Here is a 127,271-nt window from a genome sequence, read left to right as displayed (position 1 = left end):
GAGCTGAACTTGAAGGCCTCCCTTCAACCCCCTCTGCGCCCCACCGTGCCCAAGGGGATCAGTCTATGGAGGCATCTGTGGACTGCGTCTAGACAGGGAGTTGGGGTCAATGGGCTGGCTTTCCCCGAGCTATCTAAATTCACTTGCTGCAACCTTGCTTGGCCCAGTATCAGGAGCCTCCCTGATGTGAAGCCCCTCCCCTGCCCCACTGCCCTCCCTACCCCGGCCCTGGCATGGCTCTGTCATTGGGTATAATGATTGCCTGTTTTATTGACTGTCACTCACTAGATGGTGAACTTCTTAAGGACAATGTCTCTGAGCTTGGTCACCCCTCTGTCCCTAGTACCAGGACTGTGGCCAAATGAGTGTGGCTCCCAGCCCTGACCCTCCTCTCCTTCCCTTAACATGGTGTTGCTCACAATTTTTTCCCAGTATTATTCCCCAGGGATCCTTTTAGGACATCTTCTCCCCTAAACATTTTTATTTTTATTTATTATTATTATTTTTTGAGACAGAGTCTCACTCTGTTGCCCAGGCTGGAGTACGGTGGTGCAATCTCAGCTCACTGCAGTCTCCACCTCCCGGGTTCAAGTGATTCTCCTGCCTCAGCCTCCCGAGCAGCTGGGATTACAGGCATGTACCACCATGCCTGGCTAATTTTTGTATTTTTAGTACAGATGGGGTTTCACCATGTTGCCCAGGCTGGTCTCAAACTCCTGACCTCAAGTGATCCACTTGCCTCGGCCTCCCAAAGTGCTGGGATTACAGGCTTGAGCCACCACGCCCGGCCTCCCCTAAACATTTTAATACTACAGACATACAATATATCTATGTATGTACTACGTATCTACTTTATAAATAAAAAGAGCAAGATTTTTCTTCCCCCAATAGCCAGCCCCCTTGAGAGTCCATGCCTTGACCCCATTCACTTACTTATGAGTCCTGCGCACTGCAAACCTCACTTGCTAGGTTGACTTAATTGCTTCACCCAGTTCATCACCTCTCGGTGGAACATGACGACAGCAAAACCATTGTCAGGGCACATTTGTTGGTCAGATGGGTGTTCTGGGAGCAGGAAGCCAACACAGATCCATCCCCCAGCTCTGCCCAGGCTGTGGGGGCCTGGCCCAGAGGAGGGCGGGGATGGGCTAGTTGAGGTTATGGGAGGGCCAAGTTGGTGGGGCACTTAAAGACTGTCTGATCCAAAGACGCTTTACCGATGGAGAAGGACTGAGGCCAAGGGAGGAATGAGGGGCAGAAGCTGGAGGAGGAGGGTAGAGAATTTGTAACCAGACTGTGGGCCTGTGGAGGGGAGAGGCCACGTCTTACTCCTTCCTGTATTTGGTACTGTGCCTGACATAGGTGGGATGAGCAGGGCGTATTGGATGAATGGATGGACAGATTGACCAAGAAGAGGCACATTGTGACACCTGGTCTCTGCCCCACGCCGAGGAAAGAGTGAGTCTGAGCTGCAGCTCTGGTGATGCCAGGTGCCAGCCTGGACCCAGAAAACGAAAGAGGAACAGTGGATAGGGTGACCTTACCACATGAGTCCAGACTCGCATCTCTCTACCTGGACGTGCAGTAGGCTCTCGAGCTCAGCCCGCATCCCCCGTGTGCTCTGCCTGTCTTCCCTGCCTTCTTGAGGTTGTCCCCAGCATAGCACCTGGCAACTTCATGCTTCCACTTTCAGACCAAAAATCTTGGGAATCATCCTTGAACCTCTTTTTCCTTAAATCCCACATCTAGTCCATCCGGGGACCCGGTGGGCGCCACTTGATCACTCCTCACCGTCACCCGTGTCCACATCATCATTTTCCTTGCTTGGCTAACAAAGGAGCCACTCAGAAATATTTTCTGGCTGTGGCTTCATTTTCATTTTTATGAAATTCTGCTGCGATGAGATATTGCAATGGCCCCTTAAGTAACCTCCCAGCACCACCCCCCAACTCCCCACCTTATATTTATTCTCTGCACAGCAGCTGCAGCACCTCTGCTCAAAACCCTTCACTGGCCACAGCCTTAAAATGACCTAGAAGGCCCTGCATACTCTGGGCCCTGACCACTTTCTCGCTTTCTCTCTTACTACCCTCTCCCATGCCCACTCTGCTCCAGCCACCCTGGCCTCCCAGGCATCCTCAAGCAGGCCGTGCATGTTCCTGCCTCCAGGCCTTTGCACTGGCTGTCCCTCTGCCAGGAACATCCTTCCCTAGACATTCACACGGCCACTCCCTCAAAGCCAGCGGGTCTTTGCTCAAGTCATTGAATCAGCGAGGCCTTTCCTGGCCACCCTGGAATTGCAACATTGCCTGGTACTTCCTGTCTGCCCCCTGCCCCCCAGTTTAATTTTTCTCCCTGGGGCTCACCATTATCTAGCAGACTATATATGTAGTCACTGTCTTGACTCAACTGTGAGCTCCATAAAGGCAGGGACTGCAGTCTGTTCTGTTCACTGTGGGGTCTCCACATCTACAATGCTGTCTGCCCATCATAAGGGAATGAATGAATTCTAGGAGTTTTGGAGCTGGGTGAGGCAGGGGACTGTGCCTGTCTCAGGAAGTCTCAGGCATGGTGGTAGCATTCTTTGCCTCTTCATTTGCTCTTTTTGCTCAGTCACTAGTCACAAGGCCCTGTGGAGGATTAAGACGTGAACATATGCTGGGTGCGGTGGCTCACATCTGTAATCCCAGCACTTTGGAAGGCCAAAGCAGGAGGATCACTTGAGCTCAGTAGTTCGAGACCAGTCTGGGCAACATAGTGCGACCCCGTCTCTACTAAAAATAATAATTAAAAAAAAATTAGCCGAGAGTGGTGGCCCCACCTGTGGTCCCAGCTGCACAGGAAGCTGAGGTATAAGGATCACTTGAGCCTGGGAGATTGGGGCTGCAGCGAGCCACGATGGCGCCGCTGCACTCCAGCTTGGGCGACAGAGACCGTGTCTCAAAAAAAAAAAAAAAAAAAGACACGAACACAGACAAATACTGTATGATTCTACTTCTATGATACACCTAGACCGCTTAATTTCCTAGAGACCGGGTAGAATGGTGGTTGCTGTGGTGGGGTGGGGGGTCGGGGTGGTTCAGGGAGAGGAGAACAGGAAGTGACTGACAACAGATACGAGGCTTCTTTCTGGGGCAAAGAGAATGTTTGATGGATACAGAGCTTCAGTATGAAATGATGAAAAAGTTCTGGAGACAGGTGGTAATGGTGGTTGCACCAGTAAGAATGTACTTAATGCTACTAAACATGACACTTAAAAATGGTTAAAAAGGTAGACTTTGTTACATATATTCTATCAGAAAAAAGTAATAAAAAGACATGAACACACATGACCACATGCTCAATACTATGGGTTGTACAAAGTATGGGAGGAGTCCAGGGAAGGAGTTCCCTGGCTGAGGTCACAGAGGCCACTTTCTGCAGTGGGAGACATTTGGGCTGCGCTTGCAGGACTGGGGGGAAGCTGGGTGGGAAAGGCTGGCAGAGGGTGTGGGTTGGTGGATGGGGAGGAGGATGGCCCTGAGTGTGTGTGCTTGGCTGGGGGTACTCACAGTTCCATGTTGGGAACCTCGAGGCTCTGTGCCCCCTGCCCCCCTGGCAGTCTAGGTCCAGGTCCCCAGGAAGGCCTGTGAGAAAGGTTCTGACCAGAAGATGGGAGTGACCCATGGTGTCCAGGGGATCCTATCCTCAGGGCTCCTGAGTGGTCAGATGAGGAAGCCCTCCCCAAACCTGGGGTTCTGGTCTTGTTCACTCGGCCAGCCAGGCGTAACCCGAGAGACTTGGACTCCAGCATCCCCAGACCTCAGGCCCTGGTTCTCCCAGTTGGCGCCGAGGTCACAGCCTTCCCGAGGTCAGCAGTGGGGATCGCAGCAGACTCACTCCTCTCTGTTGCCTCACGGACACCAGAGGCCAGAGCACCCAGCACAGACTTCTCCTGCAACAGCTGGGTCAGGCCCCAGGAAACTAATAACCACTACTGAGCCCACTCTGGCTGGCATCACACAGGGGCCTTCCTGGGTATTACATTCTACCCCCTACCCTCCCCATTTCACAGAAGATGCAAATAAGGCTCAGAGAGCTTAAATGGCGTGCTCAGTCACAGTGCCGGGCAGCAACAGTGTTGACATTTGACCATCTGACTCCATATCCCTGACTGTCAGCCTGGGGGCTATCCTGGACTCTAGGCTTGCTTCAGACCAGGGCTGGCAGGGATGGCTGAGCCACTGTCCTCGTGCCCTGCTCCTCTCTTGAGCCATGCCCTCCCCTCAGCTCTGGGAAACCTCCCTCTTCCAGGACTAAATGCTTCTGTTACCTGTCCCTTCCAGATCCTCCCAGCTGTGCCACTGGTGGGCACAGCCCCCAAGGCCCACACCCACTAAGGTGAGGGGGCAAGGCTGCCCTGCAGTGAAAGCTGCCACAGGAGGCTCTTTGGTGCTGTTCTCAGCACTGGTGCCACCATCTTGGCCCGAAGAGGGCATGTTTCTCCTCCCAGTTGAGGACAGAGACTTCTTCCAACATCTCTTCCTTGTTCCTTGAGATGGGGCCATGGGGTATCGCTGGGTCTTGTGCATGCAGCACAAAAGCGTTATCAGGACCTTCACTGAGCACGCGCCCCATGGCAGCCCCATGCCAGGCTCTTCTTGTGCCAGATCTTGCTGGGCGCTCCCACTCCACAGGAATGGCATCCTTACAGATGAGAAGCCCAAGGCTCAGAGGTAAGTCACACACCGTGAAAGTGGCAGTCCGAGCCAGAACCCTGGTTTCTCTACTTCCCATGCTACCCAAGGAATCAGAAACGTTGGAGGAGGGCTCGTGGAGGTTATCTAATCCACTTGCGGGGGTGGGGCTGAAAAGACTCGACCAAGGTCACACAGCTCATGAGTGACAATGAATTGCGTCTTCTCATGACTTGCATTGTAAGTGTGCTGGAACTAACACATCTTGTTCCATGATGAAACAAAAATCGTATTTAAGATTACATATGCTTTTAAAAAAAGCATTTACTTGAGGCAAGTGCTTTCTAGAATAGTTGTGAGAAAGCTGCAAACACACAGGCGAGGCTGCCCCCCAGGAGTGGCGTGCCTGGCCCTCTGCCCACTCTCTGGGAGCAGTGGCTGTGCCCAGACAGCATGCTCAGTACAATGCTGTCTTCTCAAAGATAGGGGCCAGCGAAGTGTGTGATGGGAAGTGGGAGGGCTTCCTGGCTGCCTCTGTGGCACTTTCTAATTTCGCTTTAGCTCTGGTCTGGAGCTGGTGAGAAAAAGGAACAAAAATAGGGTATTTTGTATTTATGCCAATGTGACCCTTCCAGTAAAAGCTGGTGACCTTGGGCAAGTTTCTCAATCTTTTTGAGCCTCTATTGACTCCGGGAAATGGGGTCACAGTAGTGTTATTGTAGATTCAGTATCAGGCTCAGTCCTGATGGAGGTAGAGCCCCGGCGCCCAGCCTGGGGGTGACGGGTGGTCAATATAACAGCATCAACGCTGACGAGGATGAAGATGCAGGAGGGTACAGCGGTGATGTGGCTGTCCGAGCGCACAGCCAGGGAGTGAGGGGCAGCCTTCACAAATGAAATGAAGCCTTCTGAACCTCACAGCCAATGTCCACCACTCGTGCGCATCTCCCTCCCGACACTGGGCGCCAACGGAAATGCCACAGGCTTTGCAATCTCACAGATCTGGACTTGAATCTGGACTCAGCCACTTCCTGTGTGACCCTCAACCCCCTGAGCCTTCATCCAGTTCTACGCTGTCCAATAACAGCAGCCACGAAGCTACATGGGACTATTTAAATTAAAACTATGGTTCCTCAGGTGCACTAGACACATTTCAAGTGCCCCACAGTCACACATGACTAGTGGCTCCCACACTGGACAGTGCAGAATGGACCACTGTCGCCATCACAGAGAGTCCTACCGGCCAGTGACTGTGGGTGTGGCACCTGCGTTGGGGATGAGGTACACACGCTCTGGCCCAGAGCAGAAGTCAACAAATGGCGGCTCTCACCCATCCCTGCTGCTAGGACTTGGACTTGAGTCTCCTCACTTGCCTGGCCTAAGAGGCACTTCTCCTTGCCAAGTGGATGTAATGCTGGGTCCAGCTGTTCTCACTGCAGTTCTGCTACTGACTCACCATGTGATGGAACAACCAACTGTCCTGAAACCTCGATTTCTTCATCTGCAAAATAATCATCTGCGCCCCTCCAGCCTCAGAGCACTGCTGCCAGAACCAAGCATGTAAATGACTGAAAGTGCTGTGAAACACAGGGAGGTGTAACAGGCAACACAGCGAGGTGGAGAAAATCCTGCGTTCTGTGTCAAAAACCTGGACTCCAATTCCACCTCTCACTAGCGGAGGAGCCTTGCGTCTAAGGCTGAGGTCTTGTACTGTCTGAATCCCTTTACTGTAAAAAGAGGTAACAATAAAGATACCTAAACTTTCATGTGACTGTAAGGATCAAAAGAAATAATGTATATGAAAGTATCTAAAAATAGCAGAGTGTGATTCCAGAATAAGGCATTATGGGACTACCATTATCCATGCAAAAGGGAGGGCAGGCCAGGGGGGTCACGCATCTGCCGCCTCCTCTCTTTCCGTGCTCCACCTGCCCCACAGCCCTACTCCTACCAGGTGAGGCCTCTGCTGCTCCAAGTCAACTGACCGCTGGTTGGGACAGAAATGGGGACACCATATGGGTAAGACGACCCACTCCTCAGCCATAAAAAAGAATGAGATCATGTCGTTTGCAGGGACATGGATGGAGCTGGAGACCATCATCCTTAGCAAACTAACACAGGAACAGAAAACCAAATAAATACCACATGTTCTCACTTGTTAGTGGGAGCTAAATGATGAGAGCACATGGACACATAGAGGGTACAACACACACTGGGGCCTTTTGGAGGGTGCAGGGTGGGAGGAGGGAGAGGATCAGGAAAAATAACTCATAGGTACTAGGGCTTAATGCCTGGGTGATGAAATAATCTGTACAACCCATTTCTGTGACATGAGTTTACCTATGTAACAAACCTACACTTGGATCCCTGAACTTAAAGTTAAAAAACAAAAGACAACCCATTCTGCTGATGCCAGACCAAGAAACCAACTCCACTGGGGCCACATGGCCCAAGCCGTTGGGAAGCATGAGGTCCAGGAAGCCCCCTGCATTGACTATGCGCCCCCTGCATTGACTGTGTGCCCCCTGGGCTGGAGGGGCTTGTTCCAGGCAGGCTCCACAGTGCCACTGCAGCAGTGGGAGGAGCGCAGGTCTCAGGTCTCCGAAGAGCCCAGACCTACTCCCGATTCTGCTGCTTACCTGCTTATACGAGACATGTCTCCTCAGTGCCAGGATCTCTGGCTGTCCTGCATCTCAAGGAAGAGCCCCAAGTGAGCTGTCAAGTGTCAACTGAGGACCGGTGAGACTGAAGAGCATGGGGTCCAAAAAAGTGACAGGACCCAGGCCACTGATCCCACGCAAGGCAAAGGACATGACCCTTTGCTCCTGGACACATTTCTGGCTGATAAAAGCAGTTTTAGGCCTGCCTGGCTGTCTCAGGCAGGATGGACAGAGGGGACGGGAAAGGAGAGAAAGCAGGTGGAGAGTCCTTGGCTCTATGACAACAGTCCAGGTGTGACAGCAAGGCTGCTTAAGGCATAGGAAGTGGGGATAAGCCACATTTTCTGGCTGATTAGGTATTAAACAAGAAATGCTTAAAAATAGCAAGCGATTTAAGAGCAGACTCTGGAGTCAGACAGCTGGGTTTGGACCCCAGCTATGCTGCTCTCTAGCTACATAGCGACTTCACCTCTCTGGTGTTGGTTTCCTCATCTGTAATGCAGGGATAATAATAGCACCTACATTGTGGAGTTGGTGCTAGAATTCTAAGAAATAAGAATTACTGGGCTGGGCACTGTGGCTCATGCCTGTAATCCCAGCACTTCGGGAGGCCGAGGCAAGTGGATCACCTGAAGTCAGGAATTCAAGACCAGCCTGGCCACCAAGGTGAAACACTGTTTCTACTAAAAATACAAAAACTAGCCAGGTGTGGTGGTGCACACCTGTAATCCCAGCGACCTGGGAGGCTTAGGCAGGAGAATGGTTTGAATCTGGGAGGTGGAGGTTGCAGTGAGCTGAGATCGTGCCACTGCACTCCATCCAACCTGGGCAACAGAGTGAGACTCTGTCTCAAAAAAACAAAAAATTACAAAAAGCTCTTCATCCAGTGTCTAATGTGTGGTAAGCATGTAATAACACCAATTATTAATTAGGATATTTCTTTTTTTTTTTTTTTTTGAGATGGAGTCTCGCTCTGTCTTCTCCAGGCTGGAGCGCAGTGGCGTGATCTCAGCCCACTGTAGCCTCCGCCTCCTGGGTTCAAGTGATTCTCCTGACTCAGCCTCCCAAGTAGCTAAGACTACAGGCATGCACACCACGTCCGGTTAATTTTATATTTTTAGTAGAGATGGGGTTTCACCATGTTGTCCAGGCTGGTCTCGAACTCCTGACCTCAGATGATCCACCTGCCTCGGCTTCCCAAAGTGCTGGGATTATAGGCATGAGCCATCGCGCCTGGCCTATTTCTAAAAAATATTAATCCTCCCCTTCCTTCCCCTACCCATGAAAAAGACCAACCAATCAACCAACTAACCAAAACCCCCACAGAATTTGTAGGCGCTGGGATCTTTAGATCTTGAGTCTGGACAGACATGGGTGTTTTGGTATCTGTTTCTCATTCATATATAATCCTTACCTGGCTGATGAGTCCTGTAGGAGCGGGAGCCAGGCACCATTTTAGCCCGGTAACAGGACCTCACCGAGTCCCAGAACTTCAGGTCTAACATACCTGTGCAATCAGGCACCTGATGTGCCAGGCTAACTGCTGGGTACACACATGTGCATGTAAGAGAGAGAACGAGGATAATGCACAGTCCTTGCCCTTGAAGGGGTCGCAGTTTAGCGGGGGAGGATCTTAAGTCATCCTGTGACAATCTAATAATCCCATGCTCCCAAACCCACATGTGCTCTTGACATCTCTCTCACCCCCACATACTCATACGTGCACACACAGCTCCCGTCTCCTCAGCTCCAGCTCTGCCTTTCTGGAAATGCTGGCTTGGTGTGGACCCTGTGTGGAGCACAGGGGTTTCAACCTTAAACAAAATGAAAAGCTGTTTGGTCCTGTGCCAGCCCCACAGGCCCCCTTCCCCGCCCCCTGCCCATTTTTATCAGACCCTCCTGATGGCAGGGCTGTGAAATCTCCCCTGGAGGGGACCGTGGGTCCCTGGACTGACCTTGTCCTGATGTGTTTGATCAGCTGTTTCTGGCCTGCGCCGGGGGAGCCAGAGCTAGAAGAAGCGGCAGGAATGGTGTTTGATCAGAGCAGCTGGGAGTGGTGGGGCCTGGCTGGCTGCTCTTAGCCTTCTGCTAATCTCTCCTCAGAGGACAAAGAGAGGAGGATGTTCTGACAGACCAGCCCACGGGTAACTTGGGGTACAGCCTCAATGACCAGAGTAAAATGTGGAAGTTGGGTTCTCCCTGAGCCGAGAAATGAAGGTAAGCAAGAGGGGTACCACTTGGTTCTGGCAGAGCCTCTGTGTGCCCAACACAGCACTCCTAACTCTCAGAGAAACGAGGGCAGTAAATAGGATGTGGTCCCTGTCCTCATACTGGTTAGAATCTCAAATGAGATGAAGCTGTGTGAGGATTAAGGCACCAAATACACAACTGCATACCTAGGGTTTCAATCGTGTAGTGGATGGATTTGGGACATCGCAGAATACAGATTTAGGGAGTGACAGGGAAAGCTGGGGGAAGTTCTTTCTCCACGATGGAGCTCAGGATTCTAGCAGCACACGCAACCCCGCCAAGTGCTGGCTCTGCCTCACAAGGTTGCAGACATGAGGTGGATGGAGAGTAGATGGAATAATAGCGTATTCCACGACTGGCTAGAAACAGCTCATACTGAACATGTGGTGCAGAGCTGCAGAATAGGAAGCAGCTCCTCTACCCCTCGGAAGAGAGAGCCCAAGGTCAGAGTCCCTGTCTCCAGCAGTCGGCAGCATCTGCTAAGCATCCACTGAGTACTGCCCAGTCTGAGTATGCGGAGGAGATACAGAGGTCTTGGTGGGCATGGGACCTACACCTGCCCTGGTGAAAGGCCAAAAGGCAGGACAGATGCACGAAGAAAAGCCTGCAGAACATTCTCGAGAACATGAACTTGGTTTCTATGTCCACGTCCTTATAACCTCTTCATCTCTTAATGAAGAGTAAAGACCCTGGTCTAGGACACCTCTGCATGGTGCCAGAGCCCCTTTAACCTTTCACTCCAAACATATCCTGAGCATAAGCCCATGGAGAAAAGGATAGACAGTGAACACTAAAGAGGCAGAGAAGCCAAAAATCACTGCAGACTTAGTTTTTCCATTTCCTTTGCTCTCACTGGATGTGTCCCCACCCAACATTCCCAGGTTTCTGCCTTTACTCAGATGCGACCCCTCTGCTGCAGTGCCAAAGAGCTGAGAGCCCCTGTTCCAACCCGGGAGATCCTGTTCCCCTCGTACCACTGTTCACTCTGGCCTGGGCTGGGGTCTCTGGGTTTATGCCTCCTCTTACCCTGGTTTTGGAGACCCTTGCACTGGGTTTCAGACCCTGTTATCTAAGGACACATTAGGTACCTCCTTTCCAGCTGTCCTCCGCCCCAGCTCTTCCTTTCCAGCTGTCCTCTGCCCCAGCTCTTCCTCCAGGCCCTTCTAAAATATTATAAACACGAACAGCCATCATCTACGAAGCGTCTATACTCTGTCAGATATTTTACAAATGTTAACTTTCTTCTCATAGTCACTGTCAGGAAAAACTCGCCCAAGGTCATCTGTCTAGTAAGACGTGGAGCTAGGAAGCTCCCAAGCCCATGTCTTTTCCACCATGCTGCTCAGCTCCTTCCAGCCAGCCACCTTGGCCCAGAAGATCACTGAGGGAACCCCTCGGCCCACTTCCTAGCTCTGCTCAATCCCACCCGACCTGCAGCAGCACTTCACCTCTGCATACCTTCAAATGTGGCTGGGGCCCAACTGTATGTTACAATTACCCACTGCAGCTGGCTGGGACACTCTCAGGACTACTGCCCAAAATATGACATAGGCAGCTCCAGCCCTGCTCTCCAAAGACAGCACTTAGGCAGGGCAGCATTCCTTCCTAAACACACTTGCGGACTCTGAACAAGGGTCCATCTGTGCTCCTCCAGAACTGTCCCAGGAGGAGTGAGCATAGAACCTCCCCAACTCCTCTGCTCTCTACAGCGTCAGGGCTGCGGGATCTGATGCCCCTCCCCTCGTCTTAAACACTGGGTGCTTCCTGCAGAACTCATGTACATCCCATCCGGGTCTCCTGCTCTTGTTTCCTTGTTGGCTGCCAGCAATGTGACATTTTCAGCTGTTCACCAAGAAAGGTTTAGTTTATTTTACAGCTATCTGCTCAGCACTTTGTACTTTCGGGGCAGTTGAGATTCAAGAGATAAATGAAAAGTGGGTGTTATAAGGATCCCTTAAGGCTTCAGAGAGGAAAAAGACTACATAAAGATACAGGAATGAACATTCTCTTTAGTGCCAGAGAATGCAGGGAATAGTTGACTTGTATGCCAAAAACTTTTATTAATAAAAGCTAAAATTTTCTATATTAAATACATTAAATCCAGACTTTTAATTCATACTACAATTCTGTAGGGCAAGCACAATCATTTTCCCCATTTTATAATAAAGTTGGGAGCCAGGAGGAGGGAGCTCAGAGAGAGTAAGCATCTCACACAATGTCAGTTAGACAGCGGGACAGCTGGATGTACCCAGGCTGGACACCAAAGCCTGTGCTCTGAAACCCTGCCCCACACTTGCTCCCTGGGAAGGAGGGTTTAGGAATGAGACTCCAAGTGACAGGAGAGCTTTCTTTCCCCCAGGCCATGTTAACACGGCCTCAAGGTACACAAATGGCCCCTAGGACACCAGGCCTATCACCCCTGTCCCCGTCTGACACTGGCCCAGAACCAAAGAGAAAGCAGGTCTATAACATCACAGTCCATTTGAAACTCATGTAGCCTAATTTTTTTCAAAGTACATATTTTATTTATATAGATTAGTGCAAGCTGAACAAGAATATGGTTTGTAATCCAATTTATACAGCATCACGTAGTGGCTGACTGTCCTGACCATGGGTGGAAGCAGGGATGACTGGCCTTGGTAAAGGAAATGACACACATTCCCCCAATTTGGAAGCAATCTTAATTAGCCAGGGAGTGATTTTTTTCCTTCAGCAATGTAGTCCCCAAAGTACAGACAGCTTCTCTCTTCCTTATAGGCCGAGTCGTAGGAGTAGCAAGCTTCTAAATTTTGGCTGTGCCTCTGAGCTTTTGGCCTAAGTCCCACCAGCCCCGAAGTTTCCATGACAACAAAACAAGGATCAACGTGCCTCTGACACTCCCTTCAGCCCCAAATTGTTCTCTTACTCCCATTTTCTTCCTACCTCCCAAGTATCACTGGGATACAAGCAGAACAGGGCTGGGGTGCTGAACTCACCCTTGGGGAGGACTCATTATAGCATCCCTGCTTTTTCTCCATTATCGTCCAACTGCCTAGGCCCAATTTAATAACATGCTGCTTGTCTCCCTGGAACCGCCTGCCCACTCTATACATGGTTAGCACTTCCCTCCCTCCTTTGGTCAATGTGCAGCTTCCAGGCACGTGAGGTTTAAACACACACCCGCCACCCCATTAGCCTGTCTTCAGCTTGTGGTGACCACGTCACCAGCCCCCAGGTGAGAGACGAACTCTTAGGGCCCTTCTCACCATTCTCCTTCCTTTCTGGGAGTCCCTGATTGATCCCGCAAATAAAGGGCAGGGACCTGTCTCCCCACTGTCTGTCTGACTGGATTTCTTTTCACCCCTCAGCCCCGATTATCAGAACTCTAGCCCGAGGCATGAAGCTGACATGCCTTCCGTGGTCAGTGGGAAGTCAGAATGCTTCCTCAGAGGAGACCTGGATTGCCAGGGAAACCTGGTACTCACACTGCAGACCCTGCTACTCACTGGGCTCAAAGTTTCCCAAACACAGAGCTTCTGAGACAGAAGAGAGAGGCTGTCTCTTCATGTCTCTTTACCCATAAAATAAATGAGTAAAGACCCCTGGTCCCTGCCCCTCTGGTTCCAGGTTCTGCTCATGCGCGTGGACAGTAGGAGTCTCACCTTCCCGCAGTAATCCTTGCTCTTGAATCATCTATTTGCTGTCTCACTTACCTATGATGGGCAAGTCCTGTTCCATAACTGACCCCAGTATTCCCACAGAATCACACTCCAGCCTGGAATCTGACTGCCTTTCCCTCCTCACCACCTGGGCCATGAGCTCTGGGAGCAGAGGTCTGGGGACCCACCGAACAGATCCATGTGTTCCAAGAAGCCCACAGACTCCTTCACACCACCCCAAAGGCCCCAGAGTTCAGTCCAGAGGCCATAAGGGCAGCAGCCTATGGGGAACGAGGCAAAAACAACACCGGGACCCCATGGAAGCGAGCGATGTGGACTCAGGAGACCACACAAACACTGTCCTCTATGGCAGCAATTCAGGTCTCTTGGGCAGAAGTAGGAGAAAAGGATAAAATGGCCAAGCAGAGTCAGAAAGTTTTCCTATAAGATCCATGCCTGGGCTTCTCTAGAGAGCAAGACTATAAAATCAGTCAGCCAGTGCGGAGCCCACTCAGAGCAGACAGTAAACTCGGGAAGGGCCTTCCCCTCTTTCTTGATGAGAACCAGCACTGGGTTTGTGCCTTCTGCTGAGTGTGCCATGGGCCAGAGGGCATCTGATGGGCCCCGGCAGCCAGTCCACTCTCGGCACAGTAAGCTGCAAATCTGGTGATTCCGAAGAAAACAAATGTCTTGTCACAATCTGGGTCTCCAACAGAAACCTGGCCAGGCGTAGTGGCTCATGTCTGTAATCCTAGCACTTTGGGAGGCCCAGGTGGGAGAACTGCTTGAGCTCAGGAGTTTTAAACCAGCCTGGGCAACATGGCGAGACCCTGTCTCTACAAAAAAAAAAAAAAATACAAAAACTGGCCAGCAGTGGTGGCTCACGCCTGTGGTCCCAGCTACTTGGGAAGCTGTGGCAGGAGGATTGCGTGAGCCCGCAGAGGTTGCAGTGAGCCAAGATCGTGCCACTGTGTTCCAGTCTGGGTGACAGAGCAAGACCCTGTCTCCCCCAAAAAAAGAAACCTGAGAAAGAATTTCTCAGTGCTTGAAAGGATCTGACACTGGAATTCAAAATTTACAGCCCTCTTTATTCCGAAGAGTTTTTTTTGTTGTTGTTTGTTTTTTCTTTTTAAATCACTTCCCTATAAGCCCTCAGCAATTATTTCTAGTTTTGTTTTGGAAGAAATTTTAATGACATTCACTGCAACTCCCAAGCCCCATCCCACAGCTTGTGAGGGGCTGGATTCTCATCCACTGGACTTGGCACCAATGCCCTGTAAGCATGTGCCACTCTACGATCTTTCAGTGGGTTTTCTCTGCTGCCAAGGGGATATTCAGTGCCATTTTGCCACCTGCAGATCAAGAGCTCTCCCAGACTGACAGTTCCCAGGACGGAAAAGCCTTAATACAGGCACAGCCTTGGTAGAAACAGTGAGCCCTTCACATGGAGATGAAGTCTTAAAGGTTTGAGCACCATCTTCTGGTCAGTTTTTGGCTTCTGAGGCCGACTCTGCTTTAGAAACTTCATTTATTTCAGAATGGCAGAACCCTAATTGACAAGCTCAAGTGATCTGCGTATCAAAATGTGGACAGGACCAGAAGCAGGTGTAGTCGGCTGGGATGAGCTGTCCCAGGCTGGCCGGAGCTGGCGCTCGCTGTGGAAACCGTCGGGGCTGCCTGCACAAAGCCGGCAGATGCCAGTCAGTGGGCGTGCTGGTCAGTAAGGCTGTGCCTTCTGCGCTTCAAGCAGGGTGAGACCTGACCATGTGGGAGCAATAAAAGCTTCCATGGTGACCAAACGTGACTCCTGCCTCTGTACATGGCAATGTGAGATGTGCCTGGAAGGAAGGGGTGGCCCCATCTCTGCCAGTGTGGGATCCAACCAGGCACTCCCCTCCACAGGGGGTCAAGCCACACAAGGTGGCAGACAGCCCTGCCTGGTGTGTAAACACCGCACCAGCAGACTCCAACCTTTGGCATGGAAGGAAAAGAAGATAAATGCTAGTCATTCTCTCCAAACGGCAGGAACCTACATCTATCTAATTGCACTTCATAATGGATTCCACAAACCATTAATTATCAGATTATATTTTAGGAACTGAAGATAAAAAAAGCTTTGTGAAATTCAAACTCCAAAGGATCACTGACCTGCAATAAGTGTGGCGGCCTGCGGGAGGTGAGGCAGCAGGCCACTCACAAGGCAGGGAGTGGGCGGCAGCAGAGCCACGGGCAGTCACGGCTGCTCCTCCACACGCAGACAGGACTGCCTGCCTGGTGCTGGTCACAGTCTGCACCATATGACCCAGAGGGAGCCAGGCTGCCAGGTCAGGCAGAGATTTCAGCCTTTGATTAAAGGAAGGGGATGAAGATGACACGGAAGAGCTGTGGGAACCAGGCTTCAGGTAAGGAATACCAAGAAGAATGTCCTGGAAAGGCAGACACTGTCTAGCAGCTGATGCCTCACATTAAACACTTCCAGCAGAAACTCCAGAGCTTTGTTTTGGGAAGAGCTGACAACTGACAAGGGGTTATCAGGCATGGAAATGAGGGCTACCTGTCCTATAGCCATCAATAGGGTGCTGGGCGTGGCCACTGGGTGGAGGGGGAACCCCAGCAGAGGGTAGGATGATAGGACCGAGGAAGGGGCCAAGTGTGCCTCAGGAAGGGGCCTAAGGTCCCCGAATTGTCTGTTGGTGCCCCTCTCACTTTAAATGGCCAGAGGCAGTGGCAGCATTTGCAGCCCCCACTGTGGGCCAAGTCCCATATCTAACTGCCATTCTGCCCACTGAGCGCTGTCGGCACATCATGCCTCCTGGGGTACCCTGGTCACCAGCTCCCATCCCACTGCTCTTTCAGACTCTACTTCTGAAGCCACATGTCACTTGGGGATGGACAGTGTCATAGAGGCCGCAGCAGCGGGCCTGTGGGGAGGGAGGCCTGTCTGCTACAGAGGATGGTGCTGTTGGTGTTGAGGGCTCAGATGCTGTTGGTTCTATGAGAACAACGAAGCTTCCATCTGTTTTCTAGGTGAGACTGTGTTGGTTGGTGCTAAGCTAAGATGCTCACCACTCAGGACAGCCAGGGATGGAGGGCAAAGGGCAAGCTGTGGGGCCTCCTCTCTGCTGCAAACGCAGGAAGGCTCTGCCGGATGAAAGGCTGCTCATTTGGCCTCACCACAGATCAGCGTCACTGTGCCATCCAGCAAGTCCTCCACAGTCACCGCCACGAGCTCAGAGCTGGCCTGAGATGCCTGAGAATCTGGCAACGTCACAAACACCTGCGACCCGGCAAGCTGGGTCTCCTCCAAAGTGATCACCTGCTCTGTCGGGGCCACCGGCTCTGGGGTTTGGATCACCTGAAAGAGAAAGACCGTGAGGCTGCTCTGGGCAGTGTTCACAGTTGGCTCCCTGATTTACATGGTTTTCATCTCATGCTGTAATGATGATATTTATGTTTTCACCTGAGGAGAGCACTTACATGTGCCTAATGGGAAGAGGCAAGTCTAACCCACTGGCGATGCAAAAGAGAAGGCCAGCAAACAATTTAAATAACTGTGCACTAAATTGCTATAATTTTGCTCAGTACGCCATCTCGGGGCGCCCGGACTCTATGATTATACACCAGCGAACACTGGCTCTGTTTTTCACACTGGGCTTTCCTGTCTTGGGATGACACTGCAGAGGTGAGTGCCATGTGAGAGGAATGCCACTGAAGCCAGCTGGTCTCATGCCTGGAACATGGGAATGGGATTGATCCACCACAGGCCCAGGTGGGCCCGGGGCAGCCTCTCTGGACCTCTCGCAGGCTCACAGCCTTCCCAGGAGGCCACACAGTGACCGAGCTTAGGAGGAAGACTGGATGAACTGTGACTCCACGCATTCATTCAGCTCACCAGCCTGGCGGGGCCAGTGCCCCCTTCTCTCCTCCACAGCCCACCTATGTCCCTTCCAAATCTGCATAATCTGTTAGAGACCACCTTTCCAACTGAGAGAGAATGAGTCTGTGGTTAGGCATATCCAATTCCCGCCTAAGCCTCCCAGTTGATGTTTCTAACCCATAGATCCCAGAAGAGCTAGATGCCCTTGATATTTTTAAACTAGAGGCCACAGCCACCTTGCTCTTGAGAATCAGTGAAGAGCAGAGAGCAGGAACAAGTGAGGAAGCCAAGCCCAGCTACTTCTCCGTGCTACAGGAGAGAAGAGATCAACTGTGATGTTCAATCAACAATGATCCAGGATAGTAGTTTTCAAACTGCTTTTCTTTCTTTTTCTTTTAGAAATGGACGCCCCAGCCCCACCTTTTCCCCAAAGGACATATTATCAAGAACCATAATATACAAAAAAGATAAAAGCAGAGCACCTTTGGTTGATATGACAGCAGAGTGTTGGCGGGAGTCCTGCCTACCTGACTTCCCCTCTGTTCCCCAGAGGCCTGTAAGAACCTGGTTTATAAATGACTGATCTGGAACTGGACAGCGGGACAGTCTAACAGACCAAAACCTCAATCAGTTTATGGTTCCTCTCCAACCCACCCACAAATTACTGACGATGGATGGACCTGAATTTATTTTCCTTTTCTGCCCACCCTCTCTGGAGAAGATGGGAAGAAGAGTAAAAGAGGATCTGGGAAGCAAAGGGAAGCTGGATCAAGCTTAGCCCTGAAGCATCAAGAAGAGGTGGTTTTTTTGCCCAGGTAAAGGTGAGAGGCCCAGGTGTGTGCAAGTGTGTACTGTGTCCTGCCCAGAGGCGCTCTCCAAGCACTTCAACTGCAGGCAGTCCCTGCCCAACAAAGTGTTCCTCTGTCTCCGAGGTTTCCCGCAGTTCTCACCACACCCCACGGTGTTTCTCAGGAGGCAGGGACGTATGCACTGGGAGGAGGAACCAAGCTGTTCCTCTTTTGGAAATTATTGTTCCAGGCTCCCTCTACCTAAGGGCCACTTCCCATGTGGCCACCAGGAGACTAGAATTTTCTGTTCTGTTTTGTAAGAAGTCCAGAGAGACTCTCTACAAGATCCCCAAAGAGTATCTCTGGGTACTATGACAGAGCCACCTCTAGAGAAGCCTTAGGAACCATGCATTAGCATTCTAATGTAGCTGATGGCCCCAGAATCACCTGCGCCATCTGTGAGGCTGCGGCCTGGGTTTCCGTGCTCATCACCTTTGGGTGCTCAGATTCCAGGTGACTGTCAAGCTGGGCCTGGGAGGTGAAGAGTTCCCCACAGAGCTCACAGGGGAAGGTGGTCTCTGACTGCTTGAAGTGCTCCGTGGTGACATGGTGCTGCAATGCTCCAGGAAAACGGAAAGTAGCAGCACAGTACAAGCACCGGAATGGCTGGGACCCTGGAGGAGAGGGAGACAGAAGGGGAGGGCTGTGGGTAAAATTCTCTGGGTAAAATGAGAGAAATGAGGGCAGGAAGACATGAGAGGAAAGAGCAATGAGGATCGAGGCTTGGAGGCGGATCCACATTTTGTGGGACACGAACGTTATTCAATCTGGGGGGCCTTAAGAAAAATAATACAAAATGACAAGGACAGAGCCTTGGAAGGGTCCATGCAAGTGAGGGGCCCTGAGATGACAGTTTCATTAGTATCAGATTCAGGCCAAATCTGCCTCTGCAGAAGCCCATTATTCATTCAACTGCAGATAAAGATGCTGACGATACTATATTTCATCAATTCTAAGAAATACATTTTAACATCTCTGAAGTAGGATCAATGGCACCTTATGACTTCTGTGGGCTAAGGCAGTCAGGTGCAATCGTCAATGCGCACACCAACATCAAAAGTGGCAGCATCAAGACTTGCAGAATGGGCATCCACGGCTTGGAAGAAACTCCCTAAGACAGGAATGGTGCACGTTTTTAACTCATGGAAACCAAATGGTTTAGAAGGGAGGAAGTAAGTGATGAAAGGTTAGCTATATTCCCAAAGCAGGAATCAAAAGTAGACTAGTTTTACATAACGCTCAAGAGACCAAAACGAATGGCCTTCAATTCTTGATGGAATCTTATATTATGCGTTCCATCATCAATGTTCTTGATGGCAGAGTAAACACTGTGTGGAAAAACATGCTTGTTGACAATCTGAATTGAACACTACTCTGAGAAGCTGGATTCTTCCCTTAATCAGTTTTTTTATGTTTTCCTTTGTATGTATGCACACTAGAGTGAGTGACATGATAAAAATCTATGTCAAATTAGTCCAAAACAGCACTTAGAATAACGTAGAAATTCTAAGTGATAAGAAAGCACAGTTTAACTGGCAGTAGTTTTTCTTTTTTAATAGTTCCTTAAAAATGGTACATCTTGGCTGGGCGCAGTGGCTCACGCCTGTAATCCCAGCACTTTGGGAGGGTGAGGCGGGCGGATCATGAGGTCAGGAGATCGAGACCATCCTGGCTAACATGATGAAACCCCGTCTCTACTAAAAATACAAAAAAAAAATTAGTCGGGTGTGGTGGTGGGCGCCTGTAGTCCCAGCTACTCGGGAGGCTGAGGCAGGAGAATGGCGTGAACCTGGGAGACGGAGCTTGCAGTGAGCCGAGATCGCGCCACTGCACTCCAGCCTGGGTGACAGAGTGAGACTCCATCTCAAAAAAAAAAAAAAAAAAAAGGTACATCTTATTTAGTCGAGCATGGTGGCAGGCACCTGTAATTCCAGCTACTTGGGAGGCTAAGTCAGGGAGAATTGCTTGAACCCAGGAGATGGAGGTTGCAGTGATCTGAGATCGCACCACTGCACTCCAGGCTGGGTGACAGAGTGAGACTCTGTCTCAAAAAAAAAAAAAATAAAAATGGTATATCTTATAACTGGAATTGTATTTATTTATTTTTAACTGGCACTTTAGATTTGATGAGTATAGCAATAACAATGACAATCACAGTTACGGCTTAAGGGATGCTTATTGATGCCAAGGCCTTCAGTTTTTCACACTACTCTATGAGGCAGGTGCTACAACTGTTCCCATTTTATAGATGAAGAAACCGAGGCACAGGTTTGTTAAGCGATTTAGCCTAGGTTGCAAAGCTGCAAGTGGTGGAGGGGAGATTCAGGCCCCGAGTCTAGCCTAGAAGTATGCTGACAGGGGTACTGACCTGAATGCTGGCACTTGACATGAACCTGCAGCAAGGCTGGCGTGGGGAAGAGCTCCTTACACTGGTCACATTCATGGAACTTCATATCTGTGAAGTGCATAAAGAAAGACGTGCTGGGAAAGAACAAATGGTTGGCTCTCCAAGGCTGAAGAGTAACAGGGCTGGGGTTGGGGCGATGGCCAATACTTAGCAAGCATCTACCAAGTGCCAGGAATCTTATAACCTATGGTATATTTGTACAATCTAGTGGTAAAGAGCATGAGATCTGGATCCAGACTGCCTGGATGCTCAGAGGGATGTTGTGAGAATGAAATGAGAAAATATACACGAGGTGCTTAGCATGGTGTCTTGCACATAGGAAACACTCTGTAACTGACAGCTGTTGTGATTATCACCAAATTTACCTGCAAAGTAGGTTTTAATAACTGCCATCCTGGAGAGAAGGAAACAGGCTCAGAAAAGGGAAGTCACTTGCCAAGGTCATGTAGCTGATAAGTGCTGGAATCAGGATTTCCACTCAGGCCTGCCTACCACTGAGGCTGACACCCTTCCCAGGTGCCCCAACAAGCTCTCACTCAGGGCTGGTGGGAGCTTACACTGCGCTACGCTTCCAGGTTTGAGAACCACTGCCACTCAAGCTGCTGCTACTGACTGCTGCTGCTACGGACAGGTGCGCTGGGGCAGAACAAAGGCAATGACCACTGCACATCACACTAGACTATTAGAAGTGGGGATTTCTGGTGGGGCCCAGGAGGCTACACCATCAAGCCCCTCCCGCTCTCTGCCGGCGGTACCCAAACTCCACCTGCATGTTCTGCTTTGATGTGCTTCTTGTGCTCAATGGTGTTGGGGAAGGTTTTGTCACAGGAGCTGCACTGGAGTGATGAGAACTTGGAAGATCGGTGGTTCTGAGCAGCAAATACGTCAGGGTGGTGGGTTCGATTGTGGTACCACAAACCAGACAATTGCTGCAAGGAATTTGGCAAGTGTTAGGTCTTAGAAAGTTCCAGCAAGCTGGAGAGCTCACGAGGCTCTCATGAGAGAAAGAAATACATTTTTGGATAAGCTGACGTTTCTAGTATCACACACTCTTACCTATCACACCGGGTGCTGATGTGAGGAAAGCCTGGTGTTTGTGAGAATAAGGCAACTACATATTCATTGAGAAGCCACTACAGGGCAGGGCTCCCAGGAGTCCTTCACATGCCCATTCCTTACAACAAGCCTATGAGGGAGGTGTTAGAGTCTTCCTAGCGAGCTGGAAGCGGAGACACCGAGGGGTTAAATGACTAATCATAACATCAGGAGATAGCAGGACCAGGATTCAGGCCCAGGCCTTCCAACTGTAACACCTGTGTGCTTTACCAGTGAGCTGCATCTCACGGCTTCCCAGGGAGCTGGGGCACAGCCGAGCAAGCTGCTGGAGGAGTGCACACTGCCCTTGCCCCATAAGCAAGAGTCCCTCTCCTTCCCAGGTTCCAGAGCAGCACTGGGAATACTTTCCCTACCATTCCACGCCATCCTAGGGCTCAAGCCCAGGTCTCCGTTCTGGAACGCTAATGTCACAACATGAGCGTTGGCACAAAGTTAGCTCTCAGTTTTTGCTGAGCTAAAGTTAGCAGTTATGCTTCTTTGTCTATACCCAAATCTTATAGATGCCACAAGGACCATTCTTTTCTCTGTAGTTTTAAAGCTTCTGACAGATGCAGTTTCTTTTTAGTTCTATATGGGGCTTCACTTTAATTACATATCAAATCCTAAGGTAAAAAGGCTGAGCCCTTCCCTGTGAGTTAAACAAACACAAACTAATTGTGCCAAACAAGGTAATTCCAGGTAGTGTTCCACTCCCCATTGCCGCTGTCATGCCCATTGACACATGGGAGCAATGGGTTCTATGGAAGGTGAGCATCCAAGGGGAAAAGCAGCATTAGTTCACGACAAGTCTGCTGTCTAAGAGAAGAAGCGTATGAACTCTCTGCTCCAATAATGAGCTCCCCCACTGCAGCACTCCGACCAGATCTCCTTAGAGAATCTGGATCACAAGCTGCATCCTTCATGAGAATCAGCCAATTGTCACATCCTGGATACAAGATATGATCTGCAAGCCACCAACCCGGGCATCAGGGAAGATCAAATGGAGAGTAGGTCAGGGGTGAGGGGAAGAGCTCCCAGTGGCACCTGAGGTCACCTGGTAGGCCTTGTTGCAGATCCCGCAGCTGAAGGGCTTCCCTCCAACGTGGGTCACCACGTGCCGCTCCAGCATGGACGGGGCACTGAAGATCTTCCCACACGTGGGGCAGGGGTGGTACTCTTTGGAGTGCACCTCATGGATGTGCTTCCGGTGATCCTGAAGAGTGGGGAAACTCATCCTGCACTTCTTGCAGTCATAAGGATCTTCTATGTCTAGTTTCACGGGACATCCATGAGAGGAAGAGGTGGAGAGGAAAAGAAAACACCATAGGCAGCCATCAGTGAAACACTGGTTGTTGTGTACAGCAACAAATGTGAAGACTCTGCTTTACGTAACAGGCAGGGTCATAGACTCCAAGGATCAGAAATCAGTGTAGCAGTCACCTGACTACCCCCACCTTCATCCTAGGAGGTGGGATTCCTCCAGGGTTTCAAGACTAACTGTCTCTGCAGCATCATGTAGTTCATCTCCATTCCTCATTTTACATCTTTCAAGTTAAATTACACTTTATCACTTTCCAGGGAGTTTCACCCTGGCTCGTCCGGTTTGCAGTGGGCATTCTGGAGTTTTCTAATTCTCTGTAGAGGATTTCCAGCACACTCCCCAGAGCATCACTAATTCCTTTGTCATCAACAGCACAAGTGGAGGGATGCTTCCTTTCTCCCCACTTTAGATTCAACAATAAAAACATTAGCATAATGAGTGCTCTATGACAGGCATATTCTAAGTGCTTTATGTAAATTAACTCACTTAATCCTTCCAATAACTCTATGAGTAGGTTCTATTATCATCCCTATTTTACAGATTAGGAAAATCAAGGTTTAGAGTGGTAAGGCAGTATCTTGCCCATGGGCATAATTAAGAAATGGCTGAACTGAGTAACAATCCCATCTCTCACTCCCAAATCCATGCTGTCTGAGAGCTACATGCTTGATTGGATATGCCAACCCTTCAGTGAGACCCCCACAATAAAACTAGTAGTGATGAAGAATACATTTGCCATCCTATGGCAGGAAACTTTGGTCTTTTTCTTAAAGCAACAGAAATCAAAATGTTTTAATAAAATCCTTTGCTCACAAGCCAATCTTTTATGTGCATTGATTCAGATTAATTCAGGAATTCTGACATGCAGCAGCATTCGGTATCACTAACTAGTTTCCCTGTGGACATGAGCTCTTGAAATCTCAGTTTTACACCATCTTCTAAGACACTTTGATGCAGCTTTCCATAAGCAATGATGTGGTTCTATGAAACAGGCAAGAAATGGGAGAGAGAGGGGGGCCTGGATGCTAGGCCTGCCACGGATGATATAGTTTAGGGTATGGCAAAGTATTCTGGGTCTTCTCCCTTCTGAAAGTTAATAACGTCTTCCCCTTTCCTGACGCCCAGGTAATGCTACTGGGAAAGGAAGACTAAAGCAGAATGTCATTAAAGAGGTCAAGAGGACATCAAAATTGTGGCACTGGATCCAAGCCAAATCTCTCATCTGGAAGCCTACTGTAACTGGATTTTTTTGGACAGCCTTGTAAACTGCTTGGAGGGAAAGGGCCACACTTTATTTTCCCCCTGCATCACCCAATGTCTAGCCACATGCTGGGCACATAGGAGCTTTGGCAAAGTCCTTGCTGGCTGGCTGACGACAGACTTGGATGTGTTTACATAAAGCGCACTTGTGAGACACTGTATCTGCCAACAGCTAGAAACTGGTGTGTGGGAAGAGGGGTGGGGAGGGAAGAAGAGCATGTGAGATGCAGGGCATGCAAAAAAGACAAGTTTTGATGGTGACAAATGGCATCTGAGAGGGTTGCTCTTGTCACCAATAATAACAGTATCTGGCATTACTGAGCATTTTCTATGTGTCAGGCGTGGAGTGTCATGCTTTACATGTGGTCTCATTTAATTCTAATTACAATCCAAGGTGGTGGCATTATTATTTGCTCTAGTTTACAGAAGGGGCATAAGAGGCTTAGAATGGTAAATAAATTTGTTTAAGGCCTCAAGAAAAGTAAGCGTCAGGGTCAAGATTCAAGTCCAAGCCTGTGTGATTCCAGACTCCAAGCTCTTAACTCCCCTGCTGTGCTGTGCTGTGCTGATTACACTCCTGCTGCAACAAGAGAGGCTGAAGAAAATGTGATGTGGCCAGCCAAATGCCACGCTGGTGATTTCCCGATGGTGTAATGAGGAATCACGGAATTTCTTTGTCCTTCCTTCCTGTGTGTGTATATATATGTGTGTGTGCCCACGCATGCACGCATGCCGAATAAAAGTGTGTTTCTGTCTGTGTCAGTTCTCACAGAAGGGGAGAAAGACAGGGGCAGACCCCACTAACTGTGTGAAATACAATGGCATTCGGAAGAGAATGCTGGGCGGGAGGTTTTTAAGGAAACATAACCAAGGCTCACTTACGATGGTAGACATTAACTCAGAAAGTGTCTGGACTGCTCCTACGGGAAAAGGCAAATGGAAGATGGCCTAATGGAAATATTCCAGTGCTCTGTGAGCCAATCAGTTACAGAGGCTTTCTCCTTCAAACAAAATTTGCCTCTGTTGGACAAATGGTGCCAGGTGGGCTAAAAAGGAAGACAGGGAAACAGCCTGGCCAGAGAGAAATAAGCGTTATATGAGATACCTTAAAATGAGATTCTTCCTGAACTAGGAATGAGGGACTCTGGGTTTTGCAGCGGAACAGGTAAGGGGAATGCACTGAATGGAGCTTGGGTCTGATGGATTGACACCTCTGCTGCAATTGACACGCTTTCCCAGTGCCAGGCTGGCACTGAGGGCTTGAGATCCACAGTCTCTACATACTGTGAAAGGTGTGCAGATGGATGGAGAGGCCATTGGCTTGCCGGAAGCCCTTGCCACAGTCTCTGCAGACATAGGGCTTGTCCCCGGTGTGGGTCCTCACGTGGCGGGACAGCTCAATAGACTGGGCAAACACAGCATCACAGTACTGGCATGCATACATTTTCCCTGCAAATACACAGGAGCTTATTAGAGTCAGCACTAAAAATTTATGGCATTGCTACAAACAAAATCTAATTCTACAGCACGTATCAGGGAAATATCATCTGGTAGATGACATTAAAACATCAGGCAGTCTGCAATACGCTGGGTGAGATCTGAGCCGTCTCATCACATGGCACCTCACAAACACAGCCGATCACACGGAAGGTGCGAGTGTGGTTGGACAAAGGAATAAGGACGGAGTTCTCACTGCACAAGACAACCCATCTGTTCATCAGCCACCACAAGTATGGAAGAGCGCACTCTACTCCCGCAACCAGATACATCCCTGTGCCCAGAAACACGTGGGTTTGGATCCCCTGGCGACATACACAGTGTGGATCTGCAACTGTGCACAAAGGTGAGAGTCGTGGATTCAGAGAGGAATGAAAGCCTTCTTCCAGTTGCTTGCTATAAAGTTATTATGTGTCCCTTGGTTTCTATATTTTCACATGCATATAATGAGGATATAATGACCAGACTGCCAAAGATTATTAGAAAATGTGGATAAAGAACAAGTCTGGAGAACTGGCATTTGTGAGAAATGCTAGACCAACTGAACCTCCAAGCTCCCTTATGGGCCGAGAGAGCAAGCAGGGCAATTGGTGAGGCATGGCACCAGAACCCCGGATCCCAGGGTCTACCACAACTAGGACAAGCAGCCTCATTTTCAGTGTTTATGTATTGGGCTGCAAAATAAGACTCTGTTAGGAAAAAAAGGGTTCCTTGAATGGAGAGGTGAAATTATTGAGGAGCCTGGGGCTTAGTCCTTGACGTTCTCAATCCTGTTTCTAGATGATCTCTCAGTGCCTCATACACCATCTGTAATGGATGCCTCCTGTAGTATAGCTCCAGCTCCCACCTTTCCCCAGAACTCCAGACCCATATGTCCAACTCCCCACTGCTCTGCTCTCCACCTGGATGTCTAGTAGGTATCTCCCAATGCATCAAATAGGCCACTATTTGTGGTAATTTGTTACAGCAGCAGGATAAACTAACATACTTCACATAAAAACCCAAAGTCCTCATCTGTTTTGGGAGCTCAAAACAGAGCTTCCAATGCTCTATCCCCATCACCCCCACAGCCACCATCCACACACTCCCCCATCTCAGTAAATGGCAGCATCATTCACTCAGTTGCTCATGGCAAAGCCCCAAAGCCTTCAGTTCCTTTAGTTCCTTTCTTTCCTTCACATCCCACATCTAATCCACCATGAGTCCTGTTACCTCCATTTTCAAAAATATATCCTAAAACTTGAACGTTCTTTACAACCCCCACTAACACAACTCTAGTTGAAAACTATATCACCTCTACACTGAACGGCTCTAACAGCCTTCTGTTTCCCTCTTGCCCTACTATAGCTCATTGTCTGGAGTGGCCAGAATTAACTTCTGAAAATGTAAATTAGATCCTACCACTCATTCTCTGCTCAAAACCCTTCTATGGCTTCATGTGGTAGGCGGGATAATGGCCCCCAAAGATGTCCATGTCCTAATTCCTCAAACCTGTGTGTATGTTACCATACATGGCAAAAGGACTTTGTGAATGTGACTGGATTAAGGATCTTGTGATGGGGGGGTTGTCTTGGATTATCCAGGTGGGCTCAATGTAATCGCAAGGGTCCTCATAAGAGGGAGGAAGAAGAGTCAGAAAAGGAGGTATGGTGATGGAGGCAGAGGTTGGGGTGATGTGGCCAAGAGCCAGGGAATGCGGGCAACGTCTAGGGGCTGGAAAGGCAAGGAATGAGATCTCCCCTAGAGCCTCCAGAAGGAACTCTGCCGAAAGCTTGAATTTAGCCTCACAAGACCCATCTTGGATTGCTATCCTCCAGAATGGTAAAAGAGTATATTTGGGTTGTTTTAGGCCAGCATTTGTGGTAATTTGTTACAGCAGCAGGATAAACTAACACACTTCACATAAAAACCAAAAGTCCTCACCTTGGCTTATAAGACCCTCCAAGGTCCAGCCTTTGCTAGCATCTCTGGCCTTATCTCTTAATGCTCTTCCTCGTTGACTCTGCTTTAGCCCCTTCTAGTTTTCTGTGGTCTCTCATGCAGGTAAAGCTCGTTTCCACCGGGGAGGCAGCTCTGCACTTGGGATGCTCTCCTTCTAGGTCTTTCACTGGCTCCATCTCTCACTTTGTTTAGGTTTCTCCACAAATGCCATCTTGCAGAGGCCTTCTCTGATGATACAAATAGTGTCCCCCAAGCCCTGTCCTCTCACTGTGTACCCTGCTTTATGCTTCTTCATAGTAATAACTGCTATCTAAATTTATACTATATATTTATTTGTTTATTGTCAGTTTTACCCAGTGGGATGTAAGTCCCATGACAGGGGTGCGTATATTTATAATACCCCATGTCTGAAACAATGCTTGTGAAATTCATTCACTCAGCAAATATCGATTGAAGGCCTACTATTGCCAAGTACTAGTCTAAGTCCCATGGATACAGCAGTGGGAAAAGAAAGACTAACAGCTTGCCACTCATGACACTTGCATTCTAACAGGGAAGACTAAGCAGAAATAAATTACTAAAGTAGATACTACATCATATGAGAAGCACTATGGGAGAAAAATACTGCATGGAAACCAGGGGTGGGGTGCTGAGACCTTACAGAGGGTGGCCCAGGAAGGGACTCACAGAGAAGGTAAGTGTGAGTAAGGTCTCAAAGGAGGTGAGGAAGTGAAACGTGAGATGTCTGATGGGAAGCGTCCCCAGCAAAGGGAAGGGTAAGAATAAAGGTCCTGGAGCAGGTGCCTGCGGGCCTGAGGCCTGGCCAGAAAGCTAAAATGTGCAGGCCTAAGAGATGAAGTCAGAGAGGAATCAGGAACCTTAATCACAGAGGGCTGAGGAGGCTATCTTAAGGACTCTGGATTTCACAACTGAGTGGGACAAAAAGCCATTGAAGAATTTGGAGCAGAGAAGTGACCTGATAGGGTTTATTTATTTTTTAAGTATCAAGAGAAATGGTGAAAGCAAGACCAGCTTTGAGGCTACTGTGACAGTCCACGTCAAACAATGGTTACCTTATAATTTATAAAGAAATGCTCTAAACAATAGGTAGGCTGCTCCAAAAAGCCTTCCCTGACAATGTACCTCCTCCTCCCCTCCAACTGGACTAGAGACCCCTTCTCCATCCTTCCTCATCACGCTGGTGTTATTCCACATTATACCGCTGACAATCTGCATTGTAACGGGCGCTACACTCCCCTCTCCCTGCCCCCTTCAGGCCACAAGCTATGGGCACACAGGAATCCCAGCTCAGCCACTCGGCATCTGCCACTGTCTGATCCACGGTAGGTGCTTAGTCAGGGTCCTTCTCATGCTTGAACTCGACTTCAAAGCTCAAATAATTTTATGTAAATTCTCTATAACTTTTAATGGCAAAAACCACAATGACTTTTCCACAAGACCTAATATAAAGTCATAGGAGGTTAGCCAGTCTCTTTCAGAAGCTCTCCCAGTAAGCAGTTTACGTCTGTGCACAGAGCTATTCCCAGTCGTCTGTTTGCCTAGAGGTTGTGCATTGTTTTTTAATTTTATTTATTATTATTATTATTTTTGAGACGGAGTCTCACTCTGTTGCCCAGGCTGGAGTGCAGTGGCACAATCTCAGCTCACTGCAAGTTCCACCTCCCAGGTTCACACCATTCTCCTGCCTCAGCCTCCCGAGTAGCTGAGACTCCAGGTGCCCGCCACCACGCCTGGCTAATTTTTTGTATTTTTTAGTACAGATGGGGTTTCACCATGTTAGCCAGGATGGTCTCAATCTCCTGACCTTGTGATCCGCCTGCCTCAGCCTTATTTTTTTTTTGATACTTAACTTTTGTGGGTACACAGTAGGTGTATATATTCACAAGGTACATGTGATGTTGTGCTGCAGGCATGCAATATGAAATAACTGCATCAGGGAGAATGAGAGATCCATCCCCTCCAGCATTTATCCTCTGTGTAATAAATAATCCAAATTACACTGTATTTAAAATGTACAATTAAGTTATTATTGACTTTAGTCACCCTGTTGTGCTATCAAATTGTTTTGTTTTTGAGATATATATCACACCTAATCCAAATGGGGTTTAGGCAGTTCGCAGTGAAAGTCTGCAGGAGAAATGAACTGTGCCCCGCCTTACCTTCTGAGTGCTTCTTCTTGGTGTGATAGGCCAGGGCGGAGGCCTGGGTGAAGGTCATGAGGCAGTGCTTGCACATGAACGGGCGGTCCCCGGTGTGAAGGCGAAGGTGGTTCTTCAGGGTGGAATTGGCTGCAAACTTCGCCCCACACTCTTCACAGGAGAAAGGCTTCTCATCGAAGTGCTCTGTCAGCTTATGGTACTGCATGCCTAGGGAAGCCAAGCACACCAGAGGCCAGAAGAGATGCTACTAATCAGTGTTAGGAATCTAGCACAGGATACCAAGAGCACTGTCTCAGCCCAGGCCTCCAGAGGAAGCACAGCATGAAGCCCAGGGTGCCAGGCCACGCTGGTACCCACTGCACACAGCCACGCTGCTCTCTACCCACCAACTGGCATCCCCAAAGTCACCTGGCCTTACTCCTGGATGGAGCCGGTGGAAAGTAATGCTGGGCTTATCTTCCCCATTCCCTTCTCTCTCTTAAATAGGACCCTGCCACCCAGAACTAGGGAAACTCAACTTGCTTTTATATTTCATTAGGTTTATCCAAATTCTAGGACAAGGGAAACCATTCTGACTGTACATCCCATGATTTCCATGACTCTTGTTTGTTACCAAGAAACAAGTGGCACATGGAAACATGAGCCAGGTATTAAGTAGCTGGTTATCACTGTAAACAGTAAGAGCTGTAAGTTATTGTGTGCTCACTCTGTTACAGGCAGTGCACTGGTGTTTAGCTCTGTTACCTTAAGTCTTCATAACAATGCAACAGAGTAAGTGGTATCAGGGTGCTGCTTTAATAGATTTGGGGAAATCAAAGCTCGGGGGCTGATTCCAAAGCCCATGCTCTTAAAATATTACCCTGCCTCTGTAGGAACCTGCTCTATTTTCTAAGCCCACCCACAGCCCTCACTGCACACAACTAAGGGAAAGGCCTGAAATCCAAGCTATAAAACCCACAATTATCATCCTCTGTTCCTTTGCCTTCTTGAACGTACCTGAGGCATGGGCAAATTCTCTGCCACAGAGGTCACATGTCACTGGAAGCCTCTTCTTCTTCTTCTTGGGGGCATCGGGCTCTCCACCTGCACCATGGGCCTCCAGCTGATGTTTGTCCAGCTCTTTCTTTGAATCCTTGGTCTCACTGCACTCCTTACACTGCACCTGTTTGCTCTTAGCCACCCGGCAGCGCTTCATGTGCACCTTTAGGCGGCAGTAGAAATGGAAGCTTTTGTCGCAGGCCTTACAGATGAAGCTCTTCTTGGCAGGGTCTGGGGAGGCTGAAGCCTCTTTCTCTTGCTGTCCTGGCAAGGAACCAGTCTCTCCTTGATCATTCTGTTCCCCAGGCTGGCTGTCTTCTTTGGCTGCCTTTTCATCTTCTTTGTTGTTGGCTTCAAGGTGAAATTTATTACTCACCTTCCACGTTTCCTTCTCTCCATCTTCCTTAGTAAGGACACCTGCATAAAAGAGACATCTCGTGGCTCTGCGAACTCTCTGTTTCTATTTTGCTTTATAACGTTTCTAACACACTTCTTACAGGAGACTAGAGACTACTTGAGATCCTCAAAAACACTCTGAAGTAATATCATTGTCCTCCTTACTTTCCAATAAACACAAAGAACATTTTCCCCCTATGTCTCATGACTTTTTTAGGTATTCAGAGCATATAAAATGAATACGTAACTTAAGGTTGTGATAAACTATGATATGAAATGCTGTCTCTTTCTTCAAGAAACAACCTGGTGTGCTGATAGGAACCCCCTTCCCACCTGGCCCGTTCCTTACCAATGTATGCCAACTCCTGCATGACAGGCTGCAGGCCTGGAAAAGATTTGTGGACACTGCACAGGAGGTGGCATATTTCAATGGCCGGGACTGATTTTTCCATGGCTCTGCTCAGCACTGCTCTCAGGGAAGCTTCAGGGCTGGCTGTCTCAGAGGGAATGCTCAGAATCTAAATGAATACCAGGAGACAAAGGTGTGGGGTTAATCTCAGCAGATTTTCCCCATGGTTTTCAACCTAAAAAAAAAAAAAAAAAGCTAATCCCAGGAAGGCACTGCTCCATTTATAAGCAGTTTATACATCGCCTTGTGATAAATGTAGTGGACAGCTCTGTTTGCCAAAGAACAGGAAAACTAACAAAACAGAAAAAAAGAAGCATGTATCCAGATAAATGTGCAAATACAAAGAAGATACATGCAGGGAAGCATAAAGCATTTTCTATAAGAAATAGCTTATCAGAAACTAGGAGTCTCCCAAAGACCTTTTCTGGATCTTAATACTAAAAGCTTGAAAAGCTATAGGATTTGGTCGTCGGTGTGTCTGTCTTGAAAATCAGAATAAGTTTTCATAATATATAATTGTCTCAATGTCTGGAAGTAATTCTGCATGATCAGTGGCTTCATATTTTTAGATACTTAGATGTACCCATTTAAACGTCATTTTCTTTCACAAAGAAACTCAGCGTTTTAAAGAAGGTTCAAATAGAAGCTTTAAAGAGTCCAAGAATATTATTTCAAAGCCGTCGTCCTCTTTCAGAATGTTAGAGCTATCAGCAGAAAGAGTCGGTACACTGAGAAAATAAAGCTAAACCATCCACAGATGGCCAAACGGAATTTTCATTTTGGAAGATATTTTATTTCTGCTCTTTTCAAGTCTATCTAAATAAACCTGATGTCCCTGGAGGCAGGCATGAGACTAATTAGTGAGGCTAAAACTGATCAACTGCAGAAGCCCCATCTCTGAAGTTACGGCGTGCTGGAGAGAGTCTAACAGATGAGTCTTTCCTCTGAAGCCCCACAGAAATGTGTGCCATCTTCTTCCCATCTGAGTCAGACCAACATGTGGCTGTCACCTGCACAGAGAGAGTTAGAAACCCGCCCTTCTGCACACCTTCCACACCTACCTGAATCAAAAGGGCACTACATTTGAATCTGTAGTTTAATTTCATGTTCCTTTCTTGTTCTTCCCCACTCAGGATGCAAATGATCCTGGGCTGGACACCCATGAGTTCCCCCAGTCCCCACTTGGTATTCCTGGGATGCTGGCCACATTGTGTGAAGGCTTACAGAAAATGAGCTGGCACTATTTGCTACCCAATATGGGCAAAAGCTTTGTTTTATCTATGTTTATCTTGGCTCTTTCTAGAAGCCAGAATAGAACATGTAATAAGACCAGTTTTACTTTCCTTCATCTGAGAGAAGCTGCTTCTTAGAACAGGTAAGAGAACAGTATCATGGCTCCAGGGGATACCAGGTTTAGATAAATGGAATAAATTGGTTTGAGTCATAGGAAGCTGGGTTCAAATCCTGACATCATCTCCTCCCTGCCAGAGCATTTTAGACAGGTAACTTAACCCTTTGGGGCCTGAGAACCCTTGTCTATAAAATGTGATAACATCACCTGCCATGTAGAGCTGGAAGGATTAAAAGAGCAAACGTGTTAGGAAGCATTAGCCTAGCAAGGGGTACAGATATTGGTTCTGGCCAGGCACAGTGGCTCACGCCTGTAATCCCAGCACTCTGGCAAAGCTGAGATGGGTGAATCACTTGAGGCCAGGAGTTCGAGACCAGCCTGGCCAACATGGCGAAACCCCGTCTCCACTAAAAATACAAAAAATTAGCAGGGCACGGTGGTGCGCACCTGTAATCCCAGTTACTTGGGAGGCTGAGGCAGGAGAATCGCTTGAACCCGGAAGGCAGAGGTTGCCATGAGCCAAGATCGTGCCACTGCACTGCAGCCTGGGCGACAGAGCAAGACTCTGTCTCAAAAGAGAAAAAGGAAAAAAAAAGAAGGAAAAACAACCCAACCAACTATTGGTTCCTCTCTTAGGAATGAAGACAGTCCCAGGCAACAACTGTAAAACTCTCTGGCATTTCGCTTTTTATTCCCACCACACCTCTTTCACAGTCTCTGCCAGGTGCTCCTCCTCCGAGGTAAAGAGCTTGTACTCAATCTTCTGTTGGATGGCCTCCAAGATCAACTGGTTATGCCTCAGGATTGTTTCTAAAGTGGCATGTTCTGGGGTGGTCACTGAAAAAAAGGGGGATCAAAAACTCATTAGGCAAACAATGAGCACCATTTTTTCCTACACCCTTCCTCCACTCAACTCTTCATAATGAAAATGCATTTCCCCTATCTCCTATCTGAGGTTGGCAGTGGGGAAAACGGCAAATAGCACTGTAATCAGAGTATAATAATGAATGTAAGCTTAAGATAATTACTGGATCTATTTTTTAAAAGGTTTACAAACTCTTGTGTCCTTGAACAAAACTGCCAGTCCTTACTTCTAATAGTAGGGATGTAGGTGACTACCGTTAAGAGAGCTCTTCCTATTTTCTAGGAAGACTGACAGTCATCTCTAGTGGGGGCAAAACCCCCCCAGAGGGCAGGTAACTTACCTGCCCGGAAGAAAGCATCGGCACCAGGCTCCCTTCGTATTTCCTCCATGAGCAGGTCCAATGGACAGGTCTTTGTCTCCTGAACCACCAGCAGCAGTTGCCAAATGGCTGTGGCAGAGAGAGTCTGCTTTTCTAGAACTGCTGATATCAGAGAATTGAAACCACCTGAACCAGAGTCACGTTTCACAAGCTTCTCCATGACCTTCAAGATGTAACACAAACACTCACGTAAGAGACTCTCCAGCCACTAGCCCAGCTGCAGAGCTGCAAGTCTAGATATTGGGTTACAGTGAATATGTTTGGGGAAGGAGTTTTTCAACATCCTCACCTCTCAGTCTGAGAGATTTCTTATACATGACAAAGTTCTTCATTTCTCCTTTTGAATGCCTTTCCTTATTACCACAGAAATTAGAACTATTCTATTTGTTATTCCACCTTAGAAACTGAGATACCTTCTATTTCTCCTCTACTTAGCAATTCTCAACATGGCTACATATGTATATTTACAGAAAATATAAATGTGTGTGTGTATTCATATTTTTTCCTTCTTTCTCATTTTACCCTCCCCTCCCTCTGTTTCTCTCCCTCTCTTACCTCTCTTTCTCCAGGGGCTAAACTTGTCATGTGTGAGATCATCTTTAATAAAATCTGGTTGTCTGTGAAAATCTCAGAGAGGTTTTCATGATAGCGTCTCAATAGCTCAGTCCCATAATCATCAGGGCTTGGTTGGACTGTAAGGATATTAGCAAAACAATAATGTTTGATGCAACAAAACCTCCTACAGAAGACTCCAGGATATTACCAATGAGAGAGGAAGAGAGCAATCAGCACAAGGGCTCAGTGTCCTCTGCAGAGCCCTGGCTTGGGGCCTCATACACATATGTTCAGAGCTCCTCTGCCTACACTTAATCGCTTGGCGCTTCAGGGTCATAAAGCCGTTAACGCTTTGAAAGTCAGTGCCTGGTGGTAGGAGCTAGCAATTGCTCACCAGGGGGGTAATTAGAAGGCTGTACTTGTAAGAGACTCAGATGTGCAGGTTCAAGGGGGGGTGTTTGTCAAGCCTGAGGTAGAGGATCCGTGTGGCGATCCTAAAGACGAGCACGAATCAAGGCTGTGCGTGTGAAGCTGACCCGTGGTTTTTCTATTTAGGTGCCCTTTGGGCCAATTTGTTAGGTTCTCTCTTTTAAGAGGTCATATTTACTTGGAAGTTAAGAAAAATTGAAACTATCAGGCATTTCTCTTAGCTTTGCAGATAATTAAAAATGTACCCTTTTCTTTAGCTCAGTAACTCCACTTCTGGAAATCCAACCTTAAGAAATTATCTGAAGGTCTTTGTCTATGTACAAAGACAACTATCAAAGCATAATCTTTGCCGATGATGACAGTGAAGACAGCAACTAATATTTACTGAATGCCCATGTGCCGGGCACAGTGCTAAATGTTTTACATGTATTATACTAGCCACACAAAAACGAATGTGATAGGTACCACCCTTACCTCATTTCACAGAGCAAATGAGGTTCAGAAAGATTAAGTCACTTGCTCAGGGTATTACAGCTACAGAATGGTGCAGTGAGGGTGCGGCCCCAGGTAGTCTTGACACCAATGCCTACAGTCCTAACCATTATGCTACATCCGCTCTGAAATAAGGGCATGAATAATACACCATATACATCCTTATGATGGAAAACTACACAGCCTTCAAAAACTAGGATTGTGGGGAGTTTTTCTGAACTGTGGAGAAGGCTGCTGCAATGTTACATGGGGAAACCATAAAATTATACAATATGAAAGTATCTCAATATTATAAAAGTGATAGATAAAACATGTCAAGGTGTTAATATTGGCATGCTTGAGTGGTAGGATTTTAAATGGTTTTCTTCCTTATATTTGGAATTGTCCAAGCTTGTGTAAGTACATACTACTTTTATAGGCTAGGAACAAATATCCTTTTTCTGAAAACCATCTGAGTCCTAAATGCTCTGGGACAGGGAAGAGTTGGCTTGAGCTGGATTGTCTTTCTAAGAAATAGGATATGGACTCATTTCCCCAAGCTGAACGGACACCAGAATAATGAGTTCTGGGGACTGCTGGAAGCAAACAGCACTCTAGTGGAAATGGGGCAATGGAGATTTGAGGCTTTGCTGCTCCTATTTGCGAATATGGCTGACACAGTGCTAAGCCTTATGAGCACATTTGCTCCTCTGGCTTTCACAGGTGATCCTGGACAGCCCTGGGAAAGCCACACGTTAATAAATCCTGAGCCACAGGAACACCATGAGGGAGCTTAACCGAGAAGAGTCACTCTCAGATTTCAGACCTTAACTCCAGAGAGATCGAGAATTATCGATTTATGACGGCTAGTTTCTATTCTGCAATGACATTTCTTAACATAATCTTATCTCCCCAGCATGGAGCCAAAAGGGTGTTTCAAGCTACAATTTTCTGGAAGAGTGGTTCCAGTCCAGAGAGTCAACAATTTACTAATACCTGTGGTGCTTGGCAAAGTGGCTGATTTCTGCAACTTCTCTAGCAGAAGGCCCAGGTTTGGGAAAGTCGTCTTCACAGCCTGGAGGAGTTTTACCAAACCCTCAGCAGTCAGCGTCTTCTCTTCAGTCATTCTGTGCAACAAATTTTCTATTGTCTCCTTGGGTGTTCTGCCCTCACAGCAATTCAGAATCACCTGCAGTGGCAAGCAATCAACCAGACACCAGTTACTGGCAATTCAACATTTATCTGACACACTACTGGAAAACCTAGCAAGATAGCATCACAAGATGCCTGATCTCCAAGTCCTCTTCTGTTGGTCTCTAGCATTACTTTTTTTCATAGTTTCTTCCTTATTCTGTTTCAATAAAAATCTTAAATATTTTCCAAACAAATAACTGTGAAAATCTTTCTTTCTCAATTGCAGGTCTGTGTATCTGCTCTGCCTCCAACAGCTTGCATTTTGTGAAAACATTCCTAAACTAGGCCTATATGATACAGCAAGTAGCCTACCTCTAACCTGGTTCTTTAGATGTGGCTTGTCTGGACGCTAAGATTGAGAAACACAGATTGATAATTAATATAGTTTAATTTTTTTGGTCTTTTTTCAGTAAAGTTCATAATATTAGCATAGGTTATAATTCCATTGTTTTACTTTACTTGCATAGTAATCTGAATACTCAGATAATTTGTATAATTAGTCTGTGGACTCCAAAATATTAGATTTAAAGTGCCTTTCTGGATTATTTTTCTTGTGGATTCCTTATTATCCATTCCTCTGATTCTCAACAGCCACATACATCAGCTCCAGTCATAATTCAGCAATTCCACTCCTTTGTCCTTCCTTGGTGTGCTAGAGGATTTTGAGTCAAAAGGGCACAGAACTCTAGCAAAAGGATGAAACTAAAACATGTGACAGATATTTTACAGATATTTTAATATTACAATAGAACTATTTCTTAATGGACTACAGCATAATATGCATAGCTTAGCTCTTATGGAACTGATAAAGCAGGGGATTATTTCAATACATGTAATCTACAGATTCACAGGAACTGAATTTTGAGCTTTCCTTTGGGAAAATGCCAGCTCCTAGTCATGGTAGTATGCCAGAGGCTGCCATTATCAAATTAACTTCCATTTTAAAATAATGATTTTAGCTTTAAAACCAAATTGGTTTTATATATATGAAAGGAATATATACATAATAAATCAAGCTGTCATATTCTTTGTCAGTACAGAACATAGTCATTCTCTTTAAGGTCTAATATATAGATTTCTACTAAATAAATCATAATTTAAAAATTAAGAGCTTGTATCTAAACACCATACTGATTTCAGAGCTAAATCTTGGTTCCTAAGCAATAATCTGATATACAAAGAGGCAGCCAGATACTGGTAAGAGTAAGCATAGGCTTTAAAGCCAGACAGACCTAGTTCAAATTGCAGTTCTAATATTTATTGCCTGTGTGACCTTGGGCAAGTTATTTAATTCTTCAAGCCTTATTTTCCTCACTTGCAAAAGAAGATAATACCAACTCTTGCACAGTTGTTACTGTAAAATGAAGGTGCTGTTCATAGGGCCTTGCCTAACTCCTAGGACACATGTGATCTTTAAGAAATGACTATGTTATTGATATGATTAGGGAGAAGTACTCATAGGGGTTAAGAGAATGTGCTTGGATTAGAAGTCTAATTCTTATTACCAGCCCCAAACAGCTGTGTCTTTGGGTGAGCTGCTTCACCTCCCTATGCTCTGTTTCTTCATCTTTAAAATAAGAGTAATATCCATGATGTCATAAAGTTGCTATGAGGGCAAAACTTAATAATGTTTAAAAAGTCCTCAGCACACTGCCTGGCACACAGTAAGCAATAAATAAATGACAGCTATAGTAATTACCTTTTTTTTCTGTTTCCAGTCCTCATGTAAATATGTTCCTGGTTACTGCTTCTTACAAAACCCAACATATTTATAAAGGCCATGGCATCCATTATTAGCATAGTTTCTAACCAGAAAAAAAGTTTGAAAAGGCCTGGGTACACATTCCACACGATGTCAAAATACTGTGGCTATTCAATCAACATTCACCTCTCCACTCCCACTTTCTTAGTCTGCTTCAACTTTCATGAGAAGGAATCACTTAAAGAAGCTCTGGTGGAACCCCAATCTTAAGAAGTGTTTTTGTGATTTATAACTAATTTAAGCTCTTCTGCTTCAGCTTTCTCTGTCAAGTAAACTGAAAGTGACAGAAGAAAATGACAGTGTGGTCTATCTTGCTGCAGAGAATGAAGCTGAGTTTGGACTCTATCTATAAATGCTGTTTTACCAAGATAATGAAACAGTTCAAAGGACACATTCAATCTAGCTAAAAAGAAAAAGGTCTGAATGAGTAATCGAATGAAATCACTAAAGAGGGAATCAGGAACTTTTAGAGCTATAAGCAACTTACTTAAATTGAGTGCCTGAAATTACACTTAATTTGAAGACTAAGGAGAAAAAAAACAGAAGTTTAATCTTTGTATATTTTCTTTCTCTAAGAAGTTCAAAGGACTTAAAAATTTAAAAACAATTAAATCACAAAATGTAATTCTGAGATTAAAGGTTGTTTCCATTGTGTGTGTGTGTGTGTGTGCGTGCGCACATGTGCAACATAAGATCACTGAGAAAAATAAAATCGAGGATCTAGTCCTCACTGTAAATTCAGGGCTTAGCCATTATATCAGTGGCTTCTAAACGTTTTCTCTCCTGAACACTTAAGTCGCTTCCCACGGTTTTAGGAATTGATGCCACAAAAGTACTCTATCCCTATTCCTTCCTTCCAGATATAAAAGTATTTTTAGCACAAAGTTGAAATCAATAACACCAACAAACATAGTTATCTAGTTGCCTTGAGAAGTCATGCCAGCAGTTTTATGAGGATTTTAGCAGCTAGCTGGTGGGAGAGTAAATTGGTACAACCTTCCTGAAGGGCAATTTGGCAATATATATCAAACGCTTGAAAATTTTTATACTCTTGATTCCAAAATTCCACTTCTTAGAAATTATAGTAAGGGAATAATTTCAGAGGTATGGAAAGATTTATGTGCAAGAATGTTCTTCACAACATCACTTTTAATAGCAAAAAAAAAAAGGATACTAATGCTCAATGATAAAGAAACGAAATCCATATTATAGGTATAGACATGTATTAAGATATTAGGTAAAAAGTCAAGTTAGAAAACCATATGTTCTATATAACCTCATCCTGGGATGACTCAAATGAGAAAGAGGGGAACACATGCTTCAGCCTGTTAGCAGTGTCATCTCTGAGTGGAGAAATCTGAATTTTTTCTTTTTGATTGCTTTCCCCATTTTCTACATATTCCAAATGTACAGTACATTTCTATAAAGAGGAAAGGTGTCATAATAATTACAAAATTTCCTTAACATTTTAATTCTGGATACAGTTGTTTACAGTAAAAACTGAGTCAGAGCAGGAATAGCATATATCCATCTGTCCATCGGTCCATCCGTCCGTCCGTCCATCCATCCATCTGTCCAACTGTCCACCCATCCATCCATCCACCCACCCACACATCCATCCATCCATCCATCCATTTTCCTTATGGCTCCATGTGCAAGGCCCTCAGCAAGCTACCGCGAGGAATGCAACAGGATATGAAACAAGCACCTTGACTTCGAGATGCTTACTATGCAGTATGTATTAAAATACTGCAAAGTATAAAGTGCTATGTGCCACAAAAGCATTTTTTTAAGTGCTATATGAATTCAGGAGGAGGGAGGAGACACTTGACACAGTTACCCTTTTTTCAGTGCCAGTCAGGAATTCCTCCTTGGCTGTTTCCAGGGACTCCATAATAGGTCTCAGCTGTGTTACACACTGTATCAGGTCCTCTTTGTGTTCTAGTAACAGAACAGACAAGGTCTTTCCCTCCTCTGTGCTCCCTGGGGGAGAAAGAGTTAGAGACACACAAGAGAAGCTAGTCAATTTGAAGAAAATGACAGCATGGTTTGTCAAGAGAGATCTAACAGAATAGTAAAGTGATTTTCAGCTTATTCTGAGCACCTGAATGCAGAATCGCTTTTACAGAGGAAAATACTTTATTATTCTGTTTAAACTCTATGAAAGGAAAAATGTTTCATTTATCTGTCGAAACACAAAGCTGCAGAGCCAGCCAGAGGTTAACTTCTGGTTGGCAAGGCCACTGCTTTGTACCTAACCCAAATGAGAGAAACTTCAGCCTTAAAGTGCTGTCAGCGAACCAGTCCAACCTGGGTACTCAAGTCATTGATTTGGATGTGTGGCTTTTTGACGGGCAGGAGAACATTGATGATATTCTCCAACTTCAAGGTGTCAGACTAGTTAACTGTGGGATAGAAATGGAGACTCAAATTTAGTTGGTGTATATTTAACATGCAGCTTCTGGAATTTACATGTGAAACTTATGTGAAAACCACTTAATAACTAAGCCACCAAAGAAACATGTCATTGGAACAAACTTCATAGCATCATCCCAAAATAAAACCCTGCCATTCCAATGCATAGGATCTTCTCCTACCTTTTGGCTGCACTGTGTCTACATCTTCTGGCTTCCTGTCTAATAGTGCTGTTTTTACTGCAGGATTAGAATATTGGTACAGCCTCAACAGGGACACAACAGTTTGAACATCCAGGCTTTCCTCTCTTACTTTACCCAGGATTCTCTGGAATGCTGAATGTCCTCCTTCACCCTCGAAACATTTCACTATCATCTATGGAACAAAAGTACCCAGAAAGATAGATTAGCGAACCACAAGAACCATCCGCTCCTTGCATTTGGCAAACAAGGTCCTCAACAGTTTGATTCCCGCCAGCTTCTCCTGAAGCTCCTCACCCACTGCACTTTCTTCCCCAGCAGCAGTTCCAACAAGCCCTGCGGTCCCATGCTCCTGCCCCTGTCTTCTGGAGGACTCCAATTCCACGACTCCATGCTCTAACCTTGCTCAGGGGTTACCTCTGCTGGGAGGCCTTTCCTGGCCACAGGCCCTACCTCCTCTTCACTGCTTTTAATTTGACATTTGTCACACTATATTATAATTTTTTTTTTCTCCTACTAGACTTCTTGAAGACAGGAATTATGCTTTCTAGGGCTCTGTATCCGCAGCAAATAGCATAGCCTGGCACACAGTAGGGGCTCAGTGAATTTTTAATAAACTTAATGCACTTCTTACCTAATTATACCTTTCTGAATCTGGCATTTTAAGTATTTCATGGGCAGGGATGTCTGAATTTAAATTTAATGAACTGTCATTTTATTATTTGAGAATGCAATTAAAATCTCACAATTTAGGAAAAAAGAATACCTTAAATCATTTACATTATAAATGACAGACTACTTAAAAAGACACGGGCCTTATTAATTTTAGATATAGTCTGTAACAATTAAGGCTAACAGTGTGTTGGCTTGTAGTTGCCAGCTGTAAGAACATATGACTCACATGTTAATTACCCCGTGTGAATGACTGCTTTCAGCCTGAAGGGGCTTCACAGATTCTTCCCCTAACCAACGTTTATACAACAAGCCTTGCCTCTGGCTTTGTGCCACTTGACCTTTCGGTGGCACTTGGCAGTGCCTCTGTATCACAATTCTCTTCCGATTTCAGCAGCACTGAAGTATGTGGGATAAGAACTTGCCTTCCTGACCACTCCTTTTCAGCCTTTCCCACTGGTTCTTCTTCCAAATCCATAACCATTAACAGCACCTACGACTGGTCTCAATCTTTTATTTTTTTCTCCTTTTATATGCTCCCTTTTGAAAAGCTCTCACATGTATAGCTTTAACTATCACCTTTATGCAAACTTCTCTGAAAAGCAGCTCTAACCCTGCACTATTTCAATCCAGAGCTGCCACACAGATTCTGCTGGACACACCTTGTCCTCCAGAGGTCTCAGGGGCGCATATAAAACCAAACTCATCATCTTGACTCTTCTAGATGCTTCTAAGACATCAACAACCCCAGTGGTAAAATAAACAAAATTAGCATTCCTTTCTTTGGTTTGACAGAACATCTCTCACGCAAATGCGAGGAAGGTCAATTGGAAGGTAAGGTTCACATTTCTGCTTTAGCAATAATGAATTTACTTGAAAAAATCTGGTAACCAAAACTGAATTTCACGTGTACAGTCATATGTATAGGCTTTATGTTTCTACTTGACAAAACTACAATCTACCTTTGATGTTTTTTAGTGTCAAGATTATAAAATAGAAAAATTTTCTCACCAGAGTCTTTAGAGAGCAAAAGGTTAGTTTTCTACACACACACGTCTCCCCACCACACTAAAGGAGCTCATGAATACTGTATCAACACAGCAAAATTTAGCTAGACAGCTGTTATTACAAATTCTGGTAGTAAGTATATGTTTAAGATTTTTATTTAGAGAGATTTTATCTTTCTCCTCTCCTCCCAAATAGAAATTATAAACGAGTTAGACCTTGTGTTTCTTGGCTTTGCTTTAGCTTGCTTCCTAAGCACAGGATGTCTGTATAAAGCTAAATTAAACTTTAAAAGTTTCCTGTGTTTTTCAGTCATCTCCAAAAGTACACATAGACAAAACACAGTTTAATAATCCACATCAACATATCACTAGCGTAAGAAACTTCTGAGAACCTAAGGTAACTCATCTTGTATTTAAAAAATAATAAACAAAAAATGAAGACGTCAGTTGAAAGCTAAATTAAATCAACTTTTCATGCTTTTGTTAGTTGACTTGAAATCTCTTTAAAATGCCTTTTCACTGACAGCAGTAGGGAACCCAAGGCAGGCAGCATCTAAAATGGACCCTAATACCTGACTCTGGGTATTCATGCTGTTGGATTGAACCTCGTGACTTGCTTCTAAGAAGCAGAATATGGTAAAAGTTACAGGATGCTACTTTTGAGGTCAGGCTAGTTTGACTTCCATCTTGCCTGTGTTTTCTCTCTCTGCCCTTGCTCTGTGAGATGCAAGCTGCCATGTTGTGAGCTGCCCTACGGAGACACCCATGTGGCAAAGAACTGGTCTCCAGCCAACAGTCAGGGAGTAAGCTTGGAAGTGGATCTTCTGAAGCCTGCCAATAGCCATGAGAGTGGGCTTAGAAAAAGATACTCCCCCAGTTGAGCCTTGAGATGTAGCCCTGGCTGACACCTTGACTGCAGCCTGTAAGTGGCTGAGCCAGAGAATTCAGTTGAGCTCTACCTGGATTCCTGACCCACAGGAACTGTGGGAATAAATGTTTGTTGCTTGAAGTTGCTAGATTTTAGAGCAATTTGTGATACAGCACTGGATAACTAATACAGAGCCACTTGCTGCTAATACCCTCAGTAAACATGTTTCTTCCTTTTTATTTTCCCTTTCCTTCCTGCCTGCCTTTTGTGCATCTCAATTGATACAGCATATAGCTATCTCATTCTAGCCTAGGCCAGGCTTTTTTTTTTTTCCACCTGAAACTCTCCGAATATCCCAAATCCACATCTCTCAGTATCCAATTTGTCTGGCATTATCATTTGAGCCAGTGGGGAAGGGAAGCTTTCGTCAATGGTGGCATCTGATATGCTTCTCATTATCCTCTCTGCTGTCTCCCTCTCTGCAGAACTACTCAGCAGTGAAATTAAAACATTTGTTCACTTTGTTGCTCAACAGTGATGCTAGGGTGGCCATCTGGGAAGAGAAGCAGGGGTGGGCTGATGAAAGGGCCAGGAGAGGGCAGTTAGCTGCATGGACAGCCCTGCTCTCTCTGCTCTTTCTTTCAGAACCTACTGGGGACCTACACCAGTGCCAACACTACAGCAGTTACTCCATCAGCCCCCTAAAGCTGCCTAGGGCTCCGCAGTGGAAAAAGCAAGCAGGCCCTTTTCTGCAACAGTTTCTCTGCCTAAACAGAAGGGTATTAGGATATTAGGATAGGCAGGGATTCATCAATTACTATCATGTAACAGAACTCCAAAAGCTGAACCAAAACAGAGTTCTGTTGAAAGGGCTAAGTTCTTTAACCATACATTTGGAACTAACTCTTAATTCTCAGGGGTAAAGGTACTTCAATAAATTCATGTTAATAAGGTCACAGAAGTAATCTAAATACTTTACCTATGAGTGAAATATAGGTAAATATATTTCAAGATGAGACCATTTCTTTTCCCTCTATAAGTGAAAAACCATTTAATCTTTCCCTTAACTCAAGCCTTTTAACTGAGTTGACTTATTTACCCCAATTGTTCGTGTACTGCCTTCAGATCTGTTTGAGTTACACTATATTCTTGTTCACTCAGGCCTCCCTTGACTGCTGAGGGCTGGGTGATGGCAATAATGATAGAGACTACAATCGCTCCACATCATCCTGGACACCGTGCCATCTACCTTCTTCCTCACACCAGGCCTGGGAGGCGTTACTACTACTACTTTAGATGAACTTCAAAGAGGTTAAGTAACTTGCTTAAGGTCACAGGTCTAGTAAGTGGAGTAGCTGGCACCCCTTTCACCTAGTTCTACCTCCCAGATTTAAGCATAATCAAATCTATTTACACTGGGTTCTATTAGACTTACCAGAATCAATACCGGTTTGAATACTGGGTAGTATGTAGACAATCTGTATCACTTTTCTTGGTCTCAATGAATATAAAGACTGGTACATAGTAGGTGCTCAATAAATGTTTAATTGAATAAAATTCCCTTGCCATAAAACCATTAGCCCTTCTATCTATGGCTGCATATCTTAGGCTTAATCATTAACAGAAAGGAGATTTGGAAAAACAACTTATTTTCACCTTTCATAGACCTGTAAAACGAATCTCATTAACTCACTCTCAAGAGGGCTACCCAACCCTGTCAGTGAACAGAGCCCTCCAAACACAGATCTGCATTTGACAAACCTCCAAAGCAGCGACACGGCTGAAAACATCAGATTCACATAGGAGAAGAGATGTGTTTGCCTTTGAAATAAAGTTGAAGGAGAAAAAAATGCTACTAGGTCTTCAGCTTTGGGAGTCTTCTAGATTTTTAGGTGAAGAGTGGACCAAAAAGCACAGAAATCAATAGTAGAAAAATTATCTCCTTATTCTAGTTAAAGATCCACTTTGCTGTATACACAATTAATTAAAAGCAGAGACATGGCTAGGAATAAAGAAGGAAGACAATTTCAGCCTTCATCTTTCTCCCATGCTGGATGCTTCCTGCCCTCGAACATCAGGCTCCAAGTTCTTCAGCATTTGCATTCTTGGACTTACACCGGTGGTTTGCCAAGGGCTCTCCGGCCTTTGGCAAAAGACTGAAGGCTGCACTGCCGGTTTCCCTACTTTTGAGGTTTTGGGACTTGGACTGATCCACCACTGGCTTCCTTGCTCCTCAAGGTACAGACGGCCTATCGTGGGACTTTACCTTGTGACTGTGTGCCACCTACCATGGCTTTGGCCACTTTCTGTTGGATTGCACCTGAAGTTAGAGCAGCTGCTGCCATTTCTGTCACCATGAGGGCAAGCCTTTCTGAAAGTGGAAGCCACAGAGAGGAAGCATTGCTGAGAGACAGGGAGAAAGAACCCAGGTCCTGATGATGGTGTTGCCATACCTGCAGCCAGTCATGGCCAGAGCTATCTCTCCTTCTACACTATGAAGTCACAGGAGCCAACAAGTTAACTTTTTGCATAAGCCAGTTTGGACCAGTAGATTGCACACAGAAGGCGCTCAAAGGAATCCCAGAAGCCCAGCGCTGGAAAGGGCCCCACAATTCAGCTGGTCTGGTGTTCCTTGCGGTACGTGAATGGGTTTACAGCGTCCCCCTACAACTGTCTCTGATATTCCCATGCCTACCCTAACTTAGTTGTTTTATATCAATGTGGTGCCTCCCAGGCAACGTAGTGTCCTGGATGAGAACGGGATCTCTGATGCCTCCATGCTTCTGAGCACTACCTGGTCTGCAGGGACCATGGGTGGTGTCTGAATCCCCAGTGAAATTCCCTGAGCCTCACAGTCCCAGTGGGGCTTGTCTGTCACTGAGTTGCAAGCCACGCTCAATCCCTGGGGATGCTGAGTGCTGTTAATGGACACGTGATGCCAGCTAAATAAAAACAATTTTCAACCTCCAGAAAGTATCCCAGCCACTCACAAAATCATCCACTGTGTCTCATTGTATGCAGGTCTTGTTAGCTCCATGCTGTTCTCGATCTATAGCATCTCTGCTGCCTGCACGTCAGGAGGCAGACACATGTCAGAAAATACAGATGAGAGAACTGGAAAATGCCAGTGCCAGCGTCCTGTCCAACCCCTACCTTGCCTTTATTTGTTTGTTTTTACCCACATGAAAACTGGCACAAAGAGGCAAAACAACTTGCCTAAAGCCACAGAGCAAGTAAGTGGCAGTGTTGAAACTTGTTAGTGCTAATGTCCAGAAGAGTTAAATGATTCCTAAAACGTAAAAAAGGCTGGGTGCGGTGGCTCATGCCTGTAATCCCAGCACTTTGGGAGGCCAAGGCGGGTGGATGGATCACCTGAGGTCAGGAGTTCGAGACCAGCCTGAACAATATGGTGAAACCCCGTCTCTACTAAAAATACAAAAATTAGCCAGGCATGGGTGTGCGTGCCTGTAGTCCCAGCTACTCAGGAGGCTTAGGCAGGAGAACTGCTTGAACCCAGGAGGTGGAGGTTGCAGTGAACTGAGATTGCACCACTGCACTCCAGCCTGGGCAACAGAGCAAGATTCCGTCTCAAAAAAACAAAACAAAACAAAACAAAACAAAAAAAACCTAGCACAAAAACTGAAAAAAAGTATGAGTCTGGCTCTAAATAACAGTTTTACTCAGCTTAGCCAGAGGTCAGAAGTGACCTCTTAGGTCACTACTTGCTTTTCTAATGCGTAAGGGATATTACACTGATATAAAGACAGGCAGAAGACATGTTCCCATCCCAGCACCCAAGAGATTTCTCTTTAATAAGTTTTGGCTTTGATTTCTCACAATTCAAGTAGCCCAGCTTCTTCTCATGTTGCTGCAATCGCTGTTCAGGGAATGGCTTTGCCACCTTTCATCACTGATCTCAGGAAATAAAATAATCAGGACACTAGTTCATGGTGTCCTCCCTAAACTCAATCCTGCCCAGGTGCACACCTCACAGCTGTGTTTCAGAAACGGAATGACACATCCAGGAGTAGACTATTTTTAACGTTAAGCTGTTCTCAAGTTAAGATTAACTAAACAACAACCAATCACAGGATACCACTCAAAGCTCTTGGGGAGCTAAAAATGTATAAACAGAAAAACAAAATACCCCAAACTGTAAAATTGTACGGAAATGTGAAACAACGTTGTTCTAAGTGAACAGCTCTTAAATGCGCTCATTGCTGAAGCCTTATGGTGAAATCTGTAATTTGGCGACTCCTCTGCATACTTCCCCCAAAATAATCACACACGTGGCAGGATTTCTCTGCTGTCAAGATACTCTTTAAGGACAGGGATCAAGTCTTATTGAAGTTTCTCTGCCTAGCAAGCGGCTCAGTCTGGCACATATCAGTTGCTCAGTAAACATCTGCTAAATCAAAGGGTAAGCAAATGAGGAAAATGGGTATTCGGTGGCCTCTCATGCCACTGAAAGGTGCCAGCACAGACATTATGACATCTGCCATCACACACTAAGAGTTTTGTAAGCCATTCACTTCTCCAACTATGCTTCTCAAAATGTAGTCTACAGGTTCCAAAACAGCAACCCATGGGGGAGCCTGTTAAATATGTAGATTCTCAAGTTCTAACACAGCCTAAGAATCAGACACCATGGAAATGAGTTCTGGAGGTATACATTTTAACAAGCACCTCAGATGATTTTTCTATACATTGCTAGAGACTGATTGCTACGTACTAGACACTACCCCTGCAGTACAGGAAGCTACTTCCTCTAGACACTGTTCTAGAAAGTGATTGCTTCAGACTAGACACTGCCCTTGCAGTTTAGGAAGCTACTTCCAAGTGGATGGTGGTACCTATCTGAAAGCATGCCTTACAAATTAAGCTTAAAGTAACAGCAAACCATCTCGTGTCAGAGTAAATGGCCATGGCACCAGGATATTATAAGACATTCAGTGAAAAGGGGGTTTCAAGGTCTGTTAGGTCTAAAAATACTGAGTTAATGTAAAAACAAACAATAGCAGTTGTTACCTACTGACCTCCTACTGAGTGCCTGGCATTTTACTATGAGTTTTATATAAATAATCTTAATTCACAATGACCCCATGATGTAGGTGATAGTATCCCCTTTTTACAAACGAGGACACTGAGGCTTATAAAGATGAAGCTGCCTAAAGTCACAATGCTAGTAAATAGTAGAGGTGGATAAATGAATTGTATATCCACACAATGCATACAACTCAGCAATAAGAAGGAATGAACACACAACACTAGGGGCGTACCTCTGTAGAATTCACAGAAAAAGAAAAAAGGAAAAAAAAAAAAAAACATGGGTGAATCTCAAGATACTTACGCTCAATGAAAGCCAGACAAAAAATACACACCATATGACTCCATTTATACAATACTCTAGAAAATACAAACTTACGTACAGTGACCGAAAGCAGACCAGTGGTTACCCAGGGCATGGGTAAGTGGAAGGGGCAGGAGAGAGGGGTAGTACACAGGGACAAGAAGAAACTTTTGGGGGTGATGGAGATGTTTACCATCTTAACTGTGGTGATGGTTTCAGGGCATATACCAAAACTAATCACACTGTACACCATACCTAGCTACAGGTTACTGCATGTCAGTCATAGCTCAACAAGGCTGTCTGAAACAAAGTATGAGAGAGAGACAGAGAGAGAGAGAAGTAGAGGCCGAAGTACAAAGCAGCATCTCCCTAACTCTCTATTTAATCTTATATTCTTAAAGTATCTGTTCCCTTTTTCTTTCTGAAGTTCAAAGGTTATGGACTGTAACAGAATTGGCTTTAAAAACAGCCACCAAGTGATTTGCAGAGCTCCTACTCTGACCTCTAAAACTGAGGAAGAAATAACATAAGCCTATAATGATCACCAACAGCAAATCAGTGTTCTTTTGAAGTATATTAATGATATTGCCATCAAAAGATTAGAACAAGAAATGGAAAAAAAGAAATGTTGAACGAATGCATGTATAACAGACATTTCTTCATCACCTGTTACATGCCACATACTTTTAGGTACCAATGTTAAAAAAAATGCATAAGACACAGTTCAACTAAGTATAAAGGTGACACTAATAACTTGAGTATTGCTGATCTAAGGAATAACGTTACTCCTCTGTAGCCAAAGTTAAGTGGAGAGGAAGCTTTAAGAGAAAATGAAGAGGTGTGTTTAGAAGCTATCAAGGTAACAAACTAATGACAAAAATGATGGATTGAACAGTTAAGAGAACACGCAAGTGCAAAAATATAAAACCATAATGTCCTTCAGCATAATCAGTACAAAGAGTACCAAGGATTTATGACTTGAAACCTCCCAAAGAGAGTCATCAGGGTTAGCCTAGCCTTGTAAATAGCTTGTCTCCCAAGAAAACAATGTATAGTCGACTGTCAGTTAACACAGCTAAAATAAATACTAGACCTTGAATTTGTTTTTTAAAAAAGTTGCTATGAATCAGGAAAACATTTAATTATTAGAAGGCATGTATTACTTGGACTAATACAAAATTGCCTATAGCAACATGGGAGGATCGGCCCACACTACCCCCTACCAATCAGAGGAGCAAGCCTGCCGGGGCAGCGCCCTCTCACTCTGCCAGCAGCCTCTCAGAAAGGGGAAGCAGGGCTGGGAGAAAAGGGAAATAAATGGAATTCTAAATTGGTTGTGGAGTCGAATCCTGCAGGGTCAGGTGTGAAGAATCAAGTATTGAGAGATCACACAGGTGGAAATGCGTCTCAACTGAGTTACTTAAAAAAAGAGGTCAGCTAAGAAAGCATGATAGCCATTTGGCAGTTTCCTGTCAGGCGATTCCTAAGCACTTATATATATATGCATCACTTTTACCCTGTTGGGAGGCAGTATAAACTCAGTGTGTAAGGGAGCAGCTCTAAAGTTAGAATGCTGAGGTTTCAATTCTGGCTCAGGGTCATATGAGCTCTGTGACCTTCGCCAAATTACACCACCTCTTTGAGACAGTTTTCTCATGCATAAAACAGGACTTAACAATAATACTCACACTGATGATTTTTGTGAAAATTAAATGCGGTAACACATATGCCAAGCTTAATACAGGAAGTGTTCGTTGAATGTTTACTATTACTGTTTTTATGTCTGAAAATGGCCACTGTTATTCCTAAATATTAGATGCATTTTACCAATAATTTATAAGTTTATATAAAGTCCTTTTTGTTCATGTTTTGAGTATCTGTTGTTTTGTTTTAATTTTAATGGTTTAAGTCTCAGGTTTGAGGTTATACATGGCTACCTTCTTAATCTTATCTGTGATTAATCAGGAGTAAATGGTATGATCAGTTAAGTATTCTGGATCAAAACTGGTTAGAAGCTAGGATTCTCCTGGTGATCAAGATGTAATGTCATTTTGAAAGTATCCTGCCTAAGTACTTTTGCAAGACTGCCCTTTAGGGAATAAATGTCCAAAAAAAAAAAAAAATTAAAGTTTCAAAACATTGAAACCCTGGGCTATTTCTGCCCCATATAAAAAGTTAGTAAGGTATCCTGAGAACACTAAACTAGCAAACAAGTACAAAAGTCAGAGGTGCCTACCTCCTTCTGTGGACCTTTAATTTCTGAACACATTTCTAGTTTTTTTAAAACATCCTGGGTAACCATGAGTGCATCTGAGAAGACACCTTCATTTTCTAGAAGAAAATTCAGCTGGTAGTGTTTCCTTTCACATCCTAAATGTAGAACAAAATAAAACAAATCAGAAATTCATTACTTGAAATAAATTTTTACAAGTTTAAGCTGTCTGAGCACCTTCAGGTCATATACTGCACTTAACTGATCTCTGTCTAGCACATCAGTTATGAATAACAGACAACAGTATCTCTCACAGCTTCCTCCTTTGTGCTGTCCTCAGCCTGGTTAAAATAGCAGATAATCAGCAGGGCACGGTGGCTCACGCCTGTAATCCCAGCACTTTGGGAGGCTGAGGCGGGTGGATCATGAGGTCAGGAATTCGAGACCAGCCTGGCCAACATGGTGAAATCCCATCTCCACTAAAAATACAAAAAATTAGCTGGGCGTGGTGGCACATGCCTGTAATCCCAGCTACTCAGGAGGCTGAGGCAGGAGAATTGCTTGAACCCAGGAGGCGGAGGTTGCAGTGAGCTGAGATCATGCCATTGCACTTCAGCCTGGGCAACAGAACAAGACTCCGTCTCGAGAGAAAACAAAACAAAACAAAACGAAACAGATAATTATCGAAATGGTACGTCATTATTCCAATACTGCTTTTCTGCTCTGTAGTTCATGTTTGGACTTTCAATGTTCAAAAACACAGACACTTTTAAAAGAATGGCCCAGTACGGTACTGCACTGAATTTTGGTTTTCTACCTAACAGTGGTCTTTGATAAATTTATTAATCAAACATTAAAACTGATAAAGATCATTGAAAACAGAAGGATGGAATATAAAACAATGACTGTTACCTGGTTCTGTGCTTGTCTTCTTTGCCTCACTAAAGGTTTGCACAGCAGGGGAGGGGGAACAAGCTTCAGCTGTAGTAGGAGTCTCCGCTGGGGTTTCTGCATTCCTCTGGCTCTCCTGGGCTGTGGGAGAATTCACACTCATCTCTTGTGAAACTGAATGGGCTGCTTCCTCAGTCTCAGCTTTCACAGGGCCCCCTGGAGTGGCAGCAAGCTCTGGGGAAGAATGAGGCTCTCCAGCACCTTCAGATGAAAGGATTTCTACTTGAGGCTTCTCTGGTTCCTTTCTGAATGTCTCTGAGGATGGCGCAGAGACATCCCTTACCACCTGACCCTGAACCGAGCAGTTTACAAGGCTGGTCAGAAGATTTTTGCAGCTAACAGCTACATCAAACATCTGTAGACTGTCTGCTAAGGAGATGATTTTGGAGAAGTTGTGCTTGCCCACAGGTAGTTTGCCCGTGTACATCATTTCCAACAAGAGCGCAAACTCCTCGGGGCTCACCACAGATGCATCGATGGAGATGGTATCTGTGTTATCCAGCAGGGTTTTGAACAGGAGGCTGGCAGCAGCCAGGACAAGCTTGTGAGCCCTGAAGTAAATGGTACCAATGGAGATGGTGCAATCACAGAACTGCTGCTCCTTGCACAGAGTGTACAGCTGCTGCAGCAGCTGCCGGCTGTAGTTGGGGAGCTCCATTGCGTCAACTCTGCCCCAAGAACTGCTCTTCCTCTCCTCTCCTTAGAGTTGGCTTTGGGAGGACAGGCCCTAGAGAAACCCACAAAATACCAGGTTAAAACTTCAAAAAACCATAGGGAAAGGCCTTGAATGAAACGCTAAATGAACAGAAAGGCATTTCACTCATTCATCCAACAAATATTGCTTAATAGGAAGGGACAGTATGCCAGGTATACTAAATCAGTAATGATCATTATCATTATGTGTTTAAATATATGAAAGAGACTGTGCATAATGCTTTGTATGGACGGTCTCATTTGATTCTCACAACGATTCAGTGGAAAAGATATTATTTCCTCCCCATTTTACAGATGAGATTGGAGCTTTGAAGGACCAAGAGAATCACCCTAAGGAAAAACAGCCATCTCACTGACTTCGAAGCTCTAACTACACTACCATTCCTGCTCCCAAAAAGCTCTCAGCCACCTAGAGGAGATAAATATGTAGACGGAGACTTACAATACAATGTCCTTGGCTTATTCAGTCTAGCCCTAACAAGGGACGGAGGTCATCATTCTCTTCCTCTGAAAATACATTTTTCACTTGGTTCTCCTTCTCACTCACTAGCCATGCCTTCCCAGTCTCCTTGGTTGAGTCCTCTGCATCAGCGCAGCCTTTAAAGCTTGGAGTGCTCGAGGACCCAGTCATCCCGCCTCTTACCTTCCCTCTCTTCTGATTCCATAGCTTTGAAATATCATCTAAATGCTGACAGCTTTCAGATTTATGTCTCTGGCTCAGCCTGTTCCTCTGAACTCCTGATGTAGACCTCCAACTACCTATTCAACATCTCCAACTGGAACCTGGTTTCTGAAACGTAACATATCCAAAACTCTCCTGCCACTTTCCCACCTCACAGCAATTCTGTCCTTCTAGTTCTTCAGACTAAAACCAAGTCATCCTTGACTTTTGCTTTTTCTCATACGCTATATCCAATCCTTTATAAATCCTGTTGGCTCTACCTTCAAAACATATCCAAAATCCAACCGCTAATTTCCTTCACTGGCTCCTCTCTAGTCAGTCCAAACTGCCATCATCTCTTACCTAGATTACTGCAGCAACCTCCTAATTAGCCTCCATGCCTCCATCCTCCCCTACTGCTACCCCTACCTCATCCTATCTTCAACCCAGTAGGCGGAGCAATCTACTTAACACACAGCCAGATCTTGCTGCTGCTTTGCACAAAAAGCCTTAAATGGCTTCCAGTCTTAGAGTAAAAGTCAAAGTTCTTACAATGGCCTAGCAAGCCTTTAATCATGATCTGGCTGTCATCGGCTCCTAACCTCATCTTTTACCACTCACTCTCCCCCTCACCCATTCTGCTCTGAGAACTCTGCCTTCCTTGCTGACCTGGGAATATACTAAGCATGCTCTGCGTTCTCTGACTCAGGGCTGAGCATGCTTAGTATATCTGTGCCTGGCTGGCTGGCTCATTTCTACCAGCCCTTTGCTCAGAGGCCATGTTAGCAGTAAGGCCTTTCCTGACCATGTTTTTTCAACAAGCAACCTCCCCTCCAACCTCAGAACATCCCGCTCCTTCGTCTGCTTTGTTTTTCAGCATAGCACTTATCGCCTACTGACATACTATATTTTTATTTGTTATTATCTATCTTCCTTCACTAGAATGTAAGCTCCATTAGGGTAAGAACTTAATTTTATCACCTGCTGTATCCCAGTGCTTAAAATTCTGCTTAACACAAATACTGTTGATTACTTGGTAGAATGAATAAATAACTAAAAGGCAACATAATGATGGATTTGTACACACAAACACAGTTTGGGGGATAGGAGAGTCCAGGAGTTAGAGTAAAGCTTTGAGGGAAAAACAGCTGACCTGTGTCTTAAAAGATACGGACGCACAGATGAGGTAAAAAGAATGGGAGGAAAAGGCAATCCTGGCAGGGACGCCTGCATGAGGCATGCAGATAAGAAAACATCCCGTGGTAGCAGGCAGGAGGATTAGGAACTGAGATTATTACTGGAACATAAAGCAGGGAATAGGAGTGTTAAGAGATGAATCTGGAGAGGCAGGCAGGGGTGTTGGCCACAGAGGGATATATAGGCCATGCTTACGAGCTTGGAGGTTATCCTAAAAGCAATGAGCAGCCATTGAGGCATTTGAAAGGCTTTAAGCAGCAAAGTCATGTGGTCAGATATGCATTTTAAATATACCACCTAAGTAACATGTGTACAGAATTTGAGGGGGATAATGCTGGAGACGGGCTCTATTATTGCAGGAGATCAGGAGAAAATCAATGAGGGCTTCAAGCAGGAGAACTGGTAATAGGAGAGAGCCAAAAAAACATTGCAAAGTATAGCTGTCATGACTTAGGGACTGAATGGATGTGAAGGACAGAGAGAAACAATTCCCAGGTTCCTGGCTTGGTGAATGGGTGGATGATAAGATGATCCAGATAATACAAGAACAGACAGTTTAGGGGAAGAGACATCTAGTTCAGTTTTGGGTTTGAGGATCTTATCTTTGAGGATGTTTGAGGAAATTATGTAATCTCACTTGTAAAAGAAAAAAGTACGCTAAGAAAAGGGCGGAAAGACATATGTCAAAAAACCAGTAATTGCTTTTGTTAGAGGATTATGGATGATTCTCTTTCCACTCCACCATTTCTACATTTACTGACACTGAAATTGACAGATAAAAATATAAATAAAAATATTTCAGAGTTCCAGTTTCCATTCTGGTATGTCAGGAGCTTAGAAGTCACCACGTCCTAAAAGCAAACAGACTGAACAAACTGAAAAATCAACAACTCTTCTTTAATTCGTCAGAAAAGAAAGGTCACAGGGCAAATCACTGTTCCTAAAATTAGAGACAGACAGGCAGACACAGAGAATCACAACTTATTGAACAAAAAACACAAGCCAGGCGCAGCAGCTCACGCTTGTAATCCCAGCACTTTGGGAGGCTGAGGCGGGCGGATCACTTGAGGTCAGGAGTTCGAGACCAGCCTGGTCAACATGGCAAAACCTCGTCTCTACTAAAATTACACAAATTAGTCAGGCATGGTGGCGGGCACCTGGAACCCCAGCTATTCAGAGGCTGAGGCAGGAGAATAACTTGAACCTAGGAGGCAGAGGCTGCAGTGAGCCCAGATCATGCCACTGTACTCCAGCCTGGGCAACAGAGGGAGACTCCGTCTCAAAAAACAAAACAAAACAAAACAAAACAAAACAAAAAAAATGTATGAACAAACGCCTCTGTAGGAACAAGTGCCAGGTTAAGAAAACCTGAACTGCAATCGAATCACTGGAGGCTCAGTGTGCACAACTCTGAGAGTTAAAAACTCTGGGGGGGACTCAGTCATAGGGGTCCCCCAACACTTCTGTGAGCTTTACCTCCTAGAGCTCTAACAAGTCCTCACAACGAATAGTGAAGAAAAATCCCCTCTTGCTTCCAGCAGCGGGAGAGGGAAAAGGAACCATTTTGAAATCTGCCAGAGCACTCTGTTTTTAACAAGGCCTGCCTTCAAGAAAACTATTTTACAAGAGCCTAACTGGCTACAGTTTTCTCAGAGCCTAACCTACCTGGAAAAAAACAAATACCCAACTCCAGCTCCCTCTAGCCATCCTGTACCATCTAAGGAGCAAAAAAGCCTGAGAGCACTTGGGAAGTTCACAGCCCAGGGGCACAAGCTCACCAAAAGATTGAGACTGAATCCCAGGACTACAGAAAGCTTCTCCTCCCCTGCACCCTACTACCACATCACTAAAGGCCTAGCTATAGCAGTTCCTTTTATGCAGTACATCATGTCCACCTTTCAACAAAAAATTACAAGGCATACTAAAAGACAAACAAACAGACAAAACCCAAAAACAGTTTGGAGAGACAGAGCAAACTTCAAAACCAGACTCAGATATAGCAAGAATGTCCGAATTAGCACACCAGGATTTTTTTTTTTTAAGACTATGATTAAATAGCCAGGGGCTTTAATGGAAAAAGTACAAAACATGTAAGAATAGATGGATAATGTAAGCAGAGAAATGGAAATTCTAAGAAAGAATCAAAAAGAAATGCTAGAGATAAAAAACACCATAACAGAAATGAAGACTGCCTTTGATGAGCTCATTAGTAGACTGGACACGACTGAGGAAAGAATCTCCTAGCTTGAAGACGTAACAATCCAAAACGAAAAAGCAAAGTAAAAAAAGAAGAAGAAAACAGAACAGAATATCTAACAGTGGGAAGACTAGAAAAGAAATAACTAATGCAAAATGGGGACACCAGAAGGGGAAGAGAGAAAAGCAGCAATATTTGATGCAATAATGACTGAGAATTTCCCCAAATTAATGACAGACACCACATCACAGATCCAGGAAACTCAAGACATTGAGCCTAGGCATATAGTTTTCAAATGTCAGAAAATCAAAGATGGCCATGGTAACAAAGAAAAAAAAATAGACAATACAATTTATTAATATCAGTATCACTGTATACCCCATATACATTAAAAATATAAGGTAATTTATGAATGTCCACAAATATAACCTAAATAAAATGATCCAATTCCTTGAACGATGCAATCTGTCAAAACTCACACACGCAGCAATAGACTATCTGAATAGGCCTATATCTATTAAAGTAGGTGAATCAACAATAACCTCCCCAAAGTGGAAGCAACAGCCCCAGATGTGTTCACTAATGAGTTCCACCCAATATTTAAGAAAGAAATTATACCAATTCTCTACAAACTCTTCCAGAAGATAGAAGCAGAGGGAATATTTCCCAACTCATTCTTTGAGGCCAACATTAACCCTCTACCAAAACCACACAGAGACATTACAAGAAAAGAAAACCACAGACCAGTATCTCTCGTTAAGATAGATGCAAAAATCCTCAACAAAATATTAGCAACTTGACTCTAACAATGCCTAAAGAGAATTATACATCATAGCCAAATGGGACTTCTCACAGGTATGCAAGGCTGGTTCAACATTCAAAATCAATTAATGTGATCCATCGCATCAACAGGCTAAAGAAGAAAAATCATGTGAACATGTCAACAGAAAGCTGCAGAAAAAGCATCTGGCAGAAATCCAATGCCCATTCATGATAAAAACTCCAACAAACTAGAAATAGAGGGGAACTGCCTCAACTTCATAAAGAACATCTACAAAAAACCTACAGCTGGCATCACTCATAATGGTGAGAAACTCAAAGTCTTCCTGCTGGGATTATAAACAAGGCTGGGATATCCCAGTTCACCACTGATCTTAAACACTGTACTGGAAGTCCTAGCTAATGCAACAAGACAAGAAAAGGAAATAGAAGGTATACTGATTGGGAAGGAAGTTAAAACTGTCTTTGTTTGCAGACTACATGATTGTCTTTACAGAAAATTAAAGAGAAATGACAAAAAACCTCCTGGAACTAATAAGAGATTATAACAAAGTTGTAAGACATAAGGTTAATATACAAAAGCCAATTGTTTTCCTATATACCAGCAATAAGGTAGAATTTGAAATTAAAAACTTTACCATTTACACTAGCACCCCAAAAAGAGAAATACTTAGGTATAAATCTAACAAAATATGTACAAGATCTATATGAAGAAAACAACAAAACTCTGATGAAAGATATCAAAGAACTTTAAAAATGGAGAGATATCCCATGTTGTTAGATAGAAATATTCAATATTTTCAGAGACTCAGATCTTCCCCATGACCAAAATAGCTAACTCAATATTGAAGGAGAAGACTGAAGTTGGAGGACTGATAATGACTTCAACATTTACTATTTTAAAGCTACAATAATGAAGACAATGTGGTATTGGTGAAAGAATAGACAAGTAGACCAGTGGAACAGAACAGAAAGCCCAGAAACAGACCCACACAAATATAGTCAATTCATCTTTGACAAAGGAGCAAAGGCACTAAAATGAAGCAAAGAGTATCTTTTCAACAAGTGATGCTGGAACCAACTGGACATTCACATACGAAAAAATGAATCTAGACATAGACCTTACACCCTTCACAAAAATTAACTTAAAATACATCAGAGACCTATATGTAAAATACAAAATTATAATTCCTAGAAGTTAACATAGGAGAAAACTTAGTTGACTTTGGCTATGGCAGTCTTTTTAGGTACAACACCAAAGGCACAATCCATGACAGAAATAAATTTTGCTCCATGAAAGACAATGTCAAAAGAATGAAAAGACAAGCCACAGACTGGGAGAAAATATTTGCAAAAAACACACCTGATAAAAGACTATTATCCAAAATACACAAAGAACTCTCAAAACTCAACAATAAGAAAACAACCCAATTAAAAAATAGCAGAAGACCTGAACAGACACCTCATCAAAGAAGATATGCAGATGACAAATAAGCAAATGAAAAGATGTTGTACATGGTATGTCTTTAGAGAATTGCAAATTAAAACAAGATACCATCACACACCTATCAGAATGACCAAAATCCAAAACACAGGGAATACTAAATGCTGACGAGGATGTAGAGAAACAGGAACTTTCATTCAATGCCGGTGGGAATGCAAAATAGTACAGACATTCTACAGATTAACAGTTTCTTACAAAACCAAACATACTCTTGCCACATGATCTAGTAATCACATTCCTTGGTAATTAACCAAAGGGGTTGAAGACTTATGGCCACACAAAAGCCTACACATGATACTTATAAAGCAGCTTTATTCATAATTGCCAAAATTTGGAAGCAACCAAGAAGTAGATATAATGAATAAACTGTGGTACATCCAGACAATGGACTAAAAAGTGCTAAAAAGATATGAGACATAAAGCCATGAAAAGACAGGGAGGAAACTTAAATGCATATTTCTTTTTTTTTTTTTTTGAGACGGAGTCCTGCTCTGTCGCCCGGGCTGGAGTGCAGTGGCGTGATCTCGGCTCACTGCAAGCTCTGCCTCCCGGGTTCACACCATTCTCCTGCCTCAGCCTCCCGAGTAGCTAGGACTACAGGCGCCCGCCACCACGCCTGGCTAATTTTTTTGTATTTTTAGTAGAGACCGGGTTTCACTGTGTTAGCCAGGATGGTCTCGATCTCCTGACCTCGTGATCCACCTGCCTCGGCCTCCCAAAGTGCTGGGATTACAGATTACAGGCGTGAGCCACCGCACCCGGCCTTAAATGCATATTTCTAAGTGAAAGAAGTCAATCTGAAAATGCTACATACTTTATAATTCCAAATATATGACGTTCTGGAAAAGGTAAATATATAGATAGTAAAAAAGACCAGTGATCGCCAGGGGTTAGAGGAGAGGGAGGGATGAATAAGCAAAGCACAGAGGATTTTTAGGGCAGTGAAATTATTCTTCATGAATCTACAATGGCAAATATAAGTCATTATACATTTGTCAAAACCCACAGAATGCACAACACCAACAGTGAACCCTGATGTAAACTATGGACTCCGGGTAAGAATTATGTGTCAATGTAGGTTCATCAATTATAAGAAATGTACCAATATGGTGTGAGACATGGATGGTGGGACAGGTTGTGCATGTGTGGAGAATGGGAGTGGGGAGGGATCTGCAAACCCTCTGTAATTTCCGCTTAATTTTGCATGTACCTCAAACTGCTCTAAAAAAATAGTTTATTAATTAAAATAAAGATTTGCTGAAATAAATATAAATGTTTCAGTTCTAACTACCCCAAGCCCCTTCTATACCATGTACCTAATATTGTTGGGCATTCATGAATTCATATGATTGTTTTCAGCTTGCTCAAAGAAAATCTTTAAGAATGTCTACCCCTACTTTTTGAATACAGTCTGTTTTAATCTATATTATAAAAATGCACATATATTTTTAAACAAATGAAGAACAGTCCTAGGAGGTAAGTGGCTTTTATCTAATAGAAGTAGCTCTAGTAGGCGACTGGAATTTTTATCTCTTGGTGTTTTATGGAAAGAGGAGGGGAAAATTCCATAAGATTTAAAACTAGAAAAACATTTTTTTCTAGTTTTAATATTTAAATAAATATTTAAATTAATATTTGAGAAAAATCTGAACAAGAATTCAATTTGCAAATAACAAAAGACCATAAACAGGCACTGATGAGGTTTTTCTAAGAAACAAATTACACCAATGTAATGTGATTTTTTTTTTTTTTTTTTTTTTTTTTTTGGTAAAACAAGACATAAGTCTTACGGATTACAGTAAACCAAAAGACTTACCTGGACATACATTAGATCTTTTTAAACATTCTTATTAGTAAGAAACAAGTGACTGGAATTATATTTTCGGGATAGACTCAAACTTAAAAGGTTGCTTTTAAGTTTCTGGGGAGGGTACCCACATCAGATTAAACAAGAGAAGATTCACCCAAGATGCAGAGGGAGATATTTCAAGCATTATGTGGTCAGAGCTATTTAATGTTTTTGTGAACAACTAAATAAGAAGAGAAAAAGAAAAACTTCAGCAGAATGAGCAACTGGGCAAGGTTAAAAAGAAAACTGAACCTAATTATCTGGCTTACCAATATATAGATACTAAAAAGGTGATTATAAGCTTGAGCAATGAAAGGAAAATGGGAACCGTTAAGGCCTAAAACATTCAAGGGTGGTCAATGGCTACATAATGAATCTAAGTTGGCAATGTCTAAAATTGAAAATTTACTGAGATTAATGCAATAATAATTAAAAAACAGACTTTTGGCAAAATGGCACACTGAGCTGAAGTAAATGGCTCTTTTTCTCCCACTACAAATACACAGAAATGCTGGATAAAACATAAAAATGCTTTTAAAATACATAGGCTTGAAAAAAAATTAAAGAAAAGAAATCCCTAGGTACCTGAAATGAAAGAAACATCAAAATCAAAGCTAGAACAGTAAGTGGGAATTGAGACCATGGTGGCCTACAGGGGTTTCAAACTCCTGTACAGGCCCTAAGCTGGGAGGAGGAAGCATTAATACTCACATGGAGACTGCAAATGTAGCTTCAGGCAGGTAGAAGGTGGGGAGTTAGCACTGAGACCCTTGCATAAAGCCCAGAGCCTCAAATGCTGATCCTTCCTTGATATGCAGTCTCAAAAATCTGCTCACTGGCTCAGGGAAACAGCAATAAAAGTTGCTTATTATCTAGGCCATCAGCAGGAAAAAAGGTAAAATGCATGTCTATGCCATACAGAGGTATAGCATCCAAATTTATACTCTGTATCATACAGGAATCTCAAGTCAAGAAATTAACATAAAAACTGGTCTCTAGCATGCAGCAGAAAAAACACAGGGACTCACATAGAGAAAAAGAAAAACACAGAAAAGGGCAGGGCGCGGTGGCTCACGCCTGTAATCCCAGCACTTTGGGAGGCCGAGGCGGGCAGATCACGAGGTCAGGAGATCGAGACCATCCTGGCTAACACGATGAAACCCCGTCTCTACTAAAAATACAAAAAACGACAACAACAACAACAACGACACAGAAAAGAAGCTCATAATTACAAACCACATGAGGAAGACCTGGATGTGAAAAGTAAATCTATAAAAGCTAATAGCAGAAAATGTCAGAGGGGACCTTTGAAACAGAAGGCAAAGACTTCTGAAACAATGCCCCGAAAGCTGAAAAAAGAAAATAAATTTGACTGTATAGGTATTAAAGGTTTCTGTCAAAGGATAATAGAGACAGATGGACAAATGACAGAAATGGCAGATATTTGCAAAGTTTAAAGGCAATAAGGAATTGATATCTAGAATATATAAGAAATTCCTGGCTGGGCGCAGTGGCTCACGCCTGTAATCCCAGCACTTTGGGAGGCCGAGGCAGGTGGATCACTCGAGGTCAGGAGTTCGAGACCAGCCAGCCAACACGGCGAAACACCGTCTCTACTAAAAATATAAAAACTAGCTGGCGTGGTGGGGGGGTGCCTGTAATCCCAGCTACTCAGGAGGCTGAGGCAGGAGAATTGCTTGAACCCAGGAGACGGAGGTTGCAGTGAGCTGACACGGTGTTACTGCACTCCAGCCTCAGCGACAGAGTGAGACTCTGTCCCCCCCAAAAAAACAAAGAACTTACAGGACTACAAAATTAAGTCACTGAAATCCATCAATGGATGAATAGATTAGATGAAGCTAAAGAAAAAATGTGTGATTAGGAAGAAAAGTCTGAGAAAACTGCTTATAAGGTAGCAGTTAAAAAGAAAATATGAAAAAGAGGTTAAGGGACATAGAAGATAAATGAGAGAGCCAAACATGCATCTAATAGGTGTTCCAGCTGGAGACACTGGAGAACATGTGGGAGAAGCAATTTGAAGACATATCTAGGAATTTTCTAGAATTAAAGAATGAGTTTTAAGAATAAAAGCTTCAAAATATCAACACAGAAAAAGATATTTAAGCAAACCAAGAGAAAACACATTATTTACAAAAGAATGACAACTAGGCTGATACAGACTTCTCATTAATAATAATAGATGTAAAAAGAAAATGGAGCAACAGTTTTCAAATATTAAGGAAAACACCAATCAACCAAGTATTTATATGATAAACTATCAGGTCAGGCTGACTTTATAAACAAACATAAAAGACTCAGAGACTGTCACTGAAAGAATTACTATAAGAAGGAAACTGAACCAGAAAGAAGGGATAAATATGCTAAGAAAAAAATAGCAAGCAGCAAACAAAAGAATTATCAAACATCATCTCCACTAAAATAATTAAAATCAGAAAGACTGATAACACCAAATGTTGGTGAGAACGTTGAGTGACCAGAACTCTCATACACTGTTGGTGGAAGTGATTAAATGGTACACCTACTTGAAGAACAGATTGGCAATTTCTTATAATGAAGACTGAACTATTATACATGCAAGAACACAGATAAAATTTTAAAAACATGTTATGTCAAAGAAGCCAGAAACAAAAGAGTACATACTATATGATCCAACTTATAGAAAGTAGAAATACAGGCAAAGCTAATCTACCATGATAAAAACCAGACAGTGGTCCTAGAGGTGCTGTGAGTAGTAAAAACATTACATGTAAAGAGACACCAAGAAACTTTCCATGAGAATGGAAAAATGTTCTACATCTTATTTTGGGTCATGGTTACAAGAGTAGATATTTGTCAAAACTCTTCAAATAGAACACTTAAGATTATTGTAATGTATGTTAATTATATCTCAATTTAAAAATTACTTAATATGTTAATATATCTAAAATGCACCAACATCTAAAAATGAGTATGGGAAGGGGAGATTAAAAACAAAGTAGAATAATGACAATCATAGTAGCTACCACATAATGAGTGCTTACTATGTGCCAGGCACTGTTCTAAATGCTTTGCGTATATTAACTCATTTAATCCTTTCAACAACCCTATGAAGTGGGTACTCATCATCTCCATTTTATAGGTAAGAAAATTACAGCACAGAGCCGGGCACGGTGGCTCACGCCTTAATCCCAGCACTTTGGGAGGCCGAGGTGGGCAGATCACGAGGTCAGGAGATCAAGACCATCCTGGCTAACACGGTGAAACCCCGTCTCTACTAAAAATATAAAAAATTAGCCGGACGTGGTAGCAGGCGCCTGTAGTCCCAGCTACTCAGGAGGCTGAGACAGGAGAAAGGCGTGAACCCAGGAGGCGGAGCTTGCAGTGAACCAAGATGGCACCACTGCACTCCAGCCTAAGCGACAGAGCGAGACTCCGTCTCAAAAAAAAGAAAAAAAAAAGAAAATTATAGCACAGAGAGGTTACATAACTCACTCAGGGCCACACGGCTAGTATGTGGCAGTGTGGGGTTCAAAACTGGGCAGTCTGACACGGAGTTCTGTACTGTTAAACACTGTAATCCACTGTCTCTCTGAAATTAAAAATCAACAACAACACAAAAAGTGAGAGAAACTAAAGTTAGGGTGTTCTAAGAGTCAAGGACGACAAAATAACACCTTTAGCCTCTATTAAGTAAACTATGTACGTTTATGTACAAGGATACAAGGGAATAGAAACTGAATATTTACAAACAAGAGGTATAAAAGAGAATAAAGAAAATGTGATTAATCCAGTAGTAGGTGGGAAAGGGGAAGAAGGAAGGCAAGAAAAGTACGGTAAACAAAAAACAAATTAAGATGGCTGGGCACGCTGGCTCACGCCTGTTAATCCCAGCACTTTGAGAGGCCGAGGCGGGAGGATCACTTGAGATCAGGAGTTTGAGGCCAGCCTTTTAATAAGAGACTTTAATATTTATTTATTATGATGAGTAATATATTTGGACTTATTTCTACCATCTTAATTAGCTTTCTTTCTTTTCTTTTCTTTTTTTTTTTTTTTGAGACAGAGTCTCGCTCTGATGACCAGGCTGGAGTGCAGTGGCGCGATCTCAGCTCACTGCAACCTCCGCTTCCCGGGTTCAAGCTATCTTCCTGCCTCAGCTGCCTGAGTAGCTGGGACTACAGGCGCGTGCCACCATGCCCAGCTAATTTTTGTATCTTTAGTAGAGACGGGGTTTCACCACGTTGGCCAGGATGGTCTCGATCTCTTGACCTCATTATCTGCCCACCTTGGCCTCCCAAAACTGTATTTCTTAAAAGCCAGCTCTATGTTGCTTATTAGTGTGTGGGTGTATTCACACTTAAAACAGTGCCTAGCATATTGTTAAGCACTGTATGTGTTAGCTCTTATTATTGGCTCCGAGAAAGGCTATGAAATCATCCTCATTAAACAGTTTTGAAACTAGCCATCTGACTTGATAGCTTAAGTATTTATCTGTAAATAAACAATTAAACTAGAATTAATTTTCATACCACTTTCAGGAACACAATTCTGTTATTAAATAAATATATATAATCATGAGGGATACACTAGTGATTTGGGGGCTATGGAAATACACTATACAGGCTAAACTATATTTTGCTCATGTCCCAACTGAAATGTAAAAGTCTCTAATATATATTTTACTGTTTCTGCCTAACTTTCTTTGCAAGGAAGTAAATGGAGGAGACAGAATATAGCACTAGATGTCATGTGGTGAAAGGGCACTTTCCGGAGGTAAGAAAGCATAGTGGAACACTGCATGTTGGAATCTCGAAGTCCTGTAGACTCAGGTATAGAGGGAACCTAAATTATGTTATTAAGTACTTAACTGAATTGCTAGGCTCGAAAAAATTGTCAAAGGTCCCATGGGAAGAACGTTTAAGCAACAGAAGAGTACCAGAAAGATGAATGTTCCTCAAAGGAACAATATTAAAGCCTCAAGAAAAGACTATACTGATATAGAATAAAGATACTTAGAAAGAGGAAACTTAATTGGCTGAACCAAGTGCCGCATAATGACCCAAAACACAAATGGGAATTCAACACAAAGTAGAAACTAGGCCAGCTTTCCAAAAGGAGCACAAAGAATATTTATTCATTTAAATTTTTATTCTGTCTACTTCCAAAAAGGATTTGAAAGTTTGAGGGCTGGGCGTGGTGGCTCACGCCTGTAATCCCAGCACTTTGGGAGGCTGTGGTGGGCGGATCACTTGAACCCAGGAGTTTAAGACCAGCTTGGGCAACACGGCAAAACCCCATCTCTAAAGAACACAAAAAAAACTAGCCAGGTGTAGTGGCATGTGACTGTAGTCTCAGCTACTCGGGAGGCTGAGGTGGGGGATCACTTGAACCTGGGAGGCAGAGGTTGCAGTGAGCTGAGATCACGCCATTGCACTCCAGGCTGACAGAGTAAGACTGTCTCAAAAGAAACTTTGAGGATCCTCTAAGTTATAAGGAAACAACAGTCATACACAGGAGAAAAACCAGAAAAAGTACAAGTGAGAACTAAGTTTGTACAAAACATGGAATCCCTTTAATGAATAGGGAGGAAAATAATACTAAATATTTACAGTCTCAATCTACGTTGCTTAAATCAATAAAGTGGATGTTCTGTAATCCGCAATTGCTGGCAAGTTCCCTAACAAGACAAAAGCCTTTGCCGCTACTACTAGAGGGTAAGGGGCTCTCTTCTGTGCCTCAGGGAACTGGACCTGATATTCTCCAATTTATTGTACTAATTTTCCCCTAAGTCTTCAGCCAGCAATACACACGTCCTCATACCAATCAGTGGTAACATACATAAATAATTAACTATTTGTGGGTCAACTGCCCACCATTTATTTACTCAGTACCTTGCTAGGTGCTGTGTGGGAGCAAAAGGAAAGGTAAGTAAAACAAGATCCTTGTCCACAGGGAGATGGTAATCCAATCCTGAATCCAACACTGGAATGATTGAAAAGAGAACTCTTAAAAGAACTCAATCCACAAGAGTCAAGAAGAGGGAAAGGAAGAAAAGGAGAGAAGAAAAAAACAGATTAATCCCAGTGAGTGGCAAGGGAAGGACTAGGGCTGGTAATTTCAAGGTTTAATTTCAACAGACAAGGTGAAAAGAAAAAGAATTGCAGACAAAGGAAGAAACATGAACGCAGACCTAAAGAGACATACTTGGCACATATGCTGGAAATAACATATGCTTGCAGGCAACTGGCACCGCACCTGGCTTTGGAAAGGCACCTGATAAGTAACTGCTATCGCTGTTATGGACACTGGGATGGCCAGAGGTAGATCTCCAAAAACACCCATGTAAGAGGAAGTATGGAGCATGAGTCCAGACAATAGCCAGAGGAACTTAAATGCCTGCTTTCTGAGAAAGGCACACTGAACTAGGAACAGCATAATTAAAGCAGAGCTTTGCTAGTGACCAGCAGAATGGACTAATAAGGGAAACACATTAGCACTAGGAAGGAGTAACAGGCTTCCTATATATATTGCCTCCCAATAAACAGTTTGAGGTTCATGAAGCAAAAGCTAGACCCACCTCTGCCTGGATTTCTGTATTTCAATATCCAAGAGAGAAAAGTCATTCTAATTCTTGATCAAGGTCTTCGATTCTGTCTCCCCTAACAATTCTGCACCCTCCTATGGGCAGACCTATCCCGTGGTCTGAGACATCTTTTTGGGTGTTCCAGCTTAATGCAAGCTTACCTGTTTTTTTTTTTTTTATTGTTGGTACTGGTAATCCCTATCTTCTGAATAAAATCTTGACTTCTATTTTGAGGCCTGGGCTCTGCTGGAACCAGAAAGCTGAAAGGGACCTTGGAGAGCCCTATTCATTGCTTTCACCGAACAGAAGTTCATTACTTTATCTATCACATACTCTTGTTGCATGACCAAATGACCTTAGTCCAATCTCCTTCCTTTTTAAAGGAGGAAACTAAGGTCCTGAGAGGCTGAGATGCTCTCTGATCCTAGTCTGTTTTAACCTCATGGCTACTTAGCAGCTCACAAACAACCAGAGTCAGGTGAAATAACAGGCACTCTCAACATAATTAGAGCAAAGATCACACATTCAGAAACAAGAAATGAGGGGTTTGCTACACACAAAAAGATGACTTAAAATGTAAGGTATCTAAGGGATGAGCTAAGTTAAAAGAGAACTCCTAGCAATTATTTCTGAGGATGCAAGGAGGATTGGTAAGGTTAGGAAAGGGTGACTGTAGCTTTTAGTAGGCCCAGATTTCTCAAGTTCAAAAGCTGCTGTAATTTGGTCTGTTCTCTTGTACCGAGGGCCTGAAAGGCAACAATGTGGAGTGTAAGAGATGCAGATTTCTGTATTTCACACTCCTGGGTTCATGATAGTATCTCTCACATGTATCATCATTGTTTCAAATGCTTTCACTGTCATCATGATTCCTTCCCAAATGCTAGTGTGCTTCGGTTCCACTCTCCAAGATTTGGAGCGATACTCGAATGGCCTGTATGCCTTCCTAAGGTACATTCTATTCTAGTCATTGGGAAATCCAGGCAGCCAGGACAGCTCTGAAGAATGCCAGCACTGAAGATTCTGAAGGGTGTGAATCAGGCATAAAATTCACCTTTGGGGATTTGGGAGGCTGTCTAGTGAGCTCTGTTGTAGATATCAAGTAGGGATGATGCTAATAACACTTTGCTTATATACTGGGATTTACAGCTCATAATCCCACTTATCCTCGTTTTACAGATGAGGACTAAGGCTCCGAGATGTTAACTGCCTTGTTAAGGGCCACAGAGCTAATAAATGGCAAAATCCACACTCGAACTCAGGTTCAATTCCTAAGACATGGTTCCTTCCTCTATAATGCCAAGGCCTCACTGAACGCTAAGATTTAGCTACCACTTTTGCAGATAATTTCTCCCTTCTAAGAGCTTACAAGCCATTAAGAGTATAGCTGTCAACGCTTGGTTACTTAAAATGAGCAGTTACAGTCTCATCCTGAGGGAACTGGTCAGTGAGCCAAACACATCCACTGCCCCATCCGCTCAGGAGACCATGTTTTTCTCAATCACCAATTCACATCGCATGGCTGGGTCAGCCCTAATGATATCCTGCACTCTCTTTTCATATTCTAAATAATACTAGAATATTATTTATCAAATAACCACTAATAGCTACTGATATTTAAGTACCTTACTATGTTTCTAAGCTCTTTCTCCATATCACCTCCTTTAATACTAACAAGCCAGCAAGACAGTTAAACCCAATTTACAAATAAGCCCCTGATAGTGAAGTTAAGTAACAGACCCAAGGACATATAGCAAATCAGTAGAGGAACAGAAATTTTCATACAGTCAGTCTGACCCGAAAGCTCATGCCCTTTATCCACTAGAACAGTTTCTCACACTTTAATGTGCATAAGAATCACCTGCGGATCTTGCTAATGAAAAGATTCTGATTCAGAAGTTCTGGGTGGGGCCTCAGACTCTTCATTTTTAATACGCTCCGGGTGACCTAGCTGCTGTTGGTCCAAGGAACCATCTCTGAGTAGCAAAGTGCTGTACAACAATACCTAATCTCAAATCACATCTAATTATTATCAAATATGTTTTAAGCAACACTTCACCTCTAGAAAGTCACAAGTCACCCTCAAATCCCTCTTTTGCACCTGCCCTTGGCTCCAGACAGAAAAACAATGTCCAAAGTATCTCTGGGAATAAATCCATATGACATGGAGGATCCTAACAACCAGGCCTTAGGCAAATAGCTCTGTGGCCTCCTGGTACCAACCCAAACTCTTTTGGAATGCATTCCAGCAGCCTATCTTCTAGGGCCCCAGGCTTTAGCCAGTTGCTGCCAAAGTAACTAGACCTAACAGGATCCTGTGCCAGGACACACTGCTCTTGATCTAGGAAATGGTCAACCAGACCTAGTTAAGCCTCGAAGGACCTAGAATGGTACAGCCAGCCAATAAATATATGCTGAACTGAACACAGTGAAGATATCTTGGCTCATGACACAATATATGACCTACTGTGACATTTCCTTTCTAGCCATTATGCCATCTGTCGTCTCTCACAGAATCAAACACCTCTACTTCTCTCCCATAGCCTCCTACTCAGATCCCCTGAAAGCTGTATTCAACAGCATTTCAAGGTTAGTATTCTCTTTTGTGGTGTAAAGTCTAAAATTAAAGCTCAATATGAGGCTGGACAGAGTGGCTCACGCCTGTAATCCCAACACTTTGGGAGGCCGAGGCAGGAGGATCACTTGAGTTCAGGAGTTCAAGACCAGCCTGGGCAACATGGCAAGACCCCCGTCTCTACAAGAAACACAAAAAATTAGCCAGGTGTGGTGGCCTGTGCCTATAGTCCCGGCTACTTGGGAGGCTGAGGTGGAAGGATCACTTGAGCCCAGGAGGTTGAGGCTTCAGTGAGCCATGTTTGTACCAGTGTACTCCAGACTCCAGCCTGGGCAACACAGCAAGACTCTGAAAAAAAAAAAAAGCAGCTCAGTTACATGCTTACTTGACATCTAGTACAATCTCGAGGGCCTCAAATGGCCTACCACAAGTACCCCTCCCCATTGTGCTCCACGGATAAGGTCCCCTGCCCAAACAATCCTCCTTACTAAGGGGACCAGGTACAGCTCTTGCTTATTCTTGAGAAGTGAGTGGGTTACAGTTCCCAGCCAGCCCCTGGAATTATTCAAACAAGCCAATCATATCCTCTGGCCAGAACCAGGGGGCACCATCCGCTCTTGACACTACAAAGGCTGCTTCCCACAGCCCCTCGCCGGTGGCTTACTCTGCTCTCGAGTGCAGCTCCCGTGTGGGCCTACGTGGTGTGTGGTATCCCAGCTTCCAGGCTGTGAGTATATGTGACTACAGCTGTCAAGCTCATCTGTCCACTGTCAGGTGTCATGTGTTCAGCATCCCCATAACCCTACAGTGGAAATCCCTCTCTCTTCGGATGGGGTGAATAGGAGGTGATTAAAACATCTTTTTTGCCCAATCCACTGGTCTCTGCCCTTTTCCATATCCCTGAGGCTCTCAAATGCCTTTGGCAAGGTCATCAACTGCTCTATCATGGTAATAATGTCTGGCATTGTGCTAAGCACGTTCCACACACTTTCTCATTTAATTCCCCTAACATCTCAATGAGGTAGATACCATTATATCCCTATTTTATAGATGAGGAAACTAATGTCAAGCAAGGTTATATAACCCACAAGACCACACAGCTAATAAGTTTGAGCAGAGCCCAAATGCAGATGTGCCTGGCTCCGTGTTCTTAACTACTACTTTAATCTCTCTGGCTGACAGTATTTCTGGGCTCACTGCCATCATTCCCCAATCCCTCACAGGCAGAGATGGACTGCTGGGTGGCCTGGCAGGAGTGCCTGCATTTGAGGCTCCTTGTTTTTTCTGCTGGTCTCTGCTAAAGGATGGATGGTGATATGTTATCTGGGAAAGAGTGCTATTGGAATAGGCCAGCTGGCTGGCTGCCAGAAGACTTTCCAAGATGGCTTCAACTTAATTTACCAAAAGGTCTAGTTTGGTTGTCAACCTTGCCGATACAGAAATCTTAACCTGTCAAAGTCTTAAAGTTAACTGGACTTGAGGAGGTTGGATAGCACTATCTAGACACAGAAGAAGCACAAATCAGAAAGGCAATTCATTAATTCACAAGGAGAAATATACCTATTCTTTGCAGTTATCTGTGAAAAAATTCAAATGGCAAGGTCAAATAACATCAGAAAGTCTCTTCAGAATCATAGAAGACAGCAAAGGAAGTTAGGTGTATGCAACCAACATTTAGTGGAAGCCTGGTGCCTCTGTCTTTACCATTAAAGTAAATGCCTGGCCCCACAACCCGGCAGGTGGAGTCTGAGGGCCAACTACACGGCACGGGCACTGCCAACTGACATTCTGTGATGTCTCGTCTATTACGGGGTTCCTAGACTCTTCTGTGGCTCCAGTTTCTATTGATATAGTTGCATTGCTTTGTCTTTGAGATAACTTTTGGCAGGTATCTAATAATCATGACCATGTGCTAATTTTTCAGTCTCTTTCTCTCAGAGTACCCTCCTACTGGCCCTGACCATAGGCTTTTCTTTTGACGCTCGGGACATCTGTCTATACCAGATCAGAACTACTCCTCCTTCAAGAAGCCGAAGCCCAATGAAGCTCCCAGCTCACTTCAGATTTATCCCCCTTCTAGCTTCCTTCTGGGCCATCTGCCATACACTGGCTGTGGCAGACTCATTCCTTGTTCCCTTTCTCTGTTCCCCCACCCACTCCTTTCTCCCACACACTTCATTCACTTGTTACTACTCTCCCTTCCTTCATGCCACTTAAAACTTTATAAAAAACTTATCGATACCAAATGTACATGAAATGATTCCTTATCAGAAGGATAACAGTCAGAATTATGCAACTAGAATTATCCTCAGAGATTATGTAATTCAGCCCTATTATTTTACAGATGAAAGAATTGATAGAAATCAAGTGACCTGCTCAAGTCATAAATCTATAACAGGCAACAGCAGGGCCAGAACCAGGATCCAGGTTTCTGAGCTTTTAAGCCAGTATTTGAACCAAGATACCAAACTCCTAAGTACACACAACAGGGCTTCAGTGGGGAGGGCTTCCATGCATCTCACATGCTGCTGAAGCACTAGGCTGGTTATACAGCCTGTTTATCATTTTTTTCTTCGAATGTTGATTAAAATTCAACCACTGATGGCTCTTTCAGCAAAAAAATAACTATCTTTAAGTCATAAAACTGCCCAAAATATATGCAAACATATGATTACAAATTTCCCAATCCACTGCCACTAGAACTATAAGGTGGGGCCGGGCACACTGGCTCACACCTGTAATAGCAGCACTTTGGGAGGCCAAGGCAGGCGGTCATTTAAGGTCAGGAGTTCAAAGCCAGCCTGACCAACATGGTGAAACCCCGTCTCTACTAAAAATACAAAAATTAGTCGGGCGTGGTAGCTACTCAGGAGGCTGAGGCAGGAAAATTGCCTGAAGCCAGGAGGCGGAGGTTTCAGTGACCCAAGATCGCACCACTGCACTCCAGCCTGGGTGACAGAGTAAGACTCCGTCTCATAAAAAAAAACAAAAAACAAAAAAACAAAAAAACCCTATCAGGTGGATTTGTGACTTGACCTCAAAAACATTTAGGTGACTATTAATATAGCCGGGTGCAATGGCATGTACCTGTAGTCCCAGCTCCTCAGGAGGCTGGCACAAGAGAATGGCTTGAGGCCAGGAGGCCAAGGCTGTAGTGCTCTTTGATCACACCTGCGAACAGACACCACACTCTATCCTGGGCAACATAGTGAGACTGTGTCTCTTAAAAAAAAAGAAGTAATACATTAATGAAAACATAACTGGAAGAGGCTTTTCTACGCATAAAGGAAACAGAAGAAATTCACAAATGATCAATAGATTTGACTACATAAAAATGTAAGCTTTAAAACAAAACACCATCAACAAAATTAAAACATAAATGATAAACCAGTGAACACTTCATGGCTTAAAGGAAGTGACAACCAGGCACAGTGGCTCAATGCCTATAATCCCAGCACTTTGGGAGGCCAAGGCAGGAGGATCCCTTGAGACAAGGAATTCAAGACTAGCCTGGGCAACATAGTGACACTCCATCTCTAAAAAAAATACCAAAAAATTAGCCAAGTGTGGTGGAGTACACCTGTAGTCCTCGCTGTTCAGGTAGCTGAGGTGGGGACATTACTTGAGCCTAGGCAGTCAAGGCTATAGTGAGCTATGATTGTGCCACTGTATTCCAGCCTGAGTGATAGAGCAAGACCCTGTCCCTACTAAACAAACCAAAAAAGAAAGATTATACAAATCAATAAGGAAACACCAAGCATGGCAGCCCATGCCTATAATCCCAACATTTTGGGAGGCCAAGGCAGGAGGATTACTTGAGCCCAGGAGTTCGAGATCAGCTTAAGCAACAGAGTGAGACCCCATTTCTACAAAAACTAAAAAAAAAAAAAAAAAAAAAAAAAAAAAGCCAGCCAGGCATGGTGGCACATGCCTATACTCCCAGCTAGTTGGAAGGCTGAGGGAGGAGGATCACTTGAGCCCAGGAGTTTCAAGCTGCAGTGAGCCATGATTGTGTCACTGCACTCCAGCATACGCAACAGAGCGACATCCTGTCTCCAAAAAAAAAAAAAAAAAAAAAAAAAAAGGAAACATTAACATTTTAAATTTTAAAAAGAAAAATATAGATAATTCACAAAAAATTAAAAGTCAATAAACTGATTAAAAATTCAGCCTGGTGAATAATTAAAGAAACGCAAATCAAAACATGGAATCAAAAGTTTTTCAGTGACAGTATTTAATTGGGAAATAGTGTTTTAGACCGTGGACTCGGATTTGGCAGAACTAACTTGAACACTTACTCGGTGACCTTGGGCATATCACTTTAATCACTGTGAGCCTTAACATCCTTATAGTTTTAGTGTGAAGATGAAATGAGAGAATGCACCTGAATTGCTTTAGCAAAGTGACTGTCAACAGTAAATGCTCAATAAGTATTAGCTTCTTTTCTTTTTTTTTTTTTTTGAGATGGGGTCTTGCTCTGTCACTCAGGCTGAAGTACAGTGGTGCGACCTTGGCTCACTGCAGCCTTGACCACCTGGGCTGAAGCAATCCTCCCGCATCAGCCTCTCAGGTAGCTAGGACTACAGGCATGAGCCACTACACCTGACTAATTTTTTGATTTGTAGACAGGGTCTCCCTATGTTGCCCAGGCTGCTCGCGAACTCCTGGGTTCAAGGGATCCTCCTGCCTTGGCCTCCCAAGGTGCTGGGATTACAGGCATAAGCTACTGTGCCCAGCCTGCTATTATTATCAGGAAAAAAAAAAAAAAAAAAACAGGCCTGACACAGTGGCTCATGTCTGTAATCCCAGCACTTCGGGAGGCTGAGGTGGGAGGATCACTTGAGGTCAGGAGTTCAAGACCAGCCTGGCCAACATGGTGAAACCCTGTCTCTACTAAAAATACAAAAATTAGCCAGGTGTAGTGGTGCCCACCTGTGATCCCAGCTACTCAGGAGGCTGAGGTGGCAGAATTGCTTGAACCAGGGAGGCAGAGATTGCAGTGAGCAGAGATTGCGCCACTGCACTACAGCCTGGGTGACACAGCGAGACTCTGTCTCAAAAAACAAAAACAAAACTACTTGCACTAATAACATAGGAGAGGGAGCAATGGGCTAGGTACCCACACAATGCTGATGGAAGTATAATCTGGTAAAACTTTTTAGGAAACAAGGCTGGTAAATAATCTGGGAGTAATCTGCTCATCTAAAGCTATAAAAATGTCCTTAGAGACTCGAGAATTTGCAGGGTGGGGAAAAGTATACTTTACTTGCACTGCTTGAATGTTTTACCAGAGTTACTTTATATACAAGCTGTATAATTCCAGATAAAAAAGAATGAGAAATCCATGATAGTAGCAGGAAAAAAAATGTTAATGTTTATGCCTTTTAGAATCACTTCTAGGAATCTATCAGAAATAATTAATTATATATGCAATGAAATATTTATGTACACTATATTCGCAGCAATAGTATTAATGGTTAAAAAAAACCCTGCAGACAAACTTAAATATACGAGGTTTTAAAGTAAATATGGCATACAGCCATATTATGGAATATTATGCAGCCATAAAATTAGGCTCTCTATATGACACTAAAAGAACATGTAATCCCCCAATAAATAAATAAATCGAATTTCATCATATTTTTCAATGTCTGTTTATCAAAGGACATCATCATGAAAGTAAAGAGACACTGCACAGAATGGGAACAAGTATTTTCAAATCACATATCTGATAAAGGTCTAGTATTCAGAATACATATAGTGTACCAGAATCTAGTATCCGGAACTCTTACAACTCAACAATAAAAGGACAAATAAGCCAATTTTAAAATGGGCAAAGGATTTGAATACACATCTCTCCAAAGACAGGCAAAGTGGCCAGTAAGTACATGAACAGATGTTCATCATCAGTCATTAGTAAATGCAGATCAAAACTGTAGTGAGAGACAACTTCACATAACACTAGGATGGGTATAATAAAATAAAACAGAAAACAGAAAATACAAGTGTTGCTGAGAATATGGAGAAACTGGAACCCTCACGGAATTGCTGGTGGGAACATAAGATGGTGCCACCCCTGTGGAAAACAGTCTGGCAGTTTCTCAAAGAGTTAAGCACAGAGACACCATATGACCCAGCAGTTCCACTCCTAGTATATATCTGGGACAAATGAAAACATGGATCCACTCAAAAACCTGTACATTAATGTTCATTGGAGCATTAAGCCTAACGGCCAAAAAATGCAAACAACCTAAATGTCCATCAACTTATGAATGGACAAACAAAATATTATACATGTAAACAATGGAATATTATTCATCCATAAAAAGGAGGTACTGATACATTCTACAACATGGATGAATCTTGAAAACATTATGCTAAGTAAAAGCCAGTTTAGCCAGACATAAAAGGCCACATATTGCTGTATATGATTCCATTCATATGAAATGTCCAGAATAAGCAAATCCATAGAGACAGAAAGTGGATTAGTGGTTACCAGACTCTTTGGGGAAGAGTAAATGGGGAGTGACTACTAACAGGTACAGGGGGGGTTTCAGAGTGATAAAACACGTTCTGGAATTGGAAAGTGGTGATGGTTATAATGGTGGCAGCTGATCCAGTTGGCCTGCCATTATCCTGGCTGAAGCAAGGAGGCCTGGGCAGGGCTACATGTTCCACGGAGCAGGCAGGGGCACCACCCAAGTTGTGGCTGCAGATATGAGCCTCCTTGTGTTCTTGGGGAGCCAGAAGCAGGCAGAAGCCCTGCCCCCCATGGGGCAGCTGAAACCCCCCAAACCATGGCTGCAACTCAGGCATCCCTGCACTCTTGGGGGTCTGGGAAGGCCCCACCCTCACAGGCTCAGAAGCACCTGCCCCCACTGTTTGGCTTCTCCCTGCTATCAGCACCCACTCCGATCTCAATCTGGAGCAAAGTTGGGCAGAGCCCAAGCACCATGAACAACAGCAGGCAGACAGAGTCCCAGGTAGAAGGGGGCAGGTCCCAGTAAGGTCCCTCCTTCAGGCCAGGCAGGGGCCTGAAGGCTGGGGGGCCTGGCTGCCAGTCCCACTGACCAGAGTGGGAACTGGTGCCTTTTCCAGGCCCGCCCATGGCCACCCATGGGCCAACTGGCACATACCGCACTTCCTCCCCTCTGAGGCCCATAAAAGCCCCGGACTCAGCCACAGCTGAGTAGACATGGGATGACTAGCTACAGAGAGGAGCTACCCTCTCTGCTGAGAACTTCAGAGACCTGCAGAGACCGCCAAATGACCTGCCCGCAGAGAGGAGTTACCCTCTCCAGGGCCTCCTCTTTGCTGAGAGCAGCAGACGTCTAGTCAACCAGCAAGCAGAGAGGAGCTACCCTCTCCAGGGCTTCCTCTCTACTGAGAGCTGAACACTCGACAGACAACCTGCCTGCCTACAGAGGGGAACTAACCATCGCGGGTCTCCTCTGAGCTGTTCTAACACTAAATAAATCTGCTCTTTGTTTTCTTCACCCTTCACTTGTCTGCATACCTGGATGCAGGACAAGAGGTTGGGCAAAGGCACCAACAGCCAACAGAGGTTTCCAGGAAGAAAATCGACACCCTAAAGATCCCATAACAGTTACACAGATGTTTGAATTGTACACTTTAAAATGGTAAATTCTATGGTATGTAAATTACATATAAATACTTTTGTGGGGGAAAAAAAGGCACTTGAAGGTTTTTAATGACGTAGGAAAATGCTCTCGATATACTAAAAAGAAAACAACCAGCATGCAACTGAATACGTGTATAATTCCAATTTGGTTTAAAAATATGTGTGCATGCATATACATATTTGCATTTAAAAATATAGAAAATACAGAAAAATGCTAAGAGTGGTTATCCTAGGTACTGTCATTATGGCAGACTTATTTTCTTCTTCATATGTTATAAAATTTTCTATAGTAAACATGCATAAACCTTATAACAGGAAATTTAAGAATAAAATCCCAGACAGGTGGGGCTGGCTTTAAAGCTAGTGTCATTTCCAACATACCATTCATTCATTAAACATTTATTTAGCTCCTGCTATGTACCAAACACAGATATAAGACATAATCTCTGCCTGAAAGGAACTGACATAAGTCTAGGGTAGGGTTTGAACCCAAATCAATGGACTGGATAGGGGAAGAAGAGTCCAGAAGCTCTTTAAATTACTGCCCATGTAATGTTGCCCAACTACACCCTTTCTGGGGGAGAGGGCCCACGGCTTTCATGAGCAATGTAGCTTAGTGGTTAAAGGCCAGAGCTGGAGCCAGACTACCCGGGTGCGAATCTTGAATGTTCAATTACAAAGTGTGTGATCCTGGGCAAATTACCTAACCTATTAGGAGCTCTGTTTCCTCATCTACAAAATGCAGATAGTAATAGTACCTTTCTCATTGGGCTGCTGGAAGATTAAATGAGTTACACCTAAAGCACTGGCACCACAGGCCAGGGACATAGCAAGTGCTCAATAATTAGCTGCTAGCTGCCATGATCATGATCACTGCCCCACCACTATCATCTCACAGATTGTCAAGGAGATAGAGACATGGAGAAGATTAAGGACCACTAGAAATGTTTGTTTTCAAAACTGGTAGGTAGCATCTGATTCCTGATGTGCCTATAATAACCATTCTTTTCAATTAATTTCTTTTTCCAGATTCTCTCCATTTCTAATGAAACTTCTTTTGAGGTGTTCTACAAAATACAATGAGGCAAAATATCAAAATGTTCAGCGTAACAAACTGCTTATGTCCTCTTATCTTCTGACTAATTCATAGAAACAAGCAATTTTCAAGACTGTTATAACAGAAGGAGGCTTTGAGAGATTTAGGTGCCTTTCCAGGCCATGCTGCTCTGATCCAGTAGTTCATCCAAGATAACTCTTTACAGACCAAACTGCAAAATCTCCTGAGCGACACATGTATCTAATGAGTGATTAGGGATTGTGACCACATTATACTTAAGGCCAACTTTTCCATCCTGCAGTCAGGAGTCTCAACAAGCAATTACCACTCCAATGCTTTCAAATCCAATCTCTTAGGTATCAAAAAGACCCTTTGCTTTGTCACTGGTACTGAAAGGCATTTTGCTCTGCCCTGAAAACACGGACGATAACTAAGTTTTCATCAGATTGATTATAATACACTTTTCTTCATCAGGGAATAAATCTGGGTCACACATAAATACAGTACCAAATTCCAGAATTCACAGATACCCATCTAATGTAAAAATTAAGGGGCCCTGGCAACTAAAGAGTAACACACCAGGCACTGTGATGCCAGCGGCTATGTGCTCTACAGTAAAGGTGTGGCGCGCAGGCTCTAGAGAGAACCAGGAGCATGAATCCCAGCTCTGCCCCTCTTACCAGCTAAATTTTAGTCAAGTTGCTTAACTCTCTTGGCCTCAGTCTTCTCATATGTAAAATGGGGATAATATTAGTGCTTATTTCATGAGGTAGTTGTATGAATGAGCTACTACGTGTAAATGAGTCAATACACATAAACAGCAGTTCCTGTAACACTGTTAACAGTCACTAAATGTTAGGTGTTACTACCTTTGGAAAAGGAAGCATAAAATACACCTATCAAAGTATTTGCTTTTTATCATTCTGCTTCATCACTTTCAAGTTACATATGTATCTTCTATATATGTCAAATGTCACATAATTTTTTTAAAAGAAAAGAATTCATAGACAACTGCATTGCTCATTTCATACAGCTGGACTGGAATGAGACTAAGCCAGGAAAGAGAGAAAGTGGGGAGAGTCCGACTTCTCATAACAAGACGGCTGGGCTATAATCAGAGATTTCATACAAAACCTTAAACTCATTAAAAATTAGAAGATGCAAAGGACTTTGAAATCACCTGGCCCAATTCCCACATTTCATAGATGAGGAAACCACAGCCTTGAAATGTAAAGTGTTTTAAGATCTTCCAGTTCATTAATGACAGAAATGAGACTCTTCCCGTTACCTATGGCTTAGATATATATTCTAAGTGGAACGTAAAGACGACAACATTTTGGAAAAGGGAAGAAGAATGCGTTTGAGAGGTTAACAATAATAGCTAACATTTATTAAGCATTTATTATATCTCAGGTATTGTGCCAAGCACTTTACATTGGTGGCCTTAAATAATTTTTGCAAAACCAGTGAGATAGTTACTATTATTAACCCCACTTTCAAATGAGGAAGTGGAGGCCTAGAGAGATTAAATGACCTGCCCCAAATCACAAAGCCAGTGAGTGGTAGAGTCAGTCAGTGAACTCATGCTGTCTGACTCTAGAGCCGAAACTTTGACCACTGAGTGATACTGCCCAAACTTTAAAATTTAAAAAGTGGTGAAGTTCTTAACCTTAGATTCTTTCTCCTACTTTTTTGATAACTTCCCTGTTCAGAGGCATTACAAGGATACCCTATTAATGAAGTGGTTTTTAAATAAGAACAGATAATGGAGATGTAGAGCCTACTTATTCTGTGCAGGTGAGACACCGCACACACATTCCTCAACCCTCCCTGCCACTTCCTACTTGTTCAAGGCTGTGCACCTTGGTAACAGGGCAGCTGAAGGATGTGGGAGCCCATGTGGCCCCAGTGTGACCCCAAGGCTGTGTCCCAGCCCTATCAGCGAAAAAGATGTGCTTGTCAATCCAGCAGATTGTCACTGAGCTCAGCCGAATGACCTTAACTGAGGCTTGGCACTACACAGAGAAGAAATTCAGCATAATCCCTGCTCTCAAGGAGCTTATGGCACAGCTGGGAAGAAGAGACCACTTTCAGCTTAAATCCTTCTTTCCTCACACTTTTGTAGTTAAGTACCAGAGCACTGAAGAGACTACAGACCCCCAACTTCCAGCAACACTGTCCTATCACACTACTCAGATCACTCAGCCTTCAGTACCCCTCTGTGTACATTTCACAGATCAACTCCTTTCTCGTCTCCTCCTAGTGTTATAAGCTTTTTCTTTTGTCTTTGAAGAAGTGGGAATTATTTTCATCTCTCTATTTCCCTCCATCACCAGGGAGTATGTCAAGAGGGTTAACTTAAGGAGCTAACAAAAAAACGTAAAAGAGGATAACTTCTCTATTGCTGTTAATGTTGGGAAAGAGCCTATGGGATTCTATAGTATTTGCTCAAAAATGTTCAAAGGAATATACGGAAATTTCATCCTCAACATTTTACTGTCCAGAAAAAAAAAAAAAAAAACAACGGAACTCTAGGGGCCAATTATTCTGCTGTCTTGGACTCTGACCTTAGCCAGTCTCCCTCTGGTTTTAACCTGACTACAACTGAGGAGAACTGACAGCAGAGTACCAACTGAATGAGCAGCTTGTGTCTAGAGTGGTCAAACTGAATGACTTCAGGCCTTCAGAGCAACATTCAAAAGTAACAAGTACCATGCCAAACTTATATGCTAAATGATTAAGAGCAAGTTTCATTGTTATTTAATTTAAATATATTGGTTCCCACTATGTTCACGACATCATACTAGGAGGTAAGTATTCAAAACAGTGGCAAGCCTTTGAAAACCAACCAATATCAGATTGTAGTAATACAACTAGAGAAATAGAAGACAGAGTGAGAAGAGCACATGAGAAGCAGTAAAGGGGGAAAGATGGGAGGGTTTACTGTCTGCAGTGAGTAGAGAAGGAAGTATCTGGGTGTGAATTCGTAGATGGGAAGACTACTATTAGAGTCTTCTATAATACTATACTAGTTTGAAGAGTGGGTCTTGACTCTCTCCTTTCCTTCTGCTCTTCCCTGGCCAGCTAGAGCCTAAAGTTTGAAAAACAATTTTTAATAAGGAGCTATAAAGAGTTGGGTTCTAAATCTGACGTTAGCTTTGTAACCTTGAGTTACTTAACCTTTCAAAACCTGTTTTCTCAAGGGTAAAATGAAGTTAACAAGTATATGGGAGCTCATAATGCTACTCTCACTTTTATATTTGCAAATTTTCTTAATTTTTAGAAACGGCAGTAATAATACCTATTGCTTAGTTGTTGTGAGGGTTACATGAAACAATACTGTAGAATACCTAGTACACTGCCTGGTATTTTGTATGTGTTCAATAAATGGTAACTATTATTATCAACATGATGTGAAATGTCATATAATGTTAAGACATGAATTATTATATTTTAATATTATGAAAATTTTAAAGTTCACCAGAACTTTTAAAAAAGTTTTGGAATGGAGGAAAGAGGAGAACCAAGTACTATGACCCAGTGAATCAATGGCTGCAGACTTAGAAATACAACAAGGATGACCTTTCCAAATAGAGTCTAACGGGCTCTCACTCTTTCACCCACCTTCATTCTCCCCTCACTACTTTATTCATCCATTCAGCAAATATGTTCTGACTGAACTGTACGCAGGACACAGTGCTAAGAGGTGAGAGTGAGAAAGAGATGAAGGTGGACAAAAGAAGGAGATTTAGGGAACAATATAATAGGATGAGCTTTAAGGGGGGAGGTATCAAGGAATAATTTGAAGTCGCATGCAAAATGTTTGGAATATGTGGGTGTGTAGAACTTCTCTAGGATCTTCTGGAGGGATTCTAAACAGAATTATTATTTTTTAAATGTTAAGAATAAAGGTCTAATAAACTGAAAAAGAAGCATACAGATTTTATATAAGGAAAAACATGTAACACTCCTGAAAAATCACCAAAGTAGCTTTGAGCAAATGAAAAGACAGACCATAATCTTGGATAGAAGAGTCAATATGGTAAAGATGCTAGTTCTCCCTAAGCTAATTTATAAAATGTAACACAATCCTAATAAAAATACCATCAAGTCATCTCCTCTTGAAACCAGACAAATTGATTATTAAGTTCATATGCCAGAATAAACAAGCAAAAACAGCCAGGAAAACCCTGAAAAAGAGCAATATTTTAAAAATTGGCCCTTCCAGATGTTAAATGATAAAGCCTCTAAAATTAAGATGATTTTGTAACAGCATATGAATTGGCAATCAAACCAATGGAACAAAACAGAAAATCCAGTAAGAAATCTAAATGCATACAAAGGCTTAGTATTCAATAAAGACAGCATCTCAAATCAGTGAAGAAAAAAGTTTTTAATAAGTACTGTTGAGACAACTGACTGGCCATTGGGATAAAGATAAAATCAGATCCTTCCTCAAACCAAATACTAAGATAAATTTCAAATGGATCAGAGTCTTAAATGTTTTTTAAAAAGTGAAATCATAAGCCTTACATGTACTAGAAGAAAATATAAATGGATGCTCCATAAATTGAGAGTGGGGCAAATATCCTAACTATGACTGCAAATCCAAAGCAATACACGGTAAGACTGAGAAACACAACTATATAAAGATATAAAACTTGGATAGAAATAAAACAATATATACAAAGTCAAGCATATGACAACTGGAAAAATATATTTGCAATCTGTATCACAGACATGATATATCCTTTATCTCATAAAAAGAAACAACAAATTTAAGCTATACTGAAATATTATTTCTTACCTGACAGATTGGCAAAACCCCAAAACTTTAACAGCATACTTTGTTAGCAAGACAGGAGAAACAGAGAAGAAGGGTTTAGGTATGAAATAAAAACTTCTTGGTAAAAAGGAATTTAATTTTTAATAGCAATCCTTAAAGTTTAAAACCAATGACAGCCTGGCACAGTGGCTCACACTTGTAATCCCAGCACTTTGGGAGGCCGAGGCAGGTGGATTGCTTGAGGCCAGGAGTTCAAGACCAGCCTGGGCAACATGGTGAAACCCCATCTCTACCAAAAATCATAAAAATTGGCCAGTTTCCTAATCCATTCTCAAAATTAATTAATTTTTTAAAAAAGTATTCAAGAAAAAGAGCCTGTTTATGAAGTTGGTGATACAACTACACAGAAGATAATTACATCAAGTGACTTTAAGACAATATCTGACTACACATCTCAAGTAGCATATATTCTAAGGAAAAAAGGAATAACAGAAAACCCAAACAGCATTCAGTAATATAAAGGTCAGTGTAGATAATGGCATTGCTACTGGCCTGGTTGATACCAGCAGCAGGGAAGTCCAGGGAGAGGGAGCAGCCTTGAAGCCTTGGAATGTGGCCCACTGGCCCCAGAAAGGATGAAGTCCTGTGGCCACTGAGAGATTTCAACTGGTGCTCAATATAAGGTGAATTGTGGGAGGAGGGGCTGCTCAGAGGCTTGAGAGACAGGCACAGCCACAGTTGGAGGGTAGCACTTGCTGGACCATCCTAAGGGCAGGCAAGCCATCCAAGAGTTTTAAAGCAAGGGAATCACATATTCCGATCTGTGCTTTATAAAGACCACTGGTAACAGTGTACCAAATAGATTGGAGAGGAATGAAGCTGAAAGCCACTGACCAACTAGAAGGCTGTTTCATAATCCAGGACAAGAGATTATAGCAACTCTAACCAAAGGAAGAGAAAGGGTAGAAGAAATCAACAGTCCTGTAGCCTAACTAAATATGTGCTGAAAGAGAAGATCATGGCACCATTCCCAGGTTTCTGCCTTTGGCAACTCTGTGGTGCCATCCACTGAGCCTAAGAACCAGGGAGAAGTACCAGGTGGAAGAAAGATGGCAAATTCACTGCTGCCAATGCCCTGGAGACCATCTTCTGGAGCTAATGGGGACAAGGAGCAAAAGGAGTCAAGAAGGAAAACTCAGGAAGACTCAATGGTCAGGCCCCAGTCCTAGAAAGCTGAGAAATAGGACGAAATTAGCAGGTTAGATTACCTCTTACAGTATTTTCTCAAAATAAGAAATAGAATCACCTACCGTTCACCTTTGTTTTTATGCTAAAAATAACCCCACTATAGCTAACACTAGCTAACAAATATTAACCAACAAATAACCAATATTTGGAGCCTGAAAACCTATTATTTACAGTTATAATCCTTTGTTTCTAATTTCCTCATCCTTCTTGGCCCATTTCTTGCATAAAGCATCCTCTACTGTTTGGTCCTGTTCCAGAACCACGCTAGTGCCTGCAGCAGAGGTCGCTCATGCAAACGCCTCCAGGGGTCAGACAGATGGAAAATCTCTAATGCTTAAATGGAAGTAACTACTTTTTAAACACTCTATGAGCCAAACTCTGGCCTATAGGAGTTTTCTATTGAGGTCCCAGTTTTACAGAATATCCTAAGATAAAGATATTTCCTTGTTTTTGTTTCCCTTTGGGTACTAATAAAACCAGAAATTACATTTATGAATTGCCTTTTTCAGAAGTCCAAGTATTAGTTAAATTCTGAGATAGGTTTTGCCTCAATATAGCAGCTTTTTCTTTTCACAGAGATAAAGAGAGGGGACTCTGTGGACAAATGCAGGGAAACAGCCTTTCTTTCTTTAATCCTCTGCTTCCTCAAGTCTATCCCCTCCCCTCTTCTTCTTTCCTTTAAAAAAAAAAAATAGAGACAGGGTCTCAACTGGAATGCAGTGGTCTGATCACAGCTCACTGCAGCCTCAACTCCTGGGCTTGCATAAGTGATCCTCCTGCCTCAGCCTCCCAGAGTGCTGGGATCACAGGCATGAGCCACTGTGCCCAGCCTTCTTTCCCTTTTAACCCAGCCTTCGTTAAGTCTGAGGAACTGACTCCATCTGCAAGAAGCTGATGCCTAGAAACAAAGCAGTGAGCTTCCACTACCTCCTCCTTTCCTCTATCAGTAGAAACAGTTATGATATCTGCTAACGAGGTTGCCTAGACAATAGGTCCACATCTCACCAGTCTCATGTAAATTAACAACAACCATCTGTAAGGCATTTATGAAGCAGTTCAATGGGCAGATATCTATGTTACACAAACATTCAACTATGCTTGACCACTTTAGACAGAAAACAAAGCCTGAAAAGACTTAAAATCTGAGATTAAGGTTACAGAGCAGTGAAACAGTACCTGGTTTCAGGGGAGATTCTCATCGCGCCTTCAGTTAGGTGATGTTACATGTGATGTTTCATTGTTGGTTCTGCACCTTTTAAAGGGTCAAGGGCCTTTCTGAGATCAGATTAAAGTAACTGGCTCTCTCCCCAGAAAAAATGACATTCACACAAATTTGCAGGCAACTTCAAAGGATTCATGGGTCTCTTGAAATTCAACCATTTACCCTGAGATTAACAATCTCTGACTTACATGGATCAGCATAATACATTTATGTAAGGAAATGAAATACGTGGCATCATAATTTTGAGGATTTGGAGTTAAATAACAACATTAGGGAAATGTAAGGAAAGCTGGCTTTCTTTCCTTATCCTTCTCTCTCGAGGGCTGCCAGAGTCTCAAAACTGCATGCTCCCTGCAAATGAAATACTGCACTCTCTGCTAGACTTACAGAAAGTGACAATCTCATCTCTCAATTTAAATGCCCTTAATATTTAATTCTTTCCTCTATGTGGTTAGTAGCTTGCTTTCTCCACATTATCCAGATGATGGCTTTGGAAGGCAGACTATTGGAGATCCAGAAAACCATATATCCCAATTCAATTTCCTTGTGAAAATCAAAGAGCTCACTCTGCTGAAGAGTTGAAAGAGGCTGAGGGGTCACTGCCTTCCCTCAGGGTGCTGGTTCAGGCAGTACTCGAGAAGGGTAATGTAAATACTCAGTACGAGGCAACAGGGCATACTAATTTGTTTTTCAATCTATTTTATTTCAGTTCAAAGCATCATTGCAGACAGATAGTCCAAGAAAACAAGCCACACTTGGGTTATACTCAGTCTTCCTCAATCTCCAAAAGCAGGTGAGTGTTGCCAAAGTGTGGCTCGTTTTCCGGGGCTGCCTGTCTGCAATGATGCTTTGAACTGAAATAAAATAGACTGAAAAACAAACTGGTATGCCCTGGCTCTTCTTGCAGTTTCATACTATCCTTCAAAGCTAGTGTTAGCACCTGCTCTTTACTGGAACCCAACAGACCCAAATCACAGAGTAAAACTGCAATACTTTAGATGCAAAGGTCCCACCCAAACCTAAAATAGCAATTTAATTCAGGGCTTGTTGTTTAACATTGCATTAAATGACACTCTCTGTCCAGTTCTTTGCTCCGTTTGCAGGGTTAGAATGTGTCTTCTGATGACATGTGCAATATGGTTACTAGGGAGAGTTTAAAGCGAAACCTGCCATGCTGTTCTTCTTACATAGTTCCCTTGATTTATTATTGCTTCTAATTTCTTACATTTATGAACCCGAACATTATCCTATTTTTACTTAGTCAAAAAGCCTGCCATTTGCCTCAAAGCATTCAATACTGTTTTAGAGTATGTGACATTATTTTGAAAACTTTTGGAGGAAACTTGAAATCATGCACAAACAAATTTTTAAATCGCCACCAACTAAAAGTCTAACATTTGTTTAGAATGCCTTAAGAGAATACATACACCTTTGATGGAGGAACATAAGTAGTTTCCAACTTAAAACACTAAAATGCTGAAAAGTGTTCTGCATAGACAGCTGTACAATTTGGCTTTAAAAAAATTAGATGCCATTTGGAAAAGTTCCTCTCCAAGCAGAAACACTAAGAAAAAACAAGATCTGCTCCCCTCTTTCTGGAGATAGAAAGTAGAGGGCTTCTATTTTTAATTGGATTCCCCCATTCTTAATTTTGTCTGTAATGTATTTCTGGATTTTTGTTATTAGTTAGCACTTTATAAAGTTTCCATTTGGAGCTAAATTTGGTTATTCAGCAATATGTGTAACAACAACAAAAAGAAAATACCATAGCTATGAATACAGTTTCTCTTATTTAATCTGCACAACCCTTTGAGGAGGCACCATTATCCACATTTTCCAGGTCAGATAACTAATCTGTAACTTGCCCTTGGGCGTGCAGTTCTCTCAGTAGTAGCTGGGTTCACGGCCAGGGACTGAGCACAGGAGTGAACCACAGCACAGTGACTCCCTTTGAGTTCTCCAACATCTCACGTTGTTACCCACCTTAGTCTCTGAACCTGCTGAAAAGTTCTTCCTCCCAGCTTCGTCTCTCCCTTTCCCCTTCTTGCTAGACTGGTTCCTTGTCACTCAACAAGTTTCAGCTTAAACTGCCTTTCTTAAGAGAGGTTTTCCCTGACCACCCAGATAAAAAGTGAGTCTCCCAGGTTAGTGTCTCTCTCCGTGCTGTTTTATTTCCTTTAGAGCAGTTGCCACAATTTGGAATAACTTTGTTATTTCTTTACTGTCTTGACACTAGGCTTTAGCTTCCAGAACAGAGCCCCAGGTCCATCTTGCTCACCCTGGTAATCACAGGACCTAGACAGTGGTGCTTGGTACATGGAGACACTAAAATATTTGTTCGAGGCCGGGCGCGATGGCTCACGCCTATAATCCCAGCACTTTGGGAGGCTGAGGCGGGCAGATCACTTGAGGTCAAGACTTCAAGACCAGCCTGAACAACATGGTGAAACTCTGTCTCTACTAAAAACACACAAAAAATTAGCCGGGTGTCGTGGCACATGCCTGTAGTCCCAGCCATTCAGGAGGTTGAGGCAGAAGAATCACTTGAACCCGGGAGGCGGAGGTTGCAGTGAGCCGAGATTGTGCCACTGCACTCCAGCCTGGGCAACACAGCGAGACTCTGTCTCAAAAAAATAAATAAAATAAAATAAAATAAAAATTTGTTCAATGAATGACCTAGATTTGTTTACTTGGTATTTACCTGCAAACACCAGGTTGTGGGTACTGGCTAGCAGCTGAGGATAACAACAGTAAGGTGTGGTCCCTGCCCTTAAGGACCTCCTAAGCTAGTAGGAAAGACAATAAACAGATGGAACAATACAGGGTGTTCAGTGTGATCAGATTAGCTTCAGCTCTCAGCTGAATGCCTTAGCTATGTAACCTCGAACATCTCTCCGACGTGAGTTTGTTTCCTCTATGCGTAAAATGGTAATATTAATACTACTTATGTCATAGTATTGGTGTGAGGATTAAGTGATAGTCCATATAAATAAAGCACTTAGCACAGTACCTGGCACAAAATAATCACTCAGTAAATAGCAACTAATAATTTTATTATGATGATGCTATTACAGCTGTATTTGAAATTATCTTTGTCTACCTGTATACCACTTGTCCAAGCCCCACATAGAATTTAAATTCCATGGAAGGGCAGAAATCATATTTGTCTTGTTCACCACTGTATTTCCAGGAATTTGAAACGTCTCTGGTACACAGTAAGTGCTCAACAAACACTAAATGATTAATGAATGCATGCGTACATGCATGGGGTGTTCTGAAACCATTTGTTAAACCACTAATGAATAGCTAAGTTTGGGGACTACTGACATAGAAGAAAAGTGTTTATATTAGAAAGGAGGGGCAGAAGTTTGATGATTTAGCTAAGTAGAAAAAAATTTCACTGAGATTGTAATTAAATCTCCATTAACCATACAAAGATCTGGGTACAATTCCAGGGAAGAACAAACAATTCCAGGTAGAAAAGACTTGAAAGAATAAAATCCAAAGCAGTTTGACCGGTGCCATCAGGCAGGGGGCTCCCAGGGACAGGCTCAATTTGGCAGCCCTATAACCTAGTACACCTATACATATATTAACCACTCAGAACAAATTTCTTCCTCGTTTGTAAAATGGAAATACCATACTTACTTATAAAGCGTCGTCATAAAGTAGAACAACACTTGTATGAATATAAATAAAGCACCTGGTTCATTGCAGCACTGGCTGCATGGTACCAACGCTATTCAAAGCAGGAGAAACTCTGAATAGTCAGTAAGACCAGAAGGGAAGCCAGAGTGTTCTGTCAACTAAAGTGCTCTCGGTGCATCGCGCAGTTTTAACTCTTTTCCCACTCCAGAAGAACCGACGAGAGGAATAGCTGAATGACAACACTGATCCAATCTCCTTGTGTTTAGGGCAGGGGTCAGTAAACTTTTGCTGTAAGGGACCAGACAGAAATATTTCTGGCTTTGTGAGCCAGCCGATCAAAGCCAAGCAACGGCTGCGCAACTACTCAGCTCTGCCCTCTTGGCAGGAAAGCAGCCATAGACAATACATCAACAATGAACAGGGCCGTGTTCCAATAAAACTTCATTTATGGACTTGATTTCATAGAACTTTCGCAAATTACATGAAATATTCTTCCCCCTAACCATTTGCAACTGTAAACAAAGACCGAGAGGGGAAGAGAGAAGGGGGGCATGGATTAGGCCCAAGGCCATAGTCCGCTGACGCCCGGCGAAGGGACCTGAAGGGAGGGGGAGTGAGACAGCGACAAGAGGCCTCCGGACGGGCCGAGAGGGAGGTGCGGGGCGACAGCGAGCCCCAGGCGGTGTCAGGTCGGGCCTGGCGCCCTGAGTGGGTCCCCGCGGTCTCTCCCCTCCGCAGTCTACAGCAGAGCCGGCGCCAGGGGTGCGGACCGCCCCTGGAGGGGGCACGTCCGGGGTGTAGGTGAGGCGGCCGTGATTCGGCCGAGTCCCGCGGAGTTCGCCACGCGGAAGGGTCTGTATACACCCCTCATTTAGGGCGCACCCGGGCCCCCGCTGCAGGAAGGGTCTCCACGCGGAGTCCCAGCCCCGTTTCTATGGTTACCTGTTCAGCACCGATTCAAACTGCCGTTCTTTATTGACAGCGCCATAGAGGACACGAACACTCCTGCCCGAAGGGAACAATAAAGCTTTCGCCATTCAACAGCGCCGGAGACGCCAGAAGGCGGCCATCTTGAGGCCGGCGCGCAATGGGTATCAGAGGGGAGGGGGCGGCCCGACCTGCCCCACGCGCCGCGGTCACGTGCTGGGGGCGGGGCCTGCGTCACGCGCTCGCTCTCCACCTATGCTAGGACGGCGGGGGCCGGCTGGTTGCTAGGCTCTTCTCTGACCTCTGACCTTGGCCACTCCCTCCTTCCCTCCCCACACTTCCTAAGTAAAGTTTTTTTCTTTTTTTTTTTTTTGAGATGGGAGATTCGCTCTTGTTTCCCAGGCTGGAGTGTAGCGGCGCGATCTCGCCCCACTGCAGCCTCCGCCTTCCAGGTTCAAGCGATTCTCCTGCCTCAGCCTCCCGAGTAGCTGGGATTACAGGCGCGCGCCACCACGCCCTGCTAATTTTTTTTTTCTCTTCTATTTTTAGTAGAGACAGGATGTCACCATGTTGGCCAGGCTGGTCCCGAACTCCTGAGCCCAGATGATCCACCTGCCTCGGCCTCCCACCATGCCCGGCCCTAAGGAAAGTTCTAATGGAGCTCCGCAGTCTCGCTCCGGCAGCTCTAGGATTAGGATTTTGTTTCAAAGGAGGGCAAGGAAGTGAACACAAAAGGCTTCGTTTTTCCAAAACAACACATTCACGTGCGAGGCGGAGAGGCGACCTGAGCCGCGTCCCCAGCCCGCACTCTTTGTGGGACAGGCTTGGCGCTGGTGGGGCGCAGTGGGCTGAAGGCATCCTGGAGGCATCCTGATCCTGCCTCTCGCACCTCCCAATTTTGGGATTTAGGGGCTTTGGGATTTAGTCCTAGCTTTTCTTTTGCTCATTTTCCTTCTCACACACTATGCGTTCCCTGTTGAAGCGTCCCCTTGCCACCCTTCCTTACACAAACATTTAAATCAGATCCAGCAGTAACAAACTGAGTCACCTCCGCGCTGGCCCACTGAACACAGTCACCCTGTCACTGACATGCAGCCACTTTTTCTGTCCCTGACAGTTACGTGCCCAAATCCAGCCATCTTAGTGCAATGTCCAGCTTCCTCTGTGGTTATACCTTTTCCATCTGCAATGTCAATATTCAGTCGTTCTGAGAGCTGTCTCTGGCTGACTGACTCACCCCATCACCGTTTTACATCACAAATTCAATCTACTGGGCAGAACTGTCACTTGCATTGTTGCTGTCTCCCGGTCGATCATATTTACTGTCACTGTCTGACATGCAGCTACCGTCATTGACCATAAACTTCAAACGGTTCTGTTCAAAATAGCACTTTGTTTGCCCAGCTGTTGCCCTTTCTGTTGTTTTCACTGTCATTGTCATGCAGCCACTTTTGCTGCCACACAGTCAAGCCAGTATTTAACAGGCCCCTTCAGGGTACACTGTTGTCCTCATACCCTTGTGCCCAGTTAGTCACTTTCACTATTATACTCATGTCACCGTTACATTCAGGGTCGGATTTACTGTAGCTGTTATTTAGTCACTTTTGTAGTAACTGGAACCACGCCTACAGCTGTTGTGTCTCCTAAGCCCTCATTTCCACCAGCCTCACATTCTCTTTTAGTGGGAACATAGGGTTGCTAGATTTAGCAAACAAACACCTAGAAGGGTGCTTGGCACATAGTAGGTGCTCTAGAAATATTTATCGAGTTAATGGGATTACAGGTGTGAGCCACTGGGCATTTTGGGAGCATTTTGGGAGGCCGAGGCAGGCGGATCACCTGAGGTCAGGAGTTCGAGACCAGCCTGGCCAACATGGTGAAACCCCCGTCTCTACTAAAAATAGAAAAATTACCTGGGCATGGTGGCAGGTGCCTGTAATCCCAGTTACTCAGGATGCTGAGGCAGGAGAATCGCTTGAACCTGGGAGGCGGAGGTTGGAGTGAGCTGAGATCACGCCACTGCACTCCAGCCTGGGCAACGAGAGCGAGACTCCGTCTCAAAAAAAAAAAAAAGAGAAATATTTATCGAATTAATGGATTTTAAAAAACAGTATCATTGCCAATGTGCTGTATGTGAATGCAGATGGCTTGAAGCTCAGGAGTCTCAATAGGAATAAGTTTTCAGGCACCATCTGTCCCTCCTGTTCCACTTAACAAGACTTCAAATCCTATAGGGACTAAACGAAGAGAGCAAAAGAAAAGTGGCCACCAAGTGTACTCAGTTATTGGGACAGCAGTGACAAAGAAGAGGCTTTCTATAACTTTTTTTAAATGAATACATGCTTATTATAAAATATTTAGGAAATATGGAAAGGAATCTTTCCCTGGGGGGATTGTTTTAGACATCTCCCAACACACCCCACACATGTATCCACAGTCAGTGGATCAGTGGCTGCAGTTTCCCCATCACCATTTACTTAAGGTTTTGCATTAACAGAAGTTCTCATGGGGCTGACTTGCCTACAGTTCATGAACAACGACATACTGTCATGGAGAGCAATGGCTCTGGCTTCTGGCTGGTCATGATATGGAAGAATAAGAAGACAATGGCTAGACCTTCTAGACCTTGTAAGGGCCTCATCTCCCCACAGAGCTTCGACAGCTGCGGAGAAATAACCTGTGCTTCCCGATCACCAGAAGGACCCAAACCTTGACTTTGAGGGGGAGGGTTGAGAACTTTTCAACTTTTTTTCTACTTTAGAAAAGAGTGTTCCCATGCCACCACCCAGTGTAAGATGCCCGAGGTGCCTCTGCTAAACTGCCAGCTGTTTCCAGAGTGACTACTATATGCCAAGAACACTGAGGTCAACAAAACATGTTCCTGGCCGTAGTAAGAAATAACAACCGGCCGGCTGCGGTGGCTCACACCTGTAATCCCAGCACTTTGGGAGGCCGAGGCAGGCGGATCATGAGGTCAGGAGTTCAAGACCAGCCTGGCCAACATGGTGAAACCCCATCTCTACTAAAAATACAAAAAAAATTAGTTGGGCATGGTGGTGCTGGCTTGTAATCCCAGCTACTCAGGAGGCTGAGGCAAGAGAATTGCTTGAACCTGGGAGGCAGAGGTTGCAGTGAGCCGAAATCACGCCACTGCACTGCAGTCTGGATGACGGGGCAAGACTGTCTCAAAAAAAAAAAATTTAAAAAGAAAAAAAGAAATAACACAACCACCACGACTTCTCCTGCTAATAATAGCAATCATTTATCTCACTCTTTCTTCCAGGTACCATGCCAAGCCCTTTAATTAAATTATCTCATTTAATTCTTGTAACCACCTAATGAAGTAGGTAACATTTTTACCCCCATTTTATACAGGAGGAAACAGACTTAGAGGGCGTAAATAATTTGCTCAAAAAACACAGCTACTAAATAGTAGAGTTAGGGTTTAAACCTAGGAGGTCTGACTGCAGTCTGCACTTTTTTTCAACCTGTAGTAATAACTTTTGGGTTTTACAAAATAAATGTGTTTATTATAAAGAATTCAAGGATTACAGAAAAACACAAAAGAAAGAGTAAAACAGAATCGCTGTAAATCCTAGCACTTAGCAGCAACGTATCATTATAGATGAGAATTTCTCCCAACTCTGGGCATATTTACATGGGTTGATGGGGAGATAATAATGATAATAATGACAGCTTCCATGCAATAAGCACTATGTGCTGGACATTGTTTTAAGCACTTTCCATGAATTAACACATTTAATTTATTCCAAGAGAGATAGATCGATTGACATAATTTTATTAAAATGAACTCATTTGACATATTCAGGGTTCACATCAACAGCCAACCACCTGGTGATGTTTTTCCCCAAAGCTGGTTCTTTCCTCAGTTTTGCTGTCTTCTCTCCACATTCCAATCAAATTCTATGCCCAGAGTCCTTGGGCTGCAAAAGCTGAGTCTTTAAATAGCACCCTCTGCACAGCTGCTGTCCGGTCAAATGTCTCTGCTGTTCCCCAAGGCAGTGGTGTTATTTGTGGAAGTGAAGTTTGCTGGAGGCTCGACATATGCTTTTTATTTGTTCGAGTAGGTGTCTGGGCCTTGGCATTCACTTTCCTGGCTTTCTAAGTGTTAGAATTTCACTACCTTTTTTCCAGTCCAAATGAAGCTCAGTCTTCAGCTCTTGCCCAGTGGATACCAGACAGTCTCAGATGAGGCTGCTGTTGGAATTTGCCAAATGACTCAGAAGGGTCAACTGCCTGCCTGCTTATCCATCCCAGATGACAAATGCCGAGGAGGAGGGAGACTGCCTTGCTCCAGCAGGGCTGCCCAGACAACAGTAGCACTTCTGCGGGCCTGACCCTATGAATCCCTCGCCTTGGTTGCCCCTAAGGCAAAAGGCACTCACATTTAGAAGGATGGAATAGTTTCCACTGAGATGGCTCACAGGCCCGTCATATTTACCTGATCCAAAACTGGAGTGATGATTTCCCAGCCAAGCCTGTTTCTCCCCTCAGGGTTTCTAGCTCCAAGATGATAGCCCACCTGCCATTCTCTGCCCACTTGCTCAGGTCAGACACCTGGGAATTGTCACAGACATCTCTCTCTCTAACCGTCAACCACTCACCAAGTCTTGATTTCACCTCTGATACACTCTGTCCAGGTCCACAGCCAAAGTCCAAATCACCTTTACCTCTTAACTACTCTACTACCCTCCCCCTGCAACCACTTTTCATATCCTTTACAATGTTCTGCAGACAGCAAGCCAGCATGATCTTTCATTTCCTTTAGAATCAACTTTACCAAGGTATAATTTACATATAAAAATGTACTCATTAAAAATGGAATTTTGGCAAATATATGCACCTGTGTAACCATTACCAACCATATCAAGATTTAGAACTTTTTTTTTTTTTTTTGAGATAAGGTCTTGCTCTGTCGCCCAGACTGGAGTGCAGTGACACTATCATGGCTCACTGCAGCCTCGACCTCCTGGGCACAAGTCATCCTGCTGCCTCATCTCCCTGAGTAGCTGGGACTACAGGTGCATGCCACCATACCCAGCTAATTTTTGTATTTTTTGTAGAGATGGGATTTTGCCATGTTGCCCAGGCTGGTCTCAAACTCCTGAACTCAAGGGGTCTGCTTGCCTCAGCCTCCCAACGTACTGGGGTTACAGGCGTGAGCCACCGCGACCAGCCTCTAACCTATATAATTTTCCTCCTCTCTAAAGAACTTCTTTTCACCTTTCTTGCAAGTTAGGTCTCCTGGCAACAAATTCCCTCAATTTTTGTTCGTCTGAGAAAGTCTTTATTTTTCTTTTACTTTTGAAGTTTAATTCCACAGCGTACAGAATTCTAGTTCGGTGGAGTTTTCCCTCAACACTTTCAATGTTTCTCTTCATTTTCTTCTGCTTGCAAGGTTTCTGGAGAACTTTCATGGAGAAGTTAGATGTAATTCTTGTCTTTGCTCCTCTGTAGGTAAGGTTTTATTTTTCTGTGGCTTCTTACAAGATTTCTTCATCTTTGGTTTTTCTAAACTTTGAAAATGATATGGTTAGGTAGAGTTTTTGTTCTTTTGCATTTATCATACTTGGTATTCTCTGAGCTTCTGTGATCTGTGGTTCGATGTCTGACATTAATTTGGGAAATTATCCGTTATTCTTGTTTCAAATATGTATTCTCTTTCTTTCTTCTTCTGACATTCCCATTACATATGTTGCACCTTTTGCAGTTGTCTCACAGTTCTAGGACATTCTGTTTTGTTTTTCTGTCTTTTTTTCTCATTTTTTTTTTTTTCAGTTTTGGAGGCTTCTACTGACATATCCTTAAGCTCAGAGATTCTTTCCTCAGCCATGTTCAGTGCATTATAATAAGCGTATCAAAGGCATTCTCCATTTCTGTCACAGTGTTTTTATCTCTAGCATTTCTTGTTGGTTCTTTCTTAGAATTTCCATCTCTTTATTTACATTGTTCATCTGTTCTTGCACGCTGTCTCCTTTATCTATTAGAGTTCTTAGCATGTTAATTCACAGTTGCTTAAAATCCCTGGTCTGATAATTCCAACATCCCTACCCAGTGGGGCTGGTTCTGATGCTTGCTTTGTCTCTTTAAATCATATGTTGTTGTGTTGTAGTTGTTTCAGTTTTTTGTTTTTTTTTTTTTTTTGAGACGGAGTCTTGCGCTATTGCCCAGGCTGGAGTGCAGTGGTGTGATCTCAGCTCACTGCAACCTCCACCTCCCAGGTTCGAGCAATTCTGCTGCCTCAGCCTCCCAAGTAGCTGAGACTACAGGTGTGCACCACCATGCCCAGCTAATTTTGTATTTTTAGTAGAGATGGGGTTTCACCATGTTGGCCAGGCTGGTCTTGAACTCCTGACCTCATGATCCGCCCACCTTGGCCTCTCAAAGTGCTGGGATTACAGGCATGAACCATCGTGCCTGGCCGGTTTTTTGTTTATTGCCTTTTGGTATGCCTTGTATTTTTTTCTTGACAGCCAAACATAATGTACTGGGTAAATAAGATCTGTAAATAGGCCTTTAGTGATGTGGTGGTAAGGTGGGAGGATATGGGAAGTGTTCTCCAGTCCTGATTAGGGCTCAGCCTTTTGGTGAGCCTCTGCACCTGGACTGTGAACTTTACAAGTGCTTCTCAGTTTTTCCCCTGATTTAGATGGGGCAGGATGGCCTCAGTGGGCTGGAATTGGATATTTCCCCTCTTCCACATGGAAAGCCAGAAGGGGTTAGAGTTGGGTTTGTCCCTGTTCCCAGATAGTCTAGTCTTTGGTAAAACCTGTAAATCAAAAATAAAATTCTAACCCCCCAAAATTGGCTGAACGTGTTACAGTAGGTAGTTTGTCAGACATGAGCAGGGCAGGAGATGATCTCCCCAACCAGGAATGTTGGGCAAGTATTTTAGCCATAGGAAATGTATTCAAGTCACACAGCACCAAAGTATGTTAGCACTAAGGAACGTACCTAAATCACATGGCACCAAAGTATGTTAGCAGCTGTGAATCTGTATGGGTCTGCAGCAACCTCAGTTCTTGCCTCCTCAGAAGAAAGAATTTGACCAAAGGGCATAAGGCAGAGTGAGAGACCAAGGCAAGTTTTAGAGCTGGAGTGGAAGTTTACTAAAAAGTTTTAGAGCAGGAAGGAAAGGAAGTAAAGTATACTTGGAAGAGGACCAAGCGGGTGACTTGAGAGATTCAAATACGTGGTTTGACCTTTGACTTGGGATTTTATAGACCAGCATGCTCCTGGGGAGTTGTGTTTCTTCTCCTTTCATTCTTCCATTGGGGTGGGCTGTCTGCATGAGCAGTGGCCTGCCAGCACTTGGGAGGGGAGCATGCACAGTGAGTTTACTGAAGTCGTACGCATGCTCACTTGAGGCATTCTTCCCTTACCAGTCAAGTGTTCCTAGAAGGTCATCTATTAACACCAGTTAAACTCCACCATTTTGCCTCTTAGTGCACATGCTTGAACCCACTCGCCCAACTCCTGAGATCTTATTGGGAAGCTGCTGATCACCAGTTTCAGGCTTTTTCTATCTATTGGGAGACTGCCTTTCCTTGGTAACACTGACCAATTATTATTTTATTTTATTTTGAGACGGAGTCTCTCTCTGTCGCCCAGGCTGGAGTGGCATGATCTCAGTTCACTGCAACCTCTGACTCCTGGGATCAAGTGATTCTCCTGACTCAGCCTCCCAAGTAGCTAGGACTACAGGTGCCCACCACCACGCCCAGCTAATTTTTATATATATATATTTTTAGTAGAGATGAGTTTTCGCATGTTTGCCAGGCTGGTCTCGAACTCCTGACCTCAAGTGATCCACTTGCCGTGGCCTCCCAAAGTGCTGGGATTACAGGCATGAGCCACCGCACCCAGCGACCAATTGTTATTTTAGAGAGACAGTGTAACAACCACCTGACCATTACCTGATGGTCACCTAACATTCCTGGCGGAGGAGTCCCTCTCCTGCCCCGCTTATGTCTGACTACCTACTGGAACAAAGGGACCCCCATTCTTCACCAAGGGAATCCCAAAGAAACCTGAAAAACTAGTTCAAGCCATGATGGGAAGGGAGGTTGGACATGCCTAGTTATACACCCTACCTTTGGAGTTTATACACTACTGATCAGCATTAACATTAAAATAGAGATCATAAGACTGACAAAACAGACTGTAGCAATAAGATACCAAATTCCAACCTGACATCACCTGACAGATAGCAGGCCCTGAAGGAAATCAAAGTATTTTACCCCAAAATATATTTCTTTGACATATTTTGAAATGGCCTTGCAAAGCCGTCTCTTGCGGGGGAAATTTGCATTCTATAGAGAATCTCCTTCCCTTTCTAGGTCTTTTCCGGATCCAGGAGAGATTTAAGTAAGAGTCTGACACCTTTTAAGATCCGAAAAGAGACATTTACCATCTATTCTCTCTGAAGCCTGCTACTTAGGGGGTTCATGTGCATAACAAGAACAACTACTCTTATCTTAACTCAAGCATTTCTTTCTGCTGACTTCAACTCTTTAGATAAAGCTTAACTCTTTCAACCAATTGCTAACCAGAAACTCTTTGAATCCACCTATCACCTGTAAGGCCCTTGCCCCTGCTTTGAGATGTTCTGCCTTTCTGGGCTGAAATAATGTATATCTTACATATATTGATTTATGTCTTTGCCTGTGGCTTCTGTCTCCCTAAAATGAATAAACCAAACTGTAATCTGATCACCTTGGGCACATGTTCTGAGGACCTTTTGAGACTACCCCGGGCCATGGTCACTCATATTTGGCTCAGAAAAACCTCTTTATATATTTTATAGTATTTGGCTTTTTTAATCAAAAAACCCCAGCAGGTTAGATTCTGTTTAAATAATTTTCGTTGAGACTTTGTTCGAGAGAGAACGTAACGTTCTGGAGTATTTTGAAATGATTATTTTTTCTTCTTCCCCTGTTGGAAGCATCAGGAGATTTTTCTCAGATATTCACTCTGAGAACCTGGCCAGAGCTCCAGGAGGTAAAACTCACAAAAGTGTGGGAGCCTTCAGATTAAATACAACTGGAAGATGTAGTAATTATAAATATTTATGCACCCACTTACACACCATCAAAATATGTAAAGCAAAAATGGACGGAATTGAAGGGAGAATGATATAGTTCTTCAATACAGTTGGAGACTTTGCTACCCCACTCTCAACAATGGATAGAACAACCATATAGGAGATAAGAACACAATAAACCAACTAGATCTTGTTAGGGACAAGCTGCCCCAGGACTCCCCACCTCCACCCAATGCAGCTGACCCTTACCCTGAATACTCTGCAGCTGCATTCCTGGACCTTTATCTAGGTGCTACAGCAAGGTCACCAGACTTGCTTACAGCCCTCCGGGTGGCATGGGGGAGGTCACAAGAAACATGGATAAACCTAAGTTACACCCTCTTATAAATTCCTATATTGTAAGCAGTTCTCAAGATGATATGTGGTAAAGTTAACCGACAAACAACCCCAGGGTCTCTCTCCCCCATATAAACCCATCATTTTGTAAGCTCAGGGCTGCCTCCTCTGACTGTGGCGACAAACAACCCCAGGGTCTCTCTCCCCCATATAAACCCATCATTTTGTAAGCTCAGGGCTGCCTCCTCTGACTGTGGCAGAGCAGCCCAGCAGGTTAATAAACTTTCTTGCCTGACCTTGGGTCTCTCTCTCTCTTGTCCTTTCTCTCGGCTAACCTTACAGATCTAACAGAAATATACAGAACAGTCTACACACCACTGCACACACATTCTTCTCATGTGCACATGAGACATTTTCCAGGATAGATTATATGTTAGGCCAAAAAGTAAGTCTCAATAGACTTAAAAAGATAAAGATCATATAAAGTATCTTCTCCTACCATAATGGAATGAAGTTAGAAGTCACTAATAGAAGTAAAAGTGGAAAATGCACAAATTTGTGGAGATTAAACAACGCATTCTTAAACAACCAATGAATCAAAGAAAACATTAGAAGAGAAATTAAAAAATACTTAGAGAAGAATGAAAATGAAAACACAATATACCCAAACTTGTGTAATGTAGAAAAAGCAGTTGTTAAGAGGTAAATTTATGTGTATAAATGCTTACATTAAAAAACAAGAAAGATCTAAAATCAACAACTTACCTTCACAACTTTAGGAACTAGAAAAAGAAGAACAAACTAAACTCAAAGCTAGCAAAGAAAGCAAATAATAATGGCCAGGCACAGTGGCTCATGTCTGTAATGCCAGCATTTTGGGAGGGTGAGGTGGGCAGATCATCTGAGGTCAGGAGTTTGAGACCAGCCTGGCCAACATGGTGAAACCCTGTCTCTACCAAAAATACAAAAATTAGCCGGGTGCAGTGGTTTAGGCCTGTAATCTCAGCTACTTGGGAGGCTGAGGTAGGAGAATCACTTGAACACAGGAGGTGGAGGTTGCAGTGAGCTGAGATCATGCCACTGCACTGCACTCCAACCTGGGTGACAGAATGAGACTCTGTCTCAAAAAAAAAAAAAAAAAAAAAAGAAAGCAAATAATAAAGACTGAAGCAGAGAGAAACAAGAGAGAACAGAAAAACAATAGGAAAAAATAAACTGAAACTTGGTTCTTTGAAAAGAACAAAATTGACAAATCTTTAGCTAGACAGACTAAGAATAAAAGAGGAGACTCAAGGACATTACTACTAATTCTAGAGAAATAAAATGGAGTATAAGAGAGTACTACAAACAATTGTATACCAACAAATTGGATAACCTAGATGAAATGTATAAATTCCCAGAAACACAAAACCTACCAAGATGAAATCACAAAGAAATAGAAAATCTGAACACACCTATAATCAGTAAGGCGATTGAATCAGTAATCAAAAATATCCTGACAAAGAAAAGCCCTGGACCAAATGGCTTTACAGGTGAATTTACCAAACATGAAAAGAACAACTAATACCAATTATTTTCAGAATTTTCCAAAAAATTGAGGAGGAGGAAACACTTCCCAACTCATTCTATGAAGCCAGCATTACCCTGATACCAAAGCCAGACAAGGGCACTACAAGAAAAAGAAAACTATAGACTAATATCCATTATGAACATTAATATAAAAATATTTCTCAAAATACTAGCAAACCAAATTCAGCAGCATAGTAAAAGGATTATACACAATGACCAAGTGAGATTTACTCCTGGAATGCAAGGATGGTTCAACATACAAAGCTCAATGTAATATACCACATTAACAGAATGAAGGAAAGAAAACCACATGATTATCTCAGTTGATCATCTAAAAAAGCATTTGACAAAACATAACACCCTTTCATGATTAAAAAAAAAACACTCAACAAGCTAGGAATGAAAGGAACTACCTCAACACAATAAAAGCCATATATAAAAAATGCACAGCAAACCTCATACTCAGTGGTGAAAGACTGAAAGCTCTTCCTTAGGATCAGGAACAAGACAAGGATCTCCACTTTTACCACTTTTGTTCAAAATAGTATTAGAAGTTTTACTTGTTTTGTTTGTGTTTTGGAGACCGGGCTCTTGCTATTTTTCCCAGGCTGGACTCAAACTTCTGGGCTCAAGCAATTCACTTGCCTCAGCCTCCCACATAGCTGGGACTACAGGCATGCCACCTCATCCAGCTTAGTATTAGAAGTTTTAGTCAGAGCAATTAGGCAAGAAGAAAAAAATAAAAGGCATTCAAATTGGAAAGGAAGAAGTAAAATTACCTCTATTTGCAGATGATATAATCTTACATATAGAAAACCGTAAAGATTCCACCAAAAAAACCTGTTAGAGCTAATAAATGAATTTAACAAAGTGGCAGGATACAAAGTCAACACACAAAAATCAGTTGTATTTCTATATATTAACAATGAACATCTGAAAAGGAAATTACAAAAACAGTTCCATTTACAATAGTGTCAAAGAGAATAAAATAATTTGGAATTAACCAAGGAGGTGAAAGACTTTACAATGGATACTATAAAACATTACTGAAAGAAATTAAAGAAGACATAAATAAATGGAAACACGTCCCATGTTAATGGATTGGAAGGCTTAGTATTGCTAAGATGTTAATATTACCAAAAGCTATCTATGGATTCAATACAAAACACCAATGACATTTTTTGCAAGAATAGAAAAAGAACACATTCTAACATTTATATGGAATATTAATGGTCTCCAAATAGCCAAAACAATCTTAAAAAAGAACAATGCTGGAGGACTCATGCTTCCTCATTTCAAAACTTACTACAGAGCTACAGTAATCAAAACAGTGTGGTACTGGCATAAAGAAAGACACAAACACTAATGGAGTAGAATAAAGAGCTTAGAAATAAATGTTCCCCATATATGGTCAAATAATTTTTGACAAAGACACCAAGGCCATTCAATGAGGAAAGAATAGTTTCTTTTCAGCAAATGGTGCTGGGAAAACTACATATGAAAGAATAAAGTTGGACCCTTATTTAACACCGTATACAAAAATTAATTCAAAATGAATTGAACACATAAATGTAAGACCTAAACTATAAAACTCTTAGAAGAAAACATGAAGCAAAAGCTTTGCAACATTGATTTGGTAATGGTTTCTTGAATATGATGGCAAAGGCACAGACAATAAAAGAAAAAATGGACAAATTGGACTTCACAAAATATTAAAAATTTTGTGCATGAAAAAAATAAACATAGTAATAGGGAAACCCATGGAATGAAAGAAAACATTTATAAATCATATATCAGATAAAGGCTTAATATCTGTAACATACAGAGAACTCTTAAAACTCAACAACAAAAATAAGTCCCAATTTAAAAATAGGCAAAAGACGCAGGCCAGGCATGGTGGCTCACGCCTGTAATCCCAACACTTTGGGGGGCCAAGGCGGGTGGATAACAAGGTCAGGAGTTCGAGACCAGCCTGGCCAATATGGTGAAACCCTGTCTCTACTAAAAATACAAAAATTAGCTGGACGTGGTGGTGGGCACCTGTGGTCCCAGCTAATCGGGAGGCTGAGGCAGAAGAAGCACTTGAACCTGGGAGGCGGAGGTTGCAGTGAGCCGAGATCATGCCACTGCACTCCAGCTTGGGCAACAGAGCAAGACTCTGTCTCAAAAAATAAATAAATAAATAAATAAAATGAAATAAAAAATGGGCAAAAGAATATTTCTCTAAAGAAGATACACAAATGGCCAATAAGCACATGAAAAGATGCTCAACATTAATAATCATTAGGAAAATGCAAATCAAAACTTCAATGAGATACCGTGTCAACACTCATTAGGACAGCTGCTATAAAACAAAAAACCAGAAACTAGTAAGTGTTGGCAAGGTTGTGGAAAAACGGGAATCCTTGTGCACTGTTGGTAGTGTAAAACAGTACACTTGCTGTGGAAAACAGGATGGTGGGTCCTCAAAAAGTTAAAAATAGGATTACCATATGATCCAGCAATTCCACTTCTGGGTGTATACTCCAAAATTGAAAGCAGGGTCTCAAAGAGATATTTGTACACCCATGTTCATAACAGCATTATTCACAATACATAAAGCATCAAAGCAACTCTAAGTGTCCATTGACTGATGAATAGATAGCAAAATGTCATATATAGACACAATGGACTGTATTCAATATTAAAAAGGAAATAAATTCTGCAATATGCTACAATGGGGATGAAACTTGAAGACATTATGTTAAGTGAAATAAGCCAATCACAAAGAAACAAATATGATCCTACTAATATAAAATACCTAGAATAGTCAAACTTACAGAGACAGAAGGTGGAATGGTGGTTACCAGTGGCTGGAGGGAGAGGGACATGGGGAGTTATTGTTTAATGGGTATAGAGTTTTTTGGGTTTTGTTTTTTTCGAGATGGAGTTTCACTCTTGTTGCCCAGGCTGGAGTACAGTGGTGCGATCTCGGCTCACTGCAACCTCCGCCTCCTGGGTTCAAGCGATTCTCCTGCCTCAGTCTCCCAAGTAGCTGGGATTACCGGCATGTACCACCACACCCGACTAATTTTGTATTTTTAGTAGAGACAGGGTTTCTCCATGTTTGTCAGGCTGGTCTCGAACTCCCGACCTTGAGACCAGGTGATCAGCCTGCCTCGGCTTCCCAAAGTGCTGGATTACAGGCGTGAGCCACCACACCCGACCAGAGTTTTGGTTTCACAAGACGAAAAGAGTTATGGAGATGGATGGTGGTGATGGTTGCACAACATTATGATTGTATTTCGTAACACTAACTGTACACTTAAAAGTAGTTAAGATGGTAAATTTTGGCCAGGAACAGTGGCTCACGCCTGTAATCCCAGCGCTTTGGGAGGCTGAGAGGGGCAAATCACCTGAGGTCAGGAGTTCGAGACCAGCCTGACAAATCGGGTAAAACCCCGTTTCTACTAAAAATACAAAAATTAGCCGGGTGTAGTGGTGCGTGCCTGTAGTTCAGCTACTTGGGAGGCTGAGACTGGAGAATTGCTGGAACCTGGGAGGCAGAGGTTGCAGTGAGCTGAGATTGTGCCACTGCACTCCAGCCTGGGCAACAGAGTGAGACTCCATCTCAAAAAAAAAAAAAAGATGATAAGTTTTATGGTATTATTTTGCCACAATAAAAAAATCGAAAAAAAAAAGTATGTGCACTCCTCCAACATGACTGGGTTCCCTGGAGTTTTTATGTCTCAAACTTGTCCACAATGAGCCTCTAGCAATTCATCAATCACAATTCAGGTTTCCTTACCCAGCACTAGTTTCCATGGAGGTTTATTATGCTCTGGTAAATTATGATTTCTGTATCCACCTGTCTGTTTCTCCAATTCTGGGGCAGTAATTTGCCCTATGACGTCACTTCTCTACAAATCTAAGGGTTGTTGATGTTTAGTTTGTTTGGCTTTTACTTATTGTTAGGATGGAGTGGCAACTTCCAAGTTTCTTACATGCCAGCTTGGAAACTAGACATCCTAGAACATTTTCATCACGTGCAAAAGTTCCCTTGTACTCTTTCCCAGTTCAACACTCTCCCTCCCCCTCTAGACTTGCCCATCTTCCCATCTCTCCAATCCTCATCTCCCAACAACCACTGATTTGTTTTCTGTCCCTATAGATGACTTGCTAGAATTTCATATTCAGAATTTCTAGATATGAAATTTTAGAATATGTTAACATGTTACATGTTATACAACACTACATATTATATATGTAATATATATGGAATTCTAACATATCCTAGAATTTCATATCAGCGAAATTATATAATATGTAGTGTTTTGTGCCTGGCTTCTCTCACTCAGCATAACGTAGTTGAGGTGTATTCATATTGTTACATTTATCAGTTTTGTTTCTTTTAATTACTGGGCCCACTGATATGGATATACCACAATTTGTGTATTCATTCACCTGTGTGAATGTATGAATTTGTGTGTTTCCAGCTTCAGGTATTATGAATAAAGTTTATGAGTATTTATTTTTATTTTTTTATTTTTTATTTTTTTGAGATGGAGTTTCACTCTTGTTGCCCATGCTGGAGTGCAATGGCACCATCTCGGCTCACCGCAACCTCCGCCTCCCGGGTTCAAGCGATTCTCCTGCCTCAGCCTCCTGAGTAGCTGGGATTACAGGCATGTGCCACCACACCCGGCTAATTTTTTTGTATTTTTAGTAGAGACAGGGTTTCACCATGTTAGCCAGGATGGTCTCGACCTCCTGACCTCGTGATCCACCTGCCTCGCCCTCCCAAAGTGCTGGGATTACAGGCATGAGCCACCGCGTCCGGCATGAGTATTTATTTATGTGCAAGTCTTTGTGTGAACATATGTTTTCATTTCTCTTGTTTAAACACTTAGGAATGTGAAGACTAGGTCATATGAACCTGGGAGGCAGAGGTGTTTATGCACCTTTATAAGAAATTACCAAACAGTTTTCCAAAGTGGTTGTATCATTTATACTTCCATCATCAATATGCAAGAGTTCTAGTTACTCTACATCCTCATCAACAGTTGGTGTTGTCAGTTATGATTCTCCTGCCTCAGCCTCCCAAGTAGCTGGGATTACAGGCACCCACCACCATGCCCGGCTAATTTTGTATTTTTTTTTTTTTTAGTAAAGATGGGGTTTCACTATGTTGGCCAGGGTGGTCTCTAACTCCTGACCTCAGGTGATATCCAAAATATATTTTGGATTCAAGTCCTTTGTCATATGTATGTATTATGAATATTTCAGTCTGTATTATGAATATTTTCATCTTCATAAGGTATCATTCAAAAGCAGAAGTTTTTAACTGTGATGAAATCTAATTTATCACTTTTTTTCTTTTAGGAAGAAAATTATTGTCACAGTATATCTGCTTCATTGGGAAACCCTGGTGCATTTCTCCTAAAATTAGGAGCAATACATGGATGCCCACTCTCACCACTGTTCTTTAACATTAAATTGAAGGTATTATTCTGTACAATCCAAGAAAAATGAGAGATAACAGGATTATATAACTAGAAAGCCCTAAAGAATCAAATATATTAAGAGAGAGAGAGAGAGAGATGTGGGGGAAGGAAAAAGAAGTAAAATGTGCTAAGATAAGGTGGAGATGGAATATTAAACAAATATACAGAAACCAGTTAGAAGAGAAAAATGGAATAAAAGACTGCATTTACAATAGCAAGGCAAGATAAAATACCAATGTATATGCTTCAAAATATTAGTGAAGGATAAGCTGGGCACAATGGCGCATGCCTGTAATCCCAGCACTTTGGGAGGCCAAGGCAGGAGGATCACTTGAGCTCAGGAGTTCAAAACCAGCCTGGGCAACATAGTGAGACCCAATCTCTATAAAAAATACAAAAATTAGCTGGGCATGGTGGTGGGTGCCTGTAGTCCCAGCTATTCAGGAGGCCAAAGTGGGAGGATCAGTTGAGCCTGGGAGGTAGAGGTTGCAGTGAGCCGAGATCACACCACTGTACAGAGTGAGATGCTGTCTAAAAAAAAAAAAAAAATTAATGAAGGATAAAACGAAAAACTCGAGCAAACGGAAACACATACCATTTCTTGACCAAGAAAGGTAAACAACGTAAAAATGTTAACTCCCAGCAAACATACCAACACGTTTTTTTCTGAAACTGGAGAAGCTGACTATCAAGTTCAAATGGAAAAACAAGCAACAAAGAATGTGGAGAGCCAGCCCTGCCAGATATTAAACTATATTTTAAAGCTTCAACAGTTAAAATAGTGAATAATTAGCACATCAACAGACAAACCAATAGAACAAAAAGAAAGTCCAGAAATACACCAAGATACATACAGAAATTTAGTTTATGCTAAAGATGTGAAGTAAAGATAAACTTTATAATTAAAAGTTGGGGATAACTGGGTAATAATTTGAAAAAGAAGTTTTATCTATACCTCACATCTTATGCTAGGATAAACCATAAAAAGATCAAAGACTTAAAGCTAAAAAATTGTAGACATTAAAGTACCAGGAAAAAATGGGCAATTTCTTTATAACCCTGAGGTGGCAAAGACCTAATTGAGTCAAATTCCCAAAACCATAAAAGAAAAGATTGATAAATTCAATCACATTTTATAAAATCCATAAATAAAGTCTAAACGCAAATAACAACCTGGGAAAATACATTTGAAACTCATATTACAGACAAAGGATTCATTTTCCTAATATATGAAGAGCTTCTAGAAATTCACAAGAACAAGACCAAAAATCTTCAAAATCTTAGAAAAATGAGCAGAGACACAAAGAAGCAGTTAATACATATGAAAGGCACGAAAATGACTTATAAATACTCAAAAAGATGCTCGATTAATTCATAGTATTATTATGCAAATGAAAACTACCCTGAAATATCTTTTCTTCACCTACTCATTAGGAAAAATTCTGGAAGTCTGACAATGTGATGGTAAACGGGCATTCCCATCCATTGCTGGTTGAAATGGAACTCCACTCTACGATCCCTATGCAGATTAATAATACCAACATTTTAAAATGCATTTTCCCAGTGACCCAATAATTGCACTTCTGGGATTTTATACATACCTGCATGTGTACTAAAGAATGTATATACAAAGTTATTCACTGAAAGGATTCCTGAAATAGGAGAAAAGTAAAATTCAAACAAACAAAAAAAAAACTAGCTTAAATACATTGTGATACATCCATATAATGGCATATTATGCAGTTTAATTAAATAATTAATGAATTAATTTTTGAGACAGAGTCTCACTCTGTCACCCAGGCTGTATTATGTAGTTTTAAAGAAGTGAAGAAGCTCTAAGCATCTTTATAGGGAAATAACTTCAATACATAAAATCAGTCCATATCGGTGGAGGGTTAGTTCTAGGACTACAGGGGTAGTCCTAGAACTAACCCTCCACCCCCGTATATCAAAATCCATGGATGCTCAAGTCCCTGATATCTATAATGGCTTAATATTTGCATATAACCTACACACATCCTCCTGTATACTTTAAGTCATCTCTAGATTATACTACTTAATAAAATGTAAATGCTAGGTAAATGGTTGTTGTACCATATTTTTAGCTGTCTTTTTTTTTTTTTTTTTTTTTTTTTGAGAGGGCGTCTTGCTCTGTCGCCCAGGCTGGAGTGCAGTGGTGCGATATTGGCTCACTGCAAGCTCTGCCTCCTGGGTTCACGCCATTCTCCTGCCTCAGCCTCCCGAGTAGCTGGGACTACAGGCGCCCGCCACCACACCTAGCTAATTTTTTGTATTTTTAGTAGAGACGGGGTTTCACTGTGTTAGCCAGAATGGTCTCGATCTCCTGACCTCGTGATCCACCTGCCTCGGCTTCCCAAAGTGCTGGGATTACAGGTGTGAGCCACCACACCCGGCCTAGCTGTCTTATTTTCTATGATTGTGTTGTTCTTTTGTATTTTTTCCCCAAACATTTTCGATCTGGTGTTGGTTGAATCCATAGATGTGGAACCCAAGGATACAGAAGGCTGACTGCATGGTTAACTTTACAAAGATATAGAACAGGGATCAACAAACCTTTTCTGTAAAGGGCTACATAGTACATATTTTCAAATTTGTCTGCTATATAATCTCTGTTGCAACTACGTGACTTGCTTTTCCATTGTAGCATGAAAGCACTTAGACGATACATTCAACAAATGAATGTGACCAGAATTGGCTCTGGATTTGTCCTACTGGAAGTAATTTGTCAAACTGCTGCACTTACATTACAGTTGCTATTTGTGTGCTAATGGTGGTGATGGGCGGCAGATATAAGAATATACATTTGTATTTGTTTAAAAACATTGGAACAATATATAAGAAAAATGGAGTATGTATCAGTCAGGAGACAAAAACCATGGAAATCTGAACAGGGAATCTGAATAGAGACCTCGAAAGCAACACTTTCCAACAGGACTTTCTGCAATGAAGGATATGTTCTATAACTTTACTATCCAATGTACCTGTATGGCTATGAAACACTTGAAATGTAGCTAGTGCAACTAAGAAACTGAATTTTTAATTTTACTTCATGTTAACTTGTATTTAAATAGAAGTGACACATTTGGCAAGTGGTCGCCACATTAGATAGAGCAGCTCCAAAGAATACAGACGGAGCAGATGTTGGGAGTAGCTGCTGCCTCTAAGGCTGAGTGTACCCAAGGAAGGGACAAGGTTAGGAGAGTCCTTTCCCCAACCCACCCCAAGGTTGAGATGCAGACCTCATTGGGGAGTGTGTGGCTATAGCCCACAGGATGCTGGAGTGTATCTATCACTATATTTCCTATACACCTTTTGCAGAGAAGCCATCCATTGGTAGCTGCATTATACAAGCCAGAAGAAAAGCACCCAGAACCAGGAAGAGAAGCCCTTCCTCTTTCAGTTTCCCTCAGTACCCTCCACATAAAGTCTAGCATTTTGCCATCTGCAAAATGGGAGTAATGTTCAGAGTCTACCCCCAGAGTCACAAAGCAGCATAAAGAAGAGTGAATTTACTCCAGAACTATGCAAGAATAAATGTCTGTTGTTTCAATATATTTTTTTTTTTAGCTGAAAAGTAAGAAATTGAAAACTGGCACAGGGCAAATGGAAACCAGGCGGGAGCAAAACTTTTCATTGTATACCATTTCATATTATTTTGAGTTTGAATAATGTAAACATATTACTTACCCAAAAATTAAAAACAAGAAGATAAAAAAATACCATCAAATACAAATTTTAAAAAACCTAAGACAGCAAAGCATCCATACAAAGAAAAAGGGCCACATTTATCAGCAAAAATTTTTTTTTTTTGAGATGGCATTTCACTCTTGTCGCCCAGGCTGGAGTGTAGTGGCACAATCTCAGCTCACTGCAACCTCTGTCTCCAGGGTTCAAGAGATTCTCCTGCCTCAGCCTCCCGAGTAGCTGGGATTGCAGGTGCCTGCCACCATGCCCAGCTAGTTTTTGTATTTTTAGTAGAGGGGTTTCACCATATTGGTGAGGCTGGTTTCGAACTCCTGACCTTAGGTGACCCACCCCCCTTGGTCTCCCAAAGTGCTGGGATTACAGGCGTGGGCCACTGCACCCGGCCAGTAAAAGATCTTTACACTGAGGACGTATAACAATTACTATATATACATATATATATATATATATATATATACACACACACACACACACACACAAAATATATATGTATATACACTATATAATATATATATACAATATAAATATATACTGTATATTCAATATATTCAATATATACAATATTGTATATATTCAATATATACAATATTGTATATGCATACTATATATAAATGCTCCTAATAAATTAGAAATACATACACTAATCTGCTGATAGACTTTACAATCTACTGAAAGACTTTACTGTCTTTACAAGGCAAAGCAGGTGAATTTACAATGGCAGTTGGAGATATAAACATAACCCTCTCAGAAACTGATAAAGAAGAGAGAACAAAAGCAAGGATACAGAACATTTGAACAATTAATGAGCTTAAGTGAATATATATATAACTTCATCCACAAACCCAGAATACAAATTATTCTCAAAATCATATATAACATGTAGAAATGAATTATGTGCTAAGCTACAAAAGAATTAATAAATTACTAAGAATTGGCAACATATTGGCTAGTTATCTAAATCAAATGCAGTAGAAGTGGGAACTAATAACAAAAAAGCTCATATGTCTGAAAACTAAAAACTATATCTCTAATTAACCCATGGGGTAAGGACAATATATAAAAAGAAAAACTGGCTGGGCATGGTTCCTCACAGCCCAGGTAAGCCAACCACGGAGGCTGGGATGGGAGAATTGCTTCAGCCTAAGAGTTCAAGACCAGCCTCGGCAACATAGTGAGACCCTATCTCTACAAAAAAAAAAAAAATTAGTCGGGTGTGGTGGCATGCACCTGTAGTTCCAGCCACATGGGAGGCCAAAGTGGGAGGATCGACTAAGCCAGGGAGGTTGAGGCTGCAGTGAGCCGTGATTGCTGCAGCCTTGGCCTCCCAGGCTCAAGCAATCCTCCCACCTCAGCCTCTAGTGTAGCTGAAACTACAGGTGTGTGCCACCACAGCCAGCTAATTTTTAAAAATTTGTTGTAAAGACAGGGTCTTGCTATGTTACCTAGGCTGGTCTCCAACTCCTGAACTCAAGTGATCTGCCCTCTCAGCCTCCCAAAGTGCTGGTATTACAGGTGTGAGCGACTGCACCTGGCCTAAATGTTGATATTATAACCAGATAAGGACAGTATGAGACAAGATTATTATAGGCCAGTTTTACTTATAACTACAGATGCAAAATTCCCAACTCAAAAAACCAAAGTAGCATTTATTTTAGGAATGTACAGATGATTTAGAGTCAGATAAATCTATTGAGGTATTTCAGATTAAAGAAGAAATTACAATGTTTTAATAGATACAAGAAAACACTTATTAGTGATTATAGTAGCTTCTTAAATAAAAGATACTTAGATAAAAGAACTTTATCAAAAACTTACAGCAGACATCATACTTTTTTTATTTTTTTGAGACGGAGTTTCACTCTTGTTGCCCAGGCTGGAGTGCAATGGCGCAATCTCAGCTCACCGCAACCCTCCGCCTCCCGGGGTTCAAGCGATTCTCCTGCCTCAGCCTCCCGGGTAGCTGGAATTACAGGTGTGCGCCACCATGCCCAGCTAATTTTTTTGTATTTTTAGTAGGGATGGGGCTTCACCATGTTGGTCAGACTGGTCTCGAACTCCCAACCTTAGGTGATCCACCCGCCTCGGCCTCCCAAAGTGCTGGGATTACAGGCATGAGCCATCGCGTCTGGCCAGCAGACATCACACTTAATGGAAAAAAAATGTAGATTTCCCATGAATATGGAAACCAGCCCAGTATACTTTCCAATACCACTACTGTTTAATGTGGTACTGGGAACCCGGTATATAATAGTGGCATCACAGTTCAGGGAAGAAAAATGAATTACTTAATAATGCTGATGGGAGAATTGGATGGTAAGGTGAGGAAGAAAGTCAACATACTTCCAGCTGGATTAAGGACCTAATGTGAAAAAGCAAAGTTATAAAACTATTAGAAAAAAAAAATGTAGGCAAATGCCTTTGTGACTTTGCGATCAGTAAGAATTTCTTTCTTTTTTTTTTTGAGGCGGAGTCTTGCTCTATCGCCCAGGCTGGAGTGCAACGGCGCTATGTCGGCTCACTGCAAGCTCCGCCTTCCGGGTTCAGCCATTCTCCTGCCTCAGCCTCCCGAGTAGCTGGGACTACAGGCGCCCGCCACCACGCCCGGCTAATTTTTTGTATTTTTAGTGGAGACGGGGTTTCACCGTGTTAGCCAGGATGACCTCAATCTCCCGACCTTGTGATCCGCCAGCCTCGGCCCCCCAAAGTGCTGGGATTACAGGCATGAGCCACCGCGCCCGGCCCAAGAATTTCTTAAAGAAGAAAATATCTGGATTTGACTACTTCAAAATGAAAGACTTTTGCTTGTATCAGTTAGATTTAGACTTACTAGCAGTCCGGGGCTGGCATCCGGGATGTTTCCCCAACCTCAGCACATGGCTCTGACCTTTCAATCCAATATTCCAACCGGCAAGAAGGAGGTAACTGGAAAGAAGAAAGAAAGGAACTCTTTCTTTTCAAGAATATTGCCGACAAATTTCCCACATATTTTCTCTTATATCCTATTGGCCAGAACTCAGTCACATGGCAACACCTGCAAGGTATGCTGGGAAATGTAGTCTTTATACCCGGAAGCCTTGGATCCAGTTACAAATCAGAGTTTGTATTTGTTTTAACTAGGAAGTAAAGGGAGGGCAGTTGTTGGAACTGGCTAGTAGCTATACAACAAAGAAATACCATAGACGGAGTTCATGCCAATTCGACTGAGAGAATATATTTTCAATATACATGACTGGCATTAATATCTGAAATGAACAGCAAAATCAGAAACAACAAAAAAAGTAGGGAGATAACACTATGTAAAAACATGGAAAGGATATGAGCAAGCAACTCATAGACGAGGAGACCAGAATGGCTAATAAACAGAAAAAGAGATGTTTCATCTTATTAATAATCAAAGAAATGCAAAATAAAGTGAGAAATGGCTACTAGTTTACATCCAATGATAAAATATAGGATAATATCAAACAGCCAGGGATGTGGGGAAAATGCAACCCTTATGCACTGCGGGGGTGAGCAAAAAATTTTTTTCCCACTTTTTAAAAACTATAGATTCAGTGGGTACCTGTGCAGGTTTGCTATATGCTTATATTGGGTAATGCTGTGGTTTGGGCTTCTGGTGAACCCATTATCCAGATTGTTCACATAGTATCCAACAGGTCGTTTTTCAACCTTTGTGACCCTCCCTCCCTCCTTGGGAGTGAAAATTGTTGCAGCCACTTTGGAGAGCAATTTGGAGATATTTAGTGATATGGACAAAGTGCATATCACTTTATAATGTAAATCCTGTCCTGTGTATAAACCCCAGAGAAATTCTTGCTTAAGTATACAAAGAGATATATTCAGAGATGTTTACTGCAGCATGGTTTATAACAACAAAATTGGAAGTAACTTAGATGTTCTTCAATAAATAATTATTAAATATAATATGTATAAATGATGGAATATAATACAACAGTAAAAAAGTACTAAATCTATATTAATCAAGACCAATAGATGTCAAAGAAGCAGAATGAGCTATTAGCCATGTATCACTATATACATTAAACATACACACATATGTCATATGTTGTTTATATAAATGCACATGTATGCATTTAAAATGCAAATACAGTTATAAATGTAAATAAAATGGACAGAGAACCTTGGGACAGTGTCTATGGGGCAAGGAGAATGAGACTGGATATAGAAGATAAAAAGAAAAAAACTAAATTAAAAAATAAAGTAGGCCAGGCACAGTGGCTCACACCTGTAATCCCAGCACTTTGGGAGGCCGAGGCTGGGTGATCACGAGGTCAGGAGTTCGAGAGCCGCCTGGCCAGTATGGTGAAACCCCGTCTCTACTAAAAATACAGAAATTAGCTGGGCGTGGTGGCGCACGCCTGTAGTCCTAGCTACTCGGGAGGCTGAGGCAGAAGAATCGCTTGAACCCTGGGAGGCAGAGGTTGCAGTGAGCCGAGATTGCGCCACTGCACTCCAGCTTGAGTGACAGAGCGAGACTCCATCTCAAAAAATGAAATGAAATAAAATAAAATAAAATAAGTAATAAACCTGTGGCCAGACTGAAGCTCCTTAAGGGTAGATCTGAGTTTAATTCACCTCAGATTGAATTCATCTCATTCAAGTCACAAAGCACCCAGCTTTACAAATAATTGGGCGCTTGATAATATTTCATGAGTGAGTGAATGACTACTCCCCAAACTGAGTATCCCTGAGTCTGACGTGCTACAGCACGGGATTTGTGTAATGACTTATAAGAATATTTTCCTCTTTGGGGCTTCCATCATTTGCCTCCAATGGCTTAATCTCATCAAGCATCGCACATACAATTTCAAGTTATTTCTTGTGAGGCCATTATCATCACTGGGTGGTGGTGGTTGTTGTTTTTTTTTTATTTGGAATTATGTTTCTAAAGCATCTCCTTCCCTGCAGGTTTTGAGCCATCTGTGATAAAGGAGGTACTTAAGATTTTAATAACAACGAAAACAGATTAACTAAAGGCTTGCCTTTCATGTTGAGTATATTTCTGTTCAACTTTCAGGTGCTGTGCTACAAAGAGTATTTTGTTTCAGTCGATTGAAAATGAGGCCTTGTACGGGATGAAATGCATTGGTTCTCTTTTCAACTGTTTCCAAGTGTGGAAATCTCTTCCCTCAGATATCCACATGGCTTCCTTCATGTCTCCGCTCAAATGTCATTTTTTAAAGAGGTTCTTCACTATTTATAATAGCATATCCATGCCTCCTTTGCCACTTTTCCTTGCTTTATCTTTCTTCATGGAACTTCTTATATGATATTATATGTTTATTCGTTTATTATCTGTCTCCCTACACTGCTGTGTGAGCTGCATGAGACCAGACCTTGTCTACTTTGTTCACCGTTCTATCCCCATGCCAGGAACAGTGCCTGGAACAGAGAAAGTGCTCCATAAATATCTTTTTTTTTTTTTTTTTTTTTTTTGAGACAAAGTCTTGCTCTGTTGCCCAGACTGGAGTGAAGTGGCGCAATCTCTACTCACTGCAACCTCTGCCTCCCGAGGTCAGGTGATTCTTCTGCCTCAGCCTCCCAAGTAGCTGGGATTACAGGCAGGTACCACCACGCCTGGCTAATTTTTGTATTTTTAGTAGAGACGGGGTTTCACCATATTGGCCAGGCTGGTCCGGAACTCCTGACCTCAGATGATCCTCCTGCCTTGGCCTCCCAAACTGCTGGGATTACAGGCATGAGCCACTGCATCCAGCCCACTAAATATCTATTGACAGAATAAATCATGCATTGTTTGAAGAGTTTTGTGAAAACCTCTTCATTATACACCTATTTAGGTTAGCATCATTCTAATAATTAACCCAATAGACATTTCCCCCTTTCACTGTTAATTTCCCACCCTGTCTATATATTTAGTCATCTAATATTTATTGAGTTTCTGGTATGTGCCAACATTGTACTAGGTGCTGGGGGATTCTGGGACAAATGAGACAAGCCGTGCTTCATAATTTTAGTTTTTGCTGTCAACAACGACAGTGATCTCACTTTTCTAAAATCAGCACATACTTATTAATAAGTTTTCTCTGTGCCAAGCAAGCATAGAGGCAATCTCATTCCATTCATTATCTTTTTCAAACCTCACAGCAATTCTATAAAGTTGCTATTAGAGTGTCTCAAAATGCTTTCCTATAAGCATACAGTTTATTGGCAATAAATAAAACAACAGGATTATCTCTTAGAATTCAGCCCGTGACTTGTCTAAACTGGATAGAGGCTTCTAGAGAGGAATATAGGGCACTGCCATGTGAACAGGTGCAGGCCCCCTGCAAAGATCCTTCACCCCACTCCACCTGCTCCCCAGGCGCATTTGATGCTCTGCACCCCAAACCCACCTTTGCCTTCAACTTCGCAGATTTGTTTAGTGACCATTTTCTCACTCAAGGCTTTCATCCAGAAGAAATGCAGGCGCACACAGTGATGAGGGCTTTTTTTTTTTTTTTTTTTTTTTTTGAGACAGAGTCTCACTCCATTGCCCAAGGTGGTGTGTAGTGGTGCAATGTCGGCTCACTGCAACCTCCACCTCCCAGGTTCAAGTGATTCTCATGCTTCAGCCTCCCAAGTAGCCAGGATTACAGGCGCCCGCTGCCATGCCTAGCTAATTTTTGTATTTTTAGTAGAGACAGTGTTTCACAAGGTTGGCCAGGCTGGTTTCAAACTCCTGATCTCAGGTGATCCACCCACCTTGGCCTCCCAAAGTGCTGGGATTACAGGCATGAGCCACCATGCCTGGCCCATGAGGGATTTAAAACATATTTGTGTGTGATACCAAACATGTTTATATATTGTCACCTTTTCCATGACATAGTCAGAACTATTCCTTCGTGAGAAAGGACTTTGGAGACACTTTAGTATTTTTTGCATCATTTTAGAGACAAGGAAATGGAAGGTTGCAGAGGTTAAGAAACTTACTCATGGTCAGTAAGTGGCTGAGAGAGGCTTGGGAGGGTAATAGCTCCAGGACTTGGTGACCGGGAGCAGGGCAGGAGTCCAAGATGGTCTCCATAGTTTTGACTTGGACAACTGGGCACTTGGGGTCCCATTGACAGCTTGTGACTGTGACCTGCTTGTAGCCAGAGATGAAACCTGAAGCCCATGAGAATGATGTTGGGACTACCTGGTGATATGGTTTGGTTCTGTGTCCCCACCCAAATCTCACTCTGAATTGTGATAATCCCCTCGTGTCAAGCGTGGGTCAAGGTGGAGATAATTGAATCACGGGGTGGTTTCCCCCATACTGTTCTTGTGATGGTGAATAAGTCTCATGAGATCTGATGGTTTTATAAAGGGCAGTTCCCCTGCACGTGCACTCTTGCCTGCTGCCATGTAAGGTGTGACTTGGCTTCTCCTTTGCCTTCCTCCATGATTGTGAGGCCTCCCCAGCCATGTGGAACTGTGAGTGCATTAAATCTCTTTCCTTTATAAATTACCCAGTCTCGGGTATGTCTTTATTGGCAGCATGAGAACAGACTAATATACCTGGTGACTCCAGAAGACCTGGACTAAGGGCCCATGCCCCCTTTAAATTCACTTCCATCTTTTCCTAGGAAGCAAAGCATGGGGGAAATGGCTCCCCATTGAAGAAGTGGGGAGCACCTGCTGTGGCAGGGGTGGGAGGGGCTGCTGGGCATAGATGATATCAATGGTTTCAGCAATGCAGGCATTTCGGACTTCCTGGCATTTGCACAATTGAGGCTCCTTTAGGACCCTGGAAGAAATATCATCCAATAACCAGCAGATACCCCTGGCCTCCCAGAGATGCACTACCACCAGTGACCTTGGTGGTAATAACCTTCAGAAGAAAATCCAAGCAAGCACACAGCTGTTTGGAGAAAACTCTCCAACCCAGGAGCCATAGCCCCACAGATTTCAAAGAGCACAACTGCCTGCCTCTCTGGCCTGATAGCAATTAGAATTCTTCTGCATCAAGCATACCAAGATGAAACAGGTGGAGATTTGCCAAAGATCTACCTTCAGCCAGCACACCAGCTTTTATTCGGGTGACTTTCAGAGTGCAATGTGATGCTTCCAAGTTCCATTCCAGGTTCGGTTCTCCAATGGTGGGTGAATTCATATCCACAACAGCATAGAGCCCAAACCCAAGCCAGTCTCTAAGACAGAATCTTTCTTTATGTGCCATTGATTTGGGTCCTGCTTGGCAGTTTTGGTGAGCAGTGGTTTCTTTATGACAAAAGAGCTTCTTTCCTCAACTGCTTCTTAACCATGGCGGCAGCCATCACACTGGAGGGGGCTTGCTCCCCTACACAGGTCAAGGGCATCTTGGGGAGCATTTGGTTCACTAGGATAGAACCCTGGTCTCCTTGTGGTGGGCCCAGCAGAGGATGCTCTGTCCTTTCTTGTCTGGCCTCTAGGCTTCAGCACATGCTGTTCCTTCAGCGTGGAAGGCCTTTCCTGCCCCTTCTTTCCCTGGCCAACCCTCTTTGTCCTGATGGGCTCAGATCCATGAGATCACTTCCCCTAGCAGTGCCTCTCCATCATTCCCGCTTCCGCCAGCTGTCCGTCTTCTGGCTCCCACAGGCCTTGTGCTCCCTACTCCTGGTGCAAAGCATGCTATCTTTTGGTATCTTTTTTTACTTTTTTGAGATGGAGTTTCACTCTTGTTGCTCAGGCTGGAGTGCAATGGTGCGATCTTGGCTCACTGCAACCTCCGCCTCCTGGGATCAAGCAATTCTCCTGTCTCCAAGCAATTCTCCTGTCTCAGCTTCCTGAGTAGCTGGGATTACAGGCATGCACCACTACGCTCCGCTAATTTTTTTTTTTTTTTTTGTATTTTTAGTAGAGATGGAGTTTCACCACGTTGGTCAGGCTGGTTTTGAATTCCTGACCTCAAGTGATCCACCCGCCTCTGTCTCCCAAAGTGCTGGGATTACAGGTATGCGTCACCATGCCCAGCCATTTTTTTTTTTTTTTTTTTTTTTTTAGATGGGAGTCTCACTCTGTCACCTAGGCTGGGGTGCAGTGGTGCAATCTCGGTTCACTGCAACCTCCACCTCCCAAGTTCAAGCGATTCTCCAGCCTCAGCATCCCAAGTAGCTGGGATTACAGGCATGTGCCATCACTCCCAGCTAATCTTTTTGTGTGTATTTTTAGTCGAGATGGGGTTTTATCATGTTGGCCAGGCTGGTCTCGAACTCCTGACCTCAAGTGATTCTCCCACCTGGGCCTCCCAAAGTGCTGGGATTACAGGTGTGAGCCACCATGCCCAGCCTATCTTTTGGCATCTACTTGCTTTTCTCCCTCTCTCAACAGGGCGGAGACAGGGGCCATGTGCCAAGGTTCTTTATATCCTGTGTGCCTAACACAGTGCTTGGCATGTGGCTAGCCCCCATAATGGTTTGTGGAGGGAGTGAAATAAATGTACATTGTACTGGTGCAAAAGAACTGGAGGATTTAAATTCTGCTAATGACCTTAGAAGTGGTAGGATTCCTTTGTACTGAAAGGCGTGAGACAAATCAGGATAGGAACACCAGGAACCGGGCGCCTGCTGCCATCTGATGCCGATTTCTCTCTCTTGTTCTTTTAAGACAGCATCACAGACATCAGCCTGGAGACCTGGCATTGAGACTCTGCTCAGCCACCCGATTGCTGTGTGGTCCTGAGCGAGGCTTCTGGGCTTCAGTGTTCTCCTTCATGGAGCGAAGCAGTTGGTCTACAGACATGAGCTAGAATACATAATTTGGGGTGCTTACAAGTGCCAGGCACCGTTCTAAATATTTTACATGTATACTTCATTTAATGCTTACAACAACTTTATGACACGGGTATTGTTATTATCCCCAACTTCTTAATGGGGAAACTGAGGCACAGAAAGGTTGATTAACTTGCCCAAGGTCACACAGCTAGTAATGGATGGAGTTGGGGCTTTTACTCAACGATCTGTTTTCAGAGCCCACCTGTTAACCCCAAAGTCTCTTGGTTGGATGATGTATAAGACTCATTCCTGTTTTACAACAGAACCTTTATTATTCTCACATTGAAGATATTTACATCTGATGCCCTCAGAGCCCATTTTTAGCTGACCATCTCCCTGAAAGGCCAGAGGCATTCAGCATTTTTTTTCCTCTGCCCCTTGTGTTGGTTAGAGAGGAAATCAGTGAGGGTGCAGACTTGGGAACTGGGCAGGCCTGGATTGGCATCGCAGCCCCACCACTCACCCGCATGTAAAACACAGACCAATTCCTTTATCTCTTGGAGCTTCAGCTACAATGCCCGTAAAGTGGAGATGGGATCTTCTCCCTCTATGGCTGCGAAGATGAAATAATACAGATAGAGTTGCCAGATTTAGCAAATAGAAATACAGGGTGCTCAGTTAACCTTGAATTCCAGATCAAGGAATAACTTTTTAGCATAAGTATGTCCTATGCAATATTTGAGACATACTCATGCTAGTAAATTATTCCGTGTTGATCTGTAGTTCCAATGTAACTGGGCATCCTGTATTTTACCTGACAGCCTTACATGCAGAGGAAGCACTTAGTATGATGCCTGTCCCATTGGAAGGGATCAATACACTTTAGAAAGATCTCTGTTGAAACCCAACAGTTTGATTTCGTGGGACTCAGTTGGGAGGCCTGGACTCTGGGTAAAATCTGCATTCACAGCTGGGCGTGGTGGCTCATGCCTGTAATCCCAGCACTTTGGAAGGCCGAGGTGGGTGGATCACAAGGTCACGAGATCGAGACCATCCTGGCCAACATGGTGAAACTCTGTATCTAAAAATACAAAAATTAGCTGGACATGGTGGCGCGCGCTTGGAGTCCCAGCTACTTGGGAGGCTGAGGCAGGCACCTGAACCTGGGAGGTGGAGGCTGCAATGTGCTGAGATCGCACCACTGCACTCCAGCCTGGCGACAGAGCGAGACGCCGTCTCAAAAAAAAAAAGAAAAAAAAAATTCTGTATCCACCTGTTTGGACTCACCTGGCTGGGGATAACTGTGAACACCCCTGATTCACCCTGTGACTGTGCGTTTGAGTGGACAGGCCTAGGATTTCAGTAAAGGAGTCTTGAAAGGGCCTTTCTGAAGCACAAGCCGATGTGCCCACTGTCCAGGGGCAGTGTAGAAACTGCAGACAGCCCAGTCAGCAGTGCTCACAGCCAATCACCAGTCTGTCCAGGCTGACTCCAGTCTGTTCCCCATCCAAGGGCGCCATCTCGTGCCAGCATCAGGGTTGCCAGCTGTATATGTGGCTCCAGCAAAGGCTGGGACGTGAGGAGGGGCCCAGAGAAGCCTGGACTGCCGGTCCCTTTACTGGACCCCCCAGAGCTTCCTTCCCCATTTCCCAGCCATTGTTCAGCTTTCCTTTTCCGACCCATCTGTGTTTTTCTCTCGCTCTCTATCAGTGCTCGTATCGGCTTACTAAACAGCACCCGTAACACACCAGGGGCTCAGAGAGGCTGCAGGTGTGTGAGTAACAGCACCGAACCAGGAATCGGAAACGTTTGTGTTGAGACTAGGGAAACTATTTGCTAACTATATGCCCTTGGGGGAATCCATGTGACTCCTCTGCAGCCATTTGCTTTGTAAGATTGTGATAGTCCCCGGCTTGCACATCTTGAAGGAATTGTGGGGAAAAATTGGTGGTACATACAAAAGTGCTCTGGACACCCTATAGTTCCCTAACAACGTAAGTAATGTTATAGTATATGGTTACATAGCATCTCTAATAATGCAGTTTATCATTCATAACAGTTATAACAGTGATACTTCCTGGGCACCTAAGACCCCAGCTCTGACCAATGACCCAGAGACGCCAATACCTTCCTCCCTCCACTGTTTGCCTTTAACTTTTAGACCCAGAACCCTCCTTCCAGGCCAGCACTTCTGTGCTGTAGATACTTCCAGCATCTGGAAACCAGAATGGCTCAGGCAGCAGTAAAGGGCTCTGGATCTGCCTGCCCTTCCCCAAACTCCCTGGGCCTCAGTTTCCTCATCTCTTTATGGGGATGGTAGATAGCAGCCTCCCTTCTCGTGGGATTAAATAAAATAAGTGTGAAGCACCTGGTAACTTTAGAAATCTTTTTCTTTTTCTTTTTCTTTTCTTTTCTTTTTTTTTTTAGACAGGGTCTCGCTCTGTCCCTCAGGCTGGAGTGCAATGGCAAGATCTCAGCTCACTGCAACCTCTGCTTCCCTGGTTCAAGTGATTTTCCTGCCTCAGCCTCCTGAGTACCTGAGATTACAGGCAGCACCATCACTCCCAGCTAATTTTTGTATTTTTAGTAGAGAAAGCGTTTCATTGTGTTGGCCAGGCTGGAACTTTAGCAATCTCGACATAAATTCTAGTTCATATTTCCTTCAGATGCGGCTGCTATTCCAACTGCTTCCTTTTAGGAAGCAGCGTGGAGAAATGGAAATTGCATGGGGTTTGTAACCAGGCAGAAGTGACTTTGAATATCGGCTGTCACCAATGTCATCACTATGGAACTCTGGCAGGTGTCTTCACCTCTCTGAGCCAGTTCCTCCCCACCATGAAACAGGGATAAAAATAGAATCAATCTCCGTGGTTGGGTTTGGCTGACATTGCTTTGTAAAGTGCTATGCACGTTTCTGTCACTGCCTAGTTACCAGCTAAATGGCAGCTCTTATGTATTTCTTCCTCCTCTTTCAGCCACACCATCCATCTATTTATCCATCCATACATCCATGTATCCATCCATCCATTCATCCATGTGAAAACATCTGTTAAACTTCTACTGTGGGCCAGATCACAGGGCTAGTTGCTGGGGATGCAAAGATAATTAAGACATGAGTCTTGCTCTAGGAATTTGCAGCCTCATGGGGAGATAGCCATAAAAAGAATCACTTTCATTTGCTGAGCATCTATATGCAGCAGACATGGTGCTAGGACTCCACACGTCCTCTCAGTAAATCCCAGGAGACAGGACCCCAGAGGCATTGCTCTCATTCAGTGCTCTCGCCTCCCTCCTGGATTGCCTAGTCAGGTAAACCTGCCGCATACAGGTGGGAAGGGCCGTCATGGGGGTCTGAGAGAGGCCGGTGGGGCCTGAAGGAGAGAGTGCTTGGCTCCACGTGGGAAGAATTGGGCAGGTGGGAGCAGTTGCAGAGGGCTTGCAGAGGAGGTTGTCAGAGAGGGCGTTCTGGGTGGTTGGGGCAGGGGGCAGGGGGCAGAGGCTTAGAGGCACAGAGCAGCAGGGAGCCTCATCCTCAGGGAACACTGAGAGTTTGGGGAGGGAGAGTTGTTTTGTGTGGGAGGCAGGGTGGGAGTAGATGATGCTGGGGAGGTGGGAGTGAGGGGCCCAGATCATGAGGGACCTCGGCGTCCTGGCTCGGTTGAGCAGTTTGGACTTTGTGCTCTGAACATGTGTTTCAGAGTGAGACATGGAGAGGGGCTGATGTAACCACCCCAGCAGGAGTAAGGAGGCTGGAAGGAGGAAACCAGTGATGAAGGATTTGCCATAACCTTGTCCTGGATGGAGAGCCATGGCCAAAGTGGGTGGAGAGGAATGGCCATGCAAGGCAGCTGTGATGGATTCACCTCTGTGCAAGACAGCTATGACGGAGTTGATAGAAAGTGTGAGAACATGGGCCACCCCTCCTTGGATGTGTAAGTATTATAGACATCCTAGATATAAGTATTACAGACCCCTACCAGGACAGGGAATTCCAGAGGAAGAACAGGATTTGAGGGAAAAAGGCGGTAAATTAATTTTGATGTTCAATAAGCAAGTCAAAGTGCTGCATTCCAGGCAGTGGGCTGGACACCTTAATCCAAACCCAACAGTTCCGTACACTCCTATAACCACTCCCACTTTACAGATGAGGAAACTGAGGTCCGGAGACATTCAGTCTCTTCCCAAGATCACATAACTCATGAGTGGCAGAGCAAGGATTTGAACCCATGTCTGCCTGGCCCCAAGCCTGATGTGAAAAGGAAAATCACAGAGGGCTTTTCAAGGTTCCCATCCTGAAACTCGAGCCTGGTGATGTTCAGCTGTTAGAGCTGGGCGCTTAGAATCATCCCAGGAAGGTACTGACCGCGCCCTTCAACCCGGTCTGCTCTTGGCACCAGAAAAACCCTTTGGGGTTTCAGCCCTTCTCTGAGACTCAGCCTTAGCTAAGCTTACCCTGGGCCAGAGTGGCAGGCTGACCCACAGAGGGGCTGTGTGCGTGGCACCGACTCCCCAGTCCCTGGCCAGGCCACACCGTCTTGCAGAGCCTCGAATGTGACAGACAAGAGATACAGGTACTGGGGATTAATTTGTCGCTTTGGGGTTTGGTGAGAAGAAATGACGTGAGAGAAGGGGAGGAGAGAAAGGTGCGTGGGAGAGCTTGTGGCCCCTCAGAAGTGAACCAATGGATTAGAGGCACCAAACGAATAGTAATAAAAGCAGAAGCAGGGGCTGCCATGTTTGGGGGCTGCTTACCACCTACCAGGCCTTTTTTACTTTATGCATTATTTAGTCCTTACAGTAATCCTATGGCATTGAGGATTCAATTTCATTTCACAGAGGGGGAAACTGGGGCACAGAGAGGTTAAGTAACCTGCACCAGGTCACACAGCCATCAAGAGTTGGAGAGCCCATCACCATCATTCTTCTGCCTCAGCCCCTCCCACTCTACCTGGTGTGCCTGGCAGCCCTGAAGGCAGAGGAGAAAAATGGGGAGCGGGGAGGTGCAGGGCTGGTGAATCCAACCTCCATGAACTTCCTGCTGGGGCTGAAGGGGCAGGTAGGGGACCTGAGCTCTGAATCCATTCCACCCTGACTCCTCACATGACCTTGGATGATCTGTCTCCACCCTGGATTCAATCATCTTTGTGCAAAGAGAATATTCATTTAGGTGGCGTTTCAGTTTCTTTCCAGATTGGAATGGTGTGATTCTAAGAGTCCTGGGACAGAAGGAGTATTGGAGGTGTCAAGGGGCTGGACCGGTGAGGACAGGAGTCGAATGTGCCCCTGATCTCTGTCCCTCTCCTCGGGGCTGCAGCCCTTGTGACATCGAAGTGCCCCACCCCCTCCTTCGGCTTCCCTCGCTGCTGCGCAGAGGCCACTGGAGGGCGCTGTCTCCTCACACTTCTGGCTGAGCTCACCTCCGCTGTCTGAACCTCCTTTTGAGGCTGGAGAGAAATTGAGAGGCCTGGAGCCAGTGTCTGGGAGGCCTCTGGACACAGCTGGACCCACCGAGGCCACATGGGGTCAGTAGGATCTGAGCCTGTGGAAGGAGGTGCCAGAGCAATGACTAGGAGTCAAAGTCCTGGGCTTCAGGGCGAGGGCTTGTGGTGAGCTCTGGACAAATGGCTTTGTCTGTTCGATCCTCAGTTTTTGTATCTGCAGACTGTGGAGAGTGACCCACCTTATGGCACTGTTGTGAGAAGTGCTACAAATGAGAATGTACATGTGAGTGCTTCAAAGAACTCAGATGTTCTCCATGCCAGAGTGGGTTTTATTTATTTATTTATTTTTTGATGGAGTCTTGCTCTGTTGCCCAGGCTGGAGTGTGCAATGGTGCAATCTTAGCTCACTGCAACCTCTGCCTCCTGGGTTCAAGGAATTCTCCTGCCTCAGCCTTGCCGAGTAGCTGGGATTACAGGTGCACACCACCACACCCAGCTAATTTTTGTATTTTTAGTAGAGATGGGGTTTCACCATGTTGGCCAGGCTGGTCTCAAACTCCTAAACTCAAATGATCCACCTGCCTAGGCCTCAAAAAGTGCTGGAATTACAGGCATGAGCCATCTCACCTGGCTAATTTTTATATTGTTAGTAGAGAGAGGGTTTCACCATGTTGACCAGGCTGGTCTCAAACTCCTGACCCCAGATGATCTGCCCGCCTCTGCTTCCCAAAGTGCTGGGATTACAGGCATGAGCCACCGTGCCTGATCCGCCAGAGTAGGTCTTGATGGTTATCACCCTTGAAGAATCATCCAGTAACCCAAGGAGAAGATCATTTGGCTAGGGCCCCGTATGACCTTCAAACTGGCATAGGCACTGAACTGTTCCTTACGTTCTCACAACAGCCCCAAGAGGTATGAATTATTATCATCTCCATTTCATAGCTGGGAAAACCCAGGCTCAGAGAGGCGCCATAGCTCCCCCTGGGTCACCCAGCCACTGGGTGGCCTTACCGGAATTCAGACCCAGGTCTGTTTGGCTCCATAGACTTGCTTAAACTACTGGACTGTCCCGCACTGGCCCATGCCAAGTCAGGAAAGGGTTTGATGTGACCTACTAAAGTCCCTCGGGCTGAGGTTTCAGCTGAGTGTCCTTTATTTAGTCCTTTGGAGGTGTGGACCCGTATGTCTTTGGTATGGAT

At 43.6% G+C, this 127,271-nt stretch overlaps 1 protein-coding gene and 1 long non-coding RNA gene across 8 annotated transcripts, besides 10 other annotated features; one reads left to right on the top strand and one right to left on the bottom strand.

The window, feature by feature from the left end:
- Positions 1-11,626: 11,626 nt before the first annotated feature.
- Positions 11,627-113,872, bottom strand: ZBTB40 (zinc finger and BTB domain containing 40). 7 transcript variants are annotated; one of them, NM_001083621.2, is made up of 19 exons: positions 90,777-90,930; positions 89,835-90,122; positions 52,136-52,901; positions 51,248-51,381; positions 41,097-41,289; positions 40,340-40,482; positions 36,540-36,732; positions 34,644-34,780; positions 34,050-34,251; positions 33,548-33,681; positions 31,434-31,602; positions 30,647-31,105; positions 29,651-29,857; positions 25,317-25,481; positions 22,506-22,720; positions 21,123-21,285; positions 20,318-20,404; positions 18,337-18,563; positions 11,627-16,579 (listed from the first exon to the last, which is right to left on the bottom strand). In NM_001083621.2, the coding sequence occupies exons 3-19, from the start codon at positions 52,830-52,832 to the stop codon at positions 16,385-16,387; spliced, it is 3,720 nt and encodes a 1,239-aa protein (NP_001077090.1). In that variant the 5' UTR covers positions 52,833-52,901; positions 89,835-90,122; positions 90,777-90,930; the 3' UTR covers positions 11,627-16,384. The 7 variants fall into 7 exon arrangements, 6 of the variants coding, with proteins under 6 accessions (NP_001077090.1, XP_011540801.1, NP_055685.3 ...); XR_946804.2 differs by lacking the exon at positions 89,835-90,122 and having other exon boundaries at positions 12,089-15,195; positions 15,373-16,579; XM_011542499.3 differs by lacking the exons at positions 89,835-90,122; positions 90,777-90,930 and adding an exon at positions 113,767-113,872.
- Positions 77,270-77,417: a silencer, noted in NCBI's record as "fragment chr1:22791857-22792004 (GRCh37/hg19 assembly coordinates)". NCBI's record gives its function as "represses an EF-1alpha promoter that drives an FKBP-Casp9 reporter gene in an ReSE screen in phorbol 12-myristate 13-acetate-treated (for megakaryocytic differentiation) K562 erythroleukemia cells {active_cell/tissue: K562(+PMA)}" and the evidence as "EXISTENCE:reporter gene assay evidence [ECO:0000049][PMID:32094911]".
- Positions 90,440-91,001: an enhancer, noted in NCBI's record as "H3K27ac-H3K4me1 hESC enhancer chr1:22778273-22778834 (GRCh37/hg19 assembly coordinates)". NCBI's record gives its function as "activates a minimal SCP1, AML or CMV promoter by ChIP-STARR-seq in primed H9 embryonic stem cells {active_cell/tissue: H9 hESC(primed)}" and the evidence as "EXISTENCE:reporter gene assay evidence [ECO:0000049][PMID:30033119]".
- Positions 90,440-91,076: a biological region, named in NCBI's record as "H3K27ac-H3K4me1 hESC enhancer GRCh37_chr1:22778273-22778834".
- Positions 90,447-90,536: a silencer, noted in NCBI's record as "silent region_402". NCBI's record gives its function as "represses an Ori minimal core promoter by ATAC-STARR-seq in GM12878 lymphoblastoid cells {active_cell/tissue: GM12878}" and the evidence as "EXISTENCE:reporter gene assay evidence [ECO:0000049][PMID:35858748]".
- Positions 90,647-90,726: an enhancer, noted in NCBI's record as "active region_352". NCBI's record gives its function as "activates an Ori minimal core promoter by ATAC-STARR-seq in GM12878 lymphoblastoid cells {active_cell/tissue: GM12878}" and the evidence as "EXISTENCE:reporter gene assay evidence [ECO:0000049][PMID:35858748]".
- Positions 90,877-91,076: a silencer, noted in NCBI's record as "silent region_401". NCBI's record gives its function as "represses an Ori minimal core promoter by ATAC-STARR-seq in GM12878 lymphoblastoid cells {active_cell/tissue: GM12878}" and the evidence as "EXISTENCE:reporter gene assay evidence [ECO:0000049][PMID:35858748]".
- Positions 91,391-91,685: a silencer, noted in NCBI's record as "tiled region #2075; HepG2 Repressive DNase matched - State 2:TssF, and K562 Repressive non-DNase unmatched - State 2:TssF". NCBI's record gives its function as "represses a minimal TATA promoter and a strong SV40 promoter by Sharpr-MPRA in HepG2 and K562 cells {active_cell/tissue: HepG2 | K562}" and the evidence as "EXISTENCE:reporter gene assay evidence [ECO:0000049][PMID:27701403]".
- Positions 98,660-99,279: an enhancer, noted in NCBI's record as "OCT4-NANOG-H3K27ac hESC enhancer chr1:22769995-22770614 (GRCh37/hg19 assembly coordinates)". NCBI's record gives its function as "activates a minimal SCP1, AML or CMV promoter by ChIP-STARR-seq in naive and primed H9 embryonic stem cells {active_cell/tissue: H9 hESC(naive and primed)}" and the evidence as "EXISTENCE:reporter gene assay evidence [ECO:0000049][PMID:30033119]".
- Positions 99,280-99,897: an enhancer, noted in NCBI's record as "OCT4-NANOG-H3K27ac hESC enhancer chr1:22769377-22769994 (GRCh37/hg19 assembly coordinates)". NCBI's record gives its function as "activates a minimal SCP1, AML or CMV promoter by ChIP-STARR-seq in naive and primed H9 embryonic stem cells {active_cell/tissue: H9 hESC(naive and primed)}" and the evidence as "EXISTENCE:reporter gene assay evidence [ECO:0000049][PMID:30033119]".
- A 9,944-nt stretch (positions 113,873-123,816) lies between the features above and the next one.
- LOC105376856 (uncharacterized) lies at positions 123,817-126,450 on the top strand. Its single transcript, XR_947058.2, has 3 exons — positions 123,817-123,940; positions 124,330-124,563; positions 125,811-126,450. It is a non-coding gene; the product is annotated as an uncharacterized LOC105376856 (long non-coding RNA).
- Positions 124,636-125,551: an enhancer, noted in NCBI's record as "H3K4me1 hESC enhancer chr1:22743723-22744638 (GRCh37/hg19 assembly coordinates)". NCBI's record gives its function as "activates a minimal SCP1, AML or CMV promoter by ChIP-STARR-seq in primed H9 embryonic stem cells {active_cell/tissue: H9 hESC(primed)}" and the evidence as "EXISTENCE:reporter gene assay evidence [ECO:0000049][PMID:30033119]".
- Positions 126,451-127,271: the final 821 nt, after the last annotated feature.

Source organism: Homo sapiens, chromosome 1 (assembly GCF_000001405.40).
Source record: "Homo sapiens chromosome 1, GRCh38.p14 Primary Assembly".
NCBI classification, from domain to species: domain Eukaryota; kingdom Metazoa; phylum Chordata; class Mammalia; order Primates; family Hominidae; genus Homo; species Homo sapiens.
Note: the sequence above shows the minus strand (reverse complement) of the source record. Positions and strands in the feature narration are given on the sequence as shown.

Bases quoted from the DNA above. Each gene is read 5' to 3' on its own strand.
- ZBTB40 (XM_011542499.3), bottom strand. From the start codon at position 52,832: ATGGAGCTCCCCAACTACAGCCGGCAGCTGCTGCAGCAGCTGTACACT. The intron at 31,106-31,433 runs GTAAGGAACGGG...TCTTTTATGCAG, and splicing joins GCAGGAGTTGGCATACATTG to GTGTCCTTACTAAGGAAGAT. The intron at 25,482-29,650 runs GTAAGGCGGGGC...GTGTATTTGCAG, and splicing joins CAAGAAGAAGCACTCAGAAG to GGAAAATGTATGCATGCCAG.